We start from the raw sequence: 144,179 nt of genomic DNA, 5'->3' as shown, positions 1-144,179 counted from the left end.
CTTCTTTAATCATCTGGACTGTTTTAAATTTTTTCCTGTTACAGCCACTGTGATGATCATTGTTGAATATTCATCTTAGGCATGTCTTTGTTTCCCTGGGATATATTTTCAGAAGTAGAAATGCTCAGTGAAAGGCTATGCCCATTTTAAAGGCTTTTGATACATACTGTCATTTGCCTACCAGAAAAGTTGTATTAATTTAGAATCCCTCCAGCAGAGCATGAGATGCATGTTTCCTCACTCCCCTGCCAACACTCAGCATTATGGTTCTTTTTAATCTTTGCTAATCTGAGGAGTGAAAAATGATGTCTCTTTGTTGTTTTAATTAATTCATTCTTGAAAACAGCATTTCTGAAGACAGAATGGCACCCACTTGCACCTGTGCCTGATTGCATATGTCAGTAGTTATACCTAGAATTCATTATTACTCGTTGTTTTTTGTACTGTCATGGTTTTACAGTAGGTAAAACTAATCTGTTCAGACCATAAGGAGGTTTGATCTCCTCAGAAAATACAGATTTATGTAAATAGAGCAGGAGGCTATCTTCTTCCTTGTGTCTGGTAAAATATAAAAGACAATGAAACTTAGAAACCATATTTTGCTTGGTGTTGGGGGAGAAAGGAGTGAGATGGTTAGCAGATAACAATGTTATTGGTCAGCCCAGTGGATGGCATCCATTGGCTATGGCACAACTGCTAGAGGTGACTGTGTTGGTATCTGTAACATGTTGATGTGTGAAGTGAAAAAATGAGTCCTATTCCTCAGGAGAGTCCTGCATATGTCAAGTATATTGTCTCATTAAGCCAATCCATTTATCAACCCACTGAATGCCAATTAAATTGCACAGGATGGTGCAGGTATATGGTGGGCTGTTGGTGCCAAACTTTATTACAGCTGAGCTTTCCTGGCACAGTAGGTTCCACCCAGCAAAATGGCAGGCACATCAAAGCCAAATTAAATGTTCTTGAAATAATGCCTTTAAAGAGGATGAAATGTCACAACCTGGCAGAAGAGAATGTGAAATGTAATGTCAATTCTTAGTGTACTTTTAGTTCCAATGAAGATGTCAAGGCTCAGATCCAGCCAGTGCCAAATGTCTTCACAGCGTGCAAATTAGATCAGTGTAATTTCATCAGGAGAATGATCAGACTCGGCTGTAGTTAGGGCTGAATTCACTGCTTCTGCCGAAGGCTGGGCTGGGAACTATGGGGCACAGCTGAGCTCACAGTGCCAAACTCAGAATGAGAGTGAACCTGACTGAATGTATTGTTTTCGTGTAAGTCAGTCCCACTCTCAGAAATATTGCTAAATGAGCCTCTAACATAGATTACAATTTTGTTTTTTGGAAGTTTAAGAAAATCTGTTTAGTGCAAATCAAATACTAAGAAAGTGAAATACTAAGCCAGGGAAGTATTAGAAGCAGAATAATTTTATGTTTTGATGAAATATGAAATTTGTATGTAAACATAGAGATATTGGTATTAAACACTTAAAGTATTCAAATACCAGCTGTGTTTGGAAATATATGTAACCTAATTCATTAATATAATGATGAATATTCTTGAGGTATTAGAGATAAACTGCTAATACAAAATAGAGAATACTAAATATCTCTAACTAAAAAAGCAGAAGCCCAGTAAGAAGGCTGTGACCAATTTTCAGTGTTAAGTCGAGGAGAAATGGGACAGGGTATATATCATGGGAAGGAAACTCTAAGTGGTCTATCATTTGGAATAGATTGAAATAAACCAATTTCATAATAAGAGGTCACTTATCATAATGAAATTGTTTGTTATTTTGAAATTTCTTCTTAATGCAGCACTATTAAATATACTCCCAGAATTTGTTTTTTAGTTTAAAATGGATTTTTCTTTTCCTTTACATGTAGAGTTTTCTGCCAGAGCAATAGTATCAGGGCTCCTCTTTGAATCTGTTGTATCCTCAGTAAAGACAAAGCAGAAATCCCAACCTTGGGTGGTATTCCCAAGGGCAGCTAGAGAATTTTTAGTCCTTCATGTTTATAGAAGTTTTAGTTGACTTTCAGCCTTTTCAAACCATATACATTCTTCTAATATAATAAATCACATAGCTTAAATTCCTATTTGCATAATATCTTTAAATGTTTATTGTGTGCTTTTTATAAAATAAATTAACAATGGCAACTGATAAGAGGAAAATTATCCATATCCACCATCCAGACATAGCAATCCTAATCATTTTATATATTTTTTTAGTCCTGAGTCAGTATACACCTGATTTTTTTTTCATATTGGGGTCCTATTATTTACATAGTTTTGTCTCCTGCTTTTAATATGTCATGAGCATTTTTCTATGTCATTGAACAGTATTAAATGATTTTTTTTAATGCTACTGAATGCTCTATTATAGTAACATCCCCTATGATTGCATTTTTATATCAGTATTTATTTATCTTCACAATGAAGATTCTTACAAATAAATCTTTGTCCATATCTAATTAATTTCTTTGGACAGATTAATAAAAAGTAAAACCACAGAGCTAAAGGTATGAATTTTCAAGGTTCTTGTTATTATCATGAACTACTCAAATCTACCTATAAGTTTACAATTTGTAGCCCCAAGAACAATGCCTTTACAAAATCAGATGGATAAAACAATTCATTTTTATATTCCATTGGCCATTTTATGACTTCTATACTTCAGACCTTAAATTTCCTAGAAATGGGTTGAATAATAGTTCAAAACACTGTAAAACTCTATGAAATCTGAGAGTGAGACTACGGCTGCCTTCCTTCTGTTGAATTCACTCCTGGAAGATATACTATGCACTCTCAGATCCTGGAAAATAATTCAGTTGATTGACACAGTTAACATAGAACATGCTTAAATTAAAGTCAACCACAATTACCCAAAGCCTTGAAACTATTTTGACATTCTCCCAGTATATTTAATTGGCATAGACCAACTAATACCTTACTAAAAGCTAGTATTACTTTGAGTTACTTTTCATTTCTGTGTATACCTCTTCAGAATTATCTAGACTCTCTACTGTGGAACTTTATTTCATTTCCTATTTTAACAAAGAGCACAAGACCCCAGGCTATTTCTGGAGCTTGCCAAGACCCAGATGCCAACTCTTGGAACATTCTAGTAGCAACAGCTGGCCTTTCGGTGAGCTCCACAGGCACTTGTGCTGTGAGCTCAGAACTGCATCTGGGGATGCCACAGGGTCAAATAATCGACTGATATTTGGGCTGGTGCTCTCTGAGGAAATATCTGTCTTTCTGCTTACTTTGAAAATGTAGCAGATAACATTAGAGTTATTTTGAAAAATAATGTTTCTACACAAAGTAATTTGCTTTAAAGTTTTACTTCTTTACTTTAATTGGTAGTGTTGCATTCCAGCCTAGTTTCCAGCTGTTTATGGATTTTTTCAGGAGTCAGAAGAGTCACTATTTCAGGTCTGGGTAAGTTTGGAACAACAGCACCAAATTCATAAAGAGTGGCCAGATTTGTGCTTAGGAGTGGCTTAAATTATTAATAATTGGAAAAAAAATACCTCTAAGACACTTGCTCAAAAATAACTTTCCTAGTTTATTGTGTTAAGCATATTTCTTAAGTATATGCAATGCTGTGACCCACTTTTGTAATTGGTTTCCTGTCATTAGATGGCTAAAGATCTGTTTTAATGTCTTTTTCAATCAAGAGATTAAAATCCGTGTTTAAACAATACCAGTGATTTGTTTAAAGTTATCAATTTTGTGTAAAGAGTAATCCCAACTGTTCCCCTTTTTGAGTATGCAAGATTAGTCAGACACAAAAAATAATGCAATTAAATTAATGTAGTACCTCGAACACTTTTCTGTTTTTCAAGTGAAAAGACAAATATGCATGTATGACTATTTTGCCTAATGTGGAAAATAAGATCTAATACTACATCAAAAACCTGGACTCCTTCAGATGAATCTTTATCATAGCATTTTTAGAAATTGCTAGAGTTTTTTCTTCTTAATAAACTCTGTTTTAGCATGACATTATTATGTACTTCATCTTCATTGATAATGAAATATTCAAATTTTCACACTTCCTTAAAAGTATAATTACATAGAAGTTTAAAAGCAGAACTATGTTTCCATTTGAGAGTTCGATGTTTTGTATTTTTTTGAAGAAAACATTATTTATATAACCTTTGAGTTAAAGTACGGAGTATTAGTGTTTTCTATGATAGGTTCAAATTGTGCACAGATAAGTATTTTTTCTACAATGAAATCAGAGGAATTTCCTGTTAGATATCAATTGAATATCTACCCCCTGTCAAAAGAAGTAGGAAAAATCCCTTCTACAAGGAACATTTAAATGTGGTTCCCTTATGATACCTAATGATTAAGATTGAGGATCAGTGTGGTAGAATATAGATATTTCCCAAATAAACCCAAAGCAATGGAAATTTTTGATTGGGAGTAAAATTGTAGCAAATGTTCAGCTGAAGACATTCAGGTTTTTATATTTCTGCAATTTAATTGTAAAGGAGATAATTTCTTTTTTAACTAAGGACTTTGGAAACAACCAAATTAGCCCAAGTGGGTTAATATATCCTGTTTTATAAAACTGCCAGCTGGAACAAAACTAAAACTAATTTACTGTATGAATCCAACTAAGAGAAAAATCCTTCAGGTTGTACTTGGTACCAGGCTCAGACTCGATAATGATGCAGAAACTACTGAACCACCTTTAACTTTGCCTTAAAACATATCCTTTGTTTCAATTCCTAAATTTGCACTGTCTCATTGGCTTCTTGTCCCTATGGGCAGGGTATAAAATCTTCCAGCCAAGACACCTTAGTAAGATGACCCAACACATAGTGATATCAGGTCATAACTTTCTCTTGTCAGTGGCTTCACCGGTCACTATGGCATCAGGGCCAGATTAGCCTCGTTCTACTTATCCTTTATGACTTTGATTTAAAGGTTACTCTGGTTTCTATGTAGTCTGAACAAACTGGGAAACTTATTCTTTTGTCCCTACAGGAAAAAAAAATCTTTGGGCTAGAAATCAGCAACCTAAATGAGAGCAGGATAATAATATATCCCTTTGACTCTGTCACAGATGATCCCTCAGGCCCACCGTTTCCTCTCACTGGAGAACAGTGATGGCACCAGCTTAGTCTGGCAGTCTCCGGCCAGTGCCTTATGATGGAACAGTAAGCTGCAGCATAGGTATGGATGGAAGGTTAAGCAGGGAGGTACAGACAGTGGCATGAGGCTCACTTAACTGAAAGGTGGCTACACTCTGAGAATCAGAAAGCAATCAAGTTGCAAGCTGAACATGGAACAAAATATTCAGGCCTTCAAATTCTGCTTATAGGGTTGAAATTAAGAAGCAATTATATAACTTTCGTACAGAGAATTTACATTCATGCAACTACAAACTACCTGGAAGTTTCCAGTTTTATCTTCCCTGTATTGTTCATTTCCCAGGTCTTTCTTTATCTCTTACCTCCTTTTTCTCTTCTCTTAGAAAGCTCTCATCAGGTGCATCAGCAAAACTGTCAGAGTAAGAATTTCTGAAAATTCTCTCTGTAAAAGTGTTTTGAAAATTGGTAGAAAGGATCAGAATCAACTTTTTCAGAACTTTGGATATTCACTAAAAGATTTCAACTCATGAAGTGTTTATTCAAGAAAAGCATAGTGATAAGGACAGTGAGTTTTATGGCATTTTAATTTGCCCTATTCTTATCCTCACTACCAGCTCAGTGGTAGCCTTGAAAACTAACAGCCCACAATCACAGTGAAAACCAGTGGTCTGGCTGCCATTGGAAGGAGAAGAACACACTTGGAGCTCCCTCAAAGTCCCATTCCCAGGGAACTGTCATTATTTGACTTCTCTAGTGGTTCTTTAGAAGACGCCACTATAAAGGTTATATTTATTCATTTATTTACAATTATTTTTATTAAGGTATCATTGATGTACACTCCTATGAAGGTTTCACATGAAAAACAATGTTGTTACTACATTCACCCATATTACTGAGTCCCCCCACATACCCCATTGCAGTCACTGTCCATCAGTGTAAGTAAGATGTCACAGACTCACTACTTGTCTGTCTGTGCTACACTGTCTTCCCCATGATCCCGCCACACCATGTGTACTAATATAATACCCCTCAATCCCCTTCTCCCTCCCTCCCTACCCGCCCTCCCCCACCCCTCCCCTTTGGTAACCACTAATCCCTTCTTGGAGTCTATGAGTCTGCTGCTATTTTGTTCCTTCAGTTTTCCTTCATTGTTATACTCCACAAATGAAGGAAATCATTTGGTACTTGTCTTTCTCAGCTTGACTTATTTCATTGAGCATAATACCCTCCAGCTCCATCCATGTTGTTGAAAATGGTAGGATTTGTTTCTTTCTTATGGTTGAATAATATTCCATTGTGTATATGTGCCACCTCTTTATCCATTCATCTACTGATGGACACTTAGATTGCTTCAATATCTTGGTATCTTGGCTATTGTAAATACTGCTGCAATAAACACAGGGGTGCAGATGTCTTTGATTCTGAGAACTTGTTTTCTTTGGATAAATTCCTATGAATGGAATTCCCAGGTCAAATGATATTTCTATTTTTAGTTTTTTGAGGAACCTCCAAATTGCTTTCCACAATGGTTGAACTAGTTTACATTCCTGCCAGCAGTGTAGGAAGGTTCCCCTTTCTCCACATCCTCGCCAGCATTTGTTTTTCCTAGTCTTTTTGATGTTGGCCATCCTTACTGGTGTGAAGTGATACTCATTGTGGTTTTAATTTGCATTTCCCTGATAATTAGCAATGTGGAGCATCTTTTCATGTGCTTGTTGGCCATCTGAATTTCTTCTTTGGAGAAGTGTCTGTTCATATCCTTGGCCCATTTTTTTAATCAGGTTATTTGCTTTTTAGTTATTGAGGCATGTGAGTTCTTTATATATTTTGGATGTTAACCCCTTGTTGGATATGTCATTTACAAATATATTCTCCCATACTGTAGGATGCCTTTTTGTTCTGTTGATGGTGTCCTTTGCTGTACAGAAGCTTTTTAGCTTGATGTAGTCCCATTTGTTCATTTTTGCTTTTCTTTCCCTTGCCTGAGGAGAGTGTTCAGGAAAAAGTTGCTCATGTTTATATTCAAGAGATTTTTGCCCAAGTTTTCTTTTAAGAGTTTTATGGTTTCATGATGTACATTCATGTCTTTGATCCATTTCGAGTTTACTTTTGTGTATAAGGTTAGACAATAATGCAGTTTCATTCTCTTGCATGTAGCTGTCCAGTTTTGCAAGCACCAGTTATTGAAGAGGCTTTCATTTCCCCATGTATGTCCATGGCTCCTTATCATATATTAATTGACCATATATGCTTGGTTTTATATCTGGGCTGTCTAGTCTGTTCCATTGATCTATGGGTCTGTTCTTGTGCCAGTACCAAATTGTCTTGATTACTGTGACTTTGTAGTAGAGCTTGAAGCTGGGGAGCATAATCCCCCCACTTTATTCTTCCTTCCCAGGATTGCTTTGGCTATTTGGGGGTCTTTGGTGGTTCCATATGAATTTTAGAACTATTTGCTCTAGTTCGTTGCAGAATTCCATTGGTATTTTGATAGGGATTACATTGAATCTGTAGATTGCTTTAAGCAGGATGGCCATTTTGACAATACTAATTCTTCCTATCCATAAGCATGGGATGTGTTTCCATTTATTGGTATCTTCTTTAATTTCTCTCATGAGTGTCTTGTAGTTTTCAGGTTATAGGTCTTTCACTTCCTTGGTTAGGTTTATTCCTAGGTATTTTATTCTTTTTGATGCAGTTGTGTGTTGAATTTTTTTCCTGATTTCTCTTTCTGCTAGTTCATTGTTAGTGTATAGGAATGCAACAGATTTCTATGTGTTAATTTTGTATCCCACAACTTTGCTGAATTCAGATATTAGATCTAGTAGTTTTGGAATGGATTCTTTAGGGCTTTTTATGTACAATATCATGTCATCTGCAAACAGTGACAGTTTAACTTCTTTCTTACCAGTCTCGATGCCTTTTATTTCTTTGTGTTTTCTGATTGCCGTGGCTAGGACCTCCAGAACTACATTGAATAAAAATGGGGTGAGTGGGCATCCTTGTCTTGTTCCAAATCTTAAAGGAAAAGCTCTCAGCTGCTGACTGTTAAGTATGATGTTGTCTGTGGGTTTGTCATATATGGTCTTTATTATGTTGAGGTACCCTCCATACACATTTTGTTGAGGGTTTTTATCATGAATGGCTGTAGAATTTTGTCAAATGCTTTTTCAGCATCTATGGAGATGATCATGTGGTTTTTGTCCTTTTTGTTGATGTGGTGGATGATGTTGATGGATTTTCAAATATTGTACCATCCTTGCCTGGAATAAATCCTACTTGATCATGATGGATGATCTTTTTGATGTATTTTTAAATTCAGTTTGCTAATATTTTGTCGAGTGTTTTTACATCTATGTTCATCAGGGATATTGGTCTGTAATTTTCTTTTCTTGTGGTGTCTTTGCCTGGTTGGTATTAGAGTGATGCTGGCCTCATAGAATGAGTTTAGAAGTATTCCATCTTCTACTTTTTTGAAAACATTAAGGAGGATGGATATTAGGTCTTCACTAAATGTGTGATAAAATTCAGCAGTGAAGCCATCTGTTCAGGGTTTGTTTTTTTCCTTAGGTAGTCTTTTGATTACCAATTAAATTTCCTTGCTGGTAATTGCTCTGTTCAGATTTTCTGTTTCTTCTGAGGTCAGCCTTGGAAGGTTGTATTTTTCTAGAAATTTTCCATTTCTTCTAGGTTATCCAGTTTGTTAGCATACAATTTTTCTTAGTATTCTCTAATAATTCTTTGTATTTCTGCAGTGTCTGTAGTGATTTTTCCTTCCTCATTTCTAATTCTGTTTGTGTGTATGGACTCTCTTTCTTTCTTCATAAATCTTGCTTGGGGTTTATCTATTTTGTTTATTTTCTCAAAGAACCAGCTCCTGCTTTCATTGATTTTTTCTATTGTGTTGTTCTTCTTGATTTTGTTTATTTCTGCTCCAATCTTTTGTATGTCCCTCCTTCTACTGACTTTGGGCCTCATTTGTTCTTCTTTTTCTAGTTTCATTAATTGTGAGTTTAGACTGTTCATTTGGGATTGTTCTTCTTTCCTGAGGTAGTCATGTATTGCAACATACTTCCCTCTTAGCACAGCCTTCACTGTGTCCCACAGATTTTGCAGTGTTGAATTATTGTTTTCATTTGTCTCCATATATTTCCTGATCTCTGTTTTTATTTGGTCATTGATCCATTACTTATTTAGGAGTATGTTGTTAAGCATCCATGTGTTTGTGGGGTTTTTTGTTTTCTTTGCATAATTTATTTCTAGTTTTATACCTTTGTGGTCTGAGAAGTTGATTGGTACAGTTTCAATCTTTTTGAATTTACTGAGGCTCTTTTTGTGGCCTAGTATGTTATCAATTCTTGAAATTGTTCCATGTGTACTTGAGAAAAATGTGTATCCTGCTGCTTTTGGGTAGAATGTTCTGTAGATGTTCGTTAGGTCCATCTGTTCTAATGTGTTGTTCAGTGCCTCTGTCTCCTTACTTATTTTTCTGCCTGGTTGATCTGTGCTTTGGAGTGAGTAATGTGTTGAAGTCTCCTAAAATGAATGCATTTCATTCTGTTTTCCCCTTCAATTCTGTTAGTATTTTTTCACATATGTAGGTGCTCCTGTGCTGGATGAATAGATATTTATAATAGTTGTATCCTCCTGTTGAACTGACCCCTTTATCATTATGTAACGGCCTTCTTTGTTTCTTGTGACTTTCTTTGTTTTGAAGTCCATTTTGTCTGATACAAGTACTGCAATGCCTGCTTTTTTCTCCCTATTAGTTGCATGAATTATCTTTATCCAACCCTTCACTTTTAGTCTTTGTATGTCTTTGGGTTTGAAGTGAGTCTCTTGTAGGCAGCATATAGACAGATCTTGTATTTTTATCCATTCAGTGACTCTATGTCTTTTGATTGGTGCATTCAGACCATTTACATTTAGGGTGCTTATCTGTATCTATGTACTTACTGCCATTGCAGGCTTTAGATTCATGGTTACCAAAGGTTCAAGGGTAACTTCCTTACTATCTAACAGTCTAATTTAACTCACTTAGTATGCTATTACAACCACAATCTAAAGGTTATTTTTTTTTCTCCTCAGTTTTCTTCCTCCTCCATTCTTTATATATTAGGTATCATGTTCTGGACTCTTTGTCTATCCCTTGACTGACTTTGGGGGGTAGTTGATTTGATTTTGCATCTGCTTAGTAAGTAATTGTTCTATTTTCTTTACTGTGGTTTTATTTCCTTTGGTGACAGCTATTTGCCCTTAGGAACACTTCCATCTATACCAGTCCCTTCAAAATACATTGTTGAGATGGTTTGTGGGAGGTAAATTCTCTCAGCTTTTGGTTATCTGGAAACTGTTTAATCCCTCCTTCAAATTTAAATGATAATCTTTCCAGGTAGAGTATTCTTGGTTTTTGGCCCTTCTGCTTCATTGCATTAAATATATCATGCCACTCCCTTTTGACCTGTAAGGTTTCTGTTGAGAAGTCTGATGATAGTCTGATGGATTTTCCTTTGTATGTGATCTTTTTTCTCTCTCTGGCTGCTTTTAATATTCTGTCCTTAGCCTTGATCTTTGCCATTTTAATTATTATATGTCTTGGTGTTGTCTTCCTTGGGTCCCTTGTGTTGGGAGTTCTGTGCACCTCCATGGCCTGAGAGACTATCTTCTTTCCTAGGTTGGGGAAGTTTTCAACAATTACCTCCTCAATGACACTTTCTCTCCCTTTTTCTCTCTTCTTCTGGTACCCTTAGAATGTGAATATTGTTCTGTTTGGATTGGTCACACAGTTCTCTCAATATTCTTTCATTCCTAGAGATCCTTTCTTCTCTCTGTTCCTCAGCTTCTTTTTATTCCTGTTCTGTAATTTCTATTCCATTTACTGTCTCTTCTACTTCATCTAATCTGCTTTGAAATCCTTCCATTGTATGGTTCATTTCAGATACTGAATTCTTCAACATTTGTATTTAATTTCTGAATTCCTCCCTGAGTTCTTGGATGCTTTTCTGTAGCTCCGTGAGCATGTTTATGATTTTTTATTTAGAAATTTCTTTCAGGAAGATTGATGAGTTCAGTTTCTCTTGGCCCTCTTTTTGGTGTTTGTGGGATTCTGGTTTGAACCAGGTTTCTTTGATGTTTCATATTTATAAGTGGTGCCCTCTAGTGCCCAGAAGCTCTATTCTCTAGAGATGCTCAGCCCCTGGAGCGATGTTGGGGGCTGCATGGGAGCAGTGCTGTACCATTCTGTGAGGTCTGTTCTTTTCTTGAGGTGTAGGCAGTCTGGCGCAGCCGCCTTTCCTGTTGTTCTTTCAGGATTAGTTGTATTAACTATATTTTTATATTATATGTGGTTTTGGGAGGAGGCCTCTGTCTCACCTCTCACACCACCATCTTTAATGTCCTCAGGGTTATAGTCATTTAACCAGACTTGGTGCTCCATCAGTGTGAAAGGTCTTGTCTCTGGGTTTTTTTTCAAAATCAATTATAGGAAATTGTTAACATTGTGGATGTCTGAGTCATGGATAATAGTTGGAGAAAAACAACTGGCTAACCATAAAGTTGGAAAATGAGATGTCTGTAGGAGCTTTAGTAAGATCCAGTAATCTAGAAATCTGTGCACATGCCTAGGATTATATGCGTTCTTAGGAATGACCCCAAAAGGCCATAAGTTCTCACTCTTGGCTGATCTTGATGTTCGGCACAAGTTGGTAGTGAAAACTAAGGTAGGGTTCTCCACTACTTGGCTCAGTGATTAAGGCATACCCCAGCATGTACATAGAACCTTTTATCAAAGATTAGAGACTTATTGATTCTAGGCATTTGAGGAAATTCCTGCCAAATCAGTAGCTGACCAATAACCTAACTGAGCAGAGATTTCAGTGGCCAAAAAATGACAAAGACTACAAAGACTTTATAGAATTAGGTCAAGAAAAACACCCAACAAACAATAAACATCAGTAGCAATCAGTCTTGAGGGGGAGATTTTATTTCCATAGTTCCCGCATTATATTATTTAAAATGTAAAGCTTTTGACAAAAATTTATGAAACATGCAAAGAAATAAGAAATTTGGCCCATAACTTGAAAAAAAGCAGTCAATAGAAGATGTCACTGAGGAAGCTCAGATATTAGACTGATTAGACAAGGACTTCAAATCATCTAAGTTCAAAGAACTAAAATAAACCATTTTTAAAGAACTAAGGAAACATATGGGAATGATGTCTCATTTTTAAGGATAGTCTTACTGGATATAGGATTCTTGACTGACATTCTTTTCCTTTCAGTGTTTTGCATATGTCATGTCTCAGGTTTCTGGGCTTCATGGTTTCTAATAGGAAATCAGATGCTAATCATATTGGGGATTCCTTGTATGTGATTCCATATTTTGCTGCTTTAAAGAATCCCTCTTTGTTTTTGTCTTTCAAACGTGATGTGTTGAGATGTGAATGTCCTTAATTTTCTTGTACTTGTAGTTTGTTAAGGAACTTGGATGTATTGCTTAATATTTTTCATTAGATGTAGGTGGACTCCAGTTGCCATTTCTTCAAATATTGTTTCAGCTTCCTTCTCTCCTCCTCTGCTGGTACTTCCTTTAGGCAATGTTGATATGCTCAATGATATTCCACAGGTCTCTGGGATTATGTTCACTTTATTCTTTTTTTTTTTTTCTGTTCTTCAGACCAAATAATCCCAACTGACCTATCTTCACATTCACTGATTCTTCTGCCTGTTCAAATCTGCCATTGAGACTTTCTGGTTATTTTTTTATTTCTGTTATTGTATTTTTTGATGGAAAATATATACTTGGCTTTTTAACAATAATTTCTATCTCTATATTGGTATTCTCTATTTGGGAAAAAAGATGATGGAGAAAATATAAATATATTTGTTACAAGTATAGAGAGTGAATTACATCTCACAAAGTAAACCAGGGCCAGATTACTTCACTAAATGAAAGATATCACAACATTAAAAAAGAATTAACAGCAGTCCATTGAAAATTCTTCCAAAAAAAATATAAAGAGAATTCATCAAAACTCATTGTATTGCACCAGTGTTGCTAGGATACAAAAATCAAAGACAGCACAAGAAAAGATAACTACAAACCAGTATTATTTATAAATATAAGCCAAAAATGTCATTAATACAATACTACCAAACTGAATACAGAAACAGAAAAAATATTAAATACCATGTCCATGCACTATGTAAGGTCGGTTTAACACATGAAAGTCAAACAATATAATACACTGTATTAACAGAATACAAGGCAAAACTGTATGATCTTCTCATTAGACACAGAAAAAACATTGGCAAAATCCAATATCCTTTCCTGATAAAAACACCCAATAAAATCAACATAGAAGAGAATGTCCTCAACCTGATAAAGCACATACACAAAAAGCCCCACAACTAACATCATACTTAATGGTGAAGGACTGAAAGCTTTTCTCCTAAAATCAAAAGCAAGGTAAGTATATCTCTTCTCGTTACTTCTATTCAGTGTTGTGCTATAAGTTCTAGCCAGGGCAATTAGGCAAGAATAAGAAATAAAAGCACCCATATTGAAAATGAAAAAGCAAAACTCTCTCCTTTGCAGATGACATGGTCTTGTATATATAAAACACTAAGAAATCCACTCAAAAAAAATTAAAATTAATAAATAAGTTTAGTAAGGTTACAGGACAAGATCAATATACAAAAACCAATTCTGTGTCTATGTACTAACAATAAATAATCTGAAAATGAAATGCAAAAAGCAATTCTATTTATAATAACATCAAAAGTAAAATACTTAGAAATAAATTTAACAAGAGAAATGAAAGATTTATACATTGAAAACTACAAAACAGCATTAAATAAAGTTAAAGAAGATTTGAAGTGGAAACATTTCCTATGTTCATCGATTGGGAGACTCCCCCAAATTGATTTCAGATTTAATGTAGTCCCTGTTAAAGTCCCAGTTGTCCTTTTTAAAGAACTTGACAAAATAGTACTGAAATTCCTATGGAAATGTAAGGCACCAAGAATAATTGAAACAATCTTTAAAAAGAAGAACAAAAAAGGAGGCCTCATATGCCCCCATCCTAAAATTTATTATAAAATTATATTAATCTAGATTATGTGAGACTGGCATGAATTTATGTATATAAATCAATAGAATGAAATTGAAAGTCCAGAAATATTTATGATCAAATGATTTTTTACAAGAATGCCATAACAATTCAATGCAGAAAAAATAGTCTTTCAATAAATTATGCTGGAACAATTAGATACCCAGTAAAAAAAAAAAAAGAAATCAGGTCCCTTCTTTATATGATATACAAAAATTAATTCAAAATATGTCATAAACCTAAGTACAAGCACTAAAACTACAGGACTCCTAAAATAAAATATAGATGTATATCTTTATGATCTTGGATAAACCAATATTTCTTGCAGTAGCTACCAAGGGATAAATAGATAAATTGGACTCCAACACTGAAGGATGTTTCTACATTAAAGGACACTATCAAGAAAGTGAAAAGACAAAACAGACATTGGGTATGGCAATGAATTTTTAGAAACAACACCGAAGATACAATCCTTGAAAGAAATAATTGAGAAGCAAAACTTTCTTAAAATAAAATGTCAGTTCTGTGAAAGATAACGTCAAGAGAATGAGAAGACAAACCACTGACTGGGAGAAAATTTTTGTAAAACAAAGTATTTGATAACAAACTGCTTTCAAAAAATATACAAAGAACTCTTAAAACTCGATAATTAGAAAACAGAGAACTTTTACAGTGCCTCACTAAAGCAGATACACAGTTAGCAAATAAGCGTATGTGAAGATGCTCAGCATCATATGTCATCAGGGAAGTGCAAATTAAAACGACAATGAGATGCTGCTACACACCTATTAAAATGTCCCAAATCTGGAACACTGATGATACCAAATATTGGAGAGGATATAGAGCAATAGGAACTCTCATTCACTGCTGCTGGACTTTCAAAATGATATAGCCATTTTGGAAGAGAGTTTGATGGTTTCTTATAAAATTAAGCATAATCTTACCATATGATCCATCAATCATGCTCCTTGGTATGAAAGTAGTTGAAGTAGTTGAAAAGTTATGTCCACATAAAAGCCTATACACAGATGTTTATATCAGCTTTTTCCATAATTACCGTAACTTGGAAGCAGCCAAGATGTTCTTCAGTAAATGAATGGATAAACACACTGTGGTACAGATGATGGAATTTTTTTGCTGCTAAAAGAAATTAAAATACATGGAAGAATCTTAAATACATGTTACTAAGTGAAAGAAGTCAATCTTATATGATTCCAACTATACGGCATTCTGGAAAAGGTAAAAATATGACGATAGTACCAAGATTAGTAGTTCCCAGGGACTTGAGGGAGGTAGAGATGCATAGGCAGTGCATGAGGACTTTTAGGACAATTTTAGGACATATGTATATATGAATCTAATATCCAGAATATATGAGTTATCACTTAACTATTTTCTAAAAACCACACAACTAATAAAAGGGGAAAGGATTTGAATAGACATTACTCCAAAGATACACAAATGGCAAATAAGCACATGAAAAGATATCCAACATGATTAGGCATCAAGGAAATACAAACCACAATGAAAATGAGATACCACGTCAAACCTGCTAGCATGGCAGCAATCAATAAATTGGGCAAGAATAAGTAATATCAAGGGTGTGGAGAAATCAGAACCCTCATAACATTGCTGATGGGAATATAAAATGATGCAGCCACTTTGGAAAACAGTTTGGCAGTTAAGTTGAACATAGACGTCTCATTTGATCCAGCAATTCCATTTCCAGGTATGACAGAGAGAACTGAAAATAAATGTCTATACAAAATCTGGTACACAAATGTTCATAGCAACTTTACTCACTATTGTCAGATAGTAGAAACTATCCAAATGTCCACCATGGATGAATTCACAAAACTGACATAGCCACACAATGGAATATTCTTCAGGCATAAAAATGAAGTACTGATATGTGCTGCAACATGAATGAACCTTGAAAACATCATGCTGAGTGAAAGAAACCAAACACACAGGGCCACATATTATATGATCTCATTTACATGAAAGATCTAGAATTGGCAAATCTAGAGAGACAGAATGTTAATTAGTGGGCTGGAGTGGGGACATGAGAAGTGACTGCTATTAGGTTTGGGGTTTCTTTTGCACCTGATGAAGATACTCTAGAATTAGATAGTAATCATGAATGCACAATCCTGTGAATATATGAAAAATGTAACTGAATGCTATATTTTTAAATGGTGAATTTTGTTGCATGTAAACTAGATCTTAATAAATAAATTCCTTACCACATCCATACACCTCTCCCACCCTAATAATTATGGTCACACTTAGTAGTAAGGACCTCATACTATCAGATTCACACTCACAGGGAAGGGGCATTTTAACTTCCTCTTCACCCATATCAAGCCTTTCATCAGCCCATGCGCTGTGATCCTATTGTACCACTTCCCAGTTCTCAACATTTACACAAACCAAAACCATGTTATTATTGCCACAGATAAACTGGAAGTAAAATAAATTTTAAAAAGGCAATAAAATATGTTGTATGTAAAAAAGACTGTTCCTTAAAAACAGACTGATATGTGACTGCTGCTTTGTGACCCCCTCCAGCTCCCTATTACCTTCAAGAAGGAATCCACATTCTTTACTATGTGTGACCTGCGAGTCTTCTGCAATTCTAGTCCAACTTCCTAGGATCATACATGCACTCTCTAAACCCAAGTCACATTGAAGCTCTCCCTGTTTTCTGACTATATTAAGATTTTTCATGGTTCAGATCTTTAAGCATGCTTTTTACTTCCTCCTGGAAAGTAGGATGTCTTCACTTCATTTGACTTAGATTTTATGGGTTTCTTTTTTTCAAAGTTCAGATTAATGGCTCAGTGCTTACTATGTGTAACTCAATCGATGAATAGTAGTTCTGTTTCCTTTAATAAATATGATCTTCATATACTCTGCCAGACACATAATGTCATCATTCTAAATATAAACTCTGTGAAGAAAAATTATCCAAAATGTAGGAATAAGATGAAGTAGGACTGCATATGCTTTCAGTGTTATACTGGAGCATTGTCTACAGGACCACTCAAAGATTTATTACCTAGGGGAGTGGAGCACTGCTATTTGACTGTTAGCTACTGTTTAAGGCCCAGAGTCTGTGAAGTTTCATCTTAATTTACATATTTTTATTTGGTAGAGAAACAGATTAATTCTTCCTGGTAGAAAGTTAACCACAAATGTTACACTTTTATTGACTATAGAATATTATGTTGCTTTGTATGTAACCCAGCAATCTTTTTTTTTTAAAGTATCATTGATATACAGTCTTATATTGGTTTCAAATGTATAACACAGTGGTTCATCAGGTACCCATATTAGTAAATCCTCACCCCCTCTAGTGTGGTTACTATCTGTCAACATAGAAAGATGTTATAGAATCACTGACTGTATTTTCCATGCTGTACTGCCTTCCTGTAACCAGCTTATATTGTGACTGGGAATATTTGGGTCCCTTTATCCCCCTCCCTTCACCCACTCCAGTCTCTCCCCCCTGGTAACCACTAGTCACTTCTCAGTGTCTATGAGGCTACTGCTGCTTTTTCTTTCTGCTTTGCTTTGCTTTATACTCCACAAATAAGTGAAATCATGTGGTATTTGTCTTTCTCCACCTGGCTTATTTCACTGAGCATAATACCCTCTAGCTCCACCCATGTTGTTGCAAATGGTAGGATTTGTTTTCTTCTTATGGCTGAATAATATTTCATTGTGCATATGTACCACATCTTCTTTGTCCATTCATCTGTTGATGAACACTTAGGTTGCTTCCATATCTTACTCTGACTTCATTTCCTCACTTCCTATGAATTCTCGGGTCCTTGAATACTCTGTGAACTAGTTTTATCACTCTACTGGTTCCCTCATTAAGGAGTTTAATAAATATTAGTTTTGTGTTTATTCTATGTTAGTATGCATTATGTTATTCTATATTACATTTCACCATTGTATAGTAAATACTAAATTGTCCAGTTTCAGAAATCTTTCCAAGATTTGTGTCATAATTAATTTTTTCAACTCCAAAGGATTTTTCAGAAAAAAAACCCATATTTAAAGAAAAAAAGAGACATACATTTCAAAACAAAAAGGGACCTAATTTCTTCTGCCTTAAGTATAGATGGTGAGCAGAGAGCCTAACAGACATATGCCTCTTTCTGCATCTGTTTCTTCAGATTAATGTAAATTCTGTGTCCTGTTTTCACCCACAGGCCAGTTCTTGAAGAGAGATTTTAATGAAATGGAGAAATAAAGGACTCCAATTCAAATGATGTATTAGCAAATCTGATTAATGGAATCCATGTGAAATTCTTGACATTCATTTGCCTTAACTGAATGCCTAATCATGACTCCCAAATGTTAGATGTTTTTTTGAATGTGGGCACATAAAATGTAGTATGTAAACTTTAGGCCTTTCTTCTTTTTTTGAAGATTTAAATCACTATTATTTGGGGATCTTCTTAAATTGCACTATATACTTAAACTTCTTTTTACCCAACAAATGTTAAGAAGAATGCTTTTAAATGAAATTAAATCACAAATATTGAAAAATACTGAGATCATAGAATAACCCAAAAAATGCAACTTGAATTTCTGATATGCCATTTATAATTATCACCTAGAAAAAAGTATTAAGCACAAGTTAATGTGTAGCATAAAAGGAAAAATATGCTTCAAAAATTATGTACACAAAAGATGGCACTGTGTACATGGGCTTTAGGAAAAGGAAAAGATAGGAAAGGGAGGCTGTCATCAGTTTTATTAAAGCATCATGCTTACAGGATAACTATAGAACCAGACAGACTTAAATTCTTGATATTCTACTCCTTGGCTTATTTCCTTTGGTGCAGTAACTTTGAACTTATTCCTGATATATATATATATTTTTAATTATTCTGTTTTATGAATTATCTGGATTTTCAACTTTTTTTTGTATCATAGTCTCTAAACACCAATGTCATACTTTCTGAGTTTTCCTTTGAGTCTTTTAGGTTTCCTTGGGTTTTTTGGGGTGGGGGATTTGGTATGTTATTTAAAGATAAAAATCTGAACTAAATAAATGCACTTCAAATGGAAGTTTTAAATTCTTCAAGGACAATACTGCTGTTTTTATGCCACAATATAAATGATGAGTCAACGAACAATTCTATTTTAAGTGAATTGTTATGGTTTTGATAACTTTTTGGGAAATGGATCTTTGGTTTCTGCTTTAATTCAGACAAGAAGCAAATGATTTTTATGTATAAAAGATTTTCAATATGCTTAATTGCGACAGTTGAAGTTTCTCTTATTTCCCTAATGAATTGCTTCCCTATTATGAAGAAATGACTCTCTAAAGAACAATCATTTATTACACCTGAGCCTTCCTGGTCCCAATTGTGCCACATGCTGCTTAATAATTTGCAATGATTTAGGAAGATTGCCATAACCACTCAATTAAACAACAGATTTGGATGCAACCTATAGCATGAGGCTCATCTTTAGTGCACATTTAGAACTGTCTTGTTAATTAGACAGAATCCAGCAACCACTGTGTTCTGAGAGTCCTACAGACAGCAGACAACCTACCCTGAAGGACTAAAAAAAGTAGTCACTTGTTTTCTTTAGTCCAGTGAGGTGGGTGCAACATTGCCACAGGGTAGAAATGGAGTCATGGGGGGAAAGAAGAACACTAAGACTTAGAAGATTGGATTTCTAATTCTGGCTCTATTACCTTTTAGTTTTTGTTCCTTGGGTAACGGTATTCTCTGAGCTTCAGTTTCCTCCTTTTTATAGGATGAGAACAACGGGTGATAACATCTCAGGCATTTCCCCAATCAATGGCACACCTCTATGTAACTCATGGTAAAAGTAGACAATATTTTGCAAAATGTTACCAAGATATTTACAAAAAGTCTCAGTGGCTTATTTCCATGCAGTATCCTGAAGCAATATGAGAAAAAAATAAAAATCAGTCAAACACTGTAAGACAGGGTAATTGTAATTTAAAACTGTAATTGTCAAAATTTTTAATTACTTTGAAACTAATAACAGAGAATTGCCAGGCAATGTACTTTAACTAACAGTAGTTTTATGACATGAATCAACCTTCCCATGGGGAAAATAGATACATGTCCATATGTCTAGGTAATGAAATCTGAAGGATAAAGGAAATATGAATGAGTCCTGAAGAAAAATTTTACAGAATTCACAGTTATGCCTTTGCCCCTTTCTATATTATTAAGATTTGAAATATGCCCCTATTGGTGAATATGTTAGACTCTGTAAGGAAGGAAAAATGTATTCAATAAACAGTATAGATACAGTCCTCTAAATAAATGAATTCTCCTGCTACATAATTAAAACAGATTTAGAGTGAACCCTGTAACTTTTAACTTCTTTCCTTTTACTGTATCATCTCAGTAATAATCTATTAGTGAAATTCAATATGTAATATTCATTATCATTTCTTTACCTCCACAAGTGTTTAAATGAAGTAAATAAGGATTAATTTACATAGACTATAATGTCTAGGGTAATATGACTGTATAATTCTCTTGCATAATACCTAGTATAGTGTAATAGAAATTTGAGATGCTTTACTATGTTTCCTAGTGCAGTGCAAAGATCATAAATTTTGGAGTTGGCACATATAATTTGTTTTCAAATAATTTCTGACTGATAATGGACAAGCCAGCTAGAATTTCTGAGGCATTTTCCTCTTTGTAAAAATAGGCATAACAATATTATCCAGAGCTCTTTTTGATGTGTAATAATATCATCACATTTATTTTCAGGATAGTATCTGTATACATTCTTTCACATAAATTATTATTCTCCCTAGACCTTCTCTAAGAATAAGATGGGTGTTTGATGGTTTGATCAGGAATAAGGAAGGAGAAAGAGGAGGTGGAGCAGGCCAAGGGCAGCATTTTGCAATGTTTCAATATATGACCTCTCACAAGAGGTACAGCTCACCTCTTTAAAAACAAAAGCACTCATCCCTATCTCACAGCACCTGTGAGTATTAAATGAGATAATGTCATAAGTGCTTTGAATTTTTTATTTATAATTTCCAAAATAGAAATGCCTTGTTTTACTTATAAAAGATATCTATCATTGTAAGTTCAATGTGTATTTTTCAAGACTTTGCTATGCCTAGATGAAGAGAAAAATTTCCCAAAAGAATGGGATTCTATGTGTAAAATATTTTTAATTCTGATTTTTTACAAAATAATGTATGTTGAGGAACTCCTAGGTTAAATACACATTTACTACATATTTTGAATGGTTGACCAATATTCAATTGTGTGAATTCATTACAATTTAAGCAGTTCCCAGTTGTTTGACATCATCTTGCTTGTAAGAGTGAAAAATTGGAAGCTGTACTCAACTTCCTTGTACATAAATACTTGTGCATTTGTCTGAGTGCTTCCTCAAGATAAATTAGTCAGCAGATATGACCGATTTGGGGCTTTGACATATGGTGCTGAAAGCCAGTATATTAGTTATCCATTATTCCATTTAAAAAATCACCCCACAACTTAATGGCTTGAAATAACAATAACCACTTGTTACCTCCTATGGTTTCTGTAAGTGAGAAATTCACTCAAGGAATGGCATGCCTGTACTGTATATCTGGATCTCAGATGGAAGACTAGACATCTAGGGGTTGCAGTTATCAGATGGCATGGTCATTTGCTCATATTTCTAGTTGTCTGGTGGTTGGTGCTAGTCATTAGCTGGCAGCCTAGCTTCTTCACCTGATGGTGGCTGTGTTTCAAGAGAAAGCATCAAAAAAAAGAGAGCTAGGTGAAACCATCTTGCATTTTATGGCCTAACTTTAGAAGTTACTCACATCACTTCTGCCACATTCTATTAGGTGAAGCAGTTACAAAGGTCATCCTGGTTCGAGGTGTGGGGACAGACGTAGACCCCATTCTCTCAATGAAGCAGTGTTGATGTTGCATTTGTAAGAAAAACATGTGGCAGGGGTTATATATTTCTGCTGCTGTTTTTGGAAAACACTATCTGCCCTAGCCAGTGATAGGATTTTTTATATAATCACCAAAGCGACCTCCACATATGTTTTGAGTAATATCTTTGCCTATCTGATGATATGAAAAATGTATTTTAATATTGTTTTTTGTTTTTAATACTTAAATATATGAAGCATTGTTTTCCAAGCTATTTACCATTTATATTTTTCACGATATTTGTTGTTGTTGACATAACCTTTATGTGCCTATATATATATTCATTTGTTTAATAGTGATTTACAAAACTTCTTCCTATACTATATTTAGAAATAACCTTTTGTTTTATTGAAAATATTTTTCCTTCTGGGTCCTTTTTTACTGTTTTATTGCACTGTTCATCCTTTATAAACTTTAAAATATGTTTTCTGTCTTATATGCATGCCATGCTTAGAAATACAAAGTTTTACTTATACACTAATATGTTTATAAATTACATCAAAATTAATTCCACATAGATTAAACGTTTTTCCATTTTTCCAGCTAATCAACTTCGTTGAAATAGACAGTCAAAATAGCAAGCTTTAAAAATAGTAATATTCAAAAAAAAAGTGGAAAAGGAATCCCATGCTGATTCTGGCCTATTGAATAATCTGCCTGCTCTGTAGGTTGGAAATGCTGAATTTATTGGGTATTAACTCCCATATACTTGAGTCTGTTTATCACTGATCTCTATTACAATTCAGTGTCACATTGCTTTAATCATTACAGTTAAAAATAGGCATCTTAGTGTCTGGAAAGCTCCCTTTCTCTCACAGTGCCTGCAATCTGTGAAGAGCCGTTCAATCCTCGGTCCCTAGTCCCCAGTGACGTGGGTCAGGCTCATGGCTTTAAGCATCTTCCCATACTGACAACTCACCTATACATCTCTCCAGTCCAGTCCTTTCCTGTGATCTAAACCTTGACTTTTTTTTCTCCCTAGATCTTCTCTTCCCCATCCTAATAAATAGCATTGTACCAGCTCTTTGGGTAATATAATGAAAGGCAGATTTAATATTGTGGTAGCCAGTCTTTACATCAATGTAGAAATGGTTGACTTTTTCTAATATATTGATTAAAAGAGAAATGTGACTTTTGGGGGCAAATTAAATCTACACTGAATCCAGAATGCTAAAATTGATGCCTTATTTGGCATATGTGAACAGGGGTGATAAAAAAAACCTTTGGTCCTGAGCAGCATTTGAGGGGTTTATTTTTGTGTTTATAGCAGAGGGTATGGTGTTTTCAGCCTCCTTCTCAAGGCAGTTGTGGTTTCTCAAGACTAGTTTTGCGGGGGCTAAGCAGTGTTAAGTTTGCCCATAAGCACTTCTACATTTCACATAGAGTATTTTTCTTGAAAATACTTCTATACTTGTGAATACTTGTAAATAATTAAACATGTAGTGGTGGCTTGAAAAATAAAAGATAATAGTCCTGAAGAAGAACATACCAAGTGGTGATGAATTACAGACTTCAATAAGAAGTAAAGGTTAATATTAAAAATCATATATTAAAACAAGAGTAAGTTCTATTGTTCACTATTGTTAGATTGTTTAAAATAAAGCAACTGTAGTAAGAATATAAAATCAGTGGAAAAATGTAAGGAGATTTTGAGAAAACCTAAAAGAATGTTTTATATGAAACAAATGGTATAATTGCAATTGTTTGGTGACAGACACTTATTTTGCATGTGGTGAGCATCCCTATATTATCTGGTAAAAACAGAGGGTCATATACAGCAAATAAATTGTGCAAATAGTAATATCCAAAGAAAACAGGAAGGAGTCTTATACTGATTATCCTCCACTTGTCCTTCCAGACTTATTCTCTGCTCTTCTGCATGGTGATTGATGCCCAGCAGGCTGAGTTCTGTGGATGCATCACCTGAGCTCTCTTGCACTCTTACTTCCCATTTGGTTTCACTCAGTGGGAGGGACCAGGTAAATATCAGAGAGCAGGAGGGTGGGAGGAGTGGAAGGGAGGAAGGGGTATGCAAAGCCAAAGAGGGAGCCAGATGGAAAAAGAGAATGTACTTTGGTTGTGAGTACATTCCTCTACCTGTGATCATGGCTCTGTTAACTGGCCATATTTCCACTACTTCGCTCTCAACAGATTCAGTACCACAGTCATGCTCCTGCCCCTGCAGCTTTGGGGATGGTAATGGTTTTCCGCAGTTGCTGCCCCAGGGTGCTCCACTGTTCTTTGTTGATCCTTAACCCTGCCACACCTCTGTAAATATTCTCTTCATTAAAATCTCTCCAGTCATCTCACTGGGAGAGCCTTCTGTTTCCTCTCAGGCCCTTGACTGGTATAAATTCCAACTTTGTTTCTTCAGTTGTATTCATAAAAGGAAAATGTATAGCTTGTGAGCTCTACTATGATCATCTTACAAAGCTATTAATGAACACTTACTATGCTAAAGTTATTTGAGTCCAATTTAAACTTCTTTTGGGTAGTTTTCCATTAGCCAAGCACTAGGCAATACTAGGATAATAAAAATAAAAATAAGATAGGGTGCCTACCCCTCAGGAACACTGGCTTATTCAGCAATTTATAAAGACTTGAAAATTTTCAACATGATGATGTATGACAGATGTGAAAAAGGGACACTCTCAGACAGTAAATATGATTGAAAGCAAAGAAGAAAATGATTTGGGCTAGCAGGAAAGGCTTTGTTGAGGAGGTGGGACTTTAACTGGACTTTGGAGGATATAAGTATTCTCCTGTATAATCTGTCACTAAATGTTCCCTGTCTGTTTCATCACACAAAGAGTAATTTTTTTCATCTGGATTCCTCTCTCAATATCCTAGAGTCATTTATGCACCACCTGAAGTAATGTCTACACATAACTACTAAATTGGTTCTTGCCTGACCTTCCCTGAGCCAGCATATGCTTTGAGTGGCCTAATGATTCCTTTGCTTATCTGTTTGGTGCAAGCTCTGCTCACACTGTCAGGCACTCAAGAAGGTTCACCTGAGAGAGATTCTGGGAACTTTTAGATTATCACATAGGAAGGATTTGCCACAAGTGACTTCAAAAACTTCATGGGGCAAACAATGGCCCAGGTCTGAAGTCATCAGACCTGCTTTTAATTCCTAGCTCCTCCATCTGCTAGTCAGATGATATTAAAAGAAATTATTTAAATTGTCATTTCAATTTCTTCTCTTAAAGAACTGTGACTTTCATATCTCCTCGAGGGGTTCATATGGAGTTCTAAATGAAATAATACATAAAGCATTTATTATAGTATTCACCCCATCTTAAGTAATTTCTCATAACAGGCATCTATTTGTATTCTACTACCTTGTTCTTAATATTGCTCTCACTATTCCAAATTATTAGATTATCATTATTTTGCATTGGGTAGTATATGCACACTTTGAAAGAGATCTTAAGGTATAATACCAAGAATATATCCACATTAGAATTCATGGGGTAAAGCAGAAGATTGACACTGTCAAAAGTGAATTTCTGATGTGGATATAAAAAAATATGAAGGAGATGAGATATGACAAAAATAGAGATTAAGCCTTAGGATCATAGTGTTCCTGAGGCTAAAACATGAACTATTGGAAAATAAGTATCTGAAGATACAACTTTAAAACTTACTTCTGTTTAAAGGAAAAAGAAAAATAAATGACCAGCTACCACATTCTAGGTGGAACCACATTCTGGGCAAAATCATTGAAAAAGAGATTCACACCTGGACTAAACATAACAAAAATTTTAACCATAAGAATAAAAATAAAAGTCCAGAAATTCCAAAAAACAAAGATTTATAATGTAGCAAAAATGAAACAGTTCCAAGATTTCTTCTCTGCAATCCATGTCAGAAGAAAATGGGAAAATGAACAATATCTACAGATTTGAGGAGGAAACTGTAACCCCAAATATTTATACATAGCCAAATTGTCTTTCACGTCTGAGGACAACAGAACTACATTCGCAGATGTTCAAACCATTCAGTCTTAGAAAATGTATTGCCTACGTATCCATCTTGAAAAAGTTGCTAGACGATGTATTCCAACCAAACTAGAGATTGCTCAAAATTAACACCTCAAGAATGAAAAACATATTATATAAAATCACTTGCCAGTCTTTCTACCCAAGTTTTACCACAAACAACAATTTTGTCACTTGCTTTTCTTCACTTACACTTTATCATAAGAGATTTTTTAATTATAATTTTTCACTCATTTCATTTCACAGAGATATTTTCTCATTCTTTTTATGGCTTTTTTTAATAACACCATTGTATGCGGTTACATGGGTGTGCCATACATTATTAAACCAGCTTGCCTCTGATAGACATTGAGGTTCTTTTCAATATTTGCTATTTCAAAGAATGATGAAGAGAGAACCTTTTGTGTGTGGTGTATACACCTACATATATATATATATATATATACTGTGTACATAGATAAACACACACACATATACACACGCACACACATATATATATATATCTTACACACACACATATATATATATATATCTTACATATGGAACTACATTTGTAAGATAAATTCCCTGATTGGGATTACTGGATAAAGAAGTATATGCATTTGTGATTTTCATATGCATTATCAAATTGTACTGTATAGTGTTCATTCAGTTTTTTACTTCTGCCAGCAACGTATGGGAGTGCCCATTTCCTCAAAGCCTCATCAACACAGTGTATTATTAAATTTGTATTTTTGCTAGTCTTCTAGATGAAAACGATACCTCAGTGCATTTTTAATTTGATTTTGTCTTATAAATGAATTTGAGTATATGTTCAAGTACCATTGTTATTTGTCTTTATGTGGACTGAGTGTTCATACCCTTTATCCATTTTTATAATGAATTGTTACTATTAATTTCTAGATACTCTGTATTTATTTGGAAGGTTGGTCCTTTGTTTATGATACAAGTTGCAAAACTTGTTTTCTGGTTTGCTATTTTTCTTGGGACTTTTCTTAAGTTTTCAGATGTTTAGGTGTTTAACATGCAAGTACAGTTAGTATAGTTACATCTATATCTGTATCTAGAGAGAACACTGGATTCTGAGTCATAGTTTAAAAAGTCTTTCCTTCCCTATGATTATAAAGGAATTCTCCCATTTTTATTCTTTACTATTTATTTACATTTATAGCTTTTATTTAACTAAAATTCATCTTACTGTCCATGGTGAGGTATGAATCCCATGTATTATTTTTTCTGGTTTATTCAACATTATTTATTAAAAATTCCATCTTTTACCAACTGATTACATTGACACTTGTATCAATTATTAAATCCCAATATGTATTTGGGTCCAACTAGTGTTCTCTAGGTAATGAGATTCTGGGTAGTTCTAATTTTTTTTCTTTTAATGTTTTTATGCTTGAAATTTACTGTAACATTTGAATTTTATAATTAGAAAAAAGAAATGTAGTTTTCTTCTCAAAGCCAGCACATCAAAATATGTGCATTCTATAGGATCTTAGCTGTGTTTTAAAAATATATAAACAACAAAAATAAAATATTCTAGAATATTAGTAGTGATTCTCTCTACACAGTTTCACTATGGCTTTTTTTCCCTGTTACAACGTGTGCACTGAGTATGAGTAACCTTTAAAATTTTTTAAATATGGTTTTGTAGTAAATGCACTGTCTTTTGTCACACATGGATTTGAAGTTGTCTTCAGTATTTAAAATATTGTATGAATGTTAAATGTGTTACTGTCACTGATGTTCATTAATGTTACTTAGATTTTCAGATCACTCCAAATTTCTTTCACACTCATCAAAAAACATGTTGACTGCCAATTGCATTCAACTAAATAAGCATTTAACTTTTTAAAAAAGTATTGGAAAAAACATTAAAATATTCTTAAACTTTTGCTTGCAATAATTTCCAAACTAGAATTTTAATTATAAAAATAGAATTATATTAAATCGATAATGCCACTGTACTGATAGCAATGTCATAATTTGTGACTAATATTTGCTTATCAGGAAATAGCAAGCCTCAAAACAATTTCACTTGGACATATCTGTATATCTGTTTTATAAATATAAGTACTTCAGGATAATTCCCTTTTTTAATAGAAAAAACTTATCTCAAACATAATTTTTTGATGGAACATACCTTTACATTTTAGGTTTATATTAAAAGAATATAAATAATTGAGCTTTTATCAGTCCTTTTAATCTTTTAAGTTGGTGTTTCCCTGCACAATAGTCTCAAAGGACTCTTTAATAAATAAGCAATGTAGTTCCAAAACACCAGATGAACAATTTCATTACTAGAGTCCTCTCTTTTAAATCAAATTACAAAGTAGAACTAGTCCTTAAGTCAGGAATTTCAATTTTTTAAAAATTTCATTATATTACCTCCCTTCCATTTGATGCTCCTGCTAAGAATCAGCTCCTACTTAAAAAAAAAAAATCAGAGTTGTAAAGCCTATGTTTATAGAACTCAAACCAATAAGGCATTTTCATAACCTAAGATGACACACTCATTAAAAATAGTGTCCCTGTGATTTTTACCTTGTGTTTGACCACAGAAAGAGATGTAAAGTACAATTATAGCCAGAATTCTCCAGCCCAAATGTGCTTGTTAAGTTTGTTTATCCAGTCATACCACATGCCACACAGCTGTGAACTATTTAGAGATGGTTTACTAGACACTCCTCTGTCTAGGAATTTTTTCTTCCTTTCCGGTTTTCTGCATCGTATCACACTGGGCGTGATTTAATGTGACTATATTAGGTGGTCTTTGAACCTAAAGAGTTCTGATGCCTTTGGGGGCATAGTTTCTGTAAAAGCCAGATTTCCTTGAAAGTGATTCTGGTTCAATTAATTAATTAACATACCCAGCATACAAGTTGATACAAACCACCACAGTGATTTTTGTCCAGCCATGGCCTAGATGCTGGGGCAGAAACAGGGAGTATGGCACATAGAGGGCTGTTTTCAGGGAATACATTCTGGTGGGGGAGACTTAAAATCAATAACTAGCCAACCAATTAAAGGAGAACAGTCCAGAAAGAAATGATATGCACATAAAGAAAGACTGGGCGAAACTTTCCTGGAAGACTTTTTTCAGGTCTATTTTCTAAAGAATCTAGAAGAGTGCAATTCATATCAAGAGGTAGCAAATCTCTATCATGCCCCCATTCCCTTGTAGAGACTTTAGAGGGAGAAATAAAGAAGGTAGAATAAAAAAGGGGGGGGAGGTGTTGGGAAATGAAAAATGACAAAAAAAAGGAAGAGCATGACTGATGACAATAGAAGAGCTATTAAGGTATCCACAGAAGGAAGTATTCACAAAATGCATCATGTAGCAAATAATGTGTCAGTGGGTCAGAGTACCCTGAAAAAATGAGCCTGGCTCATGGAGCCCCTCTGATGGGGTTATGGAGAAATACAGACCTGTTCCTTTTCCCCAAACCCATGAACCAAAAGCAACTTAAACACTTAAAAGATAAAAGAACTTCTGTTCTATTGAAAGAGAGGTGCTTGAAAAGTCCCAAACTGAGACAAAAAAATTAAAAAAAAATAAAGCCAGAATGATTAGCTCCTTAGTTATTTGGTAGGAATTCTAGTGAAGATTAAAAAACACCGTAGTCTGGTCTGTAGTTAAATCCCATACTATATAATTTTAACAATCATCTGGGAGACAACCAATGGTGGGGTGTAATTGTGGAAATGCTGTCCCAGCAGAACACAGTGGGAACAGAATTAATTTTCAGCATGCATACTAAGACCTAATAAGGAACTTCCGTTCATGGTGGGAAAATAATTGAGAAATTTTAAAAAAGGTGAATGAGAGTATGTGCATAAATAGGGAAAATGAGCTGAATTCTCCTTACTCTGTGCTCTCTCTGCTAGCTCTTTGCTCCCTGATTGGGGGGAGCAACATCAAGAGACTCTTCCCAAAAGTCCTCGGAGTGACAGTAAGAAGCTGGATTAATATTTCAAAGAACTTTTTAAAACCTGCTTCTGCTGACATGAAAATAAAGTATATTAGTATGACAAATACCTAAAATGTATCTTCAAGTTGTTAGGAAAAAAGAATGAAATAACAACTGTAATGATAACTCTTGTTTACTGAGGACCCAGTTAGGGGCCCAGAAAAACTGTAAGCGGGGGTAGAGCTGAGAGATGACGGCTGCTTTGAGAACCTTTTAGAAGCAGAAAGGGAACAAGGGAAACAGTAAGTCATTTAACATGAAGACCTTCAGATCACATCTCTTGGACCAACCTGCTGTTGGGAGGCACTAAATTTTTCTTGGCTACAGAGTCTGCATTCATTAAAAGTCTATAATCTAAATTCCATGGGAGAGGGAAAAAAAAAAGTCTATAACCCTCTCATTGTCAGAAGGTTTAAGTGATTGTAAGTACTTTGTCAGATAGAAGGCACCACGTGCAAGCTCAGCAAAAAACAGAAGTATGAGGTGCACTTTTCGTTAGATCTCAGTGCAGCTCTATGTAATGGAAGTATCAGAGAAGAAGAGAAAAACAAAGCTATAGATGAGCAGTAGATTTTTCTACCAGTTTCCCAGGCTTTGTCATGGTACTCTTTATCTATTATTAGTGATCTAATGCTATCTAACAAATTATTCCACTTTTAGCATTTTAAAGCAACAGTAAAAAGATACTATGTCACACGGTTACATGGGTCAGACATTCAAGAGTGGCTTAGCTGCAGCGGTTCCAGCCCAGGAGCCTTAGGAGGTTGCCATCTAGATGTCGGATCATTCACATGGCTGTAGACAAGAGGACTCGATTCCCTGCCGGCTGTTAGCAGGAGGCCTCCATTGTTAAGCAGAGGGGACTCTCCATAGGGTGCTTTCATGGCAGGGCAGTTGACTCTCCTCAGAATGAGTGACAAAGGTCAAAATGAAGCCTCAATGCCTTTTGCCTTAGCCGTGGAAGCCACACTTTCATTTTCACAATGGGCTGCGGCTCCCTGAGCTTCCCGGTTCCACGCTGGCCCTGTTCGTTGCGGGAGGGGAGTATACAAAAGGCATGAATACCAGGACTTAAAGCCCATGAAACCACCGTGGAGACAAACTACAGTCATTTACACACTGACATCCAAAATTTTGCCTTTTCCACATACCTCTTGAACTGCTATTTATTTAGTATTTTCTTCATATTAACTGTTTTATTAACAAACCCATCTGTGAATAGTATCATGGATTTGATGTGGTCCTTATATTGATTTTAATGTAATAATTTCCAAATAAAAAGATAATTATTAAAACAAACTACATGTTTTTCTTGTATCTCATTGGCAACTCAGCATCACAGTGCTCCGTGTTGTGCCCTTTGGAAAGCATCATTAGCCACAGACTTGAGCTGGTCTTGCTTGAAGGAGATCCTTGTAAGTCTAGGGAAAGCCGGGAGGCATTTGTTTCATGTGACATCCTCACTTACACTAAATTCCCTCGGAGACTAAGATAATAGTTCTCAGGAGCAGACTACAACACTATAACAAAGTCCATTTGCTACAGTGGTTATAACTGTCACTTGCCAGCTATCTTTTGTAATTACTTAAAACAGAAACAGTTTAAAGAATTGAGCCATAAGGGTAAAGCAGATTGTTCTCAGGACATAAAACTAAACTCACCTTATTATGTATTGTTACACTGCTGTCCACTCTCATTACCAAAGGCCATAAAGCAATTTTAACCACTCCCTGGAATGTCACCAGCAATAAGCGTTTTTGCTTTACTGTTCTGTTGAGCTGAATGTAATAGTTATATTTTAGAACTCTTATAGCTGGGAAATCTAGAAATGCCTTCTGGTTTTTGCGAATTCATTTAAAATATTTGGTTTGGGTAACCTTAGGGTTACCTAAGCATGGTTGGAGATATCATGTCATAATCATTGAATCATATTAGCCACCAGCCCTTTTTCATCATAAAATGCAATGTTCTGAAACCCCAAGCCTGTTCTGTCCCACACTGGTGACTTTATATCGTCTCTTGGCAGTACATCCATGAGCCCTCATTATGCTCTCCTGAGGGTGCTGTATTTACTGCCATTCTTTATGGCCAAAGGTGACAATACGGACAATATAAGAGCATGACCAATGGGAAGAATCTCTGTGCTGAGTACACAGAGCATCTCTCATACTAGCTTTTCTTCACCATTCCTGTTTCATAAAATGGGGGAACAGTGGAGAGCTGCAAAGCGGTATGTGCATCCGTCATGCCTGTGCCATTATTTTCCAGAGTAACTCCTCTTCCTCCATCATTTTCCTTTTATTAGAAAATATAAACTTCTAAGAATAAATGTTTTATAACTCAAAACTACATATGCCTATTCTCTGCTTCATTAAAACTAGGGTGTTAAGATCAGACTGGATTATCCTGGAGTCCATTAATACCTGGTCTCTGGTATAGTATATGTGAGTTGAGCATTTTTTAAGGTGATTTATGCAGTTATAATTCTCCTCTTCCCTTACAATTAGATAGGAAATGCAGTGCATCTTGATAACCAAAAATTCATTACAGCTAAATTAAATGAAAAGAGATGCATTGTAAGGCTATTAAAAGAGCAATGTGCAGATATCTAAGAAAAGTTCAATGGGTCAGGAGGTCATGCTCAGGAGTCGTTCTCTCTCTCAAACACTATGTGTTTTCAATAGTCCACGTTTCTTTCTCTGTTTCTCCACTCTCAGGTGGCTTCCTCTGCTTGCCACTGGTCCCTCACCTCTTACACTGCATAACAATTTCAATGCCAGCCATCATCTAACAAATATCTTTGTGTGTCTCCATTCAAATTAGAGAAAGAGATCTGAATGTTATTTTTACCTTCCCTGTATAGATTCTAAGGAAGATGGTATTAACGATAGCCCCCTTGCCCCTTGTTTACTAAATGAGAAGAGAAATACGGAAGTACAAGATTGCAAAAGAAGAGAGATTGTCCTGGGAGAGAGAAGGAAAAGTTAAAAGACAAATGAATTGCCTCTATAGCCAGTAAGACACTTGGTGAGTCATTGAGAAAGACATAAATGTTTAATCCGGACTCATGTTAAGTTCTTCTGTGCATTATGTGATGTAATTCTTTTTCTGTTTCCCCCTATCTTCTGCAATATCTGTTTTTGCTAACCTTTGTACAGTCAAGATAGCCTTCTGGGGCCTGTAATTTAGTGTTGAGTGAAGGTGAGTAGGTTTGTGAGCAGAGAGGCTCCACTCAGCAATGCTCTCAGACCTGTGGGGCAGAAAAGGGACCTGGACTCCTTAGCTTCCTACCTCACTTCCCCATCATTAGCACACATCTACTTTTTCAGCTTTATTTTCATGAGGTCATCTGCACATCCCCAAAGCCCCACTAGGATGGACTGGTTTACAGATTCCCCTTGTTTTTTCATACTTCTGTGACTGCTCATGTTTTTCTACCTCCTCATCAAAAATCCATTTCAGCAATTCCAACAGCTATTCTATATCAAGACCAAACACAAATGCTGCTTTCTCCAGCCAAAATTAACCTATCTTCTCAACTATTACAGCACTTAGCTTATAATACCTCTATCACATTATGCCTTGCACTGAACTTACTGATTCTATGCACCATCTGCCCTACTGGGGTGTAAGAACCATCTTACTCACCTTTCAAATTCCCCACATAGTCATGGCACATATGAGCTCTCAGTGAATGTCTCTTGAACTGAGTAAAAGTGTAACTCTGGTAGTTTGCATAGGGTGTGGTGTGTTCTATCCAGATTTTTATAGTGTAATACTAGAAAATAGTAGGTTAAAGCATGTGTGTTTAACTAAATGTCTTTCCATGATGAACATATGTTGGTTCTGGCTGATACAGTAATGAGCTTCATCTACCTGCCACATAGGCTGTCCTGAAAATAAATGGGAGCATGAACATGCAAACACTTTGGGAAGAAAATGCATGCTATATAAATAAAAGATACTGTTTATTTCTGTAATTGTTATATGGAGCTGGACTCCTATAACTCAATGTCTCTCTTTACTGTGGGTAATCATGATAGTTTTGGTTAATATGAAACTCCAAATCAATACTAGTCAAATCATAAGCCATGGATCAGTGCCAATCCATGAACTCTTACTGGGCTATAGAGAGATAAATAAAATATTGGGAGTAAGCATTTAAAACCTTACATAGCAATTTGACAGAACAATAGAACTACTGGATTTAGCAAAAAAATGTGGCTTATGTCTAGACACCTTTGTTTTAATAATTTCATTTTTCCAATAATTCATTTCCATTGCCGTATAGCAGAATTGATCCACAACAGATTGCAATAAAAAATGCCAAATCATCAAAAAAGCTAGCCCTTCAACGTAGATAGACTAAGAAGCACAGCTCTAGGTAATTCTCTCCAGAACAGATGATATCCACAATGTGTACATAGGAATGCTGGAAAAAATGGTGAACAGACATTGGTAGATATAAAATGCTATTATCAACAAAATATCAACAAAGGTTAACATAAATATCAACAAAAATTGGTATAAAATAACATATAGTGAATCGTAGTGAGAAAAAAGGTGTCTGAAATGTGACAGTTCTGATTCATATTAATTTTGAAGTCTTTCTAAAGCCTTTTGTGCATCTTTAACAATCCTTCATGCAGGCTTCTCTCTCTAGTAAGTGAGCTTACATTCTGGAACTTTTAGAGAAAATAACATTCTCTTCTTTTGTTAAATGAATTTAGGGGTTGTGTTTGCTTGAAGAAAATGCACCCATCTGATTAACATTAACAATACTTCCCCAGTTATCTTTAAGTCCTGTGTATGAAAATTTCCTTCTGGAAGTCAGTAAGTCAGTGTCTTTAAAATACAACCAGGCTTTGGTAATCCTTTGCTTTTTTGCCAATTTGACTCTGACTTTTCATGGAAAGTCTTCTTAACATGGGTCAGGATTATATTTTGAATAGTGTGTGGTTATTACTGTCAGAGTATCTTGTTTTTCCAGATTGACAAGATAGTATATCTTACAGGGGTTTAGAAAATGATCTGTAGATTTACCATACTATAGAAAATATTTGCCAATGTCTTAAAATTGAATACTTGTGAATCATGTTGCAGATTTTGATTTGAACAATCTTGGATTCACTATTTAGATCATAAAATCAGAAGGTAGAGACTGAATTAGATGTCAAGTGTTATGTTGTACCTAATAGATGGGATTGCTCAGAAACTGTTCTTAGAATGCAGGAGGCAGAGTCCTTGACACTACCGATCTAGGCAAAACAGAAGGGTTTTTTAAAATTTCGTTTATAATGTAATTTTAACTTTCTTATATTCCATTTCAGTTTTCTTTCCTTCCCCTGCTAGGCAAACCTGGCTCCAGGCTGCTCAGGTGCTACATGAAATGGGAATCTCAACAAGCCCTGTGTTACGGTCCTCTGGGGTGCACACCCCATCTCTACCCCTTTCCTCCAGCTTTTCAGGCTCAGATTATATTGGCTCATTTTGCTATGCAGCCTATATTTCTTCTAGCTTTTTCTTTAAACAACAGGAATTAAAATGTTTTAGGAAGCTGATGATGTGCCAATAAAAAGAATATCGGTTTCCTGCTAACCAAATGGCTTCCTATAATACATTACCATCTAATTCTGTTCTAAATGATATGTACTTAAAATTACCTCCTAGATAACTATTTGGGGGTGTGGAAGGATAGAATTGGTCTAGGTTACATGCACTAGAAATTCTGAAAGCTTTGCTGTCTTTTGAAATTCTTTAGTTCAGTAAGCATAGACTTAAATCCAAGGTACAGTTTTCTAAAGAATAAGACAGCTTCTTGATTTTTCACCCTGTCTTTGCTGTGTGATCTTGCTCTCCTAGAAATCCCTTCATGGCTATTCCCTGAATGCCTTTCTAGTCTGACTTTCCTCAAAACTGTGATCCCAAACCTTGCTGTACCCTTTCTTTAGCCAGGAGTTTAGCCACAGCTGCTCTAGAACACTCTCTCCACCTGCATGCCCTTTGCCCAATGGGAGGACATTTCTAGGTCCCCAGGCCATCAGGCCATCCCTCACGCCTCCTCCCATTCTCCTGCCTCTCCCTCCCTCCCGAAGACAGATCCATCACTTCTGATCCTAGATTTCTCTCCACCTGATGCTTAGATATGATGTTTTGACCTTCCCTATCTCTGTCCCTGTCCTTATTGAAAATCAGCCTCTGAACACATGCTATCATGTTCCACCTCCACTATCACCCAGTTCCCCCTTTTCTTTTAAATTCATCTCCACCCCCATACCCAGTTCTGGCTTCAAGTGCCTGGGAGGAATACAGTTACCTTTAAATAGTATCAGTCATCTTGATAACAAAACCAAGGGCCTGAGAGTGATGATTTCAACCATGGCTTGGGTTTCTCTGGCTTCTTCCTATAGTTCTCTCTTGTCTTTGGTTAAGGTGTGTCTTGTTTTGTTGAACATAGTTTTATTAATGACATTACTTTACCTGCACCTGACCACACATACCAGAACTTAAATAACCCTGGAAATTCATGCCCCACCAGAGGCAAGCAGAATCAGTCAAGCCCGATGTGTCTTACTGCTTGTCGACAAAGTGCTTGGCAGAATACTTCTATCATCGCTGCTGATCTGTTCTTGATTTTTGGAAAGGTACCGATTCAAACTTGAAGACATTATGCTAAGTGAAATAAGTCAGACAGAGAAAGGCAAATGTCTTATGATCTTACCTATATGTGGAATCTAAAGCAAAAAAACAAAATTAAACTAAACTATAACCAAGCTCATAGATACAAAGAACATATTGGTTGTTGCCAGAGGTGGGGAGAGAAGAGGACGGGATGTGCAAGGTGGGAAAAAGAGGTATGGGGGGGTCAAAAGGTACAAACTTCCAGTTTTAAAATAAATAAGTCATGGGGACATAATGCACAGCATGGAGACTCTAGTTAATAATACTGTATTGCATATTTGAAAGTTGCTGAGAGCAGATTTGAAAGTCCTCATCATAGGAAGATTCTGCAACAATGTATGGGGATGGATGTTAACTAGACTTACTGTGGTGGTCATTTCACAATATGTACAAATATCAGGTCATATGTCAATTATATTAGTTTGTCAGTATCATATATCAATTATACCTCCACAGAAGTAATAACAAATACAATTTAAAAGGCATCAGTTCAAAGCCTGAAACACCATTTCCCATGGCGCTCACCGCTGTGTGCCGCCCAGCCGACGTCCGCACCCTGCCCTGAGCCACACCCCCGGCGGCATCCTGTGTATTTCATTCGGCACCAGCAGCAGCTGCTTCCCACGACAAAACAGCTGTGAAAGCTGATCAGCCAGGATTTTTCACTTGAATCAGTTTAAACTGAGCACACAAAGATGTGGCAGACACAACTAGACATGTTTTCTAGCCATTTTTTTCGAATTCACCGTGTCAGCCTTACGCTGGGAACAGCATGTTTGGTCTCTGTCGGGCATTAGGAAGAAAACCAAAAGCCTCCTGTCACTACTAACACCCTTTTCCACATTAACCCTTCAAATCTCAATGAATTCGCCGGGAACAGATACAACTGACTTCCGCAGGGTCTGGCTCCTGTCTCAGGGGGTGATGCCGTAAGACATTGCATCTTTCTGAACTGAGCATTTGTCAGTTTCAGCACATAATTTCTCTTTTCCTCCTATATTTACACCTGTAGCCAAAACGGATCCTTTCACTTACCAGCAGCTCTCAAAAGAATTGTCTTCTGTCTGCCTGTCTATCTATCCTCTATCTTCCTACACACTTATCTATTTATTTAATATAGGCACCACCTTATCATCTGTGTTTTGAATGATTTCATACCCTTTCTCTTCTACTCACCCTACACCTGTGCATTTGACTTTTCTTTCTTTCTGCCCCTTGGGCCTCTCCTGCTCGCTTCTACCAGGCTATCCAAGACGCCCATGCCTCGCAGCTCCTTCCCTTTTCTGTATGTCTCTGTGCCCCTAGATCACCATAATCCTATCTGAACCTTTCATTTTGTCATCTACTACCACATGTGAGCCTCATTTCTGAATGAATACCATCTCAGAGGTGCTAGTCTGATATAGACCATCTATATGGATCACCTGTACAGATCACAACTGTCAAAGAATGCAGAATTGGGTCCTATCCATCTGTCTCATCTTTGGCAGGTGTACCCGGGAAGGCATTTCAGTATGATCCCAAGGGTCCTTAATGCCTGAGTTTACATTGTGCTTACACGGTGTGGGCCACATTCTAAGTGCTCCATATGTATGCACATTGAACCCTTATAAGATGAGGAGATATGGAGCATTATTATTCCCATTCACAGGTTAAGAAATTGAAGCACTGTCTTTGGACTGTCTTTTGGGAGAAGTGACTTGCTGGTCACAAAACTTATTAGAAAGAAACCAGGCTTGACCCAGGCAATTGAGCTCCAAAGCCTGTGCTCTTAACTACCATGCCCTGAGACAGTGTTTCCACATCTAATATTTCCGTTTTCCATCTCTCCTCCAGGTCCCATGAGTTACTTCTGCAGTCCCAGGCTTCTCATGTGGTCATATTCTGACAAACAAGGGGAAAATAATGATTTTCCCATGAATTAATGAAATCTTTTGATGTCCTTCTTACTCACCACCGTTTGATTTCTTCGTACAAATTGAGCTCAATTCCTTTATCTCCATGGCTTTCCTCTAGAGCCTCGCCTCCAACTCACTTTACCTAAATAGACATTTGTAATCCTCTTTCTGGCATTTCCTATCATGACGTACAGCTTCAGAGAGAGCACTGCTTCCTCTGAGGATGCTTACAGCCCTTATCTGAGCTCCCTGCTCCTGAGAGTCTGGAATGAAATTCCTAATCTTTCTCTCTGGGTCATTCGCTTACCATTACACAAGTCATTTTAAAGCACAGAGGACTATTTGTAATCCTGTACCCTCTCAGTCAGGGCTGGAATTCAAGCACATAAGAAGGCAGACATTTAAGCAGAACAGCTGAAATGGTGGCAAAGGAAGAAGCACAGGAAATGGCATGAATTTAAACTTTTTAATTGACTGAATAAAACATTTCATTTTCGAAAAGATATCACTTGAACTTGATAATCCAGTAGCCTTATGCTGTGTAAAAGTTGCTGGCAAAAAAATGAATGTCAAGCTATATGATTCCTCCTCATAAAAGAGCAGGACCCCTTTTTTCTACTTGCTCTTTGTTTTTATAATGACTAGCATGGACTCTGGTGGTACTGAAGTTAGCCTTGATTCCTCTTTATCTTCTGCTTCCAATCCATCCACATAAAAAAAAAAAAGAAAGAAAGAAAACTTCTTTCTCTAGTTTACAAAGCCCAACAAGTACTGGCCTCTCTTTCTCTGACTCCGCTCCTGTCCCTCACCCACAGGCTCCACCAGCCCTGGTCTGCTTTCTGCTCTCAGCTGGTCTCCTCATACTTCATTTTTGCTTGTCAATAGAAGCCTTTCTGAATGATCTAATCTGAAGTAACTGTCCACTGATTTTTATCACATCCCTTATTTTAATTTTCTGTAATGCACTAATTATAGTTATAAGACCTTAAATTGGGAATCTTTACCAGTTTTTGCTGATTTCAACAAACAAGAGGTGAAAAATACTCCAGTATTCTAAAGTGAGGTGCTGGACTGCCTATACAGGGCTTTTCAAGTAGGTGGACAACTTGGTTTTGCAACTCTCGGTTAACCACCAACCTATAGGCTATAAAATGGGTTGGGGGAGTCAAAAGAGATATTGGAGATCAGAGATTAATGTTGCAGAGGGCATTGAGTGTGTGCTATGAGCTGCTCCACCAAAATATATATACTAAAGGAGACAGGTGGGGGTATATCCCCCTCTTTTCTGGCTGCTGGAGAGTCTTTGGTAAGACTACTTAGTGATCTGGAACTATGTCCTTTTGAATTATGAGTCACAGAAGCATACCTAGAAGTGTCTAAAGGCAAAAAGACTGTCTGCTCTGACAGGCAAGCAGGAAGAAGAGGCTGAGTCACAAATGGCCTGGACTCCCAGACTTATTATGACAGAGGGCGCCTGAGTGCTCCCTCTGACCAGAGGATGGCCGCAGGAGAAACCCCCAGAGAGGGTGATATGTAGGGTAGATATGGTCCTAGATTTTCAGCAACTGACAGATCTAAGTGGCCACCTGGAGGAATATAGATCACCCACCTCATGCAAAGAGCCCTGGAATCATTCATTCTTCTGTTTAATGTAATGGTTACATCACTGTTTGACATTCACCTAGTTTGTTCATGTCCTAACTTTTATACACCTGTCTCCTATGACTAGGGTAAAAATTTGTGAAGAGTAAAAACATTTCCTATCTTTCTCTGGTTGCTATAGTACTTGGCATACAGTTGGTATATTTGTAAGTGAATAATTAATAAATATTGATTGAAAAAAGTGAAGACTAGGAAAACATAAATTCCACTGTGTTTCCCTAGAGATAAGCATTTTCAGGTACTGTGAAAATCTACCAGCTCTCTAACTATAACCATGAATAAGTAGAAGCCTAAGTTATGAAGACTGATAAAAATAGATGAATTAAAAGTCTAACATTTAATCAACCACTTCATCACTTTCTCCTAAATTATTTTTTGTTTCTGCCTTTTTAAGTGGAGCACCTCATGACAGATATGTTCTGTTATCAATATAAAAAGTGTCTTAAGATGTTTTAGGTTTCAACCTATTTAAACAGGTCAAATAATCTTAATTGTCTACTTTATTCTTTTTATTTTTAAATATATCTTGATAAATATAAATAATATATGTAACAGGTAAGCTGAGACCTAAAACAACATTTTGTCACATTGTAAGTGATTGTAGAAAATTACGCAAAGGGGTATGACATTTTAGAAAAAAATACTAAATCTTAGCCCCAGAATACATTTCAATTTTTTTGAACAACATAAATATCTAGTTTTCCAAAACATATATAAACACAGAAATATCTAGAGCTATATAAACCCATATATATATATATATATATATATATATATATATATATATACAAACCTCACATATATATTTTTTTATGTTAAAATAAGCTGGAATGTATGTGTATTTATGTTCAACTTATGTAATATGGTGTATACACTGCCTTCCCAAAATGAAGATGAGGAATTCATAGAATTTTAAACTAATTTAAATAATAGCATGCATTTCCTAAGCTTTTTTTTCTTTTTCTTAATATTTTTTATCAAAGAATAGTTGACATACAAAGGTATATTAGTTTCAGGTATACAACATAGTGATTCGACAATTACATACATTACAAAATGCTCACCAGAATAAGTGCAGTGACCAATTGTCATCATACAAAGTTATTACAATATTGTTGACTATATTCCTTATGCTATGCTTTTCATCCCTGCAATTTATTTATTTTATAATCGGAAGTTTGTTCCTATTTATCCCCTTCACCTATTTTGCCCACTCCCCTGCCCTATGAACAACCACCAGTTTGTTCTCTATGTTTATGAGTCTATTTCTGTTTTGTTTTTGTGTATGTGTTTATGGATTGCATCTTTTTTATCAGTTCATCTATTGATGGACACATAGATTGCTTCTATATCTTGGCTATTATAAATAATGCTGCAATAAACACAGGGGAGCATGTATCTTTTGAATTCATGTTTTTGTTTTCTTCAGATAAATACCCAGAAATGGCATTTCTCTTTATTTTTTGAGGAACAACCAACTTCCTTCAATAGTGGCTATACCAGTTTGCATTCCCAGCAACATTGTACCAGGGTTCCCTTTTCTCCATAGCTTTTCTAACACTTGTTATTTCTTGTCTTTTTGATACAAGCCATTCTGACTGGTTGGGGTGATATCTCATCGTGGTTTTGATTTGCATTTCCCTGATGACTAGTGATATTGAGCATCTTTTAGTGTGTATGTTAGCCATCTTATGTCCTCTTTGGAAAAATATCTGTTTAAGTGTTCTGCCCATTTTAATGGGATTATTTGGGGGTTTTTGGTATTGAGTGTGTGAGTTCTTTATATATTTTATATTAGCACCTTATCAGATATATCATTTGCAAATATTTTCTCCCATTTAGGAGGTTGCCATTTCATTTTGCGGTTGGTTTCTTTCACTGTGTAGAAGCTTTTTGGTTTGATATAGTCCCACTTGTTTATTTTTACTTTTGAAAAATATCCCTTGACTAGGGAGACATATCCAGAAAAAAAATGCTAAGGGAAATGTCTAAGAGTTTACTGCCTAAGTTTCATTTTAAGAAGTTTATGGTTTCTGGTCTGACATTTATGTCTTTCATCCATTATGAGTCTATTTTTGTATATGATATAAGAAAAGTTTCACTCTTTGGCATGTAACAATCTGTGTGATCTATCCTGGACAATGTTCCATGTGCACTTGAAAAGAATGTGTATTCTGCTCTATTTTGGTTGGACTGTTCTGTATATATTTGTAAAGCCCATCTGGTCTAATATGTCATTCAAAGCCACTGTGTTCCTATTTATTTTCTTTCCAGATGATCTATCCATTTATGTTAAGTGGGGTGTTAAAGTCTCCTATTATTATTGTATTACTGTCAATTTCTCCCTTTATGTTTGTTAACATTTGCTTTATGTATTTAGGTGCTCCTATGTTGAGGGCATAGATATTTACAATTTTATATCCTCTTGCTAGGTTGAACCCCTTATCACTGTGTAATACCCTTCTTAGTCTCTTGCTAAAGTCTTTGCTTTAAAGTCTATTTTGTCTGATATATATTGCTAACCCTCCTTTGTTTTCACTCCCATTTCCATGGAATGTCTTTTTCCATCCCTTCAAGTTTCAGTGTGTATGTGTTTTTGGTCCGAAGTGAGTCTCTTATAGGCAGCATATAAACAGATCTTGTTTGTTTATCCATTCAGTCACCGTATGTCTTTGGAGCATTGAGACCGCTTATATTTATAGTAATTATTGATAAATATGTTCTTACTGCCATTTTGTTAATTGTTTTCTGATTGATTTTTGTAGTTCTTCTCTATACCTTTCTTCTCTTGCTCCTATCCTTTATGACTGATGACTTTCTCTAGTGTTATGCTTAGATTCCTTTCTCTTTATTTTTGTGTATCTATTATAAGTTTTCAGTTTGTGGTTCCCTTAAGTTTCATGTATAAAATGCTAAGCATATAGCTGTCTATATTAAGTTGATGGTCACTTAAGTGTGAACATTTTGAAGTCTTGTGAGTATAAGCCATAAACAACCAGATGACAAGTTTTAAAAGGGTTACTTGGCAATAGTAGACAGAACAAATATTTTTGTTGCTAGAAGAAATCACTTCACATCAACCTTCAAAAATCAAACTACATATTTAACAACAGCTAAATCCTAAAAATAGTTCCAGTATTTCCATGTAAACACCAGACTAGGAACTTCCTCCAGACCAGTGTTTCATCAATTCAGTCAAGAAGTAGTTTTTGAGCCATTTCTACAAAGTGAGTCCTTCAAATTCATTAGTTTATACATGGCCCAGGTTTGTCTTATCAGGCAATTGTAGGAAGCATTTGATAGAGAATCCCAGGGTAGGGGAGTCTGGAAAACCCTATTGAGGAGGTAGTGTTTGAGGTGCAGACTGAATGATGAGAAAATATGGGGAAAGTGAATTCTAAGTAGAGGAAATAGCCAAGGGAAAGGCCCCTGAGCACAGTATGAGGTTGCTGCCTTTCAGAAACAGAGCATGCCAATAAAGGCACAGCCTTACCAATGAGGAAAAGCTTGGCCAAAAGGGGTTAGAGAGGAAGGCAGGAGCTATGCTGATCAGTTTGGAAGTTTTCTAAACTCAGTGGGCAGCCATGGATGGTTTTAAGTAGAAGAATGACTATCTGCTAAGCATTTCAAAAAAGATATATTCAAAAGGACTATTCATCAAAAAAGGAGGCTGGAGAACATGCTTCAAAACCACCTGCGATGATTTATTTAAAACACCATTTCCTAGTCCATATCCTAGATCTTCTGAAATAAGACCCAGACATGTGTACTTCCAACAAGCACCCTAGGGCTGAAATAATAGAGCATCAGACTAGAAGCCCATAAGGGTCTGGTCTATATTTTCCTTACTACTGCATAGTCAGTAGCTAGCATTGAAGTATTGGGGTATTACTTAATTCCTGAAGATTTTGTGAATAATCTTGTTTTAAATAAACAACCAAATCTTTGGTATAAAAATATCAGTATGATTAACTTTTTTTTTAATCAGGTGTTTTATAAATCAGTTAGCATAACAAATAAGATTATTAGTAGTCCTTACATATTTCACACTTCCCTAAACAAATAAACTACAATTTAAGTTAGTGCTTTAATCATATTCATATATAAATGTTACATAATGTCTCCTCTAATTTACCTAGATCTGTTCAGAAAATCTGTCATTACAGATTTTTGGTAAGTAGATAATTGTTACAGGTCATGAAAGTTAACAAAGCAGTAATCAAGCTTATATAGTTTTAGTTGCTTAACAGTGTTTGGTCACATCTGTAGTATCCACAATCTGTAATGTTTGAGGGGAGAAACATATTTAAACTCCATAGTTTGAATATCAGCATTTTTCTTCTAATTCTCCTAAAACTCAGCTCATTTACATAGATGTGGAGAGTTTTTACATTTATAGTGTAGTATTTGTTGGGGATTATAAATATTCTTTTTTCTTAGGATCAACAGATATGCTATGGGATACAATAACAATCTGTAAAACTTTGAAGAAAGTACAAATAATCAAATGTATATGGGTCATCAGAAGGGCAACATAGAACGATTCTTTTCATGAAGTAAATAGGAGTGATATATGAGACACAGTGTTATTTATAACAAAAACTACTAAAACTTTAAAAAATTCTTGGGAGTAGCATAGACTGGTTTATAAAAAAAATATTTCCAGTATAGATATACATAATATAAAACAGTAAATGTAACTAGATCATTTACAAACCCAATCCATGTTGGGCAAATCCCATATCTTACTCACTTTATCTTCAGGGATTAACACATAGCGGACCTTCAATAAATGTTTCATGAATGACTGAATGGTTGTCACAGTTGCTTTATATCATGTAGTTAATGAGACCAAGTACAAACTCATTCAACTGAGCGTATTTATTTTCTTGGCTCCAAGACAACCTGTATTTTTATTTCTAGCCCAAAATCCACTGTATTCTCATTCCATCACCCAAGGTACTCATTGGTCACAAAAGAAACTGGGCAAGAGAATGCTTCCAGTAAAATATAATCCATCACAACTTTTCAATAAATATTAATAGTATCACCTTCATGTACCAGGACCAGGATAAGTATATTATTATATATTTCTAGCTCTAGATCTAAATTGATAGAAAGATACACACACAATGGTGTATATATATATATATGTACATTTATGAATGTGTGCATGTCTATGAATTTAAAAGATGTGAATCAATATTATCATTATTATATAAGAACTTTTTATGATTTCATAACAGTTAAGACTCATTATCATAGGTCTGATACATATGATTGGTTTTTGTGTGTGTTCCAAAGAGATCACACTTAAGAGCTAAGTATATTGAAAGTTAATAAAAATAAAAAGCTTTTTTGAAAAACTTATGTTGAAGCTCTTTACACAAACCACTTTATTCCAATTTCTGTCAAAACTTACGTGTTTCCAAGGAAGTACAGTAATTTGTGCATTTTCTATTTTTAAACCATTCATTGTTCTAGTTAAATATTATGAGTGTGTGCCAGTTCCTAAAGAGTCATGCAGAGAGAGTAGGTGCAATTGTGTTTTACTCAAAATAAATTCATGGTTAAAGCAAATATTTAACAACTGTCAAATACTGGATTGCATGTAGAAAAACTAATCCTGTATAGCTCTGGTAAATTAAAACTTCAAACCAACCTTCCTTCTGTGCTTTATAATTAGAAAACCAAATGAAGAACTTTTCTAGCAGCCCAGTTTAAGAAATCCACCTGTTTTCTCTTTTTAAAATATATTTTTGAATATGATATGTTTAAAGATTTAAATGACTCAGAAAACTGGAATTGGATTATAAAGAATAATCCTCTCACATCTGAATATTATATTTGTGATATACTGCAATTTGATAAATGGCTTATATGGCATTAGTTATAAATAATACACACTGAAAAAGAATCAAGCTCAGTTTGGGCTAAGAAGACATCACCTGGGAAATGTCCACCATCCATGGATCCCCCATCAAGCCTCATGTCTAATGACCTTTATATGAACTGTCTCATGTTCATCTCTCAACTTCTTCAGGTGGTCACCTGACATTTCTCTGCCATTCCCTGATTACCTAACAAGTCACCTCCAGCTTCTATCTGCTGAGTCTAGTACCCACTAGACTCCAAGTGTGATGCGTGCTCAAGGACTGTCTTTGATTCTCACTGCTGCATCCCCGGGATCTAGCAAACATTGTTGCCAACATTGATTAAAGAATGAATGAGGAAGGGAAAAAAGAATGATGGAGTGGGAAGGCAGAGCAGAGGCCTCCTCCACCACACACACAAAAGAAGCTACAACAGCAAATATAACTAACTCTAAAAATTACCTGAAGACTGCAGAGCAGACCACCTACACATGGTGAAAAAGGAAGCACCACAAGCAGAAAGGTAGAGTGGCAGAGCCAAGATTGATTGGGACCCAAGCCCTTCCCCATCCCTGCCATGGGCAGGAGGGAGGAGAATGGAGCAGGGAGGGCTAAGTGCGTAGGAACTCTAAATGCCTGGCCATGGAGATTTGCTCCGGGAACACGAGTCCACCATTGCTCTGGGCTTTGGTGATTAGTAGGGCTGGGCACTGGGGAAATTTGGGGCACTCTGGGATGCTGAGACTCCTGCTACTTGTGGATGATAGGCATGCCCCACTGGTTCCACTAAGACCCAACAGGGCGGTGGCACTTTGGAAGATTTGCCAGTGATAGAGGGGTGGCAGAGGACCAAGAGTTGGACGGAGCTTTCACTGCAAGAGGAAGGTCAGGTGCACAATGCTTCCCCAGCCCTCGTAAGCCCAACTGGTTGAGTGCTTGTGGGAGCCCCAGGCACTCCATCCCCCTCACTGGAGGCTCACCATGAAGCATTTCCCTACACACCCATCTACCCAGACAGCTCAGCTCAGCAGTGTTAGACTTTGCTGCTTGTTAAGTGAAGGGAGACTTTGCTGCCTAGCAGGCAGGGGGAAGCTGTCCCAGCTCTCTCAGCCAAGCTAGAGATGCACCTGTAGAGCCAGCTCCCAGCACTCCTTCCTCCTCACTGCCATAGTGCCCCTGCCTCATCCACCCCTTCAGCCCAGCAGCGCTGACATCCCTGCAAGACAGGCAGAGGGTGTCCCCATCCACAACAATCCCAGTTGAAGTCCCACTGCTCTACCCACAAAGGGCCAGCTGAGTCCAACTGCCATCCCCAGAGTGAGACAGACCACTGCCAGAAGTCAGCCAAGTGGGCATACCCATCGCCCACCAACTGCCAACAGCAACTGGAGCTCCACCACAAAGGAGAACGAGACCCTGGAGAGCAAGGAGTCTTGAGCCTCTGGGCGTCACAGGATGGCTTCTACAGTGATGAAGGATAAAGAGAGGGTATTGGAAGCAGCCAGAGAGAGGAAAAATATTACTTTTAAGGGAAACCCAATCAGGCTACCAGCAGATTTCTACAGCAAAAAATTTACAGGCCAGAAAGAAGTGGCATGAAATACTTAATATATTGAAACAGAAGGACCTTCAACCAAGAACATTCTACCCAGCAAGGTTGTCATTCAAAATTGATGGAGTGATTAAGAATTTCCCAGATAAATGAAGTCTGAAGGAATGTACTACCACTAAACTGGCATTACAAGATATGCTAAAGGGACATTTGTAGATGGAAATGTTCTTAAACCTAAATATTTTTCACCAAAGAAAATAAACCCACAGTAAAGGCAGTAGACCAATCACTTACTAAGCAAGTATGAAATTGAAACAAAACAGAAGTAGTAAAACCAACTATACACAAAATCAGTCAAGGGATACACAAAAAAGGCAGATTATAACATCTAATACATAAAGTGTGGAGGAGGAAGAAGAATAAAAAGTAAGTAATTTTAGATTATGTTTGAAATAGAGCAATCATCAACTTAATATAGACTGTCATATGTTAGGAAACTATTCATGAACTTTATGGTAACCACAAACCTAAAGCCTAATAAATACACAAAAGATAAAAAAATCCAATCACAACACTAAGGAAAACTATGAAATAACAAGAGAAGAGTATAAGAGAGAAAGAAAGAAACAGAAAAGAATTACAAAAACAATCAGAAAACAATTAATAAAACAGCAATAAGCACATATCTGTCAATAATTACCTTAAATGTACATGGGTCATATGCACCAATCAAAAGACATAGAATGGCAGAATGGATAAAGAAACAAGACCCCTATCCATATGCTGCCTACAAGAGAATCTTTTCAGACCTAAAGATATACACAGACTGAAAGTGAAGGGATGGACACAGATATTTCATGTAAAGAATAGGGAGAAAAAAGCAGGAGTAACAGTACTTATATGAGACAAAATAGACTTCAAAAAAAGAAAGTAATAAAACAAAGGGCATTACATAATGATAAAGGGATAAATCCAACAAGAAAATAAAATGATTATAAACATCTATGCACCCAAAACAGGAACAACTAAATATGTAAAACATATACTAACAAAACTAAAAGAGAAAATAGGCTGCAACATATTCTTTTCAGGGGACTTTAACATTCCACTTACATCAATAGACAGATCAACCAGACAGAAATTAAATAAGGAAACAGAGGTACTGAACAACATATTAGACGTGATAAATGGACTCAACAGCTATCTATAGAACATTCCACCCAAAAGCAACAGGGTACACATTTTTCTCAATTGTACATGGACCATGCTCCAGAATAGATCACATACTAAGCCACAAAATGAGCCTCAATAAATTAAAAAATATTGAAATTGTATCAAGCAATTTCTCAGACCACATGTTACCAAACTAGAAATAAATTACATCAGGAAAACAAGAACACCTACAAATACATGGAGGCTAACCAACACATGCTTCTAAATAATCAATGGATCAATGAATCAAAATAGAAATCATAAGCTCAAAATCTATGGGATGCCACAAAAACAGTTCTAAGAAGGAAATACATAACAATACAGGCCCACATCAAGAAACAAGAACAATCCCAAATACACAGTCTAAACTTACAGTTAAAGAAACTAGGAAAAGAAAAACAAATGAAACCCAAAGTTAATAGAAGGAAGAACATAATAAAGATCAGAGACAAAATAAAGAAAATAGAGAAGAATAAAAAAATAGGAAAAAAAATCAATGAAACCAATAGCTCATTCTTTGAGAAAATAGACAAAACTCTAGCCAGATTTATCAAGAAAATAAAGAGTACACAAAAAATCAGAAATGAAAAAGGAATAGTCACAATGGACACAACAGAAACACAAAGAATTATTAGAAAATTTTATGAAAAAATTATATGTTAATAAATTAGCCAGCCTATAAGAAAAGGACAAATTCCTTGAAAATGTAACCTTCTAGAACTGACCCAGAAAGAATCAGAAAATCTAAACAAACTAATTACCAGCGATGAAATTAAATTGGTAATCAAAAAACTCCAAACAAACAAATGTTCAGGATCAGATGGCTTCATAACTGAATACTAACAAAAATTTAAAGAACAAATACCCATCCTTCTTAAAGTATTCCAAAAAACACAAGAGAAGGAAATACTTCCAAACTCATTCTATGAGGACAGGATTGCTGATACCAAACCAAAGACACTGCAGAAAAAGAAAATTTTAGATTAATATCCCTGATGAACATAGATACAGCATCCTCAACAAAATATTAGCAAACCAAATTGAAAAATGCATCAAAAGGATCATCTATCATGCCCAGGTGGGATTTATTCCAGGGATGCAAGTATGGTACAATATTTGTAAATCAATCAATGTGATACACCACACTAACAAAAAAAGGATAAAAGCCATATGATCTTCTCAACAGATGCTAATAAAGCATTTGACAAAATTCAAAGTCTATTCACTGTAAAAACTCTCAACAAAATGGACAAAGAGAGTACATACCTCAACATAATAAAGGCCATATATGACAAACCCACAGCTAACATCATACTCAATGGCAAAAGGCTGAAAGCTTTTCCTCTAAGATATGGAACAAGAAAAGGATGTCCACTCTAACCACTTTTATTCAATATAGTACTGGAGGTCTTAGCCACGACAATCAGATGAGATGAAGAGATAGAAGTCATCTATATTGGTAAAGCAGTTAACTGTTACTATTTGCAGATGACATGATACTATATATAGAAAACCCTAAAGAATCCACCAAAAAAACTATTAAAACTAATAACTGGGTTCAGCAAAGTTGCAGGATATAAATTAATACACAGAAAATTGTTGCATTCCTATATACTAACAATGAACTAGCAGAAAGAGAAATCAGGAAAACAATTCTACTTACAATTGTATCAAAAAGAATAAAATACCTAGGAATAAACTTAACCAAGGAGGTGAAAGACCTGTACTCTGAAAACTATAAGACACTCATGAGAGAAATTAAAGAAGAAATAAATAAATGGAAATCTATCCCACGCTCATGGATAGGAAGAATTAGTTTTGTTAAAAAGGCCATTCTACCCAAAGCCATTTACAGATTCAATGCAATGCCCATCAGAATACCAATAGTGTTTTTCAATACCAAAACATTTAGAGCAAATAATCCTAAAATTAATATAGACGCACAAAGACCCAAATAGCTAAAAGCAATCCTGAGAAAGAAGAACAAAGCTGGGAGTATTATGCTCCCTGACTTCAAGCTCTACTGCAGAAGTACAGTAATCAAAACAGTATGGTGCTGGCACAAGAACAGACCCATAGATCAAGGGAATGGAATAGAGAGCCCAGATATAAACCCATGCATATAGCATCAATTAATATACAATAAAGAGCTATGAGTATTCAGTGGGGAAAAGACAGTCTCCTCAATAACTGGTGTTGGGGAAACTAGACAGCTACATGTAAGAGAATGAAACTGGATCACTATCTAACTCCACACACAAAAGCTAACTCAAAATGGATTAAAGACCTAAATGTAAGACATGAAAACATAAAACTCTTAGAAGAAAACATTGACAAAAATCTCTTGAACATAAGCATGATCAATTTTTTCCTGGACACATCTCCTTGGATAAGGGAAACAAAATAAAAAATTAACAAGTGAGACTACATCAAACGAAAATTTGTACAGCAAAGGACACCATCAACAGAACAAAAAGGCAACCTATAATATGGGATAATCTTAAACAATTTATCTAATAAGGGGTTAACATCCAAAATATGTAAAGAACTCATATGACTCAACAGCAAAAAAACCCAAATAACCTAATTAAAAAATGGGCAGAGGACCTGAAAAGACATTTTCCAAAGAAAGAGATAGCCAACAGGCACATGAAAAGATGCTCCACATTGCTAATTATCAGGGAAGTGCAAATTAAAAAAAAAGTGAGATACCACTTCACACCAGTTAGGATGGCCATTAGTCAAAAGACAAGAAATAACAAGTGTTGGCAAAGATGTGGAGAAAAGGGAACCCTTCTACACTGTTGGTGGGAGTGTAAATCGATGCAACCCCTGTGCAAAGCAGTATGAAAATTCCTCAACAACTAAAAATAGAAATATCATATGACCCAGTAATTCCACTTCTAGGAATTTACCCAAAGAAAACAAAATCCCTGATTTGAAAAGATATTTTCACCCCTATGTTTATTGCCATATTATTTACAATAGCCAAGATATGGAAGCAAAATAATTGCCCATCAGTATATGAGTGAATAAAGAAGATGTGGTACAAATATGTAATGAAATATTTAGCCATGAAACAAAAGAAATTGTGTCTTTTGTGGCAACATGGATGGACCTAGAGGATATTATGCTAAGTGAAAGTAGCCATCTGGAGAAAGACAAATAACATTTGATTTCACTTATTTGTGGAATCTAAAAACAGAACAGGGTGAGGATTTAATAATATGGTTAACTGTTGAACTACTACTGTGTTGTATATTTGAAACCACCAGGAGATCATATATTAAATGTATTTCAATAAAAAAATTTTTTAAAAAGAATGTATGAAATTGCCTTTGAGGACATGAAAACATTTTGCAGAGTAGGAGCAAAGCATCTAATTGATGGAGTTCAAATGGGTTTTATCATAGATGCAATTATAATTCTGACTGAAGTATTGTTTATTCTGAGGGCAGTGACAAGCCACAGAATATTCTTAAACAACACAGTGATAAATATAAACTCTGTTTTAGAGAGTGTAATTTTCCTATTGTGTGTAGGATAAAGCAAAAGAGAGGAGAATCTGAAATCGGGGAAAACAATTTTGAAGACTGAACAAATTCATAAAATTGGTGATACTTTTTTAAATTGCAAGAAAGATATAGCCATGAGAGCTGTTTGGAAAATATAATAAGCAACACTTGGACATTAAGGACAAAGTAGAAGTAGTAAAACATGACTATGATTTTGATCCTGGTAACTAAGGAAAATAGTTCTGTTATTTACCAGAATAGGGAACTTGGAAAGGGGAATTTATTTGAGTAAGACATAAAAGAGACTTAGAGACTGTGATGAGGTCATGACAGCTAAGTAGAAATGTTCTGAGAAATGGGATATGGGGCGGCACTGAAGTGTCTCTGTGGTTTCTTAAGGGAGATCACCTATTTCTGACCCTAAAACATGTGTTGCCACCAAGAGAAGCACTTTAGGACCAAGTTCCTTTTGTGAGCTGCTGCCTAAATTCTGAGTCCTAGAAAAGACTATTGCTGATGGTGGACAGGGAACACAGAAGAGTAAACTGCATCATGTATGTGTAGCCCCTCTCTGATCGGAGGCATAGTTAGAGAGCAGTCAAGAAAATTCCAAATCCTTGCTTTTTCTATTGTAAATCACCACCCTACCAAAACACAGGTCTCTGTTACAGCAGAGTTCTCTGCACATGGCCTTTAATGGATAGTTGTTGATTAATGCTTAAAGTGTACAGAGAAGAGTTCTTTATAACTTAAGTATTGGGAGTCCGTATTGGTAGGTCACGGCACAGCGTGTGAATGACCTCAATAGGCTCTCTGCATCTGATGAGGGTGTTATCACCTCAAAAAGCACCCACTACAGTGTATTTGGGTCATCTTAAAACAAAGTAGAACTTCCATTTGCAAGTCATTAAACAACTTTATTCTTTTCCCTCACAACCATTCAACACTGTTTTGTAGGACTGATATACCCTTCCTTGCCTTGAAGTGTTCATGACTTTTCATTTCTCTGCATTTGGCATGTGTTTAAAGTGATTCTTTTCTCTTATGGGTATTTTCTTGGGCTCTTCTGGCAGTCCCCATCACTAGAAATGTCTCATTTACATCTCTTAACGTCTTCACCCGGTCACCTGACATTTCTCCTTGGTTATCTAGAGTGTCACTTCCAGACTTTTTCCACTGAGGCTTCCTTGACCTTCCAGCAGCCTTGTTGGGAAGCACCTGAAGAAAACACCAACAGCTCTAGGATATGGCCCCCATCTGGGCCTCTGTCTATCCAAGAGCAGCTCTCTCCTCTGTCCCCATGGGTCACTTCAGCCAGCCCCCTGTCCTCGTGAGACTCTCTACCATGTCTCCATAGTTCCAGGAGGTATATTTATGAAACTGTGGGGCTTCCTTGAAGTCCCTCTCACTTGACGTGAGGTAAGGCTGTGCCTCCTGACCCTCTCCTAACCAGAAAGAATCCCAAGGACTCTAAACAATCTTCCTAGAAACCCCTTCTCCTCTCTTGAGCTTTCCAAGCTTTTTTAATTAATGAAATCAGGTAGTTAGCAAAGAGCAGCAAAAGCGCCTTCATGCACAAGCCAGCTGTAGCTGGTTAACACCTCCAGATGTGAGATGGGAGTACACTTGTCACTTCCAGTTCAGCCCGCTTGTAAAACCCCCACAGGAAGAACCCTTTTAAATGTCCAGTTACCATTGAGATGTCAGTATGTTTTAAATACTTATCAAAATCATAAAACCAATATTTGGAAGACAAATCTGGGTAAATGAAGCCTAGAAATGGTTAGTGAGGGAGGGAACTATGGCCAGTGGGATACAGACAAAGCTCGAGTGCACAGGATATGTAAGATTCATCTATGATGCTATTTCCCTAAAAGCTACACTTTCAAATCTGTATTGCACTTCAAAGGGAAAAAGAAACTACAGTCTACATCTTTGAAGCATAATGACAAGAGAAAGAAAGAAGAGTCATATGATGTCACTTCAGAATATTTTCATGTATGTTTAGTGTGAAAACTAAAGAACAAGTGAGGGATGTTTATTCCACATGTTTATTGGATGTTCCAATAAACATGAAGTATATTCATGTTCCAATAAACATGAAGTATATTCCGCAAAATTGTTCAGATATTGAAAGAATAGAAAAAGACTACAAATTTCTCTTTCAGCTTTTTTTTTTTTTTTTAAGTTTCTTTAGGTGCACATGGTCTGAGGAGAGACTTCACCTTTTAAAACCTCATTTCAACCTTGACATATGACCTCAGATGGACTCATTTGCTCTTTGGAAATTTTTAAAATTTTACAAAAGTGGCATATGCATGAAATGAATGGTTTCTGAAGAGCCACACTGGTGTGGGTTGAACTGTGTTTCCTCAAAAGATGAGGAGTTGCGTTGCCCAGCGTCTGCAAATGTGAGCTCTTTTGGAAAAAAGATCTCAGATATAGTCAAGTTAAGATGTGGTCATATTCAGATAGGGCAGGTCCTAATCCAAAATGACTGGTGTCATAAGAAAAGGAGGATTCTGTGTGAAGACAGGGACACAGGGAGAGTGCCATGTGGCAGCAGAGGCAGAGATGGGGGTGAAGCAGCTACAAGCCACGGGTCACCAGGGCAGGACACCACCCCCAGAAGCCACAAGAGACAAGGAAGCATTCTAGCCCATCAAAGGAGTGTGGCTCTGCTGACACCTGGGGCTCAGATGTCCAGCATCCAAAACTGAGAGAGAATAAATTCCTGTTGTTTTAAGACACCCAGTTAGTGGTACTTTTCTAGGGCAGCCCTAGGAAACTATTACACAAAGAAATGAACATTTCAGTTGCAAATGCACAAACTGTCATTTTTCTTATGAGATTTGGGTCTCCACCAAATTATTGCCTGACTGAGAAATTTTCTTTGATTGATGGTCTTCTTTTGGAGGAGTGGCATTGCCAGTTTTGGTGCTGATATATAGAAAACTGTTGTAAACAGTTGTCTCAGTTCAGTCACTGGTCTTGGCCTTTCTGACTTCCATACTGGTTCTAAGCCCAAGATTCTAAGCCCCCAACCTTCTTTAGTGCTCAGAAAGGGAGACTCGTTTCTCAGAATAAGACTATACCTTATAAATTATTCGTGGAGATATGAATTTTAAAATGTTTGCTTTTTCCTATTGTAGAAAAAAAGAATTTCAGCTTAGGCAAGTATACTCACAGCAATCACACTTACCCAAAAAGCCTTTCAACTCAGTGATAGTCAAGAATCCTGGGTATGACTCTGACTACAAAAATCTATGAACTAAATAATAATAGTTCACTTTAGAACATCTGTAATCATATCTTTGCATGGAGTCATTTATATGTGTTAGTTCCACCAATTTAAAATCAAGGATTCTTTTTTCTAGGGAGATGGAAATAGTCTAACGTCAGATTGTGGTGATGGTCTCACAATTTTGAAAATGCATAAAAGTCATTGAATTGTACACTTAAAATGAGAGAATTTTATGGCATACAAATTATGTGTCAAGAAAGCTGCTTAAAAAACAATGACTCTTCTCCACTAGAAGCAAATACCAGTTCTGCAGAAGCCCTTGCAGAATAAGGGTTTAGTAAATGACAATTGGCAGTGGTGTTTACATCACTCTGGTAATAGTCCAAGTAAAACAAAGATGCCTTGCCTATGCTGTGATTTTATCTTGCCCAAAGATGAATGCAGATAAACCAGAACCCTGTTGGATGAAAGGAATTCCAGAGACAATGGCCCTCCAGAGGATAAGTAAGTGTTTCTCCTGCCATGGATCTAGAGCCTCAGATTAATCTTTTGAAGATTTCAAGGCATTATCTTTATAAGATTTGCACTGCTCCAAACTATATCCTCCCCATACACACACACATTGATCACATGAGAAGGATTTAGTCAAGGAAATGATGCTATCTATTGCTTTGGAACCAGAGAAGAGATGTTTAGATATACTTAGGGTTCAAATTTATGACTCTGACCACTGACCAATAGACCTGTTCCACAATAGATCTGTTCAACAATGTTTATACACTGAGCAAGTAGGTAGGGGAGGATCTCTCTTGAAGAGGCTGTTTTTTCAGGAATTAAAAGACCTCCCATATGTATTCAGTATGGAGGTGCCCAGCCTTCTACTGTAAAGAACTGAGCTGATCAACAAACTACAAAGATTTCACAAATGTGCTCAGAAACATTGACACCTCTCTCCACTCACTTTTTAACTCAGTGATTTTTCTTTAACAAACAGTTCTCAAGCTACTCGAATTTTAGGAAATTTGAGTGTATTGGATAATTGTGCTCCTCCAGGCCTATTCCATATGCATCTCCATTCTTTTCTGGGTGTTGGTAGGTCAGTTCCTATAGGCTTCATCGTTTTATGTCCCTGTCCTCTGGCTCTAGTTGGCCTTAGCCACTGAGAGACCCTGGCAGGAGACTGAAGAGTTCAGCGGAAAGAAGTTGGGCATTTTCTCCCGTGGCAGACCATGGGCTGTCAGCAGTTTGGTTCCTCAACAGGAAATTCCCCTGTGGTATAAAGCTCATCAGCTTTATCTCCCCATCTCTCTGGGACCCAGTAACTACTTTCTTATTTTGCCCTTTGAGTCTAGTGGTGTTACTGGAGCTCCACCACCCCTTTTTACCTACCCATTACCCTGACCTCATACTTTTAACTAGTCCCTTGATTAAATTCTCTTCATTTACCCTTCCTGAATCTGCCATCGCTGTCCTAATACACTGAGGCCATTCTTTCCATAGAAAATTTCTGTTTGCCAGACTCCTCTTTGGGCTAATCTTTGGTGTTTCTTAACCCTTTGAGTACTTGGGGCTCAGTCCAGTGTCAAGTTGTTAAAGATAATATTTTCTTTTTTGTCTTTTGTTTTGTTTCTTAGGGTTTTCTTTTTCTTTTTTGTTTTGTTTTTATTGAGGTACATCAATAAAATGCACAAATCTTAGTGTAAAGTTCAGTGAATTTTGACATGTACATATACTCATGCAACCATCACCCACATCAATATATCAAACATTCTCACTTTTTTTCCACTTTACCTATTTCACTCATCCCCCCACTTCCCTCCCCTTTGGCAACCATCAGTTTGTTCTTTGTGTTTTGTGAGTCTATTTCTGTTTTGTTTGTTGATTTGTTTTTTAGATTCCCTGTGTACATGAAATCATATGGGATTTGTCTTTCTCTGACTTATTTGACTTAGCATAATACCCTCTAAGTCCATCCTTGTGGTGGTTGCAAATGATGAGATTTCATTCTTTTTTATGGTTGAGTAATATTCCAATATCCCATTGTATATACATACATGTTCTTCATCTGTTCATCTGTTAATGGACACTTAGATGGACACTTGGTATATTAGATAGTCTTGCTACCCTAGGCCTATTCCATATGCTTCTCCATTCTGTTCTGGGTATTGGGAGACAACTCCTATAGGCTTCATCAATTTACATCCTTGACCTCTGCTCTAGTTGGCCTTAGCCAATGGAAAACTCTGACAGGAGATTCCCAGAACTGAAATTACTGGGTTGTATGGTGCTTTTTGGTTTTTGAGGAACCTCCATACTATTTTGCATAGTGGGTACACTAATTTACATTCCCACTAACAGTGTTGGAGGGTTCCCTTTTCTCCACATTCTCACCAATATTACCAATCATTAGAGAAATGCAAACCAAAACCACAGTGAGATTATCACCTCACTTGGTCAGAGTGGCTAATATCAACAAGACAAGGAACATAATATTTTCAAGAGGTAAATTAAATTTGGTGTATTTATTTAGAAGACCACAAAATATTTTTCACAAAATTATTACATATAGCTAAGCTTACAGTTTATGGATATAGCACTGACATTATTCACTCCTTGCAATAACAAAAAAATGCTAATCCAAAAATTATTTCAAAATTCAAAGGCAAACTTAAGGGAGTTTTTTAGTGACAGAAAAAAATCTGCAATTTTGGGTTTCCCTCCATGTTCTCCCCTCACTTACCCCCCTCTGATGTTAATGATCCTCCGGGTTGATAGGCCAATACACCAAACCTCCCTTGGGCACTTTGCAAGGGAGGCACAAGGCAAAGCACTAAAAAACACCTGTGACCCATATTTATTAGGAGGAAAGTGTAGAAAAGTAGCACTGAAAAAGTAGAAGTCTTTATAAACCAGCTGGACCTGGGGTTGCTGTCTAGAGATCCTGCTTTATTAAAAGAAGTAATGATTTGTAGTTTCCGTATTGAAGGTCAAGCTGAGCTGATCAGGGTGGCCTTTGTTTGTGTGGCAGTCACAGCATTTGCACACTTCTCAAGGTTGTCGGCACAGTCCTTCCCAGGGCTAAGCAGGGCACTGTGCATTTACTTAACAAACTCTCTCTCCTTCTCCCCTCGTTTCCCTCTCCAAAAGGTACTGTGAAAAGAGAAGCTGCACCTGGGCCAATTTTGAATAATCACAATGTTTATATTAGAGAAAACTGAAAAATATACTTTATTTTCTTTGCCCTTTTTGTTTTTTGCACATTTTCACATATTTCTCCACTCACACAAACTGTGTCATAGCACAAAATGATTTATTCTATGGTGAAGTTTTAGTGAATAGGTAAAGCCCCTAGGTTATTTGAACACCATTTTTCAATATTGCACAAGAAGACCTTTCAAACACAATAATGAGCTCTCAATTGAAATATTAGGAGCATGATCTTAGAATAACTGGAATTCTTATTATCTATTTTTTCTTAAGATGTTTTGATATTTTTCTGTTTTCATTTTTAAAGTTGATACCTTTGAGGAAATTAATGAGTTAATTATTCTCAGAAGATTATCAGAAAATTCATTTCTGAAGAGCAGAATCTTTTAGAGTTAAAAAGTTAAACCATTTTTAAGAAAAATATAAATATTTTCATCTGCCCATTGTTCAAACATGCTTGTGCTCGTTTTCTTTTCACTGTAGAATAGACAATGGTGCAGGTTATTAGTTAAGCTACTAGATATGATCATTCATAAGATAAACTAGTGTGTCAGTATTTCTAACTAAGGCAATCAGTCAGGAAATTTCTCCTTTCCCTTGATTTATGCTCTGAGTATGTTAACAAATGTTTTATACATTTTAATATGTACAATAATTCAACAAATGCATCTAGAACTAATTTCATATGGAATATAAGTAATGCTATATATAAGAATCTGAAATCTAAATATAGTATATAATATATTACACTAAGATAGTTATGTTCTACCAAGTAATACTTTTCCTTTTTTTTGCATTTAGAAAATAAAGGTTTCCTAACCTCCTCCCCAAAAGGATAATTTAAAGCAGAATTTATATATGGGTTTGAGCATAAAGCTGAGAAAATTCCTTTTTATTGCAATATAGAATCCATCATCAAAACTGTTCCACTGTACACTGATGCTTTCTTGAAAAGAAACTACAAGATACTTTGAGAAAGTAGAACATAAGATTGTCCATGATTAAGGAAACTTAAGATTAGAGGCCATATATTTAATTCAGCTAGTGACCATAGACCAATTTATATTGTGGGGATGTTTTTTTTCTCTAGAAATAGTTCTTATTAAATTGGAGCAGTGTTGGGATTTGTGGATTGATTTTTACAGAAACAGAGAGAATTAAATAATTTTGCAAAAGGGTAGACTGGAGCCAACTCTCTCTCTAGTACATAAATGTGTAGTTTAGGATTCTATGGCAGTGAAACACTTTCAAGATCAAGTCAAGAGACTGGTGCACGGTACTAAGGCAGTGGGAGGCCCCACGAAGAGGAGCATCCTGTTGCCAAAGTAAGCTCAAGGGCTGAAGCAAGGCTTTTCAAAACTTTGTTTTCAATAGTAAGAAGTACATTTTTACAGTACATACACACACACACACACATTTATATATATACAACTGAAACTAAATTTCACAAAATAATACTTATTGGAATTACAGCTGAAGTACTATTTTACTAGTCTATTTTATTCATCTAACTTTTTTGTATGTCCACCATGACCCAGTAAGTTATTTCATGTCCCACTAAAGAGGAGCACCCAGCATTTAGAAAAGCCCTGTAAAGCATAAAGAATGATGTGTACAGTGAGCGCCTGTCCTTTCCAAGTCGAGGTAGCCAAGGGAACATGGACTTTGTTTAATCATTACCTTCTACATATTCTTTCAATTGTTCCTTCACAAAGACTGACTAAGTTGGAAAGCTTAAGGCAGTATACAGAAACTTGGACCTAATTCATTGAGAAAAGGTGGTGGAAACCTCTGTTGAGTCGCACAATCTCACTGGTTAAATGTCTTAAGGCCCAGGGCTAGAGGGCACACAGCACTTGCGTTTATTTTCCCCTAGTGAAAAAGAAGTCATATGGTGTCCTTGTTTAGCAGTGAGGCTTGGGAAGGGGATGGCAGTGCTAGAAAACATAGTCCCCAATGGGTGGTCGGATCACTAGCCTAACTAAGGAACAGGGGAGAGTGAACTCGTGAAGAGTCAGCAGCCCCTCCCACAGCTCCTTCCTAGTCAGCCGGGCTTACAGAACCTTTCTGCATCTCCTGTCCAACAGCAGGATGTGCTGTGCCCAGGAGGCAGCGGCTAATAAAACACTTTTAATGGTTCAAATTTTACTTGAACATTTCTCATCAGATCATTGACATAACTACAAATGCCTTTTGAAAAATAACCTCGTATTAATTTTAATCCAATTTTTCTATTGGCATGGAATGCTTTACATAGCTAATAGAAAACTTCTGGGACTAAGGCCACAAGTTAAAAGAGAATGTCTTTAATCAATTCCACATTTCCAACCTAACATCTAATATAAATCTTGCTTCTTGAATTTAATATATACTATAAGAGTCAAGGTCTGATAAACAAGCCATAAGCATTAAAAATATTGGCTTGAGTGGAAATCAGGCTAAATTTTAAGGTCTGACAATGTCCTTTATACTCAAAATGTTCTTGCATATAATGAAAATTAATTTGAGTTCTTTGTATGTAAAGCAACACACAGCCCAGGTAAAATTGGTAAATTTATGAATAATCTATACTTGAATTATAATGTCTTAGAAGATGCTTGTTAAGGAAAGTTCCTTTATATAGAATTTGACTGTAAAGGAAGGATCAGTTTTGGCCAAGTAGAAAACTGGAGTTCAAAACCCAGTGTGTGGAAAACACCTCAGGTTCTATTTGATTCAGAGGTATGGCTTTGCCCCGTTCAATTTGTGATACTCTCTAGGAATTAATGCCCCATTCCTAAATCTTTATAGGTTCCTTATACTGAAGAGGAAAAGTCTCTGGTTGCAACATCAATGTGATAATATTGTAGATGCCAGAGGTGTCAGTAGAAGGCTCAGATAGGGGTTTAAATGGAATCAAAGACATAGGACTTCAAGATCAAGCTTTACAAATGCAATTTTTAGCCTTGCTAACATCCAATTAATTTAGCCTCATCCCTGTGCTTAAATGAGATCAAAGATGTCAATGTGGTCTTTGCTATTTAGTTTTCATTATAAAGGTCTCCAAATGATTTCTATTAATCCATAATTTTCTTTTCAAATATCCCATCACCTTCTCCTGTAACTGGCTATAATGGTTTTAACTTTATAGATTTCATTCATTCATTTCACAGATATTTGCAAGCCTACTCTGTGATACATGGTTCTAAGTGCTGAGGAGAGGTGGACAAGATTAATTCATATTTTTGTTTTTGTTTTGTTATTTTATGTTTTGCTTTATAAATGACTCTACTGGACTTACATGCACAAATAGATTAACAGCCAATTCTAAACCTAATAGAATTTTCAATCATTAAGTGACTTAGCTATCTTGGGTAGGTCTGGACCAATCTGTAGACTAGAAAGGCTGTTTAAAAGGCAGAACAGTGACAGTAGATGACTTCCTGCATTTTGTGACTCTCGAGGTTATCTATCCTTACATCTACCCTCAGCCTTAGGTGAGGTATGCCTCTGGATGCTCTACCCTTCAGGGGAGGGAGGAAATGATTGCAGGTCAAGAGGAGGGTGATTTCTGCCTAAAGAGGAAAAGGATCCTGGGTGGTGTGATGGTGCTAAGTGTATTTTATCAGTGGTTCTCCACCTTGGCTGCATAAGAGAAGATCAACTCATGCTTTAATATCCTAGTAGAGGCAGCAGAAAACAGATAGGTACAAAAGTATATGACAAAAAAATACATAAGGAAAATAAAACAGGCATCTTAGAGAGCTTGATCAGGGAGGCTTTTCCTGAGAAGGTAACACATGAGCAGGGAATAAGGGAGCAAGTTATGTGAAAATCTGAAGAATAGTATTTCTGACCAGAAGACACAAAGTGTCAGCCAGGATTTAAAAAATATTAAAAATGGCAACTTTGAGGCATAGGAAAAAGACCAGGAAAAGGGCTGGAGTTCATGCTAAATAACATGGAAAGCCATTGGAGGAAAGGTTTGAGCAGGGAAGTAATATGATTTGTGTTTTTAAATGATCACTCTATTAGCTATGTGGAAAGTTGATAGTAAGGAGACAATAGAGGCAAGAGTAATTTACAGAAATGAGAAAAGGTGATGGCTTGAGCCAGTTCAAATGGCAGAGGTGAATGTAGTTTTTGAAAATCTAGAGGCTTTGTTAGTCGCTGTCTCACCTAAGGGTTTCAGCTCTGAGCAAATTCACTATGGATTTAGTGGGACCAAGAAACGACAACGGAGTGTTTTGGGGGTAAAAAGGCTTATGCCCAGCTTTATTCTCATGGTGGCAGGTTGAACACTAGAATTGTATCTCCACCCAGCAGTCTGCAGGTCCACAATCCACTTCTGTCTCTGCCTCCACCCAGAGCACTGGGCAGAGCTCTTTATATTGTGACTCAGTCAGTAATAGCTCATTGCCTAAGGGTGTGGAAGCAGTAGCCTAGCAGCAGGCCAGTTACATCATCAAGTAGTTTAGGGTCAGGTGAGGAGCCTGGCCATAGGAACTTCCATTTTCCCCACAGTTGCGTTCCCAGAGGCCATCTATCCTGATTTTCATTCCTTGCTAACAGGACTCTGATACTACTCTGGTTCACCAGCCCTAGGTGATGAATTGTGATTGGTCTAATGGTATCCTGACCTTCCCACACCCCTTTGTTAGACATTCACTTGCCCAATACAGCTCAGAATGTCCTGGTTATCCACAGACTTCAGAGAAAGTCATCTGGAGATACTTCTGTGAGGAATTTCTTTTTTATAGATGAAAGGTGTCTTGCCAATGGGTTTCAGCCCCAAGCAAGTTCACTATGGATTCAGTGTGACCAAAAAAATTGACAGCAAAACATTCTTTGGGGTGAAATGGTTATACCCAACTCCATTTCCAGGTGGCAGGTCAGTCACTAGAATCCCATTCACTCAAAGCAAGTCTGTATGCAGCAAGACAGTCTCTGCTTCTGGGCCCCTCTGCCCACACAGCCGTCCTCTGGGCTTCTCTGCACAGTCATTCCACACAGCCGTGCTCTGGACTCTGTCCTCGGCACTGCCACCATGCCAGCCTCTGCTCTGCTCTCCTGCAGCCTCACAGTCCTGCCACCGTGTTGTGCCCAGAGCCCTGGGTGGAGCTCTTTTTATAGAGTCAACAGCCATGTATTGCCCACAGGTGTGCAGTGAGCTAGTCAACCATGGCCAGGTGAGAATCCAGGCCACAGGAACTATCATTTTATCCACAATAGGTATCCTGTCCAGGTTTCCCTCAAACCAAAAACTTGATCAATATGGAAAGAGAATTGCCAACATGTACTTTATGAACAAATAGATTTGAAAAACACTGTGATAGAATGCACTAGGTTTATTCTCAGAATTCTTCAAATATTTGTGTGTTTTATGAATGTGCAGGAGAAAGTTAAAGAACCTAGATTTTTCCAAACTTGTGTGACCATAGAATTCCCATTTGGAGAATAATCTGGTTCACAAAATTAATCTTCTTCAGATCATTGTGGTAGTGTGGATAAAGTGAAGGTTCCTATGGCCAGGATTCTTACCTGACCCTGGTTGGCTAGCTCACTGCGCACGTGTGGGCAATACGTTGTTATTGACTATATATAAAGGGCTCTGCCCAGTGGTCTGGGTGACACAGTGGCACAGCTGCTACACAGCTGTAGGAGAGCAGAGACTGGAGTGGTGGCAGCACTGAGGACAGAGACTGAGACATTTGCAGAGGCAGAGAGGCCCAGAGGCAGAAACCGGCTTGCTGCATGCACAGTCACTCTGAGTGGACAGGATTCTAGTGATTGACCTGCCAGGATGGGAATAAAGTTAGGTATAAACCCTTTCACCTCAAGAATGTTCCACTGTCACGTCTTTTGTCTTGTTGAATCCACAGTAGACTTGTCCAGGGCTGGAACCCATTGACAAGACAGGAAGTATTAGACAAAGGAGTGAATTTTATAGAATCGAACAATATTCTTCAAAATTATGTAATATCTGTGATGTGCTCAGAGAGCCCACAGATGGCTGCAAACATATAAAGATTCAAGTGTTAATGTCTTCTGAGATAAAAATAGATCAACTAGGGAGAATCTAGCAAAGTAGATGTTTGATGTTAAGTTTGAGATTCTCAGAAATCATTTATTTTAAAGAATTAGAAGACTCCTTCAAAACAAAGTTTCAATGAAGATACAGCCAAAAAATTGCTTCCTGAATTTTTCCCCCATATTAAATAGATTCATAATGAGCATGACTTATTAGGGAAATAAATTACCCTCCTCCCAAGAAGGAAGGAAAGAAGGAAGAAAAGAGGAAGAAAGGGTGCAGCTAAGAGTCCTCTTTACAAATAATTTATTCTGGTAGTATTAAAAAAAACATTTAATTTAAATAGACACTAAACTACACTAGAAATTTTACCGTGACAATTTACAGACAGTTAAAGGGAAACCTAGAATTTCTAACTATAATTCATTGAATCTGGTAGTAAAATCATGCTGTGAAATTTTATCTCATCATAAAAAGAATTAATATGGCTTATAGCTAAATGTCAAAGTAGATTTTCATTACATAGTCTAATTTAATTTTTCAACCACAAGATGTTGGCAGAAAAGAGTGATTTATACTTAGCTGCTCAGTTCAGATTTTCTTTATTGGTATTTCTGACAGTAGGCTTTATACTTTACTGGTATAACTATGTAATGAAGTTTAACCAAGAAGGTTCTCTTAAAACCTTACTACTCAAAGTTGATCAATAGCCTAGCAGTTTTGGCATTACCTGAGAACTTGCAAAATCTTAGATCCTACCCCAGACCTATTAAATCAGAATTTGCATTTTAACAAGATTTATAAGTATTTCACAGGCAAATTGAAGACTGAGAAGCACTGTCTTAAAAGACATTCTCTAGGTGTTTTACTATCATTAAGTCTTGTTCTACTACTACCTTGGGTGAGCAGCAGTTTTCCTAAGAACATGACACTGAGATTCCAGCTCATCCCCTTCACTGCTACCCACTTAGAGTTTATGATCAACAATAGACTGAAAATACTGTTCACGTGCAATATGCATACCACACTTTGTGAAGATCTGATGCACTGTATGGAAAATGAAGTTTGTATGGCCAGGATCCTCACCTTACCCTAAACTACTTGATGATGTAATTGGCCTACTGCTAGGTTAATGCTTACACACCTGCTGGTAATGAGCCATTATTGTTGGTGTTACTATATAAAGAGCTCCACCCACTGCTCTGTCCAGAGGCAGAGAAGGAAACGGGCTTGCTGAATGCAGACTGCTCCAGAAGCAGATGTGATTCCAGCACTCAACCTGTCACAGCGAGAATAAACTTATGTCTTGCCAATGGGTTTCAGCCCCCAGCAAGTTTGCTATGGATTCAGTGTGACCAAAGAAATGACAGTAGAATGTTTCTTTGGGGTGAAAGGGCTTATTACCCAGCTTGTTCTTCTGGTGGTAGGTAGAGCACTAACATCTCTGCCTCCGCCCAGAGCACTGGGCCAAGTTCTCTATATAGGGCAATAGTAGCTTATTGCCTAAAGGTGTGGAAGCAGTAGCCTAGCAATAGGCCAGTTACATCATCAGGTGGTTTAAGTTCAGTGAGGATCCTGGCCATAGGAACCCCAACTTCCCCACAGCTTGGTACAAATACTCTTACCCCTAACATTCTGTTGTTATTTGCTCTCACCAAATCCAGAGTAAACTTGCCCAGGGGCAGTCCCCCTCAGGCAAGACACATACAAATGTTGAATAAATAAGTAATTTCATATCTATCTGGTCTCACTTTACTAGGGCACACATTTAGAAAGCATTTGTGTGTGTGTAAGAGAGAGAGAGAGAGAAAGGGAAAGAGAGAAACAGAGTGAGACCATCTTGCCTGAGGGTTTCATCCCCAACCAAGTTCACTGTGGATTCAGTGAGACCAAGAAATGATAGCGGAACATTTTGGGGGTAGAAGAGTTTATACCCAGCCTTATTGTCATGGCAGTAGGCTGAGCACTAGAATCACATCTGCATCCAGCAGTCTGCAGGTCCATAATCCACCTTCATCTCTGCCTCTGCCCAGAACACTGAGCATAGTTCTTCATATAGTGACTCAGTCAATAACAGCTCATTGCCCAGGGTGTGGAAGCAGTAGCCTAGCAGCAGGCCAGTTACATTATCAAGTAGTTTAGGGTCAGGTGAGGATCCTGGCCATAGCAACTTACATTTTCCCCACACCAGCCACCTAAGAACTGTGGATACCATGCTCAATTCCTCCCTGCCCTTACTCCATTCCTTTCTCATTAACCCTTTAAGATTCATTTAATTTGGACTCTTGGAATCTCTCTCCTATACTTATACATCAGTCATTTAACTAGACTACCTGTTCTATTTCCTATCACTCTGATCTCTCTAAGCATGTATTTTATTGCATAGCATATTTTTTTCTGAATATAATAAAAAGTCATACTCCCAGCATGGCATGAGGTTTCCATAATCTAAACCCTACTTACCTCTCTGCATCTCTTCCTATTACTCCCTGATGCCAAATTCCTCAAGTTCCTTAAATGTACTGGTAAGTCATGCTGTCTTAGTGTTCCACCACCCTATCTGGTAAGCACCCATTCATACTGAAAGATTCAACTCAGATGGTCTCCCTTCAGAAAAAGCTTTTTCCTGATTCTCAGAATTGACCAGTCCTTTCTTTGTTTCCCACATGGATTATTACAATTTAAAAAAGGGTAGTACTTTATTCACTTTATGTTAATCTCATGTTTATATTGTGTAATTTCCTTGAGTGTAGGATCCTGACTTATTTATGTTTGTATTTATAGCACCAAGCACAGTGCCTGGCAGAGGGTGGATGTCAGTAAATATTCACTGAGAGAAAGAATAAATACATAGGTATGGAATGAATTTAAGGAAATCAGGGAACTTGTCTGTAGTTTACCTGCTGATGCCTGAAAATTGTTTATCATGACAAAGCCGGGTTTAAATGAAATGCCTCTGGTAGACTAGACACTATTCACAGCATGGGCTGCGGAATGAAAATCAGTTATTCCTGTGATAGGGGCACCTGAGAGGAAGCAGGTCTCCTAAGGATATGGGCACTGACAAGAGGTCAGAGAGGTACCAAAAGGGGCAGACTTCATCTGTTATCAGGCGTCTGAGTTACAAATACAGGCAAGCATGAAAGAACAAGAAGAATTAGCCGCAAACAAATGCTACTCTCTTCAATTCAATTACCATACAGGAGACCTTTTGATGTTGCATACAAGTCAGACTATCATCTCACTTCAAACGATATCCATAGCCTGTGTATACCTCCTATCTTTTTCAAGTTGAGTTCTTTGTTGTGAAAAAATGAGAAATTACCTTAAACTGGTGTCAAAAGCCATATGGAAATCCTGTCTGTGAAAGATTATCAAATGAAGTTACGCAATCTGGGAGACTTTTTTTTAAAAGAGTTCTCCTGGCTTATAAAACAGGCCAGTGTTCCGCCAGCGTGGTTTAGAGTGAGTCTGTCACATGTGGGCTGTGGAAAAGGTTTAATCCTACCCCGCCTCCTCTCTGCTCCATGGTTTCTATTTTAAAAAGAGCCTAAAGGACTCAAAGTTGCTTAAATGCCCATTGGCAGTAACTACTGTGAATACTGATACATTGATCCCAAAACAAGGATTCATTTCAGTAAGCCACTAAAATTTCATTTGATTCCATGAAAATTCTTTTCAATGGAGCTATGAAAACATTTTTGCCCATTCCCTAAACTAATACAAGTTGGAAACTGAATTGGATTTCATAAAGATTTATGAACACTTCCAAAATCACTTAACAGCCGAAAGCCATACAGCAACTTTTTCCATGTCTGAATAAAACGTGAGGCTTGTGGAAGTGACAGTTGTAAAAGAGCAGTGAGATTGAATTTGGATCATTTCCACCAGACCTTGATCTGTCTACCGTAGGATCCATGGGTCTGCCTCTAGCTCATGTCTGCTGTGCCTCATGAATCATGCAAGCTTACTGAAGCCTTGGAGTACAGCCTTTATAATTTTAATGTCTTGGAGTTCAATTAAATGTTAGCATAACCCATGCCTAACTATTAGCAGGAATGTAGACGGGGTAATCATGTCTCAAGAGTGAACAACCTCAAAGTTATTCTGAGTAAGTGTTGAAACAGATGTGTTTTTTATATTTATACTGGAATACAGGTAGGCTAGTGGTATAAGAATATATTTTTTTAAATCTCATAATTAGTATCTGACTTACATGGATCTAGAATGTTAGTCTGTTTGATTTCCTTCCTGCATTCTCATTTCTAATAGTTAACTCACATGCATGTGAAAAGCATCAGGCTGGGAAGAGTGGCTTCTCAAAACTCCTTAATGGAGAGAGTGGTTAAGAGTTTGAATTCCCAAGGCTTCCTTAATTTATAAGGGAAAAATTGTGAAACTGAATTCAATTAAGCCAAAATTAAACAAATAGATGCTGTCAACATTTAAAAGCAAGATTTCTTGGCCTAATCTCCAAGGATTGCTCAGAGTGGACTCTTTTTTCTGATGTCTCTTAAGATACTGAACATCTCTTCACAATACACAGCATAGTCCCTGAGATGTATTGGCGAGAAATAATAAAAAATAGTGAATTTGAAGAGCAGACCAGACCTTGAACCCTATCACAGCCACTTATTAACACTGTAAATCTCCCACATACAATCTCCATACCCTTAAGGCACCAAAGCCAGTTCAAGACAAGCCATAGAAGCTTCAACTCTGTTTGTAGCAGTTCTCTAGGAACATTCGGACCTGCATCCGTTTTGTTGTAATTTTCCACCTGTTTCCTAAACTTAGCTTTGTCATCTTCTTTCTCCACTTATGCTCTTCAGTGAAACAGATTAACTTTGATTTCTCTAGCTCAAACTTGAGAAAGGTCTTTCTATTTTTGCCCAGTTCTGTTCCCAGGTGCCCAAGCCCTGGCATGGACCCTGATGGCTATTGCTCTAGAGAGGCCAATCTGGTCTCCCTGGTGGGATGTGAGAGGGTCAGGAATGTTGTCACTGGCCTAAGCGAGCCACCTAACACTTTGAAAGACATTGTCTTCTCTCTAAAATGAAAGAAATCGTTTTACCTTACTCAATATTTTCTTCTGAGGATCAGTAAAATTAGTGTATGTAAACCTATTAATATAAAGTTTACTTAAGAAGCCAGGAATAAGCCTTGGTTAGATCGCATTACCTCCTTCCTAACTGGTAGGTTTTCAAGGTAGCAGAGTACTGACCATAATTTTTAGTTGAGATGTTTCTAGGCCAGAACTCTACATGTAGTAAAAATTGTAATCTCAGTACTTTGTACTAGTAATAAAAACATCAACTAGGATTGACCAAACTCACAGAGGAATGTGAATTACATGTAACCTTTAATACTACTAACTTAAAAAAAAATTCAGCTAGGTTGCAGACCTCTGATATTAATTTTCAATCATTCTTGTTTGAAGAATCTATAATAATTTTTACTCAGTTGTGGTCAAGGAAATTGTTGCTAATATGGTCAATGCTGTTTATCTATTCTCTTGAGCTGGTTCCTGTACATCCTTTCCCTCCATGCCCCAGTTCGTGCTAGTATCACATTAAAAAGATGTGGGGTGGCACTTGCTTTTCACTAGAGCAGTTAATCCTAAACACAGAGGCATCTCAATTTTTCACATACACTTACTCAAAGTTTAATCTCCATTAATAGAGGTTCCAGTGTTTTCAAATTATACTACACTATAATTGTCAATTGGGTCTGTGTTATTCCAGCAATGTTCTGTCTTTGCAGCTTTCCTGTCCCTGAGAGCTAATTGTGATCTGTCTAGGTGTCTTTTGACATTTTGTCTCTGAGTTTTGCAGTACTGCTCTTACTTGCTCACTTACTGATGAGAAGCATAACTTCAAGCTTAAGCCTCAAATGAAGATCACGTCCCCATTATTTTTGTTTTAGTATAAAAATGTAGTTTTGGCTACCATGGTGCATTTTGTATAATTTCCTTTGGTACCATACATTATCCCTAGGTTCTCAAGCTTTGCAGATAATTACTTCCCATTTACTTTAGTGCAGCTTGGAAAATGTACTTTACAAATTATAAAGATCCATATCAATGCAATTTATATTTTGATAATTTACCAGAAGATCACATACATAAGAGTCCAAAGGGAATGAGTCCTGGAGAAGGCAACTGTGAAACACTGGTAAAGGAAAAAACTGTTTCTTTTTTCTACATTGATCACTTCTGACACCAAATGTGTGGGTTTTCCACCTCAAGTAATTCTCCAATTCTCCACCAAAATGAAAGTGTCCTATGATTTAATTCATTCCTGACACTAATTACCCAAAGATAGCACAGACCTCATAGGTTAAGGGATCACTCCTTCAAAAAAGATGCCAATTGCAAGTCTGGGTCTTCCATATTGCTGACCAACCAGCTAAAGATCAGATGTTGCCACACCCTCTCCACCCTCTCTTCAGTCGTTTGCTAGAATGTCTTACAGAGCTCAGGGAAACACTGTATTTACTGGTTTATTCTAAAGGATACAACTCAGGAAGAGCCAAATGGAAGAGATGCATAGGGCAAGGTGGTATGTGGTGGGGAGATTCGCAGAGCATGGACCCCCATTCTCATGGCTTTCCAACGGTCACCTTTATCCCTCCTGAGCTATTTCAGGAACTGGGGACAAAAAAAGCCAAATAATATAACAAAGATGCTCCTTTCACCTTTATCACTTAGGAAATTACAAGGTTTTAGGGGCTCTGCCAGGAGCTGAGAACACCAAAATATATATTTCTTACTATAACTTAGTAGAACTAGAAAAGAATGTTATCCAACATTTCTGGAAAGAAAAGTTAAACTTTGCTATTTTGCATGTACTTATATAAGCCAGCATGTGATAAGGTAAATGATAGATGACCAATTATAGATATTGACATTAAGACGTATGAATGTTGATATTTACTCACTATTCATTTTTTCTCCTTAGAGTTGCATCATCTTGCCTTCTTGAATAGAATTATCAACTGAATTTAATACCCTTCACCTGCCATGCGTCTATGTGTGGCTTTCTGATTCCTGTTTCAGGCTCTGAAAGGACAGAGTTCTCTGGCTGGGTATAGTAATTTAAAACAATAACATATTGGAAATGGAAATAACTTTAGTGACAATCTAAATAACTTTAGTGAAATGAATCCGTTCATTATAATAACCAAGAAGCTATAAAACTATAAGGGCAGTTCCATAATCAGACTTTAGATCTCCCAAATCCCCATATGGCTTCTAAAACTTGCTTCTAAAAAGCCTGCCAATTCTTATGTGAAACATGAAAAGAGTAAGAAATATCTCTACAGTCCATAAAGAAAATGTTTATATTATTACTATGTTGAATTGGTGTTACCATACTTTGGACAATGATAAAAAGATGAGTCTGAAATGGATGTTTTCACTTTTATCCACAATTCTTATGAACAATGTGTGGTTTTAAAACCAAAATAGCTTTTTTAGTTTCTGTAAACAGAGGAAATTTACTTTACTGAGTCAATACATGGTGCAACTGTTATAAACAAAGTTGATTTCAGTGTGCACCAGAAATAGAATACCCAAGCTGTCTGTTCTTCCATTGCATAGGCATGAGATAAAACTGAAATTATTTTTGTATTTGTAGTATTATTAATTATATTTTACTAATCCAAATTAAAATTATTTTCCCAAAGTTTCTGAAGGATTGTAAAAAATTCAGGAAACTTCAGTGCATTGAATTATGTTACTCATAACTCATTATTGTCCTTACGAAGCGATATAGCTTCTTTCCGCTGTTTACATTCCTCTTATTTACTGATAATATTTTAGTCTCTGATGTTCTCTTATCTCTTTTATCTTGTCTATAAACACTAATCTCTATGTTCCTCCAGTTTGGTCTGGTTTCAAAAGAAGAAAAGAAAGTTAGATGAATGCAAGATTAAACTAAATTTATTCCCTTTAGTCTCTCCACAAAATCTTTTGCTACTGTGAAAACATCACTATTACACTATATAATTTGCACTATAATCACAACATATTTTGTAAAGTTGAAATTGTTTTCTTGTTTCAAGTTTGTATGTGTTGTCTGTCTAATTAGATTGCCAGCTATTCAAGAATAAGAACATATCTGCAACTTCTTTTGTGACTTCAAAGTTCTTGGGACTTTTGTACATAAATGCTTGTTGTACGATATAACTTTACCCATGATTAACCAGTTTTACACTGTTCATTCATTAATCACATCCCTTTCCAAAAATGCCAAGGAACTCTGTTTTTCAAAATGAGGTCATGCATATGATAGGCTTCAAATAAGACACTGTTGAGCAGCACTTTTACATGGACTCTAACCTCTGATAATAGAAGAGAGTGATACTGTAAACTATGTGTGTCTTGCGGTTGTGCTTGAACCAGTTGTTAAATCATTCCAGCGCACAAATCCAATCTCCCAGGTCAGATTACTTATGAGATAAAATGCTGTCACATAATAACTATGTGCTCTGAGGGGAAAATGGTTTTATACCAGGTCCTCTATACACTGTAACAAGAGGAGCAATTGTTCCTTCTTCTGAACTGAAGCATGAAATAGACTTGGTTTAAGAAGTTATAAAGTATCAGTTCCAGGAGTTTTGAAAAGACTGTAAAAGTGAAAATTCTCAAAACTGCCTTTTTACTCCAGAATAAATTCCCAAACACTCCAGCCAGAAGAAAACTGTTCAATTTTTCTGTTATGCACACTATTTTGTGTAGTATTTGATCCTTTCTGGCTTAAATAGTTATTTCTTGAACTGCTAATGTCCCAAACTAAAGGGAACATTTCCAGAGGGAAGGAAAAATAGGCTATGTTTAGGGTGAGTAGAAAGTTACTTTGAGGCCAATGTTGGAAGATATTAAGCCCCAGGCAAGAAATTCTAATTTAATTGGGTTGAGTTCCTGGAGGAGCCATAGGAGTCTCTGAGAGTGGGAAATGTCATATTCATAGTTCTGCTATAAAAAAATTATCTGCTTATAATATGTCAATGGACTGAAAAGTGGTAAGACCAAAAACAGGAAACATTTATTGGTTTTATTTATTGCCTGTGTGCCCTATTGGAATGTACATCTGAAAAGGATAAGGATCCCAAATCTGCTTATCCTATTATGCAGAGATAATAGGCATTAAAAAAAATTTGTCAAATGACTGAATAAATACATACAAGCAAATAGAAATAGAAAATTCCTCTTACTTAGACAACCTTCCACATATGATTCATTGGCCCTGAGTTCAAATTGGCATACATAGTTTATTTTTCTAGGTAGTTTGTTTCTATATAAATTATATTGATGATGATAATGACAAGAAAAGGATGGAGGAGAAAGGGCTACTATTATACAGCATTTATTATGTGCTAAACAGAGCATGAAAAGCTTTACCCACATTTGTTCATTTTCCTCATCCAAGCAGAGAAAACTAAGATCAAAACCCAAGTTTGAGCCACACTAACAAACCACACAAGGTTTTGATTGGCAGCTGTAGCACACAGCGCCGGTGCCCTGCCCTGTAGGCTACCTGAGCAACCACATAGCTGGGGAGACAGTTTCAGTTTGGTAGCTTCCTAACCTGGGTGCCTGTGTCTCTCATCTCCACCTTTGGACTCCACTGGCATGTGGGGGCATCCTTGCCTGCAAACAGGGGCAACCTCGAAATGTGGGGAGGTTAACCCTCTTCCAGCAGAGGATGAGTCCTTGGAAAAATGCCTCAGCCTCCTGGGTTTTCCAGAGTGAGGGGTTCTGAGGTGTGTTTCACAGTTTCTCAGCAGGTTTCAAAACTTGAGTAATTGAGAAGAAGCCTTGTTTCAAGTTTCTTTTAAAGCAACCCCATCATTGATATTTATATTTAAGCATCAGGAAGTTTGGTCTAATAGTATATATCCAGATAAAGAATCCAAGGTTGTTTTTTGTTGAGAAATTTATTACTGTGAGGTAAAAACCAGCAACCTCCTATTGTCTTAGCTTGGATCCCCCAAGAGCAGACCTTGAGACAAACATGTGGACACAGTCAAGTTATTTGGTGTTGGGGGAAGGGGTGCTCAGAAAGTTGGATTAGAGGAAGGCAGGAAGAGATTGGAAATACTTTTTTATGCATCCCTAAGAGTTTTCACATTACATGCTTTATTTTAGTAATTAAAAAATATCTTATAAAGAAAGTAAAACAAACAAAAAACCAAACACTACTGCCAGACATACTTATGAATGTTGCACCAACATCTCACCACACTCTCCCTTCCTCCCCATTCCAACTCCTCGTTCTTGTTGCTTTTTGTATTCTTTTGCATTAATTAGTATCATTGTCCCAGTCACCTGGTGTTAAAATGCCAGTCATACAGAACTTCTCCATATTATCCCCACCTGACAACTCATGTCAGTTTTTCCCAGTCTATTATATCAGTTCTTTCATTGTCCCTGCACTATACCCAAATTTAGATCTCAAGACTGCCTTTATGCCTACTCCATTTGTTAGCAGCTGATTTGCCATTGCATATGACATTCACATTTGACTAAACTCCCTGGTTCTCTAAGGTTTATCATATCTCTCTTTGAAAATTATAAGCTGCTTGGGAGTAGGACCCACATTGTACACATCTTTGCATCTGCCAAAGGACCTAACACATCGCTTTACATGTAGTAACACATGTACATAAACTCACACATGTTCAGATTTCTCTCAGTTTGTGACATTTATGATGACAAAGTCCAAATCATGTAAAGAGCACTCAAAAAATACTTTCTGAGGACCTGCTCTTTGTCAGGTAGAATATGAAGTGTTAGAGATTTAGTGGTGAGCAACAGTAACAACACAACATGTGTTCTGCTTTGTGTTCTAGAAAGGGAGACAAAATGTAAAAGTATATGTATATGTAATATATATTATAAGATTATATATATTATATATTTGATTATAAATTAAGGAGCTCTGAAGAGAATGAAGGATAATTTATGGGAGAGCAATACGGTGACCTATTTTAAATGGTGGGCAAAAAACTCGTGTGAGGAGGAAACTCAAGTTGAGACTGAAGAAAGATAAGAATAACAACATGTCAGAGGCTACGTGTCCAGGCAAAGAAACAACATGGGAAAAGTCAGTCCCCTGGGGTGAAAAAGCCTTGATGGACTTGAGGAAGCTAAGGAAGGCTTATGTGGCTATAGCAAAGTGATTTCAGGGACAAGTGGTCAATAACAAGTGCAAAGTAGTCAGAGGCCAGATCATAGGATCCTTGCAGGCTATCCTTAAGTGTGGTTTGTACTAGAAGAGCAATGGGAAATTATTTAAAGGATTTAAGAAAGGGAGTAGCATGCATGCCTTGATTTAGAATTTTAAAAATTTGCTTGAGTTTCTATGTGGGACGTTGACGGTGTGGGAAAGGAACAAGTAGGGAGACCAGGTAGTGGATTACTGAATAGCCCAGATGAGATTGCACACTTGGAAGCAGGTAAAAGCAGGGCAGAAGAAGATACACAGATGAGCTTGATTTATATTCTGAAAGTCAAGTTGATAGAACTTAATGATTAATGGATGAGATGTGGGAAATAGAGCAAGGAATCAAGGATTGCTTTCCAAATTTCTAGTCTGAACAACTGGGCAGATAAATTTCCATTTCCTGGAAAGGAAGAACTTGGGTGGAAGAATTGTTTCAACATGGATGAGGGAACCAGAACTCAATGTTAGGTATGTTATGGGCACGATGGTCACTAGACATCCATGTGGAGACATCAGATAGCCCGTAAAACATGTGAACCTGGGGCTCAGAAGAGAGGCCCAGGCTAGAGGTATGAATTAGGGACTTACGGTGGTATTCAGTGGTAGTATTTAGCTGGTATTTAAAGACAAAGGAAATAGGTTATGTCTCCTAAAGAGGGAAGGAGGAATGAGGAGGAAAGGGGACTCAGAATGGAGCCCTGGAGCTTTCCAACTCTTACTGTGTGGGAAAAGGAGCCAGCAAACGACACTTAAGTGTCAGATAGAAAGAGAAAAAAAGCTCACAAAAGGCAATATCCCAATAAAATAGGCTTTCAAGAAGGAGAAATGCTCACTCTTGATAACAACTTGGTTATCAAGTTGAATGCGCCCATATCAGAAGCCTCTCTGCTGGGAAGGGCTTCTTACCAAGAATAGAAATCACTTGTATTTTTTCTTTTTCTTTTATTGGAGTCTTTAATGCAGCTCCTGGCATACAGTGGGCACTTGATACCTGTCAATCAAATGACACATATTAATGAATGACTGAATATTTTAAGTTCAGGTGAGGGATTGGCATAAGTAGTTTTTAAAAGCCCTCATCTTGGTGGGGACTTGTTGATGGGGGGGAGTCTAGTAACCATAATGTTGCTCATGTAATTGTAGATTAATGATACCAAAATAAAAAATAAAAAACTAAATAGCCCTCATCTTCTTCCCTCTCCATACTCCCCCCTCTTCTGATTCTCACTTTTACCTATGAAAACATTGATTAGAGAATGTAAAGAAAATGAAAGGTCCTGTGGCCAGGATTCTCACCTGGTCCTGGTTGGCTAGCTCACTGCACACGTGTGGGCAACTCATCATTATTGACTCTATGTAAAGAGCTCTGCCCAGTGTTCTGGGTGACACGGTGGTATGGCTGCAAGGCTGCAGGAGAACAGAGACGAGACTGGAGTGGTGGCAGTGCCGAGGACAGAGACTGAGGCAGCTGCGGGGACAGAGAGACCCAGAGGCAGAGACCGGCTTGCTTCCTGCAGACTTGCTCTAAGTAGACAGGATTCTAGTGATTGACCTGCCACCATGGGAATAAAGTTGGGTATGACCCTTTCACCCCAAGAATGTTCCATTGTCATTCCTCTGTCTCACTGAATCAAGAGTGAACTTGCCCGGAGATGAAACCCATTGGCAAGATAGATAGCAGCATTTTCAGGCTTTGTCAAAGCAACATTAAATCCCCTTTATTTGTACTAGTTTAGGAAAAGTGAACTGTTCTCTAAACCTTGGAGGAAGGCAACTGAGGATTAGCATAGTGTGTGAGGTAATAAAGGATGGCTGTCTTTAGGAAGGTGGTGAAATAATCACCAAACCATACCCACAACTATGGAAATAAGATCCTGCCCTGTGAAGTGCTCCACTGGCCGAGCCTCACCTGAATTATGCTATGAAAAGGATGGTGTTAAGCGAGATTTCCTTTTATATAATTTTGGTGAAAGAAGAGAAAGAAGTAGAGGTTCGTGGTGACATGCCTGTTTCCCAGGCCTCACCTAGATATTCTGTGGCTGCAAACTAGAGGGACTGCTTATTTCAGAATGATGACAATGTGAGCAGGTTGTAGCACTGGGCTGAAACCAGTAAATGGATCTACTCAGGATAAAATACACATTGAATTGAAAAAGAGAGTAGGACCATTCCCTGTGGATCCTGACAGCTACTGTTCTGGATGCCATTTCATTTCATTTTTCCAACAGATTGATCACACACCATTATTTGCCTTTTACTTTGTTGCAAATAATCAAGAGAGGGCCATTCCTCTTGTTTCGTCTGTTGATGAAAGCGTAAAAAATAATTGTGTTTTCTTTTCCTATCATTCCACAAACATTCCACAAACATCTCAAACTCCACCTGTCAAAAACTTAATTCATCAGTAAGTCCCATTTGTATATAACCCCCCCACACACACACATGCACTTCATTCCTCCAGTGTGCGTTCTCCATGAATCTGCACCGCATATCCAGAGCCCAGACTTAACAGGCATCATCCTGACTCCTTCACCCCAGCTCCACATTCGTATTTGCCAATACTATCACCAAGCTCTGTGGGGCTTTATTTCTCAGACATCGCCGGAATACATTTTCTCCTCTATTCTTCCTGCTGCTTCCTAGTTCAGGCCGCCATCACCTCCCTATATATTATGCCAGAGCCTCCAAAATTAGGTTTTCTGTGTTGAGTCTTTTCTTCACACTTCTGAAACCCACCACTGACAAATTCTTCAATCCCTGATAGCTTCTGGTCAGTCCCAGCAGAGTTAAAAATTCCTAATGGGGTTTAGGAAGTTGGCTCATGATGTGTCCCTGCTCTCCCAGTCAGCCTCTTATCATACTAATCTGTGTGTGGGCAGCTAGATGCTCCAGCCAGGACTGCCTCGCCCAGTTCCTTTACCTGGCCCTGGCTAGCACCATCCCTTGTTCTTTCTCTCAAACTGTTTGGCCTAACTCAAACCTCTTTGTCCTTAAAATCTCTCTTTAAGTGTCCTTAAAATATTCAGAACTTCTCTAACTAGTAAAAGTTTGTTTATCTACACTTGGCTGAGAATGTTCTTGAAGGCTTGTGCTACCTCATTCACTGCGGTATTGTGTGGACCTAGCAAAGTGCCTGTTCCATGAATATGCTGAATAAATGAACAAGTGTTTTAATCACGTGTCTGCTATTACAACTTAAGATTTGCTAGTTCAGTATGTTTTTGCTGCACACACACCCTTTGATGAGCACATTGTTTTCCCTATGCTGTCTCTGGTTGTTCCAGGAAAAAAAAAACCTGAGGCATATTTGGACTGCATGAGGATGATGATCATCACTAGTTCAGGTGCGTTGCGCTGTGGGTCTTCAGTGCATTGTCAGAGGCTCATTACGGTGTCCGTCTCTGAACCTTAAACTGGGTCTACACTTCTGATGGCAGGTGTATCCGTTGGCAACTGGCTAGAAGCATGGGTAGGGGGAATATCAAGAACCAGACGCAGGAATCCGTTGAGTGAGGCAAGTCACAGTGCTTCCTTAACCCAGCCTCGCTGTTGGACTCTGCCAGAGCCTAAACCGCGGGTGCCACCGAGCCCCAGCCTCTGCTTGTCAGCCCCCTCAAGCGTGCAGCCTGGACTTAAGAGGAAGTGTGTAGGGGGAGGAAGGAAGTGGGCATAGAAGGGTGCAGGGCTCTGAGTCTTGTGGTGAATAGCCATAACGTCTTTGTCACCAACATGTTCTAAGGAGCCTTCAGGGAGTTCTTTTTGTTTTTCATTGGTGGTCATCTGGTTAATTTATCCAACAGCTCCCCAAAATCAGACAGAGCCCTTAACTGTCAACGAGGGATGCAGACCGTTCCCTGCCGAAGTCCTGGGGTACTGGTTTGCAGTTGGCCTTTGGACCACGCGGCTCCGCATCCAGGCTTCAACCACTGTTAAAAGGCGAAGTCCCGCGCCCCTTGCAGCTCCACTCTCGCAAAGCTGCGGGAGCACTGAGCCATCCCGCCCTCCACGGGCTGGCCGGCCCGGACCTGGACGCCTGTCCTGCGCAGCCGAGGTCCCCCAGCGCCCCCTACAGCCGCGCGCTGGGGGAGATGGCGCCGGGGCCTGTGCCTGACGCCACGCCCGGGACCCCACCCAGCAACCAGCGCCCCGGGACAGCGCGAGCACCCGCACCTCCCGGCTGCAGAAACAGGGCGTGGGGCTCAGCGGGCGTGCTGCATCCCAGGCCGCCCCCATCGCTCCGCCCGCGGCGGCCCCACTTCCCCTCCCTCTCTCTGTCCCTCCCTCGCTCTCTCCCTTCCTCCCTCCAGCCCGCCGGCGCCGGACAAGCTGCGCCTCTTCTCTTGGGGCGCTCGTCCCTGCGGCTGCCCGTCGCATCCCGCGCAACTTTGGGACAGTAGCCATTTGGTGTTGAATGTTCCCCTCAGAGAGCACATGGCTGGGGAAGCTAGGTGCGGGCCGGGTCCCCGAGGGCCCGCCGTCCGGGAGGCGGTGCTTCTGCTCCTGTGTCTGGGGGTCCCGAGCGGGCGCCCCTACAACGTGGACACCGAGAGCGCGCTGCTTTACCAGGGCCCCCCCAACACCCTGTTCGGCTACTCAGTGGTGCTGCACAGCCACGCGGCGAACCAATGGTGAGTGGAGTCAGAGCCAGGCGCTCTCTGCATCTCCGAGCGGCTGGGGAACTGCGCCTAGGGATTCCCTGCCCGGTTCAAACTTTGCTCCCTTTGGCGGAGGCAAAAGACGAACGCTGCGACCGCCAGCTCGCTGGAGATATGCTCGGAAAACTAACTTATCTTGGGGTAGCAGGGCCCGGGGTGTGTTCTGGCTCCAGGCCCTGGGGCTGCGAGTCGGGGTGGCGGGTGGGGTGCGCGGGTTGGTGGGCGGAGGAGGTGGCTGAGCGCCCCGCTGCCAGCTGCAGTCTATTGAACCAGTGAGCAGCACGGCTCACGTTGCGCGCACGTGCACATTTCTCGCTTTAGGCTCATAGTGGGGGCGCCCACGGCCAACTGGCTCGCCAACGCTTCAGTGGTCAGTCCCGGAGCGATTTACAGATGCAGGATAGCAAAGAATCCAGACCGGACATGCGAACAACTCCAGCTGGGTGAGTCGGTTATGGGAACAGGAGCGAGTGAACCCGCTGCCCTTCCCTCCCCCCTCCCCTGGCGCCCCACTTGTGGCCCCCACGGGTAGCACAAATCCTGGAAAAACTCGTGTTGCTTGTTACTTCTAGTTTAAAGCAAATCATTTCCATTCTTAGCTCCACACCATCTCCCCTTAGTGTAAAAGTGGTCCACTTCTTTGTCAATATTTTTCTTCTTTTGCTTAGCCCTGACAAAACTACGTAGAGGAAAGTTTCTTGTGATACATTCTCTTCACCTCTTCCTCTCTACCCCCGTGTATAAAACACATTTTAAAGTTTCTCGGCACATTAAAAACAGGATCCAGCTAAACCAAGACTTAAATTTTATTTCTATCTTTGACCTATCAGCTTTGCTAAAGACAAGCTATGGGGTAGATCAGGAATAACAGTTGAAATTGATCCTATATCCTGTCATTTAGCCTAAGGGCTTTCTAAAAAAGAAAATGATATAGTTTTACTTAGAATTTGAAATTGAAAGAAAAAAATAAAGAAAAATTGGCGTCTCTACTGTTAATTTAATTAAAATGAGGCTTAACACATAATTGTTGATTTCTCCCTCCAAAAACTCATGTTCAGTGGATACCTCTATTTGAAGTCATTTCTTAATGCCTCTTCTTAGATTTATTATAAGGTGAAAAACGTGTTCTGATGGGGGAGGGGAGAATGTTCCTGTCTCAAAGCCAAAAGCAACTTTGCTTTGAACAGACCTGGGGAAAGAAAGGGGAACTAATATTAATTTAGAGCTATCTTGTTCCAAGCAGTTGGGCACTGCTATATATGTTGTTTAATTTTTTTCCCTCAAAGTGCCACAGGGTCATGCTTGGCATTGTTCCTCTACACATGAGGACTCTGTGACTCAGAGGGTTCCAAGTATTTTTTGTAAAGTTACTCAGCTAGTGAGTGAAAAATGGGACCCAAAGTCAAGGTCAGATCTGCTTGGGTCCAAAGGCTAAGCTCTTTGCTTTCATGTATACATCTTGTATGCAAATAAAATTAAGTCCAGTATGTTGTCTTCGGAGCTGATGAGTCATCAGTAAATGGTGAATAAAAGGTTACAGTTGGTGTTTTTTTCATATTTATCTTTGCCCTCAGTAGCCTTTTGGGATGAGCTAGTTGCTGCATCTTTAACCCCTTTTTCTTTTTATATTAATTGTTGCTTTTTCTCAAACTGGGAAGCTGATTCCAACATAATGGAAATTTTATTTTCAACTCAGAGAGTATTCATAAAATTCTAAGACTATTCATATAGAATAAGCCTCAGCCTTTCCTTAAGCATCTTCCATTCCCAAAGGCAGACTAGGAAAGATCAGGAAAAACACATTAACAGATCCATTCATTTAGAATAATTTTGCAAAGTGTAATTTTCATTGCATGGAAGAGTTGTGGGATGAAGAATTAGGGAGGGAGCAGGCAACCTTGATCTGCTAATAGAACATGACAAAGTCTTAAGAGGAAAGAATTTCATTTGTGTTGTCCTGTCACAGCCTGATCCATGACATTATAACTGCTGGTATTAAGCACCTACTTCCTGTCTGGAAGGGCATTGAAACTCTTTTTTAGATGTCTGTGTTTAACTGGAAAAATCATGTCATAAAATTACATGAACTGTAAGATAATAATGCCTGTCCAAACTGAAGGAAAATGAAAATTCTTTGGGCATGTGGAGCATAGGGATTGATGACAGAAGTGTCCTCAGACAAATGTACACATGGTAGATGTGCAACAAACATGAATTAAGTGAAGATTTATTGGACAGATAAATGAATAAAGGCAAGTGAAAGTTTGATTGTCATCAACCTGATTGGTGAATAAGAGGATTGATTAGAAATGACAAGCCAGAATGATATTTTTTACTTTAAAATTTGGGGCCAATATAAAAGATGTTTACTGAGATAAAAGGCAAAAAGGGTGACAAAATTTCTGGTCAGTCAACTAATTGAAGCACTAATAGCTGTAGTAATAGTTTTGAATATCTGCATAAGAGTGAAGTTACTTCTCATATAATGTTTTAAACATTCCATCTTCTCTCTCTTATATAAATACACACATTCACACAATCTTCAAATTCTACAGCTTGTAAAGATGCTTCAGTTGTCCGTCTCAAATGTGGGTGACTAATGTATGGAAAATGCTTAACTCAGCAACTGACTTGGGACAGAATTTCAAAAAATGGATCCATTTATTTATTTTTTATCTCTATTTTTTACTTAAGTCTATATCTGTATGCTCTCTGTTAAGTTGAGATTAATCAATAGGAACAATGAATAAACAAAAAGTTAAATATATAAATTAAAAGATAAGAGTTGAAATGAAACAAAAAATGTTTTCTTGTTGACACAACCAGAAAATTTTATAAGTGAAGATGGAGCTTAGATTCTATGTTAAGTGTTTTCTCTCACTGGAATAGCTTAACTTGCTTTCAAGGAGTTAAAGCTGAAAGAGCTCTTGAAATGGTATGCATCCCCTATGCAATTCAAAATACTGTCCACATGGACCATTCTTAGGTCTTGGTTAGAATTTCTGATCAAAGTTTAATTCAGATAGACTCCTCCGCACAGAAGAGGATATCAGTACCCTTCCATTCCCCTCCTCCCTCCTTGGATAATGATGCCTTAAACTGTGGCATATTCACTGTAGCCATAATCAGAAGTGAGCAGCAAATGCCCACTTATCTAGAATGTTCAGGGCATGAGATGTTGAGAGTTAGATAGCCCTTTCAGTGACATAAATTAACTGTAGCAAAGGTGCTTTTTTTCTTGCATGCAAATAGGCTTCTTCCAACCCCCTGCCTGCCTGAGAAGGTGTCCTCACTTTCTTGGTCTCTCATCTCACTTACCATGAACCAAAGGAAGGTAATTCTCCCCATTAGAACAGTCTGAGCCCAGACTTGTTCCTGAAGACTCCATGACCCAGGAGGCCATAGTTATTTCCACATGTCCCGTTGCTTTTCCACTCAGATATTCGGCGACCTTGGTAAGGCTTTCTAAAGGGAAACTTCATCAGTTCGTTGCTAAATTAAGGCATCACAACTAATGATTCCGTAACTGTATTTAATCATAGTCCATCCATGGATTACCAATATTCAAAGAATTAGAATATAAAATACATTATTGAGCTCATGAAATGTGGCTAGTTTGTGGTAAGAAGAACTGTAATATAAATTACATTACTGAATTTAAAAGACTTAGTACAGAATGCATGTATATATATAAATCATTAAATTTTTAGGTATTGATTATATATCAAAATAACTATTTTAAACTTAATATTGATTACATATCTAAATGAGAATATCTTGGATGTATTAGGTTAAATAAAATATCTTAAAATTAAACATTTCATATAAGGCTTGTATTATATTTCTATTGGACAGCACTGCCCTAGAGAAACAACTTCCCTACATAAAAGAGCACTAACTTTTTAGCAGTTGTTTTCCCAGTACACATATAAATGAATAAGACTTCTAGTTTTCTTTTCAAGACTAAGTGTTGTATAGTTATTAGACCTTTAAGTCCTTTGTGCCTTTTTCTCTTATTGGAGAGAACAATAGTCCATCACAAGTTAGTCATTATTCACTCTCTCCGATTTCTTTCTGAGAATTATATTATTTTAGCCAACCTCTTGGTTTATATTGTATAACCTATTTGGAAGAGGTTAATCAGCAGTGCATCATTAGATTAATGGTTACCTCAGTCTCACTTCTGTTTGATTTGCAGGAATTATAGTTCAAAATTAAAAGGCGAACCTTGCTGAAACTTCAAATATGTTAGCTTTTCTTTTTCATTTGCTATGCTCTAAATTGTAGTTTGTGAAGCTGAGATTGATACAGACTGGTCATTTTGAAAAATCATTTCTGAAAATAGGTTGTTATGCTAATTATGCAGAAAATCAAGAGAGAGCTTCATTAACAAGCTGTCATGTTAAGAGATCCCTAAACTCCATTTCTGAAAGAATGATTTCCACCTAACATGAGAGACGAGGTTTTCTAAATGCATTTTATTTTTTGCCTTAAGTGTAATTATCACTGAGTAATATTGCTAACGATTAAAAAAAGTAAAACTCCCTGTGGCAACAGTTGTGGGGCTAGATATGGTGACCCATAGACCCATAGTCCTTGCCTTGGTGGATTTACAATCTACAAATTAAGTTATTATTGGAAAGTATAGTAAGAATTTCTAAACTAGTTAGTAGAATAAGGTAATGTCTTCCAGAGGAACTGATGATCAAATGGGGAACTGAATAAAAAGCAGGAGTTAGCTAGGTGAAGAGGTTATGGGAAAGGGTGCCAGACAGAGCAAACAGTGTGCATGGAGACCCTGAGGTCTTTGAGAGCACGGCATCTTTGACCTGAAAAAAAAAAAGTGCATACAGTTGGACTCTGGAGTGTGAAGTGGTAGTAGGTTGGAGAGAGAAGCAGGGATTATTTTTTTGTACAACTTTGTAAACTCTCTTCAGTTTGGATGACTTTATCCAAAGGTGATTACAGCTAGAGCATGACATGAACAGATCTGTGTTTTAGACACTTCTAATTGCAGGGTAGTGAATGCTTTGGAGTAAATGGGTCAGTATCAATTACTAATAATGTCAATTCTCTCTAAATCCAAATAAAGTCAAAATTATCAATAATGTCAGTATCGGTGTCAGTATCAATAATGTCAATCTATAAATAATGCCAGTATTAATGTATTAGTGTGTCAAGCAGAATTAGTATATAATTATTAATAGTGTCAATATTAATTTCAATAGCAATACTAATAATGTCAATATCTGCTTAACAAGGAAAAGACTAATAAGCAAATTATTATAAGGTAGTATAAGGGTGGTAGTTAACAGTGTGGGCTGAATCCTTCCTTTCCCTGCCTATTAGGGGTATAATTGGGCAAATGCTAAATATCCCTTTGTTTCAGCTTATCCCATTTATAAAATTGGGGTAATGATAATACCTGCTCATAGGGATGTAATGAAAATTTAATGAGTTAATATTTATGTTTACATGTATTAAACATGTGCTTGGTACATAGGAAGCATATAATAAATATTAGTAATTATTGTGAGATAACATTCCCTCTTTAAATTATACTCAACAAATATGTCAGTTAAGGTACATTTTCCTGCTGTAGTTAGTAAAAGACTTGTTTAGGTTTTCTGCAGGAATTTGAATAAGTTGGGGCATAGAGGGCCTGGAGGAGATGCTGAACCTAGAATCAAGCTCACAAGTGACCTGGTGTTTTACAGTCCTGAAGCCTCGTGATGACCCAGGGTCACCCCAGATTTATAAAACTGCAACTCTGAAAACTTTGCACTACTTCCTGGGGACATTTACTTCTGTGTTGAACTCTTTCTGAATACAATAAAGTAAAATAAAAAAGTAAAAAAAAAGTATATAAAATGAAATGAAATAGACTGAAAGACCTGGCTTTTTCAGGCCTATGATTATATGAACTGTCTAGGTATTTATATGAGCTCTTTCTCACCTAAACTGAGTATGATTATTAACCATGATCAGATTTTGACTAAAAGTCTGTAAATATGGCATTTTGAATGCATGTTATTTTCCAGACAGAAAATACTTGGAGAATGGGTTCTAACTGGGTGGCTATTTTGATATTTTACTCATTTGCTGCTAGATGAGCTGGGGAAAATGGTCTTGGGAGTTTAGTGCTTTCATGTCCTTTAACATCTCTAAAATTTGGGTATCTTTTACTTTTCATTACTCAAAATTATTGTTATTGCATTCATAAACATCACTTTTAGAAACATTACTACCACATGTTATTAGATGTGTGGGGAAAGTACATAGTTCAATACAGAAAATATAGTGAATTTAATAGTAGTTAGGGTTTGGTAAGAAAATCTTAAAAGAAGGGGCCACTTGACCTAAAGAGCTAAGGGTTGCTGATCAGATCTCCCAGCTCTGTGAGCTCCCTCTGCTGGCATAGTCTAAATCAACATAATGTGGGTATACTGGAGAGCAGAGGCATTCATCATTTAATGAATACCTACTAGGTGCCAGGCAGTCTTGTCTACAGATGTATACATTTTCTGTGACCTTTGTATACCTGAGTTGATAGGTCTTATAATCTTTCCATATTTGAATTTATTTGTTCACTTTTAATCCCATCTGTTTTCCTAATATTCTGAATTTAGGTAGAGGAAGGAATTATGTAATTATTTTCCCTGAGTGATGAGTGTTTCTACAAATAAAGGTATCTTGAGTGAATGACTCTTTATAGAAAATAGAATAGAGAGATGGTCATTAAGTTTTCAGAATTATTTAAGAAAAAATTAGAGTGGAAAAGTTTGAAACATACAGGACTCATTAAGGACTCATCTTTCAACAGAATAGAACTTCAACCTTATAAAGTAATTGCTGGAAGTAGGGGATTTCACTATTTTTCTGAAGCTTGAAATCATGTTATGTGTTTTGAAAGATCAGATAAATGCATATATTGTCTTAGTAGCTAGAAAGTCAGATTGAGAGCCCCAGTCAAATGTCTGAAACGATGGGAAAGCCGCAGCTTGGTGACACACAAGTGAATCCAGTGTGTTGTTGCATCCAAGAGGCCGAGACTCTCCTACCCACAAGGTCTTTCGCTCAAAGTGCCAAGAAGTCCTAGAAAGAAGGACTTTGAGTCTGATCTTCCCCCGTGGCCCATTCTCAGTGGGAATGCCAAAATACTGTTCCAAATGGAGGGAAAGGGCAGGGCAAGATAGGGACCAAGTGAGTGACATTTTTCTCGAACACTAGAATGGTGACTGTACAGTCTGTGGGCAGATTTGTGATATTTTGCAAATGTTCAGCTGAAAAAAGGTTTAGAAAGTGAAATCAATTTCATTTAACTCAGACAGCTGAAGTATTATAAAGTTCTGTTGTATATACTGTGGAGTAGTAGAAAGTAACAGAGAGCTTCAGTTGCTGACAGGTGTTTAATTTTTGATTCTAATATTTTCCGTTTACCAGCCCTATGGATTCAGGCAAGTTACTTTACTTCTGTAAGACTCAATTTTGTCATCTGTAAAATGGGATTGGTAACAGTCCTCTTCTGCTACTGAGAGAATTAAATGAGTTAATATGTATGGTGAGATCTCATTGACATGAGATGTTTTATGAAGGAGAATAGACAGCATGACATTTGTGCAGCTTAATCATATGTTTATCTTAATCCTTTAAATAATAATAATGTCAACATCAATGAATGTCTGCCTTCTTTCTCTGTTAGGCTCTGGCCCAAGTACTCCCCACAGTCCTGGCAGAAAGCCTCTGAGATAGGGACCTCCTGTGGGCAGCCGATGGGTCTTAAATCATTCCACTCACTATCATACTTTGTAAAGGTCTTCAGACCTGCAAACACTGTTTCCCACACCATCTGTTACTCTCTCAAAACTTGAGGGAAGAATATTTTGGAAGAGAAGCAAGGAAGAATAGCTGTGAAAGAGGAAGGCCTCTCCAAGCTTAGACCCCTGAGAGACTGGTGAATATTTTGCAGGCAGACCCTCTAGTAAAGGATTTTCGTGGTGGTATAAACTACTTCAGAATTCCCTTCCTCAGCAAATACGTATTCTGTTCCTGCCTGCTGCATGTAAGGCCCTGTTCTGTGCTGTGGGAAGGCCACAGTCAACAAAACAGTCATTCTGCTCTTGTGGAGGTGACATCAAGCAGATAGTCTCCCATAGTCTCTGTCATATTTTAGCACTGGGAGCAATGACACTAAAATGGAGATGTGAATAACAACAATAAAATGGATAGCAAAGAATGTTCCTAATTGGCTTTGTACTAATACCCTTTATAGTTGTCTATCAAAATTACTGCTTGTTCACATTTAAATACACATGTATGTACTGTTACGAAGTCAGTAGATGGAAATAAAAAATGAAAGTAGTAAGCATACATCTTTATATTTTCTTCCCCATATGAAGGCAAAAGGAAAAAGGAAAAATGGGCTTCATTTTTAAAATAAGGAGTATGGTTTTTACATGGTCTTCTCCTTTTAATGTCTCTTAGGAAAATGCATTCAACTGTGCTAAGAATTAGTCATTCTAGTTGTATAAAAGCATGGAAAATTATCACATGTTAATTTCTGCTGACCTCTTTTAAGCCATGTAAAATACTTTTTCAGTTAAAAGGCTGATTTAATTTACTAAGAGTTTAGTTATGTATGAGCTGGATTGAAAACCAGATTATAAATCATTTCAGCATAACATTTGGATAAAATATTGAGATGATTTTAGTTTATGATGTTCTGTCAGGGAAATGCATGAGAATTAGCTTTCTCATGACAGTTTTAATGATCATTATTTCTGAACAAAATAGAAATACTGTATTTCCATAGGAAGAACACTGCTTGAGATTTGATCTCCTATTTCAACATGTAGCTGAAATCAAGGAGGACACAAAATATCACTATGATTTTGAAAATGGAGTAGTTTCTTTTCAAATATGATATAATACAGGAAAAGGCATAACCATTTACACTGTCGAGCAGTTGTTCTAGTTGCTCAGAAGCTCAACTGCTCATTACAACTACTTGCAGAACTTTTCGAACAATTCTGATATGTGGGTCTTAACCCAGACACATCAGATCTGAGCTGCTGGGAGTGGGGACCAGATGTCACTATTCATCCACATCCATCCTGATGTCTAGTCAAGGCTGAGAACCGCATGATAAAGGGGTGAACTCAGGAACAAGCAAGTTTAGGGAAAGCTTTGGAGAAAGCCCTGAGCATACGCTGATGATGCGAACGTCTTCTCTGCCAAGATTCTGCAAGCACTACAGAAGAAAATGGTAAAAAGTTCCTAGAAATTAAGACCCAGAACAGTAGTGGGGACATACAGGCTGTACTTGGAACTGATCCGTCTCATAACCAGGGCTGAAAGTACCTAGTACTGCCATTGCCGTTGGGTGCTGCCTCTATGGCAGAAGCAGTGTTAGGCAGTGAAAAAGAGAAACCTATGTAAATGTGAGTCTGAGTTTTTGTTCACTTACTATAATTTGTTTTTGTTTGTTATGTGGGAGAATAATTGTTTCATAACTGCTGTTTCCATGAATTTTTTTTGCCTGTGCAATGAATCGTCCTTTTGCACATACATTTCAAAGTAAGACAAATCACAAATAGAGATACTGGGTCAAACCGCAGCTGTGAAGCTTTGAACCAGTTTTCATTTATCGAGGCTTCCATTTTCACATGTTTCTGGGCTGTGTGCTGGGGGTGGGGTAATGATGAACAAGATGCAGTACTGGCCACAGTAAATTTACTAAGGCTTGGAAGTAGACAGGATAGTTGCAAATAAATAAAGGTAGTTGTATTAGTAAGAGTTCACCAGAGAAACAGAACCAGTAGGATAGGTAGGTAGATCAGATAAATATAAGAGGAGATTCATGATAGGAATCAGTTCCCTCAGTTCTGGTGGCCGAGTAAGTCCCATGATCTGCTATCTGCAGACTTGAAGAGCAAGGGAAGTTGGTGGTGTGATTCAGGCCCAAGTCCTGAGAGGCAAGTGGGGGTGTGAGGTGGTCAAAGTCTCAGAGGTCTGATGCTCAGATATGGAGAGAAAGATGTTTGAGGAAAGTGACATTGATCAAGTAGGAAGGTGAGTTTGGTTACAATGTGTGTGAACCTAAGTGTGAGACTGAGCACCTGGAGGTGCAAAAAACAGAGGATGCACTATGGAATCATCTGTGGCCCCAGAAAATAGTTTAATAACAAGAGCTTCTCTAGTATTCACTTTAAATTTACAAATAGAGAGCTCAGCTAAGAAACAGGCAGTAATAATTCATTGTTTTTGTGCACAAAAACTTTTTGACCATTTTCATCAAAGCAATTTACTCGGTATTTTGTTCTCAATTATTATATGCCCACTGTTTTTAAACTTTTGGGTAGCATCTTTTAGGACAGTGAATTTTTTTCTGAATACTGTGATTTTGAAGAAAGTATGTGTTAAATATACCATATTTAATAAAGTAATATATTTGTGACCTTTCTCTCTTTTGCCTTACTTAACTGACTATAATTTTAGATAGACTTTGGTATTTTCAGAGAAGATATATTTCATTGATGTGTCTATTGTGCTAAATAGAAACTTCAACTTTGGGTAGATAGAATGCCATTTATCATCTATTTTTGTTATTAGGGGAAAAAAGTCACTGGGGGGGTGGCAATTTTAGTGAAAAATTAAATTGAAAATTTCATCACAATGAAAACTAGAATTTGTCATTCTGTCTTCAATTATGTTGGCATCGTGTAGCTACAATAACATGTTAGACCTTACCATCCCCCACCTCCACCCCGCCACACACATTGTCCTTCCCTCTTCTCCGACCCTCTCTCTCTCTCTCCTCCCCTCCTTTCCCTCTTTCTATATTAATTTTAAAATGGAGACCTTATGTTTCTACCTGAACAATCTTTTATCAAGATTTGGACTGCAGCAAGATTTCCTTTCCATTCCAAGCAGGCTTTGTTAATCAACCCTATTTGTCTTGTTTTTAGTCCAGTGCTCCACACAGCCAGGGTGGGAGACATCATTATCCTACAAGAAATCTGTCCAGCAAAGCATCGTCCACGTCCTGTTGTAACAGCAACAGCCCATGAGGGTCACCTGGGGTGGTCAGGCCCTCACCTGGGCCTGCTGGCTCAGAGTCTCCAGGGAAGGGGCCGGGAAACCCTCCCATTCAGTCATGTCGCCTTCAACAGCTTTTACTGTCTGAACAACTAATCTGAGAACAAATAGATGTATCCACAAACAAATTCCTATACTCCTTACAAAATCCTTCCTGCCCAGGAGATTAACTGCAAATAATTTCACCTTCAAAATATTAGACTTATTTATGTAGGTATTGTGAGTTTGCCCAAGAAGCTTTTTCTAGGGGTCAAGGTTATAGCAGTAGAAAGAATGCTTAATGATTTAGAAGATGGTCACTCTAAATGCATGAAAACTTGGTACCAGTGACTTGTGTTCAAACTGAGTAAACAAACTGGAGTCCTGTATGTCTATTCCAATTAAGCAGATGTATTTACCTGCCCATGGCATTAAGCTCTGGCAGAATGAAACTGTCACATGGCAACTCAAGAGGGTGACAAGGCAGCAAAAGAAATCTTAGGATGCTGCATCTTATTATCCCTCCAAATCACTTATTTGAAATCACTTTAATATAGAATCCCTACTACAAAGCAGTCACTCTAACTAAAAAAAAATATTATCACTGGGAAGAACACTTTTTCTTACACAGTTTAGAGCTCTTACACGGCACTGTCCACGAGTAATATTTTACTTGACTTTTTGGCTACTCATGCATTTGTTATAATGCCTATTTAATTTTTTTATTTACTATTGAAATAATCTGTTTTTCAAGTCCTTTTTTTCTTTGAAAACAGTCACAATCCACTAAATGGAAGCCTTAGGGCAGTTTCTTTTAAATGCTAGGCATTAGTATGCTAATTATCACGGCTACTTTCTACAGGCTCAGGGGTCACCTTCCAGCTTCAGCAAACTGTTCAAGCTGTTTAAATAGAAGACTGTTGTGTTTTATTCTTACTGTCTCAATACAAGAAATGCCTTGAAAAGTGCTCTGTTAATGTTGCCTATAACGCTAGATAAATGATCAGAAGTTGCAAATGCGTTGCCAGGCGTTACAGGGTGCAGCTGTTTTTGCACAACCTATGTTGGCTTGAACTGGTCTTCCCCTCCTAGCCATGTTGGCTAGCTATTTCCTACACTAAGGCCACCTCTTGGTGGTGTTACCAGTTGGAGGTCATTTCTGTAACCAAATTCCCCTTGTGAGAGAGCAGTTATGTTGACAGAATAACACAGTTACCCCCACATTGTGCACTGAATGTAAGATAATAGAGAAGCAGAGGAGGAGGACATGCCACACATGTCTGGAGGAAAAGCCTTGGGAATAAGCATGTGTGTTTATCTGCTCTCAAGAATAACATGGTTTTCAAGATAACTGATGATAAACTTATTTTCAAATGCTGTAGGTAGCCCTAGTGGAGAACCTTGTGGAAAGACTTGCTTGGAAGAAAGAGACAATCAGTGGCTGGGGGTCACACTTTCCAGACAGCCAGGAGAAAACGGATCTGTTGTGGTAGGTTATTGGAATCGGTCCACTGATAACATCATGAAATCAGGTATTCTGGGTGTGACTTACATCATGTACTGTACTTTTATGTTTTATTCAGACTTGTGGACATAGATGGAAAAACATATTTTATATAAAGAATGAAAATAAGCTCCCCACAGGAGTTTGCTATGGAATGCCCTCTGATTTACGAACAGAATTAAGTAAAAGAATAGCTCCATGTTACCAAGGTAAGGCATGATTTTGATATTAACTAGACCAAGAGAGACAAGTGAATGCTTTAAAAAAAGTTTTTCTCTCAGTTTTGGATGTGGGGAGATCATTGAAATAGCTTTATTGTTTTGAACTAAAAGTATTCTTTCTTTTTTTACTCAATTGCAATAGTATTACCTTTATAAATGTACTTTGTGTTTTAGGAATAGAAATTCTACAGTTTCTCTCATTTGAAGAATTTAGGAAACTAGTTGATAACTACATACTTTTGCATAAAATATATTTTCAATTCAGTATAAGTAAGTCTAATACTCAGTAAATATAGGACAGTTGAAATCATGAAATTAGATTAAAAATCTGATCAGAAAGAAGAAAACTGCTTAGATTTCTTGCTTTACATTTAGCTTCTAAGAATATTCAGAAAGATTCAAGTTAAGTGTAAATAAATCTTTCCCACTCACTGTATCTTTTTTTTTTTAATTCAAATGTTTTCCTTGAAACAGCAAGAGATTAGAATCTTAAGTTTGAAAGATTTCCCCATGAAATTCTAGGTCATGGGCAGCATAAATACAGGCAGAGCTAGTACATAAATAAACCACTGAAGTGACCAAAATTAAGGGTGTCTACAGAGCATTAAAAATGATATCTGCACCAGAGCTGAAATGCTAAAAATGTTTTTGGAAAACTCAGAATTAAATATAAATGCATTCCAGTTTTCAATTTTTCTAATCAAAATGATTACTGCTGTGTCTAAAGACAATTTCTTAACTGACAAAATTTTGACCAAGTATGCAAATTCAGTTATTGATTCTGTTAATATTGGGGTCTTTCCTCTCTGGCATTTGATGCTGTGGAAAAGCTGATTGATACATATGCCTTCTTTGCCTTTGGATGTTAAGAAGATAAATGAAATTGAATTTGAAATTTGAATATGAAATTCTTAATTGCAGTAAAACTCAGTCTAGATTTCTGAGTGTTCATTATCCTCTTTCCAAATAGTTTATGGTTTATATTTTAAAATATTTTCACAGTAGAGTCTTTATTTTTGCTCAGATATACCTACTCTTACTCTACAAAAAAAAATAAATTCGAGATAGCATAGACTTAAGACACCTAAAATTATAGGGAAACTTACTAAATTTTTTTTTAATGGGATCAGGAAAAATATAAAAAGGAGTGGAAAATTACAAGGAGTAGGAATTATAAGTGATTTAGCAATTTATTTAACTTTTCTGTTAGCCAAGCCAAAAGAAGGATGTAGTTCTGATTCTTATTTTCATAGATGCTTACTTATATCCATTCTTTCGGAGAGGCAAAGCCTTGTCACCTTAGTAAGTTCCAAAAACATCCATTCATGGGGGCTTTGTCATAAGAGACTCTCCATCTCCACATGGATCTTGACTCTGTTATTTTCAGCTGGACAAAATCTAGGAAGCCTATTTTAAATGGAAACCTAGAATGGAAGCCACAGATCCTACCTCTGTGTTAGACACTTGATAATTTTTTGAATCATACTTCATATACCCATGAAAAAGAGGTAGGGTAAGATATTTTTATTACTATTTCATAGAAATATTTTGAAGATTAATATGGAAGATATTTGTGATCTTAAATGTTATCAAAGTTACTATAATTTTTTAAATGTGATAGTTTAAATATAGACCTAAAAAGGGATATTTGTAAGGATTAATAACAAGATTATGCAGATTTTGTCTTTATTTTGAAATGAAATCCTGAATTGTTTTCTACTTCATTTTAGATTATGTGAGAAAATTTGGAGAAAATTTTGCATCATGTCAAGCTGGAATATCTAGTTTTTATACAGAGGTAATAAAAAAATAGCTGCTTTGAATGTTTACATACAGAATTCTAGTTCTGAAGACCTAGAAGACTGATGTTATTCTTTACAGTAAAAATAGTACAACATCTGAATAATATGTCTCTTAAATTTCAGAGTATTACAATGTTTTCACCTCAATATATATATTTTGAAAAAATACTAACATTTAAATGGTTGTTACACACAAGATCAACTGAAAGTCTATACTAAAGAATATTACTTGTATCAAGATTTAATAGAAAGCAAAAGCAGCTATAGTTGTTTGTTTTGTTAACTTAGACATTGAAGATAGCTATCCAACTGTGTTATTTTAATTGCTAGTTGAGTGGGAAACAAAGCATACAAATCCATATTTTTCATTAAATTTATGAGAATTGGAAGATTCAAAAACTTAATATCATCTTACATCAGATACATTCTCAAACTGTATTATTCACTAACACTCCAGGATATTCAGTGAAAGGTCACGGTTGTAGTCTACCCCAAATCTCCCTGTTTCTCTTAAAAGCCCATTATGAATTTATGAATGTTTTCTGAATCTATATAGACAGATTGCATCAAGCATTGGGTTAGTAATTTCTGTAAATATTACCTGCTATATATAAAAAAAATCCTTCCTTAGTTTATATTTAAACTGACTTTTATTTAATTTCAGAATTGTTCAGGAAATTTAGAAATAAATATGTTTGACTGCTGGAAGTTTTCATATTTCACCAAATGTCTGCTCACTCCAGCCTTCCTCTATTCGTTTTTCCTAAATTCTTATTTATCATCAAATGTGTCCCAAATTCCACTGGGCATATAATTTTTCTAAGCTAACATTATTAAGGAAACTGGTCAATGGCTTTTTGCAAATTGAAATAAATTGAGTCCACTTTTTACGCTTTGCCAATGCCTGATCATCTTCATAATAAGCACTAATGAATAATTACCCAGCTATGATTTACTTTGATGGAAATCACATTTTCTTCTGAAAGCTTACCCTCACATTCAGTGATCCAACCTTCGATTTTAAAGTCCACTGATTCAGTGTGAAGCCAGAGTTTTACTTTTCTGAAATTCTACTTTCAGGAGAAAATCCAATAACTAGCTTTTCTTTTTTTTCTGATAAGTTTTTTAATTCATAAAATGCTCAGGTTTTAGAATTTTACTATAAAAGTGTATTCTTGTCACTATTTACTTAAGAAGTGTATCTGCAGGGGGTTTTGGGTAGTGAGATTAAACATTTAAATGATGATAAACTGTTTTTTTCTTACAGGATTTAATTGTGATGGGAGCTCCAGGATCATCTTACTGGACTGGCTCTCTTTTTGTCTACAATATAACTACGAATAAATACAAGGCTTTTTTAGACAAACACAATCAAGTAAAATTTGGAAGTTATTTAGGTACTATAAAAATTTCTAATCTAAAATATGTCTGCCTTACAAATACTAGTAATTATAAATAAGGGAAAATGTACCTTCAAAAGATCAAAATGGCCAGTAGTAAAAACACAGTTCAGAAACTGTCTCTTTAAGGATGTAATGTATAAAACTTTAATTAACCTAATATTTTACATATAAAACTATAAAATCAACTTAGAATTATTATACTCTTTATAATAAAACACTTGTAATCTTATATTTTTATGCAGTCAATTTATTATAAAGGCGGCATCTGTTGAGTGCTTTCCGTGCTAGGAACTTCTGTAAGCACCCTACATGAATTAACTCATTTAATCAGGTATGATTAGGTCTAGTTTCTTAAAGGGCCAACTGAAAATCAGCGGGACTGCCAACAGCAATAAAGACAATGGGTAACACGAGGCATAGGGGTCTAAAAACAGCTCGTTGACCTTCACCTTATAAGTTCTTAGAATATTTCCCAGAGTTTAACTATTTTTATCTTCCTCTGCCTCCTCAGGGCACTTTATATTTCTACAGAAACACAAGATTTTCTTGGCATTAATTCCCCTATTACAGTACAAGGAATGCTTTTCCTATAGTTTCTTAGAAAATACAGATTTGTTTAAACCATATGTGCCTCAAATGTGAGCAGCCTATACTCAAAAATAATAATAATTTTAAAAGGCAGTATTATTCTCATTCACACAGGAAGAATTCATTTTCAAAGAGAGGCTAATTCATTTACAATTCAACATTTATTTGTTTATGGTTGAAGGGTATCTTAAAGTTATTATAAGAAATGTACCTTAGTGTTACGCCTTTTATCACAGAATATTTTATCTTTTGTGGCATCCCATAATTTTATCATAATAGGAAGATTTCATGGCAAGAAAGTTGAGGTTTAGGAAGATTTTCTTAAAATTTAAAACCTTATATATACTCTAAAATATGTTGTAATTCTAGAAGCTAGCTTGTCCTGATAATACACAGAGACTTTTTAACAAAATAAATGTAAAGGCACTATCTTCAATTTTGAGCACTTAGAAATATAAGCCATGTAGCTAATTTTGTAACATACCAATTATTGCTTAAAGCACATAATAAAATGAACAATTTTGAGTATTGCTATGCTAAATATTCTTAAAACTATTTAGTGTAGTCTTTCTGCATTCAGTATCATTTAATTTTATAAGTGGATTTATGATAATATGTTACCTGTTGCAGACGATATTCTCATGTTTTTCTCCTTTTTTTTTTTCTGAAGGCTACTCAGTTGGAGCTGGTCATTTCCGGAGTCCACATACTACCGAAGTAGTTGGAGGAGCCCCTCAACATGAACAGATTGGTAAAGTAAGAATTTTGTTTTTATACTTATTTCTTTGCAAAGGGTTAAATAGATGGCATGAGAATAAGATAGTAAAGAATCTATGGAATGAGAACTAGAAATGATGAACAATGAGCTCTATGTGGTGGAATTGATGAAAGTTGTATGGTTTTGAGCTATAATTTAGCAAAAAAGCTTAAAGGAAAATTATATAAGTCAAATGAGTTTTCTTTATGAATAAACTGCTCTTGAGATAAAAATCATTTCAAGATGTCTAGGGAATATATTTACTGGTTAACAAGTACAGTAGAAGGAAAATTCTAGAAAGAGTAATATGTTAGTTCTGGTTCTAGTTTGTGTTACATTGTTGTGTGACTGTTACTAAATTTTTCTGAGCCTTGCTTTGAGTAGGGAGGCAGACAATGCCTTCTGAGCCCTCTAAGGGATCAATAAGATAATTACTAAAAAGGTAGTTTTGCAAGGACAGCATGGTAATGTCAACGTGGTTCCCCTAAACCTTTTGTATCACTATGAAAATGATTTATGAAAATATATTTGAGCAATTACAAGTTTTGAAAATTGATGTTTTGATTAAATGACACACCTTTTTAATGTGATAGCAGTCTAATCTTTTCAAATTCTTTTTCCAATTGCAGGCATATATATTCAGCATTGATGCCAAAGAACTAAATATCTTACATGAAATGAAAGGTAAAAAGGTAATATGTCTCTACCTTTGGCATCACTAAGGGGCTTTGTGAATAACCCTGCTTTCTTCTCAATCATTGGATCTGGTTTGCTTTGGGGCAGCTCGGCTCTTATTTTGGATCTTCTGTCTGTGCCGTGGACCTCAATGCAGATGGCTTCTCAGACCTGCTGGTGGGAGCCCCCATGCACAGCATCGTCAGGGAGGAGGGCAGAGTGTTTGTGTACATCAACTCCGGCTCGGTAAGTCTGATGGCCCGTCAGCTGCCAAGCTGCTTATGGGATGACAGACACTAAAGCTCTTTTTACACGAGAGTTCTGAGCCTATAGATTCTTAGACTTGTTTAACTGCCGAAAGTAAAAATTTTGGTTTTGCACTGATGCTCTGAAAGTACAGTAGTAGAACATGGCAATGAATGTGCAGCTGTCCCATTTTGCTACTCCAGGAGTAGGTGATCAGTTTCCTGGAGTTTCTCTGTTTACAGGTTGTTTGTGTTCATTCAAGTAGTTGAAATTTCTTTCAGTTTTATTATGACACAAATCTAATTTGAAAGAATGATTTTTATATATCTCTCAAAATGTGGATTTTTTATTTGAGGGTTCTATAGCAAATATCTTTATATAATTTGAAAACAATAAAATATTAGAAGTAGATGATAAGGTATGAAATATTTTCAATTTCTTGATTTTAAGACAGTTGGAAACAAGGTGTGTTTTGATGAAATGTTAATTTGCACAAATCATGTACTATTTTCTTGATAAGAATATAGAATTGACATAGTTTATTCCAAAGTGGATATAGTTGTTGTAGAAATGCATAATTACTAGTGTGGTTGAGTTTTAAATTGTGGGGAGAGGGATATTTTGGAGTAGAAATTGACCACTTGACAGTTCATTTTAAAGAGTTTTGCTGGCCTTATCTTGTCAGACTATCTTCTTGGCATTAAAACAATGAACTGATAGGGCCTTACTGGAATCTTCTTGTCTTGATCCTTTGATTGAAGAGCAAGAATAGATTTGTGAAGAAATTCATTTCTTAAAGAACTATTTTTGGTCAGAATTCAATGATGTAAAATCTGTTTCAAGAAAGAATGTGTAATCCTACTTAATAAATGGTTTCAGAGCATTTAATAAATTCTTATATTAAGCATCATATTAAACTCTTTACAACTTAAGGAAGAAAATACTCAGTCTCATAAAGCTGAGAGATTCTCAAAGTTCCAAATATAGAGCAGGAAAAAGTTATGAACTTGGATTTCCTATACTGTGCTTAAACCTAAATTTAATAGTAAAGGCATATCATCTACAAAGTGACCATTCATATCTCATTAATGGTGATGTCAGGCATTACTTTTTCTTGCATAGATATTTCACATTTCTCTGTCTATCAATGGGTTTTTTATACTAGCTACACTGTCATTCTGTATATTTCTCTTTCCCTTCTCTTTAGAAGTAAAATTTTTGAGAATAGTTTAAAAAGTAGCATACACATCTAAAATGAGGCAGTATAGGATTTTTCTCAGTTGAAATCAGAAGGAACCCCAATATGAAAATGATACAGTTGAAGCTCTTTTTGCTTAAAGGGCATAGGAAGAGCCCTACCCACTAGGGGACCCTTTCTTCTACCCTGAGGCACCACTTGAATACTGGGGTTAATTTCAAAATTGATTTCAGCTTTTAACACTTCTGACATAGGTTACTCCTTTGCTCTTTTCTACCTTCCTATTAACTCTTTAAGATAGCATTAACTTCTACCTGGATTTATATATTTATTGGTTTGGTTCACTATTGTCTGTTTTTCTACTGGAGTGTATACACTGTGTGTGAGGATTGTCTGTCTTATTTACTGCGGTTCCCTCAGAGTTTGAAAGAGCCCTGGACAAATAGGTGCTCAGCAATTGTTTACAAATGAATTCATGAAAGAATGATGCTTAATGAATCTAGTTTCCATCTACTTCTAAAATAGCTTACAAGGGTCCACAGCAAAATCTTGGTCACCATTCTCTGTGACTGGAAAACACTTAAAGCAGAGTGATTTCCACGTCTTCAAACTCATTGCCCCCACCCCACCCCCAGAACTTCAGTGCCGTTCTGTTGTCTTGGGTCTGCACCTTCTTGTCCTCCCTGGAACCCCTTCTCCCTTCTGTTCTTTAAATTGGGGGTTTCCCTTGGAGCCAAGCTCTTCTATCCCTTACTCTTGAATCTTCCACTGTTTTTGGTGCCAGCTATTGCCTCTGAAGAGAGGATTCCCAAACTTAGTTCATCTAAAAATATTAAGCAAATGACGTTTAGTGAGTATCAGAACTGTAACAAGAAACATGAAAGAGCTGAGAATAATCTCAGTACTGACCTCCAGGATATCAGAATCTAGAAAACACACAAACACAAGTGAGTGCAACATTGTAAATTGTAGATTGTTAGTATATACAGAACCAAAGCTATTCTCTTTGACTCAAGAAGGTTTCACATAAGAAGTATTACTTTAGCAAGGCAAGTATAGGAACTTTTTAGATGGAAAATACAAGGTGAAGGACACTTCACAAAGGGTAGAATATGTGTGTGCTTTAGGAGTGATGAGTAGACTTGTTTGGGAAGAAGAAAGCATCTATGATGAGCAGTGCATAGACTGGATTTTTTCCTGCCAGGAAGTAACATTATCAGAATTTGAAAAGAGGTTTTCTTGGCTTTCACTCTAACAGCTCTTTATTGCAACATTATTTAATGTTTTCTCATAATAACTCATCTTCCAACTTCAGAGATAGCAGTAGACCTGTCCCTGTTCCACTGCTGCTAGAATATGGACCCACAGGGCAGCTTCAGTTGTGTCAACCCCTCAGCTCAGAAACCTCTGGTAGCTTCTGTTGTTTCCTAAATTAAGAGTAAAACTCCCTCAGCATCAAAGTCCCATATCATGAGATTCCAATCTGACTTTTTTTTGTCTCATTCATAATACACACCATTCACAAGAGCCAAACTCTTTAGACTTTGTATTTTGCTGATCATTTTCTCTGTGTATGAGATCGTGCCCATCCTTCAGTAGCCATCCTGAGTACCATCTCCTTTATGAAATCTCTCCTGGCTTTCAATTGGATATTCTCTCCTTGCTTCTCAATATTGCAGAGCAGTGTTCTAAGGCATTAACATACTTGTGCTGAGCCTTCCGTGTAACTGTGGGCTTCTCAAGAAGGGTAGCATGGCTCATACACAAAATGTCTTGTCTCCTGTTACCCATTCACTCTTTGCACAGTTCATTGACTTTAGTAGGAACTTGATAAATATTTGCTAAATTGATTATCAGAATGATTTATTGGATTTTCAAAGCCAGGTATCACAAGTTTGGCAATGTTTTATGTCCTCTGAGCTCTAATCATACTATTATAATATGGGTTGACATACTTGATAAATATTTATTGAATTGAACTGGGATGTGTGTACTAAAGCTCAGTCTGTAATTTGTTCAACTTATTTGAAGCATTAGGAAAAAATCCATATCCAATGACAACAGTGAATCATGAGTACCGTTGTCAGGGGTACTATAGTGATACCTTCCCCCACTTTCTATCCAGGGAGCAGTAATGAATGAAATGGAAACAGAACTCGTTGGGAGTGACAAATACGCTGCGAGATTTGGAGAATCTTTAGTTAATCTTGGCGACATTGATAATGATGGCTTTGAAGGTAATTAAAATTATCTGATTTCTGCCTTTTCAATGATACATGGAAGAGAATATGGTTGGCATTTTATGTTTTTTCCTTTCTATAGAAAACGGGGCCAGAAAGTTATGCTAATTTGTTTTTGCTTCTTTTTTTTTTTTAGTGTTCTACCTGACTTCTCAGTTGTTAGCTATTGATTCTTACTGTTGTTAACCACAGGGATGGTATTCAAAATACGTTTTTTCATTGTTTGTAAGAAAGCATTGGTTATAAGCTGTATTATGCGCCCGTAAAAACTGCCTATTAAATTGTAATATCCACCATTTCTCATTTTAAGATAGATCCTGATTTCAGAAATGTTAAAATGTTGTGGGGCGGGGAGAGAGTATATCATAGACTCTGGACTTAACCATCAGTCCAGCAAACACACTGACAAAGCTGCAGAGCTGGAGCAGAGTTCTGGAAGCCCACTGCTGTGCCAGGCACTCCTCATTCAGCTGCTACGTTGAAGGAGGACTTGGGCATCCCAGGAGAATGTCATGAAGAGTGGTGAGGGGCAACTGGCAGACTCAGAGACAGTGGCTATTTACCAACTGACATGGAAGCATGTCAAGAATGGAGTGGATGGTACTGTCATAACTGTGCTTATTGGCTGGTTATCAGCCCTGCTGCTGAAATACATTTTTCTACCAGCCTTTCCTCTTAAATTTGCCTTTTTATATCTAGTGTTGAGTGAACCAAGTCTGCTAAAACTGTGCATAAAATGATGAATAGGTTTGAGAGGAGAGTGCAATTCCTAAATTCAACAAATGAGGTCAGGCAGTCTTTCTCTGTCTTGACTTAGTCACTTAATATAATGCCCTCAGAGTCCATTCATGTTGTCATAAGTGGCAGGATTTCTTTCTTTTTTTATGGCTGAATAGCATTTTTGTTTTACTCATGAGTAGGCATTTTCTACATTTTAGGTACTAGCAAGACTCATGTTTTTTTTGCTTTCTCACAGGTGTCTTTAATTCCATTGTACAGTATCTGAGACAGTAGGCATCTACATTGCATTTTTCTTTATGTATTTCTGTATTACTTTTCCCCATCTTCTATTTTATTTTATTCTCGGGTAGATTGTTGAAATTACTTTGTGTTATGGCAGAGTGTGTGGGATTGTAAGAAAGGGGATGAAAATTCCACCTGCTTGGTTTTCTTCTACCTCCAGTCTTAGATGCAAATCAGACTTAATGTCCTTTGGCTATGCACAATTTTCTGGTACTTTGCATTGCAGACCTAAGTTATTCTTACTTTGATCATGTCATTGCTTTATTCTTCAAAAGGAAGAAAATCTGGCTATATTTCCTGTGTCTTTAGAAAGCAAAGCAAGCAGTTTTCTAAGGAGAAACCAATCAATTTGGCAATGGTCCAGCATAAAAATCTCAACAAAAGTATCAGAAAGTAATGGTGTAGGTAGGTGGATAGGTAGGTAAATAGACTGACTTATGTGATTGGTATGACTGACTGACAGACAGATAGCATTTTGGATTTCATCCATAAGATAAATTGGTAAAACCACTTATTTTTGGTTTAGGTTTTCTCACCTTGAGCCTTATTACTTGACTTCTGAACTATATGTTTGAATATTTTTTGAGTGGAACCATAATAAAATTCTATGATTGTAAATTATAAGCTGTATCATGTGCCCCTGAGCTAAATATTGATGTATTATTGAATCATATAACTGAGCACTTCTGTGACCCAGAACAGGAAAGGGACTCAAGGAGAGGAAAGAGCTCAATGTAATCTCTATTGTTAATGATTTTGTAGAGTGTGGTAGCGGAGAAGCACAGGCTCTGGCCCGCCAGGTTTAAATGCCAGCTTCGCCACTTCCTGGCTCTGTGACCTCAAGCAAGTTACACTCTGTGCCAGAGTTTCCTCATCAGCAAAGCTGAGATAAAAAAAAGTATTTTATATAGTTCTTGTAAGTTACTTGAGTTAGTATGTATAAGCCCCTAGCACAGTGCCTGCATTGTAAACATTATATGTATTAGCTGATGTTAAGATTATTATGATTATACTGTTGATAATTGTTATGATTGGTACTAGCAGTGAAATAAAACATTCAGATGAAAAGTAAAAATAATTGTCAAGTATGAATGTGTTCTGTATGTTGTATACCAAATTGAGTTGTATAAGCATGGAAAGATATTTTATTATTTATTGATAGTATACCTCATTTCATAATGATAGCTAGAACTTCAGTGTATTTCATTACATATCCAAATATAATCCTAAGAAGTAAGGGTTTGTTTGGAACTATGTGAAATATATAAGACACAACATAGATAGAAGTTGGCTGAACATTGAATATACCCTAATGTCTCCCTCTTGGGATCACATTGATCTGGGTCTCTTTAATATTTCAGCTGAAAAGGCTTATCTGTATTGTTTCATGTTCACTTGAATAACTTGTGCCTTAAAGCACCAATGCTAATAATTGATACTGCAAGAATTTTTTTATAGGAACAACTTTATAACTCAGACCTGCTATCTCTCTTCATACCTTATCATCATAGAATGATAGTTACCAAGGACTTAGCCACAATGGTTGAAGTATAAACTCAGTCCTGATTAATGACATTGCTAATTGGTTTTGTCTTCAGGGGCTATAGGATGCTTCTCTCCCATTCTTTCCCTTTATAACCCTCTTCCTCTCCTCTTCTTCCTCTTTTTCCTGCTCTTTCCCGCTCTGTTCCTGTGTGTATGTAGACTGCACATGCATGGCTCCAGCTATCCCAAAGCAGTCGCCCTCCCGGTGCTGTGCTGCCCTTCACTCCCTCGCTGTTGCACAGGCTGTTCCCTGTGTCTGCTTCCTTTGCCCATCTGGCTATGACCTAGCAATACATTTTTTTAAATTGAAGTATAGTTGGTATACTATGCTATATCGGTTTCTGGTATACAACATAGTGATTCAGCTATTATATACATTACAATATGTTCACCATGATAAGTGTAGTTGCCATCTGTCACCATACAAAGTTATTACAATATTATTGACCATATTCCCTATGCTATGCTTTTCATCCCCTGACTTATTTGTTTTATAATCAGAAGCTAGTCCCTCTTTATCCCCTTTACCCATTTCACCCATTTCCCTCCCCTTTGGCAACCACCAGTTTGTTCTCTGTTTATGAATCTATTTCCGGTTCATTTGTTTGTTCATTCATTTTGTTTTAGATCCCACATACAAGTGAAATCATGGTATTTGACTTTGTCTGACTTATTTCTTAAGTGAGCATAATACCCTCTAGGTCCATCCATGTGTTGCAAATAGCAAGATTTCATTCTTTGTTATGGCTGAGTGATATTCCATCGAGTCAATGTACCATATCTTCTTTATCCATTCATCTGTTGATGAGCTCTTAGGTTGTTTTCATATCTTGGCTGTTGTAAATAATGCTGCAACTTTAATCTCATCCTGAGCATCTTTTATGAGGAGCTCGCTCTAATTTCTACCACCTTCTTCTTGCATGTTATGCTGTTATTTGGGTTTTACTTGCTGTTCTTCCTCACTAGACTATCAGTTCCTCTTTTTGTGGTTCTGCCTTGTATTGCCAGCTCCTGGCAAGTGCCCAGAATACAATAGATGCTCAATAGCTGTTCACTAAATAAATAAGTGAACGTATGTATTTGTATATGAAAATTAAAGATAATTTTCACAAGTCAAAAGAAGGTAATCTTAGTATGTATAAACAAAGTAAGTATAAAACAAATTTCAGATGAAAATGGAAAAAGAATTTGCATTTTGAAAATTGTACAAAGTTTGGTATAGAATTATATATCAAAGACTTTTTAATCATGATGGAATAGCAATCAAAAATTAACACTGTAGTTGTTAAAAAGGTTTTGGACCTGATAAATATTAATAAGTAACAATAATATGAAAGCAAACTTTCTGTATTTTGAGTTTCTATTAAAGTAGTAAGAAAATATTGCATATGAATTAATGGATGCATGTACCCAAATTAATATAATGCCTGGTGAAAATAATGAAATGGCAACAATAGAATATGATTTTTCTCCTATGTGCTGTATATTTGTAGCACTTAAGCATTCATAGTTTCTATTTTTCTCATTTTCTTATATCAGTTGATCTTTCTTTTTCTCTCCTGATACCATAATCTGATGTGAATATCAAAGTCATTAAGGTGCTGCAGTGATTATTTTACAGAATAAATTCACTTTCTGAAATCTAGTTCATGTGCATGTATGCCTGTGTGTGTATACAGATATCCTTTACAAATACCTTAATCACTTCATTGGAACAGGAATTAAATTGGAAGTCATTTTGCAAATAAACTAAAGCCCAGGGCTCAACATAAAGGATTCTTGTGGTTATAATATTCATAGATGATAATAACTTATTATGTGCTAAGCACTGCTCTAAGCACTTTACATGAGTTATATCCTTTTAACCTGCTAAGAGCAGGTTCTCTTATGATCCCATGCTGTAGATGAGGGAAGAAAGACACAGAATGGTTAGGAAATGGGCCTGGCCTAGCACAGCTGGGCACAAGGGAGTGCTGGGGTCAGGCCTTGGCAGTCTGACTGTAGAGCCCGTGCCCTTAACCATTCTGTTTAGACTGCCTCTCAGACCCATTTGCTCTGCTTCTTTCATGCACAGACTATTTTGCACAGTCCTGTTCTTTGTTATGATGATAACAGTATTTTGTAGTTATTTTTTGTCTAGTGAGAAAAGTGTTAGTTTTTTCATAACAAATTTTTCTTATGTCACATGGATTCAGGAGAACGAAGGTCAGTCAGAGTTGCATTCTTTGTATCAAGAATTTATTTTCTGTCTAAATTCTTGAATAGATGTTGCTATTGGAGCTCCACAAGAAGACGACTTGCGAGGTGCTATTTATATTTACAATGGCCGAGCAGATGGAGTATCGTCAGCATTCTCACAGGTAGAACACGCTTCTATTTTCAAAAGCATTAATAACAAAAGCTTTCTGGAACTTCTTGGGTTAATATGGACTTATTTTTCTTAATTTTCTCTTTCAAATATTCAATATTCTAATTTACGAGTTCCTTATGATAATGGTAGGTAGTCTCATTTTTAAGGTCATTGATAACTCTTCAAAATCTTTTTTTTTTTTAATGGATAAGAGCTCTGGTTCATCTCCATTCTATTTTGTCTTTAACCTATTAAAGACTTTTCTCTGCATTTCACCAAATTTATGTCCTGAAGTAATATACTATCCCCAATAAGCCTATTTGGATTTGATTAACCATGTCTTGCGTTGTGGCTAAAGCCCCATATTTCATGGATATCACACAGCGACAAGCAAACACAGATACTCTGTATTCCTTGTAGGTCAGAGGAGTAAGACAAGAATACTTTAATAAAGGTCCCTGATTTAACTGACTTCACTTTAATATTTAGACAAATCAGGACATTTCAGTACATGGAAACGCTATGTACACCTGCAGAGAAGAAAAGATTTTCCAAAGATACTTTTTTGGAAGTATTACCTAATATGATTATTTTGTTTGGGTGAAACAGACAAATAGTTCCATATATTTAGCATGAAAGATAAAGTCTAGTAAAAAATATGTATTTTTCTTAGAAGATAGCTGCCTGATACTTATAAATCCATACTGGACATGAAATTAGATACAGGGAATAGGACCCACATGCCTGACTTGAGTTGCCCTCTTCACATGCTAGGACGCAATCTGGCTTAAGAGGGTGGCTTTCATCATAAGCTTGAGGCTCTGCTAAGTGATTACAGTTGTTTTATTTTCCGTATTACTTGTTTGGTTATTCATGTTGGCCAGGGAAATAAATGTAGAGCCTGAAAGAAACTGGGGAGAGGTTGTCATGACAATTTTAGAAGGTCTATAGTATATAATTTTCTCTTTGCTCACAGAGTAAAGAATGCATTTTTTTCTAGTCACCCATCCACTTCAAGCTGGAAACTTTTGTTTCTCTTTGATACAAGTATTTGACTTAACTAAATGAATTTTGTTAATAAATGTGCCAAGGAGTAAGAAGGCTCATTATTTAATTAAATCATGGCTTTCCTGTAATATCAGGTGTTCAAAAACTGCTTCCCACTCAACTTACCTATTTTTCAGAGAATTGAAGGACTCCAAATCAGCAAATCATTAAGTATGTTTGGACAGTCTATCTCTGGACAAATTGATGCAGATAATAATGGATATGTAGGTAAGTATAAAATTGAAATAAGCTCTACTGTGATGTTGCTTTATTGCAAAGTTAGAAGTAAAACAGGTGTGGAAGAGTTCTGATTTTCTGGTGATATTTTTCCCTTCATTTTTAAAGGTTTTTTTTTTTTTAATCAAGGATGGGTCAGAAATGATCCAATAATTCCTGAGTTACACTGTTACTTATATTTTATTCCTTGTTCTTGAAAAAAAAAATTAAAAGCACCCATGAAAATAAATCAAACATATGATGATGAAAGATTTTTTTGTGTTGTACTTTGAAAGGAGATTTCTGGGTGAATGTTTCTAGTCTAAAAATTGATTTTTGTTTTAGTAAGCTTATCTTTATACCATAAGTTTTTATCATAAGGTTTGTTTATATTGTAACGGGAAGAATGTCATTGTAAATGAATAGATTCAGACAAATGTGGAATGAATCTTAAGATGTAAGCATATTTTTTCTAATTAATTTTCTGTAAATAGTATTTTGATATAGTCAAACGGTGATATGTAGTTAAGTATTTAAGGCTGAAAAAAATTCTCTTTGACTAACGATCATCATTAATCTGTGTTGTTTTTATCCTCCAGATATAGCAGTTGGTGCTTTTCGGTCCAATTCTGCTGTATTGCTAAGGTAAGACTGGTACAATTCACTGCTTAGTGACAATTGGGCTGAATTGTAAATGATGGGAGGTAATTTTTAAAATCAGTAGTGATTGTGATTAGCATTTTTAGTATTCTGAACTTTAATTATTGGACTTTATGATACTTTTCCTTCCTTACATAAAATATAATTAAATAAATCATCAGACAAAAATCAATATTTTTAGAAAATTGAATGAAAATTTCTCCTGATTGATGCCTGGAAATGTAATTGAGTTTGTATGCACGTACTCTTAATAAGCAGTTTCATGAAATTACTTGGTCAGTGGAAACTGACAAAACAAACACAAGTTTTTTCTTAAGGAAAAACAATACTGCAATTAATATTGCTAATTTTATTTTCTTCTTAGGACAAGACCTGTAGTGATTGTTGAAGCTTCTTTAAACCATCCTGAGTCAGTAAATAGAACAAATTTGGGCTGTATTGAAAATGGATTGCCGTCTGTGTGTATGGATCTAACAGTCTGTTTCTCATATAAGGGCAAGGAGGTTCCAGGTTATATTGGTAAGGGTGCCCTTACAGAATAATGCCTGAGAGAGTGCGTACTCCAGTAATTAATCTCACGCTCATCTTTTGAACCCCCACTGTGTTTCGCCATATTGCTGAACACACCTTTCTTTTTCTTCTTCTGGATTCTCACATTGTTCAAATTAATGAGTTAGATGCATTAAGAAGCTATAGCTGTCCAGGGATTATAGCAAGAAGTAAAGTAAGAAAGTCACTTGCTATACTATTTAAGGTGAATTAACTGAGCTTGATCTGTAAGATCTTTTTAGAGTAGAAAGAACATTACCACAGTTCTTCCTCTGAAACTTGGCTCCTTAGAATGTAGAACTGACTTACGTTGGAAAGCCTGGGAGGGAAAAGATTCCTTTCTTCATATTCTATCTTGTTGGAATGATTGAAGAAGCATACCTCAAATCTAGCCCCTGATTGTGATTTCTGTATATTACACACCTCTTAAGCATTTTCTATGACTATCAGCTCCTGAGAGTCATGCCCATTTCCCTATACAGGGGTAACTCTCAGTTATCTGCTCTGGAGAAAGTAGCATTGATATGGCTCATCCAAAATTGTGGCTCATTCCAAACCACATGTATGTGACTTCATGAGTATTACATTTTTTCTAGAAGATTAATGTTCTTAATTATGTTACATTTAAGGTAATATTTAGAGTAACTACTAATGAACCCAGGCCATGGTAGGGGAGAAGCATACCTGGGTTTATCACTTGGACATTAATAATTCACAAAGTTCATGAGCCCCACAAGACCTATCAAGTGTTGATTGTACATATGACCCTACAGGTTCTCATCATCTAATATCATGAAGGTCAGCAAATAATTATTAACCAAACTATGGATATGTGACAGAAGTCTCAGCTTGAATTAGTCTGTAATGTGAAGTACAGAATGAGAATGGTATCTCTACCTTAGGTCAGACTAATGTTGAATAGTGCTCTGCCAAAGTCCTGACTAGACCAGCACTGATAGGGTGGTGGGCAAATCCTTCATCTGGTTATGGGCGGGAGAAGGGGCAGTTTGAGAGCATGACCTCAGTCACACAGTAACACAGACAAGCTGATGGATTTTGTGAAAAAAAGTTAAGTAGGTATGACTATTTCCCTTTATGTAATACCAGTGCTTGTACTATCAATTCCATTGTGACCAGATATTTCTAAAAATGGCTGAAAACAAATATATGGAACTCATAAATAATCACAGCATGGTTACAGAAACGTGCTTTATAGTTGTCATAAAATGACTCCTTGGGTGAAATAATTCACATGGTAAGCATGTTTAATAAAACCAAGACATTTTGCCTCTTACTGTGAGTGGATTTTATTCACCCTTTTTTCATTTACTTTTTGTCTGAATTAGGGGTGATGAATTTGTAGATGGCCATTTCAATGGCAGCTCCATCTCTGAGGCATTGAATCTCAGTTATTGTAATTTTGAAGCCAATTGATATGGATTTTATTTATTCTGTAAATTAAAAAATGTTGAAAAATTTATATCTGAAATTTGTAGTAATAAAGGTTCTGTACTTAAATTTCCTTGTATCCTTGTGGGAAGTGGATAAAAATATTTCCAGAAAAGCACATTACTCCTAACATGTCAATGAACACCTCAGGAATTAAATAATTTAAAATATCAATTATTAGTTATTGTTCCTACATAATAAGTGACACCTCAGCACACTATTAGATGTAGACTGTTTTGCAAAAAAAAACCTTTAGATTAAAAAATAGGTGATACTTTCTTGTAAAATCAGGCTTGGAATTTTTTTGTTGTTATTTGTAAATTTCCTCATGTTTTTGCTTATTGAAGGTCTTCTTTAGCAGACAGTTATTTACTATGTCCGATTTGATATAAGTTCTTAACAGACTGGCAAAATATTTACTGAGAGAATGCCTTTGTTTCTTTATTTTTGCACAAATGAACTCTGGAGGCTAAAGGAGAAACCAATAAAAGCATGGAGGGACTAATCAGGGCCTAAGTCTGGAAAAGAAGATGTCTTTGAGTAAAGTGTTTTTATAGATTTGACCTTTGAATCTTGTTTACATTAAAAACCCAATAAACCAAAAGAAAAATAGCAATCTCTCAATTGGAAAGAAATGGAAATAAATATGAAATTAGTTGTGTAATTACAGAAGATAAAATTATACCAAGTGACATATTTGAGCACTGCAATCTCCCTGTACTTCCTCAACTGAATTTGGATGTTCTAAAGACAAAAAGGACTCCCAAGAAATCTGAAACTTTACTCAGGACTTTTATTAGTAGTAACAATTTTGGTGTTGTAGTTTTTAAATGTTTATATATAGGAGGATTAAGCAAACAACTAAGGATATTAATACTGTTAAAAATAGAAACCTAGAGACAAGTTTATAAACTTAACTTATAAAAACCATTTTGAAATTTGTATTTTTCAATTGTTTATAGCTCAGGTTAATTTTAAAAGGCTATTTAATGAAGATAATTTAAGATATTTCCAGTATTTCATATAACTTTGACTATTACCACTTCAATAATGAATAAATGCTTTTAGTAATTACTTATATTAATTGCAATTCTCTGCAATTTTGCAGTTTTGTTTTATAACATGAGTCTAGATGTGAACCGGAAGATAGAGTCTCCGTCGAGATTTTACTTTTCCTCTAATGGAACATCTGATGTGATCACCAGAAATATAAAGGTGTCAAGCAAAGCAGCTAACTGTAGAACACATCAAGCCTTTATGCGGGTAATGTAAACTAGTTTTTATTAATGAGTATGTAAACTTTAATATTATCAGTACAGTAAAAAAAGCTTATTGCATTGCTAACTTTGTATAAGACATAGTTAAAAGCAAGTGTTATTGCCTCCTGAACTAGCTGACCAGTTGTTCCAGAGTCAAAATGTTAGACAATCCTGTGACCTGGACTCAAAGTCCAGTTTTTGCATCTTCTGAATTTCACATTATCATCACATTTTACTAGGTCACTATTTTTAAAGGTTTGCCTTTTCCTTTCTACAACTGAGTTTCCCTGTCCCTGTTTGTACCCTTACCTAGAGATGTAGATACAGATACTGAGCAGCTCTGCTGAGCTTCAGATCTATTCTGTAGCAGGTTTAATTTTTTGCTGGGGGGCTGGCAGGGGTCACAGGGAAGTTGCTTTGTTTTTCATGCGGCTCTAATAAAGCAGACTCCAACATGCCTGCTCTTGGAGTACGTCTCTGTCTCTGTGCCAGCATTGTGAGTGATGTCAGTGGGAACTCACATAGTTGTGCTGCTGGGGGGATCATCTGTGGGCCAGGACAAGGACTCTCATGATGGCTTGGGGTATGTCCTGCCAAACACAGCTGATTTCATGTTTCTTTCATTAAAACGCTCATTCCCAAACTGATCATCAGATTCCTCACATCGGTCAGGTTTTATCATATGAAGCAGTGCCAGGCCTTTTTCATTAGGGAATGGTGTACTTCATCAGAAAAATCTATTGTCACAAAAATGCCAAACTATTCCCAGGAGCCCTTTCTGGGATCTCAAATAGGAGCCTCAGCTTAGAACTTAATTTTCCCTTACATACTCGTTCCAAGCAAATGCAAACAAGCATCAAGACTCCAACACTATTAAATGCTAAGAGCAATAATCCCTCTGCTATTGCCTCATTTCCCCTAACAGTTTTTATTGTCATATTAGAATAAAGCTGGTAGGTGGTTGAGAGCCAAGAGTATAGAACGATATTACTGTAACCATCATTTAGTGGTAGGGATTAAAGAGGGGCTTTTTTTTTAATCCTATATAGTTGTGATTTTATGTACATTAGTCAGTTTTAGAGACTAACTTTGAGACCATTTTAAAGGCAATAAAAGGGCCAACATTATATATTCACAAAGAAGGATCCTGTATTGAGTTTGTATAAATGGCACCAAATTGAACTATTGATTTATTTAGTTTCTTGGCATTGTTCCTATGAGTAAGAGTTCATCAAAATTGTACAGTTTCTTTGGAATAAATGTGTAAGAGGTGTGACAGTTTAACAGCAGATTCTGGTTTCTGTTTGTGGCACGTATACCTGTGGTGTCACCGTTGTACTGATGGCAACGGGTTACAGCCATTGTCTTTGGGTCACATTGTCAATGTCAGACAAAAGCACTTCACTCTGGGATAGGTGTATTAGTAGGGACTTTAAAAAAAGTTTTTTTATTGCCTCCAGTATTTTTTTCCTTTCTTAAATTACCTTGCTTTTGTTCGGGACAACTTGAAACTTACATATAGAAAGGCAAAAGGCTACTCCAACCCTCTCACTTGCAACAAATCCATGGTGGACGTAAGACCCACAGAAGCAGCTGCCCAGTCCTTGAGTTCTGTCAGAGAGCTTTAGCTGTTATTTAGGAAGCTATGGAAATAGAGTGAGTACATTTTCCAGCCCCACCAGCATGGTAGCCTGAGTCATTTGGAAATGTTAACACTGCTATTCCTCTATAGTCTGAAAGAATGGGACAGCAGCCCATATTCTTCTACCTTCTTAATAGTAGTAGAAAAGAAGAGGGACAGTGGTCGGGATGCCTGGATTGTTCCTTTGTCCCATAAAACATGTCCAATATCAGGAGTATAAATACACATATGCATTTTACATGCATGCCCCTTATTATGAAATGAGGTGACATTTATTAATTATGTGCTCAGTCCCACAGCCCCTACCTCTCAGAGGACTCCCTAATAGAGGTTGACCTGACTTAGTTGACATGCTTTGACATGATCTGACTTAGTTGAGCATGCTTTCCTTGTATAGTTGTTCCTATTGGCCATACCAGTTAAGCTTCATTTATCCATCTATTCAATTCAATAGATGGAGAACCTACATTGCATCAGGTTCTGTTTGAGACACTTCTATAGATCAATGAATGAAACATAGAAAGATTGCTACCTTCTAAAGCTTATCATCTAGTGGGGTGAGACAATAACATGATAAAAGTATAAATTTTATGGTATTTTAGAAGATACAGGTGATGGGAAGAGAGCAGAGTACAGGAAATTATGGAGTGCCGGCGAAGGAATGAAGGGCCCAACTTTAAATGGTGGTCAGAGTAGACTTCACTCAGAAGGTCACACTTGAGCAAAGGGTTAGAGGAAGTGAGGAAGTTACCCATGCAGATGTCTAGGACGGTGGTTCTCAACTTCAGCATGTAATGGCATCACCTGGAGGGCTTGTTAAAACAGACATTGTTGGGGCCCACCTAGAGTTCCTTGAAATTCAGTAGTTCTTCAGTAAGCCCTGAGAATTTGCATTTCTACAAATTTCCCAGGTGGCACTGATGGTGGGAGCTTGGGAACCATTGTTTGAGAACCCCTGATCCAGGAGAAGAACATTACAGAAAGAAGTGCTGGGTAAAATGCCTCAAGACAAGAGTGTGCCTGGCTGCTTAGGGAACAACAGGGAGGCAAGAATGCCTGGAAATGTGAGGTAGGGAGAGAGTAGCAGAACAAGTGTCAGATCGTATAGCAGCTGTGACTTTCTCTGAGTGACATGAGGATCTTTCCTGGAGTGTTGTACAGCCAAGTGACATGATCTGACTTAGCAATAAAAAGGAATACTCTAGCTGCTGTGTTAAGACTAGACAGCAGGGGACCAAGAGCTGAAACTGGAAAAGGATGCTGCAGTAACCCAGCTGAGAGATGATGGCTCCTACGAAGGTGGTGGCAGTGGATATGGTGAAAAGTAGTTGAAGACAGACCCTACACAATTTGCCGGAAGATGAAATGTCTGGCATTTGAGAAAGAAAGGCTCCAAGATGGCTTTTGCCTAAGTAACTGATATAAGGAAAATGTTTAATTTTTCATACCTTACATATTTTATCTATTGAAGTTCTCCTCTATTAAACATCACTTTTCTATCTATGAAAATGATTCCACATCCACATAAGTATTTGAGTGAATCTTTGTCTTTGCTGTATTTAGACACACAACTTTATTAGATCTTAATGACTCCCTAGGACAAGATCTTAGGACAGGGATAATTTTGAGGCTGTTTTGATTTAGGAAAACCTGATCAACAGTTGGCTGCAGTTTTTAGAAATGTTGGAGCAGCCATGATAGTGAAACTCCCTTTAAGGTTTTTACAGATGATATTTCTTGGTTGATCTCGATGGAGTCTCTACATCAAAATATTCACGGGTGTTTGAGAAGGGAAGAAGGGTGCTACACTGGGACAACAAATGAAGTAACAAGATCCCTCCCTGCTTGCAGCATTTCCAATAAAAAGCTGAAATATCTGGCCTAGTTATCAGACCAGGAGTGCATGACCCATTGATACACTGAGATCCAGTGAGTTCAGAAGAAGTCAACCTGCCTACCTGTATAGTAGACTAATTCATTCTTTTTTTTCCCTTTGATTAGTTATGCTTTTCTTTCCTCTGATTTCTCAAATTTCTGGATTTTGGATTTATGAATAAAGCAATTTTATTTTGTTATATAAGTCTTTAGTGGCTCCTACAAAACCCTTTTCAATAATGACTTAAGGAAAATGAATGTGTATTTGATTAATAAATACCTTTTACTTGTATTTTATATACTTATATTGTTAAGCTATATAAGTACATAGTTAAATGAAGTGTCATTGGCTCCAAAGTACTTAGGTTTTAACCATAGCACACTATGGACTTATCCATATCTGTATACATTTCTACTGAAAGTCAAAGTGCAAGCAAACCATGTATTCATACTGGTACTGTGGTATCCTAGAAGTAGATCAATTATTCCAACATGCGTGGATTGTCCATTAGATTGAAAGATTGACGCCAGGATATTATATTTTGCATGTTTGCGTTCTTCTTAGTGCCAACACAACTCATTACATAAGGCAGAAAATCAATAAATATTTTTTAAATTTATGGATGATGTATTCTGGGTGCTATTTAAGGAATTCCATAGGGGAAAATCTGAGAATGCTCTATTGGCGTAATGGTTAATGGTTACAGCACCTGTCTTGAGGGTTTTGTCTTAGGGAGTTGTGGTGCCAGATGTTTGAGTTTTCCACCTCCTGATCCAAGCTTACTAGATAAAGTGATTATAATTACAGGTGATGGGACTGGCTTAGATTCCATTCTACACCTCAGTCTTACCTTCTCCCTCCCAACCCATTCCCTACATTGGCACTAGAGGAGTATTTCAAAAACATGAATCTGATCATATTCCTTGCTTAAAATTCCTCTATGTAAGAACCTCCTCATCCCCTTTCAAGTACAGATTAAGTGGTCCTCCTTCTGTGCTTGTGTATGCATATATCAGAATGTTCATCCCCCATACCATACATGTAAAATCATGGGTTATAGTCTATGATGTAGGTAGTGACTTAATTTTGTATCCCCAGAGCCTTCCTTGTGCACAGTAGATCCATGAATAAAATCTCAAAATGTTTATACCTCAACATCGTTTTTCATTCAATAATATTTTGTGAATATTTCTGGCTCTACCCTTTAAAAATTCTTTCACTACATAAACACAATAGGAGGACACAGGCCTACAGCTCAGTTCTCAAGTTGGCCGTAAACACAGATTTCTATGAAGGTCAAAAAAGAAGGCAGACTTTGTATAATATCACACATATGCTGATTTTCATCCTGTGGGTTGCCCTATTTTATGTAATTGTCCATAAAAATGTGACAAGGAATCTTCATTATTTTTAGTATGTATATATAGCACATGCCCATCTAAATTAAAAATATTCAACAAATCTACTTTTTCCCCTCCCACATAATTAGTTACTTCAAGACATTTTTGATATTACAGCTTTTGTCCTTAGGTAGAGCTGTTAAAGTTAAGTAAGTGTGAATATCTGTCAAATACAGTTCTTGCAAGAGTGCACGTACATTTTATATATTGTGAGAAAAGCATAATTAATAGTTAATTAGGATAATGAAAGTAATATACACCAGATGTAGAGAAGACCTTGTGGAAAATTAGTATGAATTAGATAACATGTGATTTGGTCAAAGCAAGCTTGTTGGAAGAATTAAAACAGTGGACATGTGGAGGGACAATCAGTGGCTGTCTAGCTCCTATATCTAGGGAATAATTTAATCAAGTTTGCTATTGTAATACTCAGGGCTCAAGCTGTTCCATTTTCACAAGTTGATAACTTGGGATTTGGGCCTTGAATTACAGCATTCCTCTATGGTCAAGGTTTTGTGTTCAGATGATCACTTATCAAGTAATTCAATAAAATCATCTCCATGTATATGAATGGAAAAGTAATGAGAGATCTTGAGAACTCTGATTCATGTTCTAAATCTTCCGCTTAATTAGTACAAGTCTAATACTGGTTATGTAATTCATTGTCTATTTAGTGTTCATTGGTTGTTTATAAGTTTTATTTTCTTTTTCTTATTCCTTCCAAATATTCACCAGAATTTCCTATAAGAAATATTCAGTAATTCCTTGGTTGGCTTATCTAGCTACATTTTGAAGCAACATACACATGATAATTGTAATGTGTAACATCTGTTGAAACCTTAATAAGTGCCAAGCACATCATGCCATTGAAGCCTCACAATGTAGGTATCATCACCACCATTATTATCATTATTCCCGTTTTCAGATAGGGTAATTGAGCCATAGATTTACTTGCCCAAGGTTACATAGATAGTAAGTGGTGGACCTGAGATTTGAATTCCAGTACTCTACCTCCAGACCACTTGCTTTTGACCACGCTATACGTATATTGGTAATGTTATAAATGGGAAGAAAAAATTACATCCTTTTTTTATAATTACATAAAGACACAGAGTAGATGTAGTCTTTTATGTGATGTCATCTTTATTAATTCATTGATTTTTATGAAAAGTTGACTATATACATGTAGTAGCATAGCAATAACCTATATGATAGGTTATTTTTTCCTAGCCATTAGCAATTACTAATTGATGAGTTTTGGAAATAATCCATTTTTACTTGGTTTTGGACAGTAATATTTAAGCCATATTCAAAACCTGAAATATCTATAGATAAATAGAAAACTGGTCCTACAATGTCACTCACTGGGAGGTCTGTCAATTATAATGCTGGGGATCTACTTAGGAACTCACCTAGTGTAAATATAAACCTCAGTTAGGGCTTAAGGTAATGATCATGTCTAGCCTTGGTGAAAATAACTGAATCTCCTTGGGGGTAAAAAGGGACTCTGTTGAATCTTTTTTTTAACCTCTAATTGAAACAGGCATACGAAAAGTAGAGTCAAACTGTGATGTAAAGCTCCCACATGAAAATGTGTGACTAATTCTTCAAATATTTCCCAAATGTAGTAACAATTCTAATACCAGAAAAAACCCTGCACAGTTTCTGTGTAGATAGAATATAGCTGCTGATTGTTAACTACACCTCAAATCCTGAGATAGTTTTCTACTTTTAATTTTTGTTGTGCATAAGATACTTATTTTATTAATTTGTAATCAACATCTTATTTCATGTAATGTAACTAAATTATTACCTGAATTCTGTTGTAAGTCCTCATGGATTACTTTATTAGTTAAATCTTATTTGCCCACCCTCTTAGATAAGGAGAAGAAGGAGTCTGTTTTGTTCCATACACTTTGAAAATCAGTCATTTCTTTCTAGGCAGGGCATGGGTAAGAGCTTCCTAAGAGATACCATGTTTTATGTCTTTCATGACTTCCATATATTTTTTCATCAACCTGAGATTCTGGAGCACCTTTGCTGTCTAGGAAAGCACTTCCTTAATTGAATGCCAAATGCTTCAGAGGGTTCTTTCTTGTCAGTGATTTTACTGTTGTACATATGTATGTGAGCAAATAATTTAGATAGTAATGTGGTGTATTCCTTTTTGATGAAAAAGGTAGTGAATAATCAAATGAAGGGATAATAAAGTAATCTTTAAGTTCATGAGAAAATATTTTTATAAGAAAAACAATTCTTACATGTAGAAATAAAGACCAAAATACATGAATTGACAATCAGTGTGATCAGCTCCAGAGCTGTTTCTTTGAGGCAGAAGACAATACATTTTAAAAATCTAATCATTCATAAGGACATTTTTGACCACATGAACATAAAATTAGGAATGAGAAGTGCTGTGTAAAAATTAGTAAGGCATTAAATTTAAAAGAATGTCATATAGAGCAGCATGGCTTCTGAGTGGGTTTTAGTTCCTGTATAATCAATAAATAAATTCAAGAAATCTTTCTTTGTGAAATGTAAAAGCACAATAAACCTAGAAAAAATATAACAAATAATAACAAAAAGATTAAATATAAAAAAACAAATGACTTTCCTATATACCATTCATAATCTGTAGAAACTAATTGGAAGAGGTTCAAGAATAGCAACAAAAAGGCTGTTTCATAATAAATATGAAATCAAATGAATCATATTGAATTAAAGTGTTAGAAAAAAACTTGAACAAATTGAGAGATCATATTTCTATAAGTCTATAGGGAAATATTAAATAGAATAAAATGTTGACTAGTAGTTTTGAAGTGACTCACAAAGGTTATAATGGAAAATGCTTGTGTTGTAATGTAAGGTTATGAAAAATATGCATAGCAAAGAGTATGAAAGAAAATATGTCCGAATGTACATCTTAGTAACTGTTATTGGATGGTTATAGTTTTTCATTTTTATACTCTTCACATTTTTTGTAAATGATTTAGTTTAAGGTAAGGATTTTATTTGCTTCCTTGTGTTTGGCTTACACAGGAAAGGACCAACTTTGTGTGTGTGTGTATATGTATATATATATATATATATACATATACACACACATATATTTAATTTATATACTTATTTCTATTATTAATTTATATGGTTTTAAATTTCCTTAGAAAGATGTACGGGACATCCTCACCCCAATCCAGATCGAAGCTGCTTACCACCTTGGACATCATGTCATCAGTAAACGAAGCACAGAGGAATTTCCACCACTTCAGCCAATTCTTCAGCAGAAGAAAGAAAAAGACATAATCAAAAAAACTGTAAGAATATTTTCCTTTATTCAAAACATTATGTGACACATACCTGAAGAACTTTTTTTAATATCGCATAATCCTGAAGTGACTGTCTCTCTGACTTTAAAAAAAAATTATGAATTTTTTCTATATAACAAGAGATTTATGGTATGTCTTATTTTCCATTTTACTTTATTTTTTTATATTCCCTTTAAGATATTGAACTGAATATTTTTAAAAATGCATTTAGTCATAGCAATGGCTTCCCATATACATAAAATGTTAATTTTCTTTCTTCAATGCCTTGCCAGTGAAGAAAATAGATTACTAGAGAACCCTCATAATGGAAGTGAGTTGCATTCATGAGGTGGTTTTTCAGTGTCGTATGTGTTCAGTTTCTTTCTCATTTTCTGTCTCCTCTCCCTTCTTGTCTACCTCTCACTCACCCTACCCACAGATTCGTTTGTGTCATGTTAATTAAATTCCCTTGCTAGGCTTTACACATTTATAAACATACATATTTCTGTTATACAATGATTTTTCCTTTTTAATTCAACTGTATGCTTTTCAGTCACATCCCAGGATCAATTGCATTTTGAGATGAATTCTGCATCCTAACCACTGAGCTGCTTTTTCTAATTTATCCCAAAATATCTCAGCTTCATTGACAGTGTGTTTATTCCCAGAAATCCAGTTGTTCAGACCTTTACTATCAAACACAAAGACATAGTCAACAGGGTGTTTGGGGCGTGGTAAAAGCACTCATTACAATGCTTGCAAATGGCACACAGAATGTAAAAGATGAAAGGGACATTTAAAAGTCTCGTTTGTATTCTGTCCAGACAAAATTGCCCCTAAGCCACTTTAAGATATTTGAGCTTACAGTCACCACTTTCTAGTCCAGAAAACTATATCAAATGAAGGTAATAACTGAAGAACAAGTTTTCTGTATACCCTTAGGTGAAAAAATTCATGAAAGTCAGTTTTTTCATTCTTCTTTAGAACTTCAGTTGTCAATGTCAACTATTTTTAAATGTCTTTAATAATGAAAATCTCAATATTGTAAGTAAACAAGCCAAACCGTAGCGATTTGCAGTTATATTAGAATAATCTACATTTTCGTTCTTAGAAACCACCTGCTTTACAAATACGAGTGATAGAAAAAAAATCGTATTTACCTAATCATTTAGAGAAAGATTTACACTTTCCTTCTGCTTCCCCAGGTAGAGGCAGTTTGAGGTCTCACATGCTATTTGATAATATTTTAATAATCGCCCATCTCATGTGCCCAGTTTCTTCTCTGACATTCTAGATTTCTCTCTTTCTGCATCTCTCTCTTGTTCACCTATTCCTCTCAGCTCCCTTTCTTTTTATCTCTCTCCATTTTTTCTTTGTCCGACTTATATCTCCAGTCTTCCCATATATACCTTGTAGTATCTCTGGGTTCTATTAAAATGCTGAGTTAAATAAATTCTGGAAACTTTATAATAGACAATCATTTAATTTTGTTCAGTGTGTCCTCTCAAAGTAAAAGTTGTAAATCTCTACATTCTGTTATTTTAAAACAAAATCACTGCCCTGTCCTCTGTGAAAAGTAAGTAACTTGATTAGGCATAAAAAGTGGGATCAAACTAGCACCAAAAAATTGAGAAGAACTTGGTGAAGAACATCTTGGTTGCACAAGTTTTAAACAATTTGATTAAACTTTACTTTTTTTCACAACTGCTATGAAAGAAAAAAATCATTTTTTCCACTTCACAAGTTTAAATTTACTGAGTTGGACGTTCTCTTAGCCCTGCAGTTACTTGTCACTTGAACCTACCAACTAATTTTCAGATTGAACTCTTCAAAAGGAATAAAATAAGGAGTTATCAATTTGATTTATTAATTTCATTTTTCTCATTTACCACAGATGTCATCTTTAAAACACATGGAAACATATCTACTGATTGAACTAAAATAAAAAATACTGTCATATTTTATTTCCAGATAAACTTTGCAAGATTCTGTGCCCATGAAAACTGTTCTGCTGATTTACAGGTTTCTGCAAAAATTGGGTTTTTGAAGTAAGTAAAGTTTACTCTGTTACTCATCAAGATGGGGAAATAGGTGTACACATGTGGATTCTAAAGAGAAAAGGACTAAGAACTAACCCTTGAGGCTTAACATTTAAAGAACTGGAGAAGAACAACATTTTACTGACAGAGATTAAGTGATCTTTACATTATTTACAATAAATATATACTCAAAGATTACCACTTTTTGAAAGAATGAGAATATGGTTTTATGAAGCATATTTTAATATTTTGGGATAATTCATAAGATATTTCAGGATTTAATTGTGCCTTGGGTTATTATAATTGTAGGTATGTCTTACACATTTGTACTTACCTGTTGATAGAATTTCAGTGACAAAATAAGCTCATTTAAAAAATTTTTTTTTATCATCCACAAACTGTTTACATAATTCAAACTAATTTACAAAACAAAGAAATCCCAAAATATAGAAATGACACATTTGAAAGAGAATAAGCTAACTTGCTGTTCTAAGTTTATAGAAGGGGAAACAGTGAAAAGAAAATATAGGTAACATGCTTAGAATTGTTCCTATCTAGCACATGGTAAAAGCCAGATAAATGTTGGTTGCTGTTATTATTTGGTGAAGGGAGATAAACCATTATGACTTTGTGTCATATCTAAATTCCCTATAATGAAATTGTTGTGCATATCAGAGGGAAGATGTGAAAATGAAGACCAGAGAGAGAGAATCCACACTTGAGGCTGAGGGATGACTGTGCATGGCAAGTGGGACAGGAGGCGTGGGTTGGCAGTTTATTAGATGGCACTTCAAATTTAAAGTGATAATATTTCTTGTAGTCTAAATATGAAGTCCATTACGATTTTAAATGGTGGTCAGCAGAGTGTAGGTTAGTTTTTTTCAAGGTGTGGTCTTTGAGTCACCTTCATGAGAATCACCTGGAACGCTTGATAGAAGTGCAGGTTCCTAGACTCCAAACCATCCAAACCAAAATCTTTGGGGACCAGGCCAGAAATTCATTATAATAGGACATTTTATAGTATTAATGTTCATTAATAGGGCTATGGGTGGGTTTTCTCCAATTAAAACCTGGGACCCATGCTATGATAGTTAGGAGTTTCAGATTTGAAGTCAAACTAACTTGGTTCAATTTATCTACCATTTACTAGCTGAATGACCCTTTTTGAGAAACTTCTTAACCTCTGTAAACCTCTTCCCTCAATAAGGAAGTAAAATCGTACCTACTCTGTAAGGTTGTTTTAAAGATAAAATGCAATAATGAAGGCCAAGTGTGTTACACAAACCGTGGTACACGTGAAATTGTACTAAAAGTTATTTTTGATAAAATTGTGGTTGATATGCTTATAGACCATGATTTTTAAAAAAATTTTAGTTTGGCCATAAAATGAAATACTGCCAATGAATTCTAAACATTTTCTGCATAATGTACTAGGTATTGTTTGTTTATGTCCCAAGAATGCTGCTGACTATGCCTGGCCAGTAGTTTTCATTTTTATGAGGTTTGAAGTGGCATGAGTGCCAGTGTTATTGTATAAGCCCCACATCTGTTGTATCAATTTGGAAAGGTACAGGCTATTTCTATTAGATAAATGATGACTTATTTGGAGAGTTTTCATGTGAAAACTTCTAATTTTTAGGCCCACCATAAAGGGTTCTGACAAACTGCTTTGCGTTGCAATAAATCATACTGTCAGACACAAATGTTCCTCTCCCACATAGGACCTCTCTCCCTTCTGAGGAATAGCAGGCAAATATGACTGTGTGCTCTATGCATTCTCCCTGCTAGAATGCCACCAGCCCTAATGGTATTTATGTGCCTCAGAGCTACACACCTGCTTTAGGTTGAAGCATTTACTCAGTAAAAGAACATGAGTTTCTAAAGACTGTATTAGGAGACTGCTGACAGCAAACAAAACTCCTCTTATGCCCTGTCTCATGTTCTCATTAAGTTGAAGCTTCCTCATGAATGTCTAAATTCTCTGGACAATAAACCCCATTCAGATAGATTTACATTGCAAAATGAAGATTAAAAAGTATGACTTCATAAAAATTACAAATACTATAACCATCATATAGGCAGTTGAGAATCAAGTCTTTCATGCAGCTGACTGATGTAAATAAGACTCTTTCTCTTTCGTGCCTCAGTCATGCTTCCAGGGTAAGGGGCTGGAGGCTTTACCTGAACAAGCACTTTCATACCAGTTAAAAATGCTTTTAACTACAGGTAACTGAATACCTAATAGTGACTTAAATGATGAAGGTATTAAAAATTTTTTGCATAATAAACAATCTGGAGGAGGTGGTTGCAAGCTTAGTGAGCAGCTACCCAAATCGGGACATTCATGGTTAGCTTTACAACTCTCTTGACTTTTCCTTCATGGTAAGCAGATGGCCAGCACCAATATTCCCAACAAGAAAAACAGGGACAAGAACAAAATTCTGTGTCCTCTTGAGCCTGCCTTCCCAGGAAAGGAAGTGCCTTAGCAGCCTTCACCAATTCTTGTTCTGTGTTCAACCCCTCTCATGGTTGAAGGAGTATGGAGTAATCATGATCACAGAAGATCAACTACAATTCATTCCCAGACCTGAACTCGGGACTTATCTTCTGCAATACCAAGAGATACTGCTGGAATGATACAGGGCTCTGCTAGCAGCTAAGAAGGGGAATCACTGTTGGGTAGACAGCAGTGTGCAATGTCTGCCACTCTGCTGGTTGCCCCCCAAAGAGCAAATCTAACAAAATGGTCCGTTTTTAAAATGGAGGAATAGGAATATATGCCTGACTGATCTCAAAGTTGGGCAAGATGGATTTTATGCTATGCTTTTTAAACTAAAACATGCTAATTACTAGTTCAGTCTTCCAATCTGTGTTCTTCTGCAGTACTCCAGACATTAGTGGGTTTGCCTTTATTTAATAAAACCTTCTTAAATGTCAGTTAACTGATATATTCTAGCAGGTGAGAATTTTTCAATGTTTTCTTTTTACTTGAAGTCAGTAGTAAAGAAAAAAGAGGACAAAATTTTACACAGGTCTGTAAGCCACTTACCACAGGTAAGGTTTTTTGTCAAATAAATGACACATACACTTTGATACAGGTACATAGCAGTTTACATTTTATTTTGTTCTAGCAGCTTGATTAAAAACACCTTAGCTATGAAACACTAATTCATCTTATCAAGGCAAAGTACATTCATTATACCAAAACCTAGGGAGTATTTCTTGCAAAAATAAAACAATATTGCTCACTCAAAAACATGCAGCCTGGTGCTGAAATACATCATATTTCTGTTTTTCCTCTTTTACTTATTAAGTTATGATTCTGTATGTACACAGTACCTTGATTTGTTTGAATTACTTGGTTTCTAGGCTGCTTTGTAAATTTCAAGTCTGCATTATGCACGTTTTAATGGAGACTGAACTACAATTCCCGGGGAAAGCTCTCGTTCAGCCTTGTCGCACTTCCAGATGTGCACCTGGTCCTTTATTATGTCTCACATAAAAAGCTGGTGGGTTTCTTTCCAAAGGCACCTTGTTAATGAATCAAGATACAGTAAGATGTCTATCAAAAAAAAAAGTAGAATCATAAATATGGTAATGTGGCAAAATAACCTAAAAACGGGAGATAAACCAGGGGTCTGGCTGCTGAAATGTGAACACTGTGTTTCTCTTTAATTCACTGCTGTCTTGGAACCTCGCTGTTTATGCAGTGCTTCCACCTTCTGTTGCTTGTGTAAGTGCCAACTTCTTTCCCAAAGGTGTTCAGTGACTAATGCTTTGGTTACAAGCCAGAATATTTTATAAATGTCTATTTCTAGGCAGCTCCTCTACAAGTCTTAATTAAACTTTAATGTCAAGCTGAAGTTTACTTTTAGAACCTCTTAGGTTCCTTTACGTGTAACGTGATTATAAAACAGTAGGGGGAACACGGGATAGCCATGTCCAACACACTTCCTCTCTGCCATTTGACACAGTGGCACCAAGCAGACACCTACTTATGTAACACAAAGGTTTACAGCACAAGAATGAGTAAATCACAGCCATTCCCTAAAAGGCTGGGAGAAGGAGCACGCTATCATTGAGTCAGATTCTCCTGCCCTGCAGTGATGATCACGGTTTAGAATGACTGCTTTGGTAGTTATTACACACCCTTCCGGAAATATCCAACTTCTCAGACCCAGGGACCAGAAGCTAGAGATGTTACATATACACATTTTTCATTCCTTTCTCCTTCATGTGCCCAGTACCAACCAAGGAATTATGCAGTCTGGGGGGATTGTTTTCTCTAATGTTGCATCCTGTGCTGTTTGAAATAACAAAACCTCTTTTATTGTCAGAATAATACATACTTTAAATAGAGTAATATTATGTTGTATGTTTACTTCTAAACTAATTACACTCATTGATCAGATTGCTCTGTGGCAGGGCCAGCAAACTTTTTCCATGAAGGAACAGGCAGTAAATATTTTAGGCTTTGTGGGATAGATCTGTCTCAACTACTCAACTCTGCTGTCGTAATATAGAAGTGGCCACAATGGAATGAGTATGGCTGTGTTCCAATAAACCTTTATTTACAAAACCAGGCAGGGGTCCAAATTTGGCCTTGAGGCAGCAGTGTTTGAACCCCTACTCTGTGATATGCTTGCTTTTTATATGACAATTCTGTAGTGTGTCTTTATTTTTTGTTATTTAAATATAGTTCATTATAGTATATTTTGTTATTTAAATATAATTTGTTAGTATAATCTAGGCTGGCTGACAAAATTAGCTAGATTTAGATATTTTTTCATATATTAGTTCTGGGTTAACAAATCATAAGGGTCTGCTCATAGAGTGCTTAAACAGACCAACAGACTGACTAACCCAACAGAATTATATATTCACCAAAAGACTATAATAGCTACATCCTGTAATTGCCAAAATTCCCAATGATAGTTGAATTGATAAATAAAATACAATGTGTTGACAAGATGGAATATATACACCAGTGAGAATGAACAATTTGTTACTACATGTATCAACATAAATTAATCTTATCTTTGAGTAAAGAAAGCCAGATATCCAAAGATTACATTATCTGTGATTTCATTTATATGAAATATAAAACTGGGCAACACCAGTCTATACTAGTGAAAGCAAAGTGGTGGGTGGGGGCAGTAACTGGCAGAAAAGGGACATGCTTATTTCTGTGGTGCTGATAATGTTTTTCTGTACATTTTCATTCATGTGTGCAGTTTGTAAAAATTCACTGAGCTATATGGTTAGGATGTGTGCATTTTCCTATATGTTCTGCCTTGATAAGTAAATTTAAAATAGAAAAAAATCAGGATAAGAGGAGTACAACATTTAGATGTTAAGTGAACCGTCCATTTCTTAGAGTTATATTATTACAGGTATGAAATTTAGGGAGAAGTGTCCAAAATTATTTAATTTTGTTTGTACATTCTGAGATTTATAAGAATAATTTACTTCTCAATAACTGTACTCTTTCCAGTATTGCTGTTGCCATTAATTCATTGGTCAATTTATTAGTTGTATTGTCACTAAAATGTTAAGTTGTGCGGGTGGGGTATACATCACACGAATGTGGTAGTAGTAAATGTTTCTTTTCTAAGGAAACATTTGAAATTTGTACACCATCACAGAACAAACAGATAAACAAGGCTGTAATTGGATAAAACTTAGAAGGATAAGTTCATGAACCTTCCACAGTCACTGATCCAATGATTTCCCTAAGTTTTTGGACGTTTCTTTAATGTTACCCAACTCTTTAATGTTTGATACACTTCCAAACTATGTACATTTTTTGAACACTATTGTGTTGCTAGGCTCTAAGTAAACAGTGATCATCATGACCTAGAATCTTCTCTGCAGGGGAACTTTTTCTAGCAGTGAGAAAATCCAGACAGAGTGAAAATACTGCCTTCTAGGGGTGCCTGTGAACTTCGCAAGAGGGAGAAGCTGCATTTGTTAGGGGGATTGCAGCACTGAGTGAAGTAGGGGTTAGCTATGGGGATCAGCTGGAAGAACTTCTAAGAACTCTAAGCATTGGCACTTCAGCTGAGTCTTGAACAAGGGCAAGTTAACCAGATGCATAAAGAGGAAAGATGCTAAAGGCAGAGAGAAAGCTTGAAGCAAGATCCACAACACTGGTGTTTGTAGGCAAGTATGGCTAAAGCAAAAGAATGAGTTGTGCAATGGAAAGTGAGGCAGCGGGCAGCTGTGAAGGCTGGTGTGTCATGCTACTGAGTGAGACCTCTATCTTGAAGGCCCTAGAGGAGGACATCATGCACGCCTGTTACATTTGTGAAGTTTGCTCTCGGGGAAGTGACCCTCTCTGGCGGTGTGAAACGGGGTTGGGGAAGGAGGACTTGAGAAATCAGTTAAGGGTATAACTCCAGTAAACTCAGGTTCAGTCATGAAATTTTCCTTTATTTAAAAAAGAAATTAAAAATCTTTATTTAGTTCAATCTAAATAATTAGAATAGCAGAAAGCAAGACAAACGTACCTTTGTTACTGCCCAGGCAAAAGTGCTTCCCTGCCCTGTTTTTCAGAGCCCTTAATTCAGAACTTTTTCCCTATGTATTTATAATATTTACACATCTGTCACTGCCATATAAGCTCTACAAAGGTGGAAATTTCAAAAAAAAAAAACCTTTTAGGGAATAATGAACATAGTGATTTATTACACAGGAGCTTTCAGTTAAAGTCAGTCATTCCTGCATACTCACATGATGCTGAGAAGCATAAATTTTGAAACTTGTTCTTAAACTCTGTCCTTGAGCACTCTTTTATTTATTTATTTATTTATTTGACTGCCTTTTTTTTATTGAAGTATTATTGATATACACACTCTTATGAAGGTTTCACAAGAAAAACAATGTGGTTATTACATTCACCCTTATTATCGAGTCCCGCCCAATTGTAGTCACTGTGCATCAGTGTAGTAAGATGTCACAGAGTCCCTATTTGTCTTCTCTGAGCTACAGTCTTGCCCGTGACCCCCTCCACATCATGTGCACCAATCATGATACCCCAAAATTCCCTTCTCCCTCCCTCCCCACCTGTCCTCCCCCACCCCTCTCCTTTGGTAACTGCCAGTCGCTTCTTGGAGTCTGTGAGTCTGGCGCTATTTTGTTCTTTCAGTTTTGCTTCGTTGTTATACTCCACAAATGAGGGAAATCATTTGGTACTTGTCTTTCTCCACCTGACTTATTTCACTGAGCATAATACCCTCTAGCTCAATCCATGTTGTTGCAAATGGTAGGATTTGTTTTCTTCTTATGGCTGAATAGTATTCCATTGTGTATATGTACCACCTCTTTATTCATTCGTCTACTGACGGACACTTAGGTTCTTCCATATCTTGGCTATTGTAAATAGTGCTGTGATAAACATAGGCGGAGCACCCTTTGTTTTAATTCACAAATAACTATTAAATGCCTACTCTGTGTTTAGCAGCTATTTCCACAGTTTATTCAAACAGTAGTCGTCTGTACAGATATTAATTAGAATGATACGATACAAGAACTACTGAAGAAATTTTCTAAACTCTGCAGTGCTAGATGGAGGTTTACCTTACGTATTGTTATGATTATTCCCAACTGACACTTTGTTTTGGGTCACATTCTTCTCTGGTTGAACTAATTTTTCTTAATTTTAAATTATTTGGTATCTAAGAATACCTATCTTTGAGTAAAGCTTATAGAATCATAACATTCTGTGCCTGAAGTTTTCTTTGAGCTCCTCTAACCCTCCAGTGGGGAAAGAGGATGGGCTGTGTAGGTATTTACTGTGAGACCTGAGAACATTCTAACTGTGGTCCTTTGAATAAATTTCTTAAGTCCTTCATGTGTAAATGTGTGGTTCTGAGGATTTCATGGAATGTGCATGAGCCAAATAAATCTTACTGAATAGGAGTTACTATTACAGATGGGTGACTGAGGCTTAAAAATGCTAAATGACCTCCCCACAGAAGAACTGGGGCCAGGGCCGGAGCTTGAACTCATTCATATGTCAGGATTTGCAGCGGTTTCCTCTGTCCAGGTCACACGATGGTGAAGCATTTCTACAATCCTATTTTTAATTTGATCTGGTTATCAGTAGGGGTGAACAGCCTGCTTTAAGAAATTAATTGTAGTCTGGATGATTTTAGTGGTATCCACTTTCTGGGCAGAGCAGTCCTTTCCCAGGCCATGCTTCCACCAAAGCATCCTCTATTTTGGTGGGAAGAGCAACTATGTCCTCCTTTTGTCTCAGGTACCCTCATTTACCCCTTTGGTCTGAGCAGCAGATACTTCAGTGTCTCTTCAAGGATAGAGAAATAAAAGGGGAGGGAGGAAGCTTTTCTATGAGAAAAATATTGTGAAGTAATTGAGAAAAATGTGTTAAAATTATAGAAGTTAAACAGAAAAGAAATTAAGTAGAAAGCAGACTAGCTTAATTATAACTAAAAAAACATTTATTGGGTAATAGCTGACTGAATTTATCTGAAACATGAGAACCTGAATTATTTTTAACATATATTTGCATCTGCTTGCATGGGGTCATCGTCCATGGTTGTTTTTCCAAATTAATATTTAATGTTCATGATAAATAAATGAGATTGAATTTTTATTTCCCAAACAAGAAATAATTAATATTACTAATTTTTAGGCCACATGAAAATAAGACCTATCTTGCTGTTGGACGTATGAAGACATTAATGTTGAATGTGTCCCTGTTTAATGCCGGAGATGATGCATATGAAACAACTCTGCATATCCAACTACCTGCTGGTCTTTACTTCATTAAGATCTTAGATCTGGTAAGAAATGAGAATCCCAATAGCATTACACTACAGGATATTTTACTTAATTTTTTTAAAAAGTCAATGGTATAATTCCCTTCATCAATTTGAGGCCTAAATATTCAGGGTTATATTCAAACTTACTACTGGGGCTTCCAGTGATACGGGTGCCCTTCCACGGCCCTTCCCCTTTCCTGATCAAAATGCCAAATTCCTTGGGATCTAACTGAGATCAAGAGTCAACGTCCTACTTCCAAATGCCACTGCGTGAGTGAAACAGTTGACCCGTCGCCCAGGAAGCCGCTCGGGGGTCCTTGCTGTCCTCCCTGATCCGCGCCCACCAGGCCCTGGGATGCCGTTCCTCTTGGGTGGGGCGCCTGCCCGCGCGGTGTTAGTCTTCCCTGCACTCCCAGACTGACTGTTCTGCGTTTCAAGTTCACATACTCAGTCTGGTTCCTGAAGAACTTCAACACGGTAGAACCAGCGATCCTCCACGAGTTCTCGGTGTCGGTGTTGGTGTCGGCCAGACTGCAACGGGTTCTCTTTCCCTTCAAGAGTTTGAAGCACCCAGCTTGCGCCTCACTCAGTCATGAACACTTAAACCCATCAGCGAACTATTAAGAAGTTAAAATTTCAAAGAGAAAAGCCTCATTTGCTTTCTCATTTGTTGCTGATCTTATCCCTTAGCAAATTTACTCATCTCCTATCCAGAAACCATCTCTTCACACCAAGGGCATTTAGCGAAGCCTTTGACCTCACACAAATATCTGTTACCCCCTCTTCCTAGAGCATTGGGAGCTATTTGCAATAGTAAGAGGGAAAACTCAAATATTCAAGAAACTATACATCTATGTATATACTATATATCTGTATATAGATGTGTTTGGCATAATATATTAATTTATATGCAAATATATTTTCATGAATATTTGAATATATATATACACACACATATTGTGATTACAGTTATTGTGATTAAATACATTTGTCACATTCTCACATCCCAGACAGAAGAGAGCTAATGAAATAGGGACGTTAGGAATTCCTTACTTCATGAATTTTCAAGGAACGGAACCTTAACTTGAATAGGAAACACACTGACTTCGATGAAAGCTACAGGCCCACAAATTATCCTATGGATAATTTACATGAATATTAAACTTACATATATATATATAGAGAGAGAGAGAGAGAGAGAGAGAGAAATAAATAGAAATAGAAATTATATGTGTGTGTGCGTGTGACATGCACACGCACACACACAATTTATATAATTTCTATTTCTATTTATTTATCCAAAATATAAACAGAAAATAGTCTTCCAGGAAAGTAGTTTCTTCAGGGTTGATTTTCTTTTCAAAAGCCATCTTTAAATCAGTCACAGACTTCTTGTTACCTTCCTACCTAAACCAGTTGTTTCATTTTTCCTTTTAGGAAGAGAAACAAATAAACTGTGAAGTAACAGACAGCTCTGGCATAGTAAAACTTGACTGCAATGTTGGTTATATATATGTAGATCATTTATCAAGGGTAAGCATTTAGCATTTATAATTTTTGTTTACCGACATGAATATAAAATATTTTCTATCTTTGCTATGTTTATGCTGCATACAAAACATGATTTATTATTTTTCTTTTGCTTAGGGTTTCTAAGTAATGAAATAAAACCAAAACCAGCTGGGCTTGATATCTTTGAGATTGTGTTTATATTCTTGGCAATGTTCACTGTAAAAAGAAGGAGGGCGGGCACATATATATGTCAAAATAGGCATGTGAACGTGTCAATCAGAACTGTGCTCCCCCATCTCACCCTTCCCCAGCACTCCCCCCAACCCACCCCAGGGGGGTCATATCTGCCAGGCATGTTACCTCTGCTATACAAAAAAGGTGTTTCTGGCAAGAGTCCTCACTCAAGTTGTTAAAGCATCTCTAATTTTGTCAGTCTGGACCTGCCTGTCTTTGTCTCTGAATGTCACTTGTGGAAATGCTGGTGCTTTAAAATTGCCACAAACCCAGTAGCTTCCCTGTACCTCATTGTCCAAGTGCGGGGTAGCCTATGTTTCTAAAACATAATTTAAATAAAACATAATTTAAAATCTGCATTCTACAGAATATAAACTTTAAGAAGAGTTAAAATTCAGATTATAAAAATGTATTTTAGATTATTTTTAAAAATTGGCTTTCCCTCTCTGTGTTTACAGATCAATATTAGCTTTCTCCTGGATGTGAGCTCATTCAACAGAGCAGAAAAGGATCTCAATATCACAGTGCACGCTGCCTGGTATATTTTATTGTGAAAAAAATAACTGTGCTAAAGGACATGGACACTAACTTTGGCAGGGGGTAGACTTAGGGGAACCGTGAAGTTGTGTTCCATTGTCTGCAGGAGAAAACTTCTCTTAAGTGATCTAAGAACCAACAAAATAACCTCTAACCAGCTAAATGCAAATAACAGTGTAAATAATGAGAGCAAATTTCTGCCAACCTTGTCATAAACATTTCTTACTACCACATCCACTTTTATTTTATGCCCATTCCCCAAATCTCCAAGTATATTATATATACATAGTATGTAATTAGTTCTTTCTGAAGATGATTTTTATGCCTGATGGATTCTAACAGGGTATTTTCTTTTTGCTTCTGTAGTGCAAATGAAGGGGAAAAGGACAACCTGAAGCGTAACAAACTAACTGTAACAATACCTCTCAAATATGAAGTCATGCTAGCTGTTCATGGGTAGGTAGATACTGAGGCCCTTACTGGAAAGTTGAGCGCTGATTCTAAATTCCATTGTTTCTTGTATTATGGGTTAAACCGTATTTTAAAAGTTTTTTAGAGAAGATCCTGTGCTGTTTCTGTCCCTCAACAATGAGCTCAGTGTTGCAGTCATTGCTTAGCTGTTCATTACCTTAATCACTCTATAATCATCACTGAGACCACATGAAACAGTGCCCAGCTAGAGGATATTTCTTACCAGAAGAGGCCAGTAAGGCTCTAGAAGGCCACGTCCAGCCTTTCAGTTTTATTTTGTGTGGGCCAGGGGCCCATAGTTGGGCAGTGGGCAGTTCACCTCATCGTGCTCAGTGGCCAGGGCAAGTGTGAAGTTAAGAGATGTATGAGCTTCGCCAAATCACCACTGTCCTAAACCTGCATCTTACCTATGTGGCAGGTGGATTGAGTTATGAATGAGCTGGCTGTGAGGTATCCCTTGTTCTTAAACCCATGAATTATGGAATTCCTCACCTATGGCCCTGGAGCCATCACTTACTGGGTCCTCATGATTTTAGTAATTGTTTGAATGGCTCCTCCTCTGATTCAACAAGGAGATGTGTGGAGAAAGAATTAAAGGAGTATTAAGAAAACCTTTAGTGGTTTTACTGGAGGTTCTTCAGAGTATTATGTTTGAATTCACATTTTTAAAGCAATAGAAGATTGAGATACTGAACAAATTGATGAGCTGTTCTTGCTCCTCTAAATATAAACCAGCCGCAGTCATTTTTAACCACCCATAAAGATGGCATGTAATTATATAAAAATAGTGCCTGAAATGGATGGAACTGAGTAGCAAGTTTGTGAGAAAAAACAAGCAGGGGATAAAGGCAGCCACTCAAGAGTGGGGAGGATCTAGGGAGTCAGTGGGAAGCAAAGAAAAGCTGATTGCATGTTTCCTGATTTTGAATGCTTATCTCACCTCCCTTCCTTGATTTTCTTATCATGAATATTCTATTTTTTTTTCCATTTCCACATCTTGTTATTTTTGGTAAGGAATGCTCTGTGACTGTAAAACTGCCTAAATCTACTTTTAAACATTTCTCCTTTCCTGTGTAATGAGTCTAATTTGTATTACCTCTTATTAGCTGCCAAATATAAGCAACTTGTGGGATTTCTCTAGAAAAATATTTCTTAAAGTTCATTACTAACCATACATATATCTAATCATAGGTAAAAGAGTGACAACCTTGTATTAGCAAAAAACTTACCATTCTTATTGGTGTTTGAATTGTTCCCAGGCTTGAGGGTCATTACACTTGGCCAGTGGGAATTGGCGTATTGGAAGCTAGATGGCTGTATAGGCGGATATTGGAGCCCTAGGGAAAAGCTAAGAATTTATCTCATATTTGTTAAATTTACATGAATCATTTGAGAAATGGTCAGTAGATGAACAGGCATGCTAGGAAGGCAAGCAAAGGATATTGGTGGGAAGACATTGCACCCAAGCCAGAGCACATGGCTTTTCTAATTTTATTGCATTTTCACTAAAATTCTTATCTCACCAAGAAAACAAAATCATTCTATGGTACTTAGGAGGTACTTGTAGTCTGGATTATAGCATTATAGCATATTTAAGAGATATGACTGTAAAGAAAGACTTTTTATAATGCCCTATTTGAATAAGACACTTAAATAAAATTTCAATTTGCTTCTATCAGGTTTGTAAACCCAACTTCATTTGTGTACGGACCAGGGGATGAAAATGAGCCCAAAACGTGCATAGCAGAGAAAATGAACTTCACTTTCCATGTAAGAAAAGTTGTGTGTGTTGATATTTGCAACAAAATGAAGGAATGTTACTGATGCTCCAGGGGACATCACACACCTGTGATGTCCCTCAGCCTCACTCAGGGTGATGGTAGCTGGCTGGGGGTGGGCAGGGTGGGCAGCAGGTGCTCACGCCCTTTCCTCCTGGGCCCCTTCTCGTTTTCCCCATTTGTCGTGGCCCTGTTACTAATGCCCACAATTCCTTATGGAACCAGTAGGAAAGGACAAGCAGGGACAGAGGTAATTCCTGAAGTTATGGAGAAACTGAATCAGCTAGAGATATATACAGATATCAGGATAGGCCACGAGAAGGCCTCTTTGGGTGTAAATCCGTGAAATCTCTTCTTGGTTTGAGCATTCTATAATTCCCAACATTACCCAGTGTAGGAAGCTCTTGCCTCCGCATCTCTGTTTAAGGTCTGCTTGGTCAGCCTTTCATAGTAATGCACCATTTATTAAATAATCTTTTTTGAAAAACAAAGAGCATTATCATAAGCTAGAAGTATTAACATGCTTACATAGAGCTAAAAATACATTAATTTTTTTTACTCTCAAACTCAAATTTTTGGTGCATAATGGATGTTGATGATGAGTATTGGAGATAATGTCCATAAAAATATTTTTGAACCAAAACACTGCTCAAACATTCTTAATGCTATATAACAATCTGTAGAATGTTAGTAAGTCTGATTTAGGTACATTATGATATTTTGTAAGGTATGTTTTTCAAAATGTGTATCAGAACCACTTGAGGTACTTATGCAAAATAAAAATTCCTGGGATTTGTTCCATATCTGTGAACAAAGAATGACCTTGGAAACCTACTGAGTCTATTAATACTCAAGCTTTCGTTATAGTACTAGTATTACACTAGTATATACTAGTATACACAATACTAGTGTATATACTAGTGTTGAAAGATTTAGCCCTTTACTTTGAAGTCCCAAGAAATGCTCCTGTGAGAGCCCAGTGGGGGTTTTGTTCTGATAAATGAGAACAGAAACTGACCTGGACTCTTAGAAGGCCTATTTATGAATTTGCAATTAGCACTTACCAAGTGTTTTTTGGTTAACTTACAATGGAGTGATACTGTCAGTCTCCTTGGTGAGTCCAAGTATGAAGATCACTTGGAGGTCTAAGTGATGCTGTGTGAACAAGGATGAAGAGTATTGTAGGTCAGACTGGCCACTGCTGGCATCAGGAAGACCTTGTCTGGGTCTGGGCCCTGCTGGGTACCCATTGCTGACTGCCTTTTGCACCTGCCCTGTGCTTCCGTGGCCTAGCAATTAACTTCCTATTCCAAAGCCAGAGACACTCTCTTTCTTCATTTATGTCATGTGCATTCAAAAAATTATTCTAAGTCTGTGACTCATGTTATTTCATTCAGCTATTATGGCACATCTCTTTTCTGACTTACTATATTAGTTTTATAGTTTATTTCTCAACAGGCAATATTTTGGCCCATTTTCCTTCTTCAGGGATCTTCATTCCTCAAATTTATTAACAGTAATGAAATATCATCCCCTTACGCATTATTATTGAAAGCCTGTTTTATTATCTCTAAACCCCAATAACTTACCCCTTCTGATTTTCTGAGTGCCTCAACATTACAATTAATCTGAATTAAAATATGTTTTTATTCACTTATTGCCCATGACTATCTTCTCAGCACAGGGTGATTATGTGGTAACAACTTAGGATTTAGAATGAGAATATATCTGGGTTGTGGTCCCAATACTTGTCACTTTTTAACTTTCATCTTGAGTGTGTAATTAACCCCTCTTGGCATTTTTCTCAGCTGATGTATAATGAAATGTTGGCCCACCTCATAGAACAGATATGAGGACCAATTGATCTGGCTTTTTAGATGCATAATGTACCATACAAATGCATATTATTGGTATGTTTTTCTTTAGACTATTTTTGCAATAAGCCAGCAGCCTTCATATTTTGGTCTAATCAAAATCAAACAGAGAGGGTTAGGAATAATAACTAGTTAAACTATTAACAAACCTTACAAAATTCTATGGATATTCTGTCTACCTTTGTTGTGCAGCCAGCAACTACAAACCTCCATGATCATAAATTTTGCATGAAACATATGGGTTCACCTAAAAGTTTGTTGCTATCTCTACTTACATTTATGAAAAATATTTTAAAGGTGTTTAAAAATGTTTTCTTCTTATCAGGTTATCAACACTGGCTATAGCATGGCTCCAAATGTTAGTATGGAAATAATGGTACCAAATTCTTTTATCCCCCAAACCGAGAAGCTTTTCAATATTTTGGATGTCCAGGTAAAAATGCATTCCTTCCTTCATTATAATTAATACTGCTACAATGGATATTTCTGTGAAGTTATTTCAGTCTCCCTTACTCAAAGCTATGAATGCACCGTGCATTTTTTAGTACAACACTTTAAATATCGTACATGGCAGTAGAACTACAGGATTACAGCAGAACCTCTGCTGTACCATCTTCAGTACATTTTCTTTGCGACATGGACCTGTGGAGGTAATTTCATTGGTAGAATTCTCTGTAAAGCTTGGGACCACTGTTGAAAAATCAGTATCTCAGCCTTTTTTTAAGAAATAATATTCAAATAACTACTTAAGAACCAGTATTCTTGTGTTGATGATTCCATCAGAACTTCTTTGACCTTCCCAGTTTCAAGATAAGCTATCGACCATAAATCTACGAAGTAGGTCTGAGATGTAATTTTTAAGAATCTCTCTTGAATTCCAGATTTAGATGGCAGGACATGCTGTTGTAACACATTATTCTTTTGTTTTGTTATCTAAAAGCCAAAGGAATGTTTGATTGCACACCAGTGTTCACACGTCTGTTCCACATTGCCCTATTTTTTGTAAGGTTAAGCCCATTTGATCTGTTTAGGACCTATATCCAACCCTCTGAAATTAGCTGGGTTTTTGCCACAGAGATTTCATCTTTCCCAAATAAATCTGTCAAAAAATATTTTCACAATTTCAGAAGTATTGGATATCTTTAGGAGAAGTTAAGCAACTGGAACTTTTAAAACCATGTAGCTTGTATTGTTCTTTCCAATATTGAATAAGATTTTTCTCTCTTCCTATCTTTAAAGACTACTGCTGGTGTATGTCACTTTACACCTTACCAAAGAAAGTGTGCATCAGAGCAGCAAAAAGGTGCAGTGGAGACCCTGAAAGACATATTCAGGTTCTTGTCAAAGACTGATAAGAGGCTACTGGTAAGCTCCAACTTTTCAGGTTTTAAATTTTGCTTTCCCATATACAGAACTAAGACACTTAAAACCCAGGGCCAATGGGTGTGAGCTGTCATTTGAATGTAGGAGAGAAACAGGTTCAGGTGATATTCTTATCTGTGAATAACAAGCATGACTGGGAAATTGAGATAGACCCAGGATTACATATATAGCATACAGTTATATTATTTATCTAACTCATACCCATTTTGTGCCAACCCAACATTGTTCCAGACCTTTAGGGGGCCAAGATGCTGTCTTCAGTTGAGCAGTATTTGTGCCATGAGGTTAATTTTCATTCTTTTGATTTTGATGAATTGATGAAAAAAAAAAATTGAGCTATCTTATCTCTCAAATAATCAAAGTTTTACAATGAACATAGAACATGTAATTTAGCAGACTCTGATAAGCAGTCTTTTAATTCTATCCCAGAAAGTTAAGCTTATAAAAAGGTGAATACATGTTCCATTTCAGATACTTTGTTTTTATTATGATTATTATAATATTACAAAACAAACTTTTTGTTTCTTTTAAACAAATACTTAAAAACCAATTTTATTTAAAGCAAGATAATTTGTGAATGCCAGTAATGAAAGTAAAGCTTCAATTCCATGTTTATAGCAAGATAATCTTTATAAATACCATTTAGGGGAGCAGGTTTTTTCATTCCATGTAAGATATTTTAGCCATGTATTTTTTAAATGTTGAAATTTTAATGTATCTCTTTTGTATTCTTTTCAAGTTCTGCATAAAAGCTGATCCACATTGTTTGAAATTCTTATGCAATTTTGGGAAAATGGAAAATGGGAAAGAAGCTAGTGTTCACATGCAGCTGGAAGGCCGGACATCCATTTTAGAAATGGTAAGTCTAAAATATAGTGACAACTTTGTGGATAAGTTCATAGAGTAACTCTGCCATCTTATATATAGGTAGGATGGCATGTATGGAGACATTCAGCAAATTAAGAAGGTATAAATGAAAGTAAAATTGGAAGTGAACCTCCGACTGTTTCCATTCATCACTTTAACTGAAAACATTGTCTAAATGATATGACTTTAATAACTAAACAGATAAATTAGGGGCTGTAAAAGGGGCTACAGAATAATAGGTTTATTTTAGAAAGAAGTCCAACTGCTTATGAATCTTGATTAAACCAAAGAAATTGGCTACCTTCACATTTCATATAACTTTAAGGTACTTTCCAAACTACTTTATACTAAAAATCCAGTACTTTTTTAAGTAAAGAAGTAAAATTAAGGCTTTGATAAAGTCAAACTAAAATACCAAAGTTTATCAACAATAAAACACAAACACACTTTTACAAGGGTGAGCTTGGAAAGGTTGATTTAAAAAGTTAAATACACCTCAGACTTCTTCCTAGAAAGGAGTATGCATATTTATAAGAAATATTTTGAGATAAATTGATTTTTTCTGAAGTTCTAAGGTTTCCTTATCTGATAAATATGGGTAATATCCCTTTTGTAAGGGTGTGGCAGGTTAAATGAGATGATTTTTATAAAGCACTTAGTACATGGCCCATAGGAAGCCAAAGGAAATGGCAGCTATTCTGTAAAGAGGAATATCTGAAATTACCACATGGTGGTCAAGAGAAAGATGCCCTAGACAGAGAAACAGATGTCTGTTTTAATTCTAGTTTGTGCTAAAATCTAAGTCATGGAACCATCAACAAGTTAAACTTTTGGAATTTGCCCTCTCATATTCCTGAGGTCCAAGTTTCACCACAGCGAGCACTGCTGGCATTTTGGGGCAGATAACCCTTTGTCACCTGGCACAGTGCCATGTGCTGTAGGCCATTCAGCAGCCTCACTGGCCTCTACCCACTGGATACTCATAGCACCACCTCCCTGACTGTCCTCTAGGGACAAAGTCATCCTTGTTGGAAACCATTTGCTTTAATAAAGTAGGTGACTTACTTTCAGCCCTACATGTTGTCTCCAAAATGTTAAATGACCTTTACACAGTAATTTTAACTTCCGAGGATCACAGACCTTCTTAAGAACCTGACTAAAAAATAGATTTTCATCTACCTTAGTGTATGCACATACAAAAAAGCTCAATTTTCATTCCAAAAGCTTCTTGGAGTCTCTGGAGCCCATCCACAGATCCCCAAGGTTTATGGAGTCTGCATTATGAAGTCCTTGCATTACAGTCCTTGTGTTAAATCATAAAGCTCTCAGTTCACCCACTGATTTTGTATTTGGAGGCTATACTTATTTGTACCAGATCTTCCCATTATGATATTAGGTAGACTGTGTGTTTTTGATCAGAGCAGTAAGATGACACTATTAGAAAGAAATAAAAAGAAACCCAAATAAAATAAACTTGAAGCAGTGTTTTTCAGGTAAAAAAAGTGTTGTTTGGAGGTAAAAATTCAAAACTACCAAATGATAAATGTTAAGTATTACAAATATTTAACTCAAGTTATCTGCAAAGTGGCCATGTTTAAGAAAAAGGTTTCAATGAAAGGATGCCATATAATTAATACCAAGATCATGCAATTGAAACCAGAGGAAGCATTGCCTTACAATTAACTGTAAATGGTGAAGGAAATAAGGAAAGATAAATTGTGAAACCTCTAGAGAGTAGGTAAGGAAATTATTTATATATATATATATATATATATATATATGTCTTCATGAAATAACATTATGAATCAGGCTTTAATGATTTTTCTTTTATTAAACAGGATGACACTTCAGCTCTCAAGTTTGAAATAAGAGCAACAGCTTTTTCAGAGCCAAATCCAAAAGTTATTGAACTTAACAGGGATGAGAATGTTGCACATGTAAGATTACCTTTTTAACTGAAACATTAAGATTGCAGGGAAAAAACATTGCTAGGGTGTTGAGTCAGGAGAATAGTTTACTGAGAGTTGGCATTTTCCACAACTTGGTGGGGGCTGGGTGGGAAATGACAGACAGCTCTTTGAGGAGGTGAATTTGGTAGGATAAATTGGAGGAAGAACCATGGCTAAAGCCCATCCTCCTCATCAGCTACCGTTTCCTGGGGTTAAAGCCACAAGAGAATGGGATGGATTGTCTAAATGCTATTGGAGATCAGGGAGGAGCTTCAGGGGGTACAGGTTTTAAACTGATGCTTCTTTATGTAGGTTCTGCTTGAAGGACTACATCATCAAAAACCCAAACGTCATTTCACTATAGTGATTATTACCAGTAGCTTGTTACTCGGACTTATTTTACTTCTACTGATTTCCTATGTTATGTGGAAGGTAAGTCTTTGATAATTACCAGTGTTAAGCCACTTAAAATGCCATTCTTGTGACCTTCCCAAGTTATTAGATTTAATATTTCATTATGTTTGTAGTTAAGTAAATATGTAGTACAGATTTCACTTCTCCTAAATATTCAAGCTATAACCCTAGCATTGAAAGACGTTCTTTTTAAAAAAGCATTTAGAAAATACTGCATATTATGTTGAATGTGAATTTTGGAGAGTGTACATGCATCACTGAGAGGTCCTGTAGTAAAAGAAAAAAAGATTCTTTAATCCAATATTTAGCAATCTAATTTTTATTGATTACAGAAGACAGTTTAATATTGTCATTGACTATTTATTGATATAAGTGTAATAACTATACACTAGTAATTATGAAATGCTATTTTCAGGCTGGCTTCTTTAAAAGACAATACAAATCTATCCTACAAGAAGAAAACAAAAGAGACAGTTGGAGTTACGTTAACAGTAAAAGCGATGATGATTAAAGACTTCTTTCCAATTAAGAGAACTAACAACAGACTCAGGTTATACTAAAGACATTGTTTACAAGAAACTACTAATTTTGCTGAGACTTCTTCCACTTGTGACCTTGTGGCATGTTATGTATTAGTGCGAATGAAAAATCCAAGTAATATTCAAAAACCCAAGCAATGTCTTCAAGAGAAAACCTGCAAAGGTAATATTTAATATATCCAAAGGTAATCTTTCAGCTCTTAAATGGATAGAAAAACACTAAAGCATTCAATTCATTCAAGATAAGTAATCCCTCGAAGATATCTTGCAATGGAAATGCAATGGAATTAAATCATATTGCAGAGGTAAACAACTCGACTGGAGAAGTCTTGGGCTTGAAATATCATTCCTTTAAGAGAAATATTTGCCATATGTGCTTGCTTCAGTAAAATTAATTCCACTGAATAGGTAATGATTCATTTCTGATATCTGTTTGAAAAATTCTGCTAAATATTTTTAAAGAACATAATTCAAAGAGCTGTTCCCAAATTTTCTAATGAATAAAAGGAGACCATTATTTTAGACCAGATCTTTAAAGACACTTATTTGTAGTATATGTAATGTGGGCTGATGAACAAACTTCAGACTGAACTTACACACTGGTTTGAGCTTAATGGAATGACTTCTGGATAATTATATAGGTATGGATTTTTTTCTTTCTGTATATATTATACAAGTTTTTAAAAGTATATACGTTTACAGAGGTACAAATTCACTAGTCCTCATATAACAATTTTATCAAGGGTACCCAGGAGTAATTTTTTTAAATCCATCTTTAGTCAAATTTTTTGTTTATAAAACAACAGTATTTAAAATTCTAATTTATATTCTGAGACAGAATGTTGCACTTTAGCTGA

At 36.5% G+C, this 144,179-nt stretch overlaps 1 protein-coding gene across 2 annotated transcripts; it reads left to right on the top strand.

Moving 5' to 3' along the window:
* The first annotated feature begins 80,647 nt into the window (after window positions 1–80,647).
* Window positions 80,648–143,844, top strand: ITGA4 (integrin subunit alpha 4). 2 transcript variants are annotated; one of them, XM_036879409.2, is made up of 28 exons: window positions 80,648–80,881; window positions 81,230–81,351; window positions 93,367–93,473; window positions 93,568–93,697; window positions 95,440–95,507; window positions 96,779–96,908; window positions 98,173–98,258; window positions 98,889–98,951; window positions 99,043–99,180; window positions 102,504–102,615; window positions 107,452–107,546; window positions 108,721–108,811; window positions 109,399–109,444; window positions 109,824–109,978; window positions 112,566–112,720; window positions 120,799–120,948; window positions 122,911–122,987; window positions 131,635–131,785; window positions 133,202–133,297; window positions 133,969–134,048; window positions 134,414–134,503; window positions 136,198–136,288; window positions 138,496–138,603; window positions 139,410–139,535; window positions 140,293–140,412; window positions 142,259–142,357; window positions 142,682–142,801; window positions 143,199–143,844. In XM_036879409.2, exons 1-28 carry the CDS (start codon window positions 80,685–80,687, stop codon window positions 143,292–143,294), a joined length of 3,099 nt encoding a protein of 1,032 aa, XP_036735304.2. In that variant the 5' UTR covers window positions 80,648–80,684; the 3' UTR covers window positions 143,295–143,844. The 2 variants fall into 2 exon arrangements, with proteins under 2 accessions (XP_036735304.2, XP_036735305.2); XM_036879410.2 differs by lacking the exon at window positions 81,230–81,351 and having other exon boundaries at window positions 80,651–80,881.
* Window positions 143,845–144,179: the final 335 nt, after the last annotated feature.

Source organism: Manis pentadactyla, chromosome 6 (genome assembly GCF_030020395.1).
Source record: "Manis pentadactyla isolate mManPen7 chromosome 6, mManPen7.hap1, whole genome shotgun sequence".
Classification (NCBI taxonomy): domain Eukaryota; kingdom Metazoa; phylum Chordata; class Mammalia; order Pholidota; family Manidae; genus Manis; species Manis pentadactyla.
The sequence above is the reverse complement of the archived record's forward strand: the minus strand, read 5'-3'. Positions and strand labels throughout refer to the sequence as shown.

Coding starts and splice junctions, on each gene's coding strand:
- ITGA4 (XM_036879409.2), top strand. CDS start 80,685: ATGGCTGGGGAAGCTAGGTGCGGGCCGGGTCCCCGAGGGCCCGCCGTC. Junction 81,352..93,366: donor ATGCGAACAACTCCAGCTGG/GTGAGTCGGTTA, acceptor CAAATGCTGTAG/GTAGCCCTAGTGGAGAACCT. Junction 112,721..120,798: donor CACATCAAGCCTTTATGCGG/GTAATGTAAACT, acceptor AAATTTCCTTAG/AAAGATGTACGGGACATCCT.